Genomic DNA, 144,179 nt, shown 5'->3' with positions numbered 1-144,179 from the left:
TATTTGAGAGTATTTGATTATTTGTGTTATGCAAGTAGCCTTCCTAGAGGAGACAAGTTTGTTGCTAGAGCCAGGAGGGTGGTAATGATAGGGTATTCAGAGACACAAAGAGGATACAAACTCTTTGATCTAGAATCTAGCATTTTCTTTGTCAGCAGGGATGTAACCTTTAGAGAAGATATTTTTCCCTTTCAAGGTGAAGAAATTTGTCAAGAGGATTTGTTCATTCTTGCACCAGCAAACATGAACACTATTGCACCGAGAACATATGGTGATGGTGTTCCTGTTAACACTTAGGAAGACTTAAGCAATGAAACATGGAGGAAGAGGCAATCCCTGCTCTTCTCCCTCTACCAAGCAATACAACAACAGATTTATCAGCTGCAGCTTTGGATGAGCCAGCAGGAGTTAATGCAGACATTCCAAATGCATCTGAAGATATTGTAGCTGAACCTCTAGCCATTATCCAGAAAGCTGAAGCAGATTTGCAGGAACAACAAGCAACAACTCAACAATTGAAGTCAATTGAACCTGCTATCAATGTAGAAGCTCCCATCCTTAGAAAATCCACCAGAGGCACAAAACCAGCAATTTGGCTCAAAGATTATATTACTGGATTGAAGGCATCAGGACACATTGCCTATCCAATCTCTAATTATGTCAACTACACACACTTTCCAGAACACTATCAAGACTACCTCTCCAGTTTCTCTACACTCACAGAACCAAAGACTTTCTATGAAGCCTCCACAGATGAGAGATGGATTCAAGCTATGCAAGAAGAAATTCAAGCATTTGAAGCTAACAAAACTTGGGAGATTGTAGAGTTTCCACTAGGGAAGAAAGCAATTGGCTCAAAGTGGGTGTACAAAATCAAATACAAGGCCAATGGTGAAGTTGACAGGTTCAAGGCATGCTTAGTGGCTAAGGGCTATACACAACAGGAAGGTTTTGATTACCAAAGCATACCAACACAAGGCTTATTGGTTTATCTTTATAAAAGAAAACTAAAAGAAACACCCAGCTAGATTAAAGTATTCATCAAAGAAAGACAAAGTGAAGTAATAAATTAGTCATGGATCAACCTTAAGTAAAGAGGCTAAAATAAAATAACAATAACAAAGCATAGGATAGACTGGATCCCGAAGAGTAGCGATAAGAAACGGACCTTTTAGAAAGCCACAAAAGTCTGGAAATAAGACCAGCAGCACGTTAACGGGAACCTCGCCGGAACTTTAGATGGATCTCTCAAACAGAAGTTCGACTATCCTGATCTATCTTTTGTGACATTACAGGGCTGAAACGGAGCTTCGTCGGCTGAAAAAAATGGAGAAATTGATGACTGTTTGGGTCTTTTTTTAAAGCTGATTTTAATGGAATCTCAAATGGGTTTAAGGCGATATATGTGAAGTGATATGGGTTGAAAACTCTTTCGTTTCTTTTTGTTTTCCACCCCTAATTTTTGTGCAAAGAATCCCTTTTATGTTCTGTGTGTGGTCTCTTTGTCTCTGAAGTTGGAGAATTAATATTTTAGGAGTATTTTGTTTTTTCTTTGGGAAATTGGGTCAGAGGATGATGGGTGTCGCTTGCCTCTATTCCAAGAATGGGGTGAGGCCGATTTTTATGGGGAATGAGGGTCTGCCCTTTTTGTCTTCTTTCTTTTTCAAAGTGAAAGAGATGGGGTTTTGCTGAAGGGTGAAGGACGCCATTTTTTCTTTTTGGGAATCGGGGTTCGTCCTTAGCTTTAGGAAATTAGGTTTCTTTTTATAGGGAGCAGGAATTAGGTTAAGTCAAATGTGGAATGGATATGGGCTTGAGGGAATTGGTCTTGGCCGAATTTGGGTCTCTTTTGGGTCAAATAAAGCTCAAAATAATGGTCTTCTCACGTAAAAGTAAGACTAAATTAGTCTAAAATTTTTCTTCTTATCTTTCTTTTCTTTTTGGAAAAATAAAATATCAATACTATTTTTGTATTATTATTTTTTTTTAATTTTATGAAAGGTAGATAAACTAAAAGTAACTAGATAAATTATCAATTAGCTAAATAAAAGAAAATATTTTTGTAATTTTTATTTTCGTGATAAAATAAAGTAAAAGAGTCAAAACTTGTTAAAATAGCGATATTAGACCTAAACGAAATATTTAAACGCTACAATGTGTAAAATTTCGGGGAAGGTAAAAAATTACATGTCTACAACTGTGATTAGCCTTGCAGCCTCTAAAGTTTGGAAATTATTTCAAATGGATGTAAACAATACATTTCTGCAGGGTGATCTTTATGAAGAGGTCTACATGACTTCGCCACAAGGATTCCATAGGCAGGGGGAGTCTCAGGTTTGCAAGTTAACTTAAGTCTCTTTATGGACTCAAGCAGGCATCAAGGCAGTGGAATATAAAGCTAACTAATGCTCTTATTGAGGCACGATATATGCAAAGTGCAAGTGATCATTCCTTGTTCGCAAAGAAGTCAGGAACAGACTTGGTGATCATTTTGATATATGTTGATGACTTGATGATTACTGGGAGCACCAATAATATGATAGATGAAGTTAAAAGGACCCTACATAAGTCCTTCAAACTCAAAGACTTGGGAGAACTAAGGTATTTTTTTGGAATGAAATCATGAGATTACACAAAGGCATACTATTGAATCAAAGAAAGTATACACTAGAGCTTATATCAGAATTAGGACTCAGTGGTGCAAAGCTTGCAAGTTCACCTCTTGAGCAAAATCAAAAGCTTATTACCATTGACTATGATAAGCATGTAGGACTCAAAGGAGATGAGGAGTTGACAGATATTGGAGGCTATCAGAAGTTGATTGGGAAGTTGATCTATTTGACTATAACAAGGCCTGATATCTGCTTTGCAGTACAGGTCTTAAGTCAATTTATGCAACATCCAAAGTAACCACACTTAGAGGCAGCTGTGAGAGTGGTGAAATATTTAAAAGTGTCACCAGGAAAAGGAATATTATTGAAGAAGGGATCATTGGAAGAGATTATAGCCTATTGTGATTCAGAATGGGCAGCCTGCCCAAACACCAAAAGATCAGCAATGTTATTAAGCTTAGTGAATCATTGATTTCCTGGAAGTCCAAGAAACAACAGACATTTAGTAGAAGTTCTGCAGAAGCAGAGTATAGAAGCATGGCAGCAGTTAATGCACAGTTGGTGTGGCTAGTTGGATTGCTGAAGGAATTTGATGTGTCTTTACAGATGCCAGTGAAGGTTTTTTGTGATAGTAAAATGGCTTTACAAATAGCTGCAAATCCAATCTATCATGAGCGGACAAAACATATAGAAATAGATTGTCATTTTGTGAGAGAAAAGATAAAAAATGGATTGATATCCACTCATTACATCTCTACAAAAGAACAGGTAGCAGATATGATGACCAAGGGACTTGGAGTAGCTCAGCATCAAATGTTAATGTCCAAATTGGGAATGTTCGATGCTTTCCATTCTCCAGTTTGAGGGGGATTATCAAGAACATTAGATAGAGTTGGTTGTTAGTTAGTTAAGAAACTAATTGAAGGACCTAAGTGTAAACAAAAAAACTTGAGGGTCATATTGTTAGAGAGTATGAAGGGCACGTGGTTCTGTTAAATAGAATAGTGCTCTCCAGAAATCAGTTGTATCTTCTTCCTCTTCTACTAAGAAAAAATGGCTTTGTCTTCTCTTCATTTCTTCTTCTAGATTTCTCTAGATTCTTCTTCTCTAGATTAAATTGCATGTTATGAAACTAGAATTATTGAGTGTAGATTCAACAAATTAACAAAAACTGTCTAGGAAATCCATCGTCGGGAAAAGTCCAAAACTCTATAAATTTCTACCTACAAAACAAAAAACTATTACCTGGTTCAAAAGTCATCCCTTGGAAAAGAACCATGACCATAAAAAAATAAGAGGGATTATTTCTATCTAATTATTTTTTTTTCAACACATATAAAATAGCACAACTAAAATAGCATAGGAATACCCAAACAGTCAAATACCCCCAAATTTCTCTCCATCCAATTGTGATAAACACTTGCAGACATGCACAATCTGTACCCATTTGCCTCAGCTGATCGGCCTTTGGCGTGATCCACTGCCTACAAGACCTCTTCAGACCACAAGACCACTTTAATTTTTTTCTTTTAAACAACATAATGTACATGTAAATGTGATTTTTATAGAAATCTCGATCTACTAGATTGACACCAATGTACACTACAACTTTTAACCTAATGACCAAAAATATCCATGGAAAAAATCAAAATATATCAATTTTTTATGTAGGCATCCACATATGAAATTCACACTTAGACAGTTAGACTAATTTAGATTCATGTCACGAAGGTTCACTAAGAAGGTAAAATGCTCTTTATCTATAAGTTATTGATGATATGCTATAATTACGTATTTTAGTCGATTATTACACTCTAATTTACTGCACTTTAGTTGAGTTTGCGCTTTAATCGCTAGTGTTTTGCACTAATTGTGTGTTTTATGCCTTGTAGGTGTGATTCCGAGCTATATAGATGTTATGTAATGAATTTAAGTGGTTTGGAGCTTTGAAGTCTGAGTAATAGCTCAAGTAATTAAGCCGGGATCGCGTTCAGGGATCAACGGATGATAAAACAACAAAACGAAAACTCGAAGAGGCATATTGTGCACTATCTAGTAAAATAGACATAACTTTTTACTCAGAACTCCATTTGAGCTCCACAATATATGGTTAGAAATCTAACTCAAAGGGCTACAACTTTTATGTTTTATGTTTTTCCAAATTCCAAACGTAACAGGGTCAAAAACCGCGACCTCGGCAGAACTGCGGCAGAGGGCAGTCGCGGACAACTGAAGAATCTGAGAGGGTGTTTGGCCGCGGTTCCGGCGCGACCGCGGTGGAACCGCGGCAGGATGCGTAAATTTCAGGGACCAAAGTGAAAAATACCGGATTTTAAGCCCTAAACCCTATATTAAACCAAGGAAGCCGGCCAAGAATTGGAGAGGACATATTTTTTGACATAGATTTGACCTAAGGAGGCAGAGACACAATAGGAGCAAGGCTTGGGAATTCTTCTACAAGTTTTCTTTTCTCTTCCTATTTTTTATTGTTGGTTATGACTTTTAGTATTGTAGTTTTACATACTATTATGAATAGCTAATTTGTTATCTAGAGTTTTGATAGAACCTTTTGTAGGATAAATTCTTGTTATGTTTTTATATAATTGAGTCGTAGTATAATCTCTATTTGTTCAACTACGTTCTTATTGTAGTTAATTGAAGAGCTCTCAATTAGCTGTGCCTATTTAGTGTGCATAACTCGGGAGAGAGTGCATATTTAGGTAATTGTTGAACAACACCACTCCCAGAGTATATGAGGGATCAATAACCGATGGTTTAAAGGCGGGATTAGGGATAACGAAGCCTTGGGTGCGATCTGAAGTGAGCTGTATCAAAAGCCAGCTAGCGTAGCTCGGGAGAGTGCGTCTAGTAAATTGTCGTGATTACTCGGGAGAGATTTACGGTAATAAGAGTGCTCATGATCGGTAGAGAATACTTAGGCGAAATTATAGAAGACATAGCGGGAAGGATTCCGACAATTGGGGAAATCATAACTCTAGACCTCCTTAATCTTGTCTCTAACTCTTAGTATCTTTAGTTGTTAATTTATTATTTTAATTTGTTAATCAATTAGTTAAACACAAGAATCTAAATATCTATAAGTTAGGAACTGTTCAAGTTTGTCTTCTTGGTGATAGTGAACAGCTGTAGCTAAGCCTTAGTTCTCTGTGGGATTCGACTCCTTACTTGTAAACCGGATTATATTTGCAACGACCGCATTGTCCTTTTTATAAGGCATAGTTGGGCATGATCAAATTTTGGCGTCGTTGCCGGGGAACTAACGGTGTAGCTGTAGGTGTACATATTGCTAGGTTTCAAGTTTGAACTTTTTTTTTTTTTGTATTTGATTTTTTTTTTACTTGTTGATTTAAAAAAAAACATGGCATCATTGAATTATGAAATTTTTGATGTTGGTAATTCTACTTTTAATCCTCTTTACGAATATTGTGATGAAAACTACCCTTGGCAAAATTATCAAAATATTCCCGAGAGCGAGTTATGTGCACCAACTCAATCTTATGTGTGGAATGTGTGTGATATGTGTGGTGGTCAAGATGGTCACTTTCATGGTTGTGCTTATATTTCTTATCTTCCCCCAACCCCTTATTATGATGATTCTACATTTTCTTGGGGGGATAACAGGAACAAAGAACCTAGGGAAGCTGACCTAAAGAAGATCGAAGATATGTTAAAGTGCATTATAGAACAACAAAGTAAAATACAACTGCAGGCAAGATGAAACTATTCGCAACTTAGAGGCTCAAGTGAGTCAACTAGTTGAAGCTTTTAATGCTCAATATATCAATATTATGGATAGTAGCCGGGAGCAATTTGCATTAGAGACGGAAATTGAGGTGCCAATGGAGGGATCCAAAGTAGAACCCCAACACTCTAACCATCTAGATTTTGAGGATGCCGATGTCGTAGAGGAGATACTAGAGTCAACCAAGGATATTGAGGATACATATTTAGTTGACTCTATTGTCATTAGTGTTGAGAATGTAGATTGTCCCAATGTTCATGTAGTTGAGCGCATTGGTCCTCACTCCAAGCATTTTTCCACATTGTGTTTAGATGATGATATGAAAATAGAGTCGTCCGAGCCACTTGAGGAGTCAAGGAATGAGGAACAAAGTGCTTACATTCTGGAATTCTTCTTTCCAGAAAGTCGGGATTACACACCTCATCTAAAGGCCAAGAAGTGCAGAATACTACATTATTTTATTGGGCCAGTCAGATTCGTTCCACCGCCCCATGACCATAATCATAAGCTTGAATCAAAACTTGGGGTTCAATTCATAAACTCGAGGTGGAGGCAAAAAGTGATCCGCGTCGTGTCGCGACGTTAAATCAAGCGCTTGTTGAGAGGCAACCTAACTTTATTGCTTTCTTTTATTTATTTTTTATTTTTTTAATTGTATTATTTTTGTAGTGTCAATTTTTTTTTCTAGGAGTATGGAAAGCAAAGGTATTGGAAGGATGCAACAGCAAACCAAATGGTTGAAACTAAGTGTGAGGTACCCGCACAAAGGACCAAACTTGGGAGAAGTCTGAGTACCCCATGAGCTGTTAATGTTTCGGCCTTTGGCCTACCAGGGAGTCTCTTTTACCCTTTTTATTAGTTATGGTGTGCATTGGGGACAATGCACAATTTTAAGTGTGGGGTGAGAAGATTGTCTGGGTGACTTTCTATGCTATTTTAGTTGTATTAGTTTAATTAAACAATTTTTTTTAAATAGAAAAGATTGGACTTTTCCCGACGATGGATCTATTAGAAAATTTTCTTGAGGGATTTAAGTCTAAAGTACAAAAAGATTTTCTTTTGTTAGGTAGTGTAATAATTACCCCTTGGTTTTTCTTTAAACCACGGTTCTTTTCCAAGGGTTTTATTTGAACCGGGTGTAGTTAGTTTTTTTGGAGTAGGAGCCATTGTGTTGTGAATTGAAGTGAAGCAATATCTCTTGACTTTGTTATGCCTTGAGAATAGTGAGTACTTTGGTTGTGACGCTTAGGCTCAGTTTTTGACTCTTGTAGAAGTACCTTAAATTGTATGATCTTAACTTTGCTTAACTGCTTTGACTAGAGTGTCTTGATGATCCAATCTTGAGTGAGTCATGTGCCATGTGTGTGTAAGAATTTGTTGTATTTTGTGCATTGCATTTGATGCCTAGAACTTGCCCCGTGTGTTTGCAAAGCGAAATAGTAGTTTTATTCAGTCTAGGAAGTGATATAGGCATTTCTTTGTTGAGCCAGATATGTATATTTTACCCACCTAATTGTTATGTATCGTAGTTAACCTCTTTGAGCCTGTAATCTTGTTTCTTTGGCAACCACATTACAAGCCTTACCCATTTGTTTGAATTAACCATCTATTGAACCATTGTAACCTCTCATGAGCACTTGAATTGTTTATGAACTTTGTAAAAGTTAAAGTGTGGGGTGGTTGGTTTGGCTTTTGAGTGGAACTAATGAAATAAGGAGAAAGGATGCACTGATTTGAAAACCAAGAGTCTCTTGAATTGAAAAAAAAAAGTTGTATTGCTGTAAAAAAAATATTCTTTGATAGTGGTGACTCTTGATATAATTGTGCTTAAATAATTTGGGAATTGATGTATATTGATGTGAAGGTGGAGTTTGGCTTGACATAAGTATGAGGTTTGAATGTTAAAGTATATGTATTAAAGTGCTAAGGGAGTTGTAGTCACTCTTATATCTAAATGTATCCTACATGTCCCGTAGCCTACATTACAATCAAATAAAGTCCTAATTGATCCTAGATTGAATGAGCTCCATTAGTAGAGTAGTACACTACGGGCAAGTTTATGGTGCATCTTTTGTGGCATATGAATGTTATTTCTGAGAGTGAGTGAATTCTTTCTATCTTGAGTTCCTAAGTGTTCTTAAATTTTATTGTGTGGAACTACTCTCTTTTGTTGTATGAGGGCACTTGATTCATGAAGGAAAGGTAATGTCAGTAACCTCTATGTTAGAGTAAGTAGGTGAATTGTGAATAATGCGTGGTACTTATGAGTCAAATCTTGAGGTGAAGATGTTACGCTTTTGTGTTTAGTCTATTTTAAATACTCTTGGTGTGATGAGTTAGGAGAATTGTTTAAAAAGGTCGTGTCTATAAAAAAAGTGTAGTTTGATTGCTCGAGGACGAGCAATGGTTTAAGTGTGGGGTGTTGATGATAGGCTATAATTACGTATTTTAGTCGATTATTACACTCTAATTTACTGCACTTTAGTTGAGTTTGCGCTTTAATCGCTAGTGTTTTGCACTAATTGTGTGTTTTATGCCTTGTAGGTGTGATTCCGAGCTATATAGATGTTATGTAATGAATTTAAGTGGTTTGGAGCTTTGAAGTCTGAGTAATAGCTCAAGTAATTAAGCCGGGATCGCGTTCGGGGATCAACGGATGATAAAACAACAAAACGAAAACTCGAAGAGGCATATTGTGCACTATCTAGTAAAATAGACATAACTTTTTACTCAGAACTCTATTTGAGCTCCACAATATATGGTTAGAAAGCTAACTCAAAGGGCTACAACCTTTATGTTTTATGTTTTTCCAAATTCCAAACGTAACAGGGTCAAAAACCGCGACCTCGGCAGAACTGCGGCAGAGGGCAGTCGCGGACAACTGAAGAATCTGAGAGGGTGTTTGGCCGCGGTTCCGGCGCGACCGCGATGGAACCGCGGCAGGATGCATAAATTTCAGGGACCAAAGTGAAAAATACCGGATTTTAAGCCCTAAACCCTATATTAAACCAAGGAAGCCGGCCAAGAATTGGAGAGGACATATTTTTTGACATAGATTTGACCTAAGGAGGCAGAGACACAATAGGAGCAAGGCTTGGAAATTCTTCTACAAGTTTTCTTTTCTCTTCCTATTTTTTATTGTTGGTTATGACTTTTAGTATTGTAGTTTTACATACTATTATGAATAGCTAATTTGTTATCTAGAGTTTTGATAGAACCTTTTGTAGGATAAATTCTTGTTATGTTTTTATATAATTGAGTCGTAGTATAATCTCTATTTGTTCAACTACGTTCTTATTGTAGTTAATTGAAGAGCTCTCAATTAGCTGTGCCTATTTAGTGTGCATAACTCGGGAGAGAGTGCATATTTAGGTAATTGTTGAACAACACCACTCCCAGAGTATATGAGGGATCAATAACCGATGGTTTAAAGGCGGGATTAGGGATAACGAAGCCTTGGGTGCGATCTGAAGTGAGCTGTATCAAAAGCCAGCTAGCGTAGCTCGGGAGAGTGCGTCTAGTAAATTGTCGTGATTACTCGGGAGAGATTTACGGTAATAAGAGTGCTCATGATCGGTAGAGAATACTTAGGCGAAATTATAGAAGACATAGCGGGAAGGATTCCGACAATTGGGGAAATCATAACTCTAGACCTCCTTAATCTTGTCTCTAACTCTTAGTATCTTTAGTTGTTAATTTATTATTTTAATTTGTTAATCAATTAGTTAAACACAAGAATCTAAATATCTATAAGTTAGGAACTGTTCAAGCTTGTCTTCTTGGTGATAGTGAACAGCTGTAGCTAAGCCTTAGTTCTCTGTGGGATTCGACTCCGGACTTGTAAACCGGATTATATTTGCAACGACCGCATTTTCTTTTTTATAAGACATAGTTGGGCGTGATCAGTTATCAATCTGCAATGCTTGGACACGAAACGTCTCGTTAATTCAAAACGTCGCAATGATCTTGTCACACCTTTCTGATCGTACGAATTTCAACAATTAATACACTAAGAACGTATATAACTCGTGTCTAACACTTTCTTCTTATATGCTAATTCATGAACACCCAATCTTTTCACCCTTCGACGGCCATTATCTCCTCAAGTTTTGCTTGGTGAAATTTTTTAATACCCCTTAAATTCCTATTTATCTGAAAAGCTGAAGATCAACAATGTACATTAATATCTCTTCGTGCAATTATAATAATTTGGCGAAATGCTTCGAAGACGGAGTTAGGATTTGAGCTTTTTCTTTCTAGATTTTAGAAAATAAAATTTATTGAAATTTGAATAAATTATTTATATATATTAAGTGAATTTTTTAACACAAATGTATGGTTTGTGCCAAAACTACTAGATTTTTCGAACTCGTAAACTCAATCGTCGTTCTGCCCTGTAAGTTTCAGCTTTATATTTACAGGTTATGTGTTTCTAAGACGTTGGAGATATTCGCCTAAGGTAATATTGTAATAATCTATGTAAAATAGGGCCTTTCAGTTGTTTTTGCCTATTGCTCCAATATAATAAACCTTAACTCTGCAAGTCAATGTATATTAGCATTGCTTAAATTTTGTAGTACTTTAAGTTTAGTAAAGTTAATTCGTAACTCGAAGTTAAAAACATTTTGGACTGAACTGTCACAAGAATCCTTAACTGAAAATGGACATGCTTTTAGGATTTGAATTTGATTTCTCTCATCCGTGAGCTAAAATAAAACCACCACATAACGCTTGCCACAAAGGGAAAGTTCCACACTATTATTTTGGAAATTGTCTAAATAAGTAAGCTGAATTTAACACAAAGTAAAATAGTGCGAGTTAAATTAAATGCCAATATATATGTGGTATAATAAGGGGTAAAATAGATAACTTCCTCCGGTACACAATAAATGATTTTTTAGTTGTTTTCACACAGATTAAGAAATTCACCTTTTAACATTAATTAGCAACGAAATTGACCATATTAACCCTTACTATCTCTTCACATAAATACTCCTAACACATACACCAATATTATTTACTCCATCGATAATGTAGGGAAAAAATAATTAATTCATTCTAGAAATATGAAAAAATCACTTATTTTGGACCATAAAAAAGGCCAAAAAATTACTTATTGTGCACCGGAGGGAGTAGCAATAGAGTAGTTGATGAGTGGTAAAAAAAGTTTATGAATATTTGTTTTAATCCTGGTTTACATGAAAATGAAAAATTAATCACGTATATTAACCAATACTAATATATTGTTATGTTGTTAATAGTTTAAAATATAGTTAGAAATTGATAAGTAAGTCAAATTTTACGTTAAGGTACAAAAATCTCATTTTCTTATTTAAAAAAAAAATCTAAAACAATATAAGAGAGTTGTAATTGGACCATTAATAACTCTCTTTGCTTGTCTATTCCATTGATACATGTAAACATGGACACATCTCATGAGGCCCAATTACAGACGGAGGCCCAAACTAGAGACACCAAGGGCAAGGCCCAATTATATTTAATACACTTGTACATTTAACTGTATTGGGTATTTTTATTTTTTCCTTGATGTATATAGAACACACACGCAGTACACGTGAGGATACATAGAACATTCTACAGAAATAAGAAAACATCTTCTCTCTTTCTCTTCAGCTCGAACTAGCTTATAGTTCATCTCTAATTTTGCTCAAACGGTGAGATTTGGTTGATCTAACATGGTATCAGAGCCAGAATCTAGCTTGTTCACGATCTCCACTTCCGATCGATGTTACCCTCGTCAATTTTTTCTGGAGAATTTTACGATGCCCCGTACGAATCGCTCGCCAAAAAATTAGGGCTTCTCTCTCTTTCACCTCCGATCAAGCTGTTTCATCTTCTCTATGTGCCTAGGACAGCTCAAATCCAGCTCAATTTCATAGATTCTGCAAAAGGCCTTACTTCTTTAGGTTTTGAAAGAAGACGATACAATTTCTTCATCATTTTCTCTTTTTCTATTGTGATTGGTTGTAGAAATTTTATGCGAAGTAAAATCTATTAGACGTAGAACTGTAGAATCGAACATAATGGGAAGTACTCTTGGTTTGACATCTACTAGTGTTCCTATTACTCAAAGCACTGACGGTTTCACTATTTTCTCTGTTGATCTATCACATCACTTTTATATTCATCCATCAAATAATCCTAATACTCCCCTAGTATCTCCTCCCTTTGATGGTCGTGGTTTTGTAGTATGGCGAAAGAATATGCTAGTTGCACTTTCGGCCAAAAATAAACTCGGGGTGATAACGGGAAGAAATCGCAACCAGAACCAAACTCTCCATATTATTTTGCTTGGGAGAGAAGCAATAACATGATCATTGCATGGATGACCAATTCTTTGACTAGAGAGATTTCAATTAGTCTTATAGGATTCAATACTGCTAAAGATATTTGGAAAAACATAAATGAACGGTTTGGTCAATCCAATGATTCAAAGTATATTCAGATTCAAAGGGAAATTATTGCTACTACCCAGGGATCTTCAGACATAGAAACATACTTTACTAAGATGAAAGGGTTATAGGATGAACTCAATGTTGCTTATGTGGATCCAACATGCACCTGTGAGGCTCTGCCTAAACTCTTAGAAGATCAGCAACTTTTTCAGTTCCTTAGTGGACTAAATTACACATATTCTTCATGCAAAACCAACATCATGATGGTGTCTGTGAGCACGTGATTTTTGCTTCACGGAAAACTACTTCAAAAGAAATTAAAAAATAAAACAAATTTCATCTGTGTATAATTTTGAGAATTTGCGTGACATTTTGGTAATTATTTTTGTCCGTAAATGTTTACCTTTGATGAGATTAATTAAAAAATACAAAATACATGTTGCATGCACATCCAAGATTTAATTGTACGTCTTGGAATTAATTAAGTCATGTTTTATGGAAAAAGAAAGAAAATTACAAAATATGCAGTTTTGTTGCATTTTTTGTGTGCCGCTGTGTAATTTTGATTTAATTAATTAAATATTTAACCTTGTGTGATAATTGTTGTTAAAGTTTAATAGTGTTGTAGGATAATTTTGGTTTTACAAGTCATTTTTAGAATTTTATTGATTGTTAGTTAAAGATAGAAAAAGAAAAAGAATTCAAAATTGAAGAGAAACTCGGATTTTGGGCTCATGTTCAACCAAAGCAGATCAGGCCCAATCTATGGCTGACCCAGTCCACATCGACCCGGTCTCACAGATGGTGGAATGACGCCGTATTAGCATCCCCATTCTGAGCCATTGATTGATTCAAATGAACGGCCCAGATCAGACCATTCACTTACCCAAACGACGTCGTAAAGGGCTATCTGATCACAACCGTTAACCCAATCCCATCCAAAGGCCTCAAGCCATCCCCATATGCCCGATCCATTTTATCCCGGACCAACCCGACCTCCTTTTAAGTGGAACGACACCGTTCCCTTTAAGTGAAGGGATCCTGGCCCTCGATTTCACCTGATCCAACGGCCAGGATCCATTTTCCCCCTCCGTATATAAGCCCCTCATCACACCCCACGCCCCCTAGCCGAACACCCCCCCTTTCCATCGTCTCTCTCAAGAGACTAACCTAACACCCTTTGCCAAACCCTAGCTGCCACCCTTCACCCTCACCATGAACCCGGCGGCAACGATGCCGGTGACCACCAAAGCAACACCCCTGATGCACCCAACCACCCTGAACACGGATCTGCAAACCGTTGGGTTCGAATCATTCCCTATCGTCTCGAATCTTCGTTTGAAGGTTCGAGCAAAACCCCGATCTACACCAACCCACCCCGGATTCATACCAGCCGTTACCCTGCCCTCACTCGTGACCAAACCAAGCTTGGTTTGGTCCAAATCTACCCACAAATCCTCAAGCCCCAAAATCGGACTGTCCAAACCCTAGAACACAAGAACTTTGGGAATCCGGCCAGTTTTAACAGAGGGTTAGGGTCTAATAGACCTTAATCGAGAACACTTCGATTAAAGTTCGTTCAACCTCAAATGATCGAGTCTGGTTCAAGCTTGGGTCATTTTTTTTGTTGAGCTTCCACAGTGAGTTCTCCTTTTTCTTTTTCTATTTTTGTTTGAGTGTTGTTTGAATTTGATAACATGTTTAGTCAGTTTGTTTGGTATTTCTGATATTTTCTTTCAATTTTTCCCCATCTCCATAAGACCTTTTTATTTGGCCGACTATTCTTCTGTTTATGGTTGAATACGTATGGTGACATACATGCTCAATTTGATCAGTATCGTCAAGTGTTCCATTCATGTTGTTCCTCTGTTTTGTGCAAAGTTGTCTGAAGCCATTTGGGACCCTGTTCGTATTATTTGTTTGATCGACTGATTGTTCTATGTTATAATTAGTATAGTCGATTAGATAAACGTCGTCGATTAGATAAACGTCGTCGATTAGTTTTATAGGACTGAATGTTCAAATATTCTGATTCGTATAGCTTCATATGATTGATCGAATCATTGTCATTTAGCAGATTGTTTGACATTATATGTGAATGGTTTGTAGCTGCAATGTGATAAATAGAACTCAGTTTAGGGCAGCTTGAGTTTGAACTTTCAGAAGTTCAAAATCTCAGGCTATTGAAGCAGGGTAAAACAGTAGTAACCAGGGGTTAACAGGGGTAGTTTGGGGTGTGAAAAGATCAGAAATGGTTAGTTTAAGTTGGGCTGACATAGGGTATTGAAATAGGATTAAACTAATACAATAGTGGGGAACAAAACTTGATAGCATGGGGTTAATTGAAGATTGTCAGCTGCCCATACCATTTGGGGCATAAAACACATGTTAATGGGAAATAAATGGGTATGGGCAGAGTTGAGGGCTGGGGGAAACGAGGCAGCCTGTATTTTGCCTATAAATAGGCTCTTTTAGGGTAGAGAAAAGGGTTGGACATCAGAGGTTAAGAGGTTAGAAAACCAGAAATTAAGGCTGAACACTAAGATTTCAGAATTTGAAAAGCTTTCAGTTGTTGTTTTTCTGAACCTTCACAAGTCAGAAATAGGCTGAAAGTTGAGCTAATTTTCCAAAGCTAAAAGAGTAGTTTGAGAGATAAAAGAGGTCTTTTCTGTTGCACTATTGAACATCAGGACTGTAGCTGGTGCTGTTTATTGGGTCTTCTGGGTTTTTCTTTGTTCACTGATTCCGTTGGAGTTCTGTTTAGTACTCAAAAATTTGCACTGTTTATTGGTTATTGTTAGCACTGGTTGTTGCTGTTGGGTTTTCTGAAATTTCTGCTGGGCTTTCTCTTAAGTTGCTGCTGAGTTTTGGTCTGTTATTGGGCTGTCTCTGTTGCTGTTACTGGTTTGGGGCTGTCGACTGCCTGTGTTGCTGTGTTGTTGCATGCTGCTCTGCTGATCATTCCTCTTCTTCTTTTGCTTTCCTATACCAGGTACACAACGGATACATTGGTCAATGTAGGCTGAAATTTGAAGCATGAATACAAAGAGTTGAAGTTATTTTGAATTCATTTTAGAAATATACTGAACATTAGTTGTATGTATGATAGTGTACTTTCTCTACTAGAACCATGAAATCAGCTGTGGTGTAACTGCACTTTTATACATATCATTTAGTTGGAAAACTCTATGTTTTTGCTTATAATAAAAAAGGATTAATGTTGCAGTAGCCATGTTCTGTTAAGTTCATCATTGTTGTCAAGAAGAATGTTAGGTATCCAATAGTTACTTCCTTAAACAAATGACAATTTTTTTTTAGTTGGTAAAAATATGGTTTGATTAAGGTAAGTTGTACATTGTATGTTAGCCTTCCCCCTTATGAATGTTAAGCACATACCAAATAAGTTGAATAGGCCCAATTGGAATAAGGGTGGCCCAGGCCGAGTATCACGTTATGCACATTGGGCCTGGGCCTGTAATATCTAAATGACTGCCCATATACACGTTCATGTTCGGATTTTGCAAATCATATTCGGAACCCGACTAATAACTAACTTGTAAGCATGTAAATAAAGTTGGACCGTTCTTCTTCTTTCATTATTAGAGACAAACTCAATAGAAAACATAGCCACTATAGGACGACCTTTTAAATAAAACGAGACGAGCCTCGCCAAATAAAAATGCAAGTTGCGGGGCCCTCAATAATTGGTCATAATAAATACTTAGAATTTGGGATGGACTGTTTAGTGAATTTCACTGTCTTCCCCAAAGATAATAACGCGTTAGACTCTTTAGGCGCGATTTAATTAATCTTACCTTCTTAAACTCGGGTGCGCATTTCATGCGACCCAAATCCAAATCCCAAAATATTGAATAAAAATGTGTTCCGGATTGCGGGTGCATTTCATGTGACGCAATCTAAAGACATATTTTTTTAAACGATGTTCACATTCTTTTAAAATATAATAATAAAAGCGATAAAGAGTTAAAACTTGCACATGAGCGCATAATTGTATAAAATCAGATAAACAAGCCGAATATGACAGTTGAGCGACCGTGCTAGAACTACGGAACTCGGGAATGCCTAACACCTTCTCCCGGGTTAATAGAATTCCTTATCCGGATTTCTAGTTCGCGGACTGTAGTACAGAGTCATTCTTTTCCTCGATTCGGGATTAAATTGGTGACTTGGGACACCCTAAATCTCCCAAGTGGCGACTCTGAAATAAATAAACAAATCCCGTTTCGATTGTCCTTTAATTGGAAAAACTCCTACGCCCCTCGCGGGGGCGACAGAAGGAGGTGTGACAGTGTCTCCTTATCCTTCCATAAGCAAAGCATATTCCATACTTCAGCATGATGAACATCATAAGGAAAACACCAATCACATTCCCAACTTCTCAAATGATTCAGTTTCTTTTCTGCTTCTGTTGGACATAGTTTCAACAATAGGTCTTTCTCTTAAAGAGTTCAATTTGACTCAAAGAAGCAGGCTTCATCTTCTGCCTTTTGTAAATACTGCAAGAAGCAGGGTCACACTATTGACAAATGCTACAAACTTCATGGGTTCCCCCCTGATTTTAAGTTCACGAAGGGCAGAAAGGGTTCAGCTTCTTATGCGCAGAATACAATCACTACTCCAGATTCTGATGATCAAAATTCTGCTCCTCATGGTTTCATTAAATAGCAATATCACCATCTTATGAGTCTTCTTCTCAAGACACATTCATACCTAATCAACATACACCTCGTTATCCTGCTTCTGGCTTTACTCCTGATACTTTTTTTGGTGATAATGCTGCTTTTGCTAGCTTTGCAGGTGTGTTCTGTTCTGTAGTCAGTAGTGCTAACTTTAATGTTTGTGGATTATCAAAATTAGATGTAGACTCTTGGGTTTTAGATTCTGGGGCAACTAATCACATGACACCACACAAACACTTTCTTCACAATTTCAAACTATTGTCTGTTCCTTTTCTAATTACTCTATCTAATGGTTACAAAGTAAAGGTTATATCTACTGGTTATTTACACTTAATACATGACATAAATTTACACAATGTACTCCTTGTACCTTCATTTCACTTCAATTTGATATCTACTCACAAATTGATTGTCCAACTTGACTGTTTTGCAATTCTCACCATATTTGCTTGTTTTCTATAGGTGCCTTCTCTTAAGAGGTCATTGAAAATTGGTAGAGCTGCTAAAGGATTGTACTTCTTGCACCTAGATAACTCATCCACTTCAGTCGGTCCCGTTGTTCCTTCTTTTAGTATAACTGATTCTAGTGTTTCAACTGTTGCTCCTGTTTGTACTTCTTTTTGTTTTGACAATGTAACATCTTGTCCTTTCTATTCATGATTCCTATAAAAATCCTAATGTACCATGTAATGGTTCACCTGTTGGAAATAAAATTGATCTTTTTGGCATCAACAACTAGGTCACATGCCTTTCAATAAGATAAGATCCATTTCTTTCTTATCTAGTATACTTTCATCTAAACAACCCTTTCTCTGTTCTGTATATCCTATGGCTAGACAACAGAGGTTACCATTTTCTGATAGCTCTATTCACTCTATTTTCCTTTTCAATCAGTACACATTGATATATGGGGGCCATATCACACAATGACCTACAATGATTTCAGATATTTCATCACTCTAGTTGATGATTTTTCAAGAGTAACTTGGACTCTTTTACTAACCTATAAAAGTAATGCTCTCCTTGTCTTAAAGGATTTTGTTTCTATGGTTAAAGTCGATTTCATTCAAACGTTCAGACTTTTAGGTCTGACAATGCTTTTAAATTAGAAGGCAGTTCTGAATGTCAAACATTCTTTTCTGATAATGGGATATTGCACCAAACCTCCATTCCTCACACTCCACAACAAAATGGAGTGGTTGAGAGGAAACACAAACACCTTCTAGAGGTATCAAGGGCATTACTTTTCAGTTAAAACTCCCCTTAAAATACTGGGGTGAATGTGTTTTGGCTGCCATATACTTAATTAACAGATTTTATTCTTTTATTTTACAAAACATTTCTCCTTTTGAAAAGTTACATGGTTTCTCTCCTTCATATGAATACCTTCGGTCTTTTGTATGTTTCTGCCATGCTTCTTCTCCCAAACCTGGCAGAGATAAGTTTCAAAGTAGATCAACTAATGTTGTCTTCCTTGGTTATCCTTGTGGGAAGAAAGGATATAAGCTTCTTAGTCTTTTTAATCATTCTATTTTTTACTCTAGAGATGTTATCTTTATGAAACTGTTTTTCCCTATCATTCTAATAATCCTTCCACATTCCATCTCCCTACCCCTCCCACCTTTATTGATACTCCTTCACCTACTTCCTCTTCTTTTCCTTCCCAAACAGATCTACCTCATATCCTTTCCCCACCCAGTCCTCATTCACCTACTTCTCCTCCCCTGCACAAAATCCCTTCACCTGGTATTCCCTCTCCTCTTAACCAATCTCCTATTTCCCCTCACATATCCACACCTTCTCCTCCTCCTATCATAAAGTCCTCCAGACATGTTAACCCTCTTTCTACCTTACTGATTATGTTTGTTCTCATGTTTATTCTTCTGCTCCTGCCCCAGCTCATCCTCCTGCAAAATTGTCTATTTCTGACATTCTCATACATGAACCTTAGTACTATCAACAGGCAGTTTCCCATCCTGCTTGGCAACAAGCCATGTTGAAGGAGTTTGAAGTTATTATTGCTAACCACACATGGGACATAGTCCCACTTCCACCTCATAAGAAGGCCATCCCTTATAAATAGGTCTGTAAAATCAAACAGAAGTCTGATGGCACCATTAAGAGGTACAAGGCAAGATTGGTCATCAGGGTGAATACTCAGAAGGAGGGATAGACTATAATGAATTTTTTTATCTTGTTGTGAAGATAACCACCATCAACTGTTTGTTATCTCTAGCTGTCAAGAGAAATTGGACAGTCTTCCAACTTGATGTCAACAATGACTTTTTACATGGTAACTTATATGAAGAAATGTACATGAAGATTCCTCTTGGCCTTGAGGTGTCTTCTATTTCTTCTTCTTCTTTTTTCCCTGCCTCCTCTCTTGCCTGCAGACTTAGAAAGTCCTTATATGATCTTAAGCAAGCTTCTAGACAATGGTTTTCAAAATTGTCTGAGGCTTTGCTCTCCAGAGATTATTTCCCTAGAAAAAATGATCATTCCCTCTTCACCAAGTTCTCTGATGGCTCCCTAGTTGTCCTTGCAGTCTATGTTGATGACATCCTTTTTGCTGGGAATGACCTTTCTGAATTGAATGGTCTGAAGTCATTCTTGGATAATCAATTTAAGATCAAAGACCTTGGTTGTGTGCACTACTTCTTGGGGTTAAAGATATCAAAATAGCGTGCTGGATATGTTATGAGTCAATATAAGTATGCTTCTCATCTTCTTTCTAAATTTAAATGTGATCACTTTAGTTATGTTGTGACTCTACTTGATCCCTCATCCAAGCTTTTGGTTGATATGGGTCAGCCTCCTGCTGATGCTAGCATTTATAGGAGGCTCATTGGCAAGCTCAACTTCCTTCAGCATACTAGGCCGGATATTTCATTCTCTATACAGTATCTAAGTCAATTTTTATAGCATCCTCAAGTGCCACACATGTTGGCTGGCCTCCATATCCTCAGGTATATCATAAATAGCCCTGCTCAAGGTATCCTTCTCTCTCAGTCACCTGACTTCTCACTCAAGGCTTATTCAGACTACGACTAGGCTGCTTGTGCTAATTCTTGCAAGTCTATTACTAGATTTTGTATCACTCTTGGTGGTAGTCCAATTTTCTGGAAAAGTAAAAAAGCAGCCCACCATCTCACTCTCTTCCATTGAAGCTGAATACAGGGCCCACAGAATGGTAGTTGTTAAATTGTCATGGCTTCGTAGACTTTTGGGTGATCTTGGTTTATCTATTGATGCTCCTATTCCTGTCTATTGTGATATCCAAGATACTCGACATATTGCTAGGAACCCAGTTTTTCACGAGCGCACCAAACACATTGAGGTTGATTGTCATTTTATGCATGACTGTTTACATGATGGTCTAATTTCTTTACATTTTGTTTATTCTGTTGCACAACTGGCTGATCTTTTGACTAAGTCTTTGTATGGTGCTGCCCATCGAGATATTCTGTCCAAGCTGGGAGTGTTCTCACCCTCCAGCTTGAGGGGCGGGTGTAAACATGGACACATCTCATGAAGCCCAATTACAGACGGAGGCTTAAACTAGAGGCACTAAGGGCAAGGCCCAATTATAGATAGGATTTATTACACTTGTACATTTAACTGCATTGGATATTTTTATTTTTTCCTTGATATATATATAACACATACAGTACACGTGAGGATACATATAACATTCTACAGAAATAAAAGAATATCTTCTCTCTCTTCTCTCTTTCTCTTCAGCTCGAACTAGCTTATAGTTCATCTCTGATTTTGCTCAAATGGTGAGATTTGGTTGATCTAACAATACATTAATAGTACGACATCAAGTGATTCAAAATAATTTTTGGATTAGGTGTTAAGTCTAGGTTTCCAACTTAATATCACCTTCCTTTAACAAATGAAAATATGTATGTTGTTATAAATAGAATTTTATTTAAGGTGAATGTTTATATTTTAGAGAGATTTTAGGATTTGTTACTTTATGGCTAAGTCACTTTTCCCTTATAAATAGAAGGGTTCTATTCCATTGTAATTCATCCCAAATTAATAAGAATTCTCTCTCCCTACTTTTCTCTGCAATATTCTTCTTCTTCTCTTATTATTTTATAACACGTTATCAGCACGAGATTCTAAGCAATTGAGTAGAAGCTTTGAGATTGAATATAATGATTGTCAATTGTTCCATGAACTTACTTCATGATTAAATTCTGGATTTAAGGTAAGTATTTTACTTTATTTTTCTCTTTTAAATTCTTGACATTCTATAATTTGATTTTAAATAAAAGCAAAGACAATAAATCTTGATTATAACTCAAATAGAGTTTACAAGAAATTATAACCACCCGAAGTGGTAATTTTCTATGTTTTGCCATGATCAAATTCATGTATGATTATGGGTACAAGAAGTGAAAACGCATCCCATTAAATTTGCTTCATTCTCATTCCCTAAAGAGAATGTAATAGCAGTATGTGATACGTCTGAAAAAAGACAAAATTATTGCCATGAATGTATCAATGGATGTGGATGTGGCAATAGACGAAATTATAATCGTCATCATTGTGGTAATGAGAACAATAAGTATTCTCAAAATAATCCTTCACTTTGTGAAAGTAATATTTGTCATCGATTTGACATGAGATTTTATAAAGAATATATAGATGGTTATGGTTTATTCATGGTGTGAATGCGACGTGTGATTTTTGAATACATATTCATTCTTGGAAGACTATGAACGTGCTAGTGGTGGTGAATATACCACACTCACCTCTAGAATGAGGTTTGAGATGATATAAGAAAATAATGTCATTATTATGACATGAATGATCATTGATCACGTACCTATTACACGCCAATATATTTTGGCAATGTGATTATTTAAAGACAACGGTAATGTAAGAAACAGATCTTGCATATAATTTTGACCATAACCATAATGGTATAACTTTCTCTTTAAAAGAGATATTCACCCGATGTTGATGAATATGTGATAGTACCAAATTAATTGAGAGCTCTAGAAGAGCCAATTATTACTATTTTGGAGGAATAAAATTGATTATCAATAAGGTATTGTATTGTAGTAAGTCTCAAAAAAACTTAAATTGAGTTTCTAAAGTATTCGCGAAAGCGGTTGGTTATATTAAGACTATAAATAAAGAAAAGATTTAAAATTTTCTATTACTACAACTTATAGCGGGGTAATATATATGCAAAAAGTTGCCCGCTTTATTCTCCAGTTTGTATTACACAAATAAAAGAATGCCACAATAAAGTAGAAGTTTATTGATATAAAAATTCATATCATAATAAACTTGGAGTTTATTGATAATTGCACACGTCATGGTGTAAACCTGAAGTTTATCAATGTTGATAATTTATTCAGTGGCATAATTGATTTAGCCATATCAATTTAAGTATGATGTGCAAAAATAAAAGAGAATTCATATGGGTAAATATTAAAGAACTAGAAAGTTCTTTACGAATTATCTTATGTTGTTTGTTCTCATTAATTAAAAGACCAACTAAAATTGGGATTGACTCTCATGAATGCTGGAAATATCAAAAGTGAATATGGGCTCATTCACCTGCCATGTATACCACATAAGATGCATCTATGAGATGGTTATATGCGCGATTATTATTAACTCGCAACTTGGCCGGTGTTTGCGAGGTAACTTGCTCAATAATTTAATTTCGAGCATAATTTCAAGATTTTCTATTCAAGAAGTTCATCTTGATAAGTTGGTTTACATCACAGCTGGTTTAGCAAAATAATTTATTGAGTGCCTCCACTTAATAGCTAAGCTATTGCTTATGAGAATAAAGTTATCTATATCAGTTTGATATATATTATATACGAAAGTATATTACATTCTCCCCTCACAAGTGGTTCAGGGCCAGGAACCAAATAATTCCATCTTATTATTAGTGATGTATGGTGTATATTTTGATTAACACCATTACGCATAAAGACGGATTCTCAAAGTTGAGGAAATAAGTTAGTTTTTCTAACATGAGGGGGAGACATGATAAATAGTTAGAGAAAAAAAGTTACGTGGAATGAATTATCATTTGTACATATAGATCCTCGAATAAGATAATATGAACTTGAAGTTCACATAAAGATAATTCTTTTGCAATATATTGCAAAGCATGCCAGACGCATTTGCTGATCCATAGAAGTAACTATATTCTCATTGCAAATGCTCCTATTAAGTCCTAGAAGGATAAAGTCTATGGTACTTAAAGCTTATAGACTGATCGTTTCAAATAAAATTTTTGATAAAGAAGATGAGCAAACGATCAAAATGATCATCATATGGAGGCAAGTGACCTAGAAGATCACATGACATAACACTTCATAAACCTCAGGAGAGGTTCATGTACCTGAAAATATGAATGAAGAGATCTCTATGTTATGTCTTTATGAAAAAATATTGGAACCGATATAAAATTTTCGTTGACGATATCTATGATAGCGCTAAGTATAGATGAAGATCTTAAGTCTGTCGCCTACAGACACAAAAATATTGGCTAAATAGAAGAGACACAATTCGAATAGAATTGGTTTCATATGAAAGACACATAGTTTTGTCTATATTGTTCAAACACTTGAAAGTATAAAGTCAATGATATGTGCAATTCGTTTCTGATATCTTATTTGTCTAGCATGACATGAAAAGCTGATATGCATCTAAACTTTATTTAAATGGCTTATTTGACAATACTTATATGATAATCCCCAAAGGATTTAAATTGCTTAAAGTATATACAATTCTTGATCTTGAAGTACCACATCGTCAGTGCAATTTGTGCATAGATGTATCTTGCTATAACTATAAACATGATAATATGATAGCGAGAATACCTCTATGGAGATATTGAAAAGCCATTCCACGACATTATATGAAGACTATATATCTATCAAGAATGATGATTTCAAGGTACAATTTATTCAGTCAAGTTAATATGGCTGATTTGTTTATCAAATCTCTACCAACTATCTTTTGAAGATGGTGCACAAGATTGGAATGGATAGGTTCAAAGATGTGAATTGATGCTCTCATCAGGGGGAGTTAATACGCGTTGTACTCTTTTTCCCTTACAAGATTTTGTCCCAATGGGTTTTCCTTGCAAGGTTTTTAACAAGGCAATCAACAGGCGTATTGTTAGATATGTGTACTCTTTTTCCTTTACTAAATTTTTTTCCCACTGGGTTTTATTTTAGTTAAGGTTTTAACGAGACACATTATTTGTTGAATAGACATTCAAGGGGAAGTGTTATAAATAGAATTCTACTTAAGGTGAATGTCTATATTTTTGAGAGATTTTAGGGTTTATTACTTGGTGGCTAAGTCACTTTTTCCCTATAAATAGAGGGGTTCTATTCCGTTGCAATTCATCCCAAATTAATAAGAATTCTCTCTCTACTTTTCTCTGCAATATTCTTCTTTCTTTCTCTTATTATTTTATAACATATGTCTATTTGTAATAGTAATAGCTGTATTTTATTCTTTGCATTGGACTCTCCAACATTTCACTACAAAAGAACTCCTATTTAGGTGTGTTGAAGTGTTCCTTACCAAAATATTTTTTGTTTTCAAAACCCTGACTCAAAACATACTTTTTTTAAGGTTGAAGCTATTTCAAACGTTTCACAAAACGACAAAATTTTAATAATTAAAAGGAAAATTTATAAGTTGCTACCTAAACTTATTTCAAAAGCTCAATTATATATTTTAATTTTACCGGTAACCTTTTACCCCTAATTTTGTTTCAAGTAAATTTATTATCTCCTTAAGTGGTGAAGTGACAAAAAAAGTAATCTTCAACGCGCGTGAAAAGCAAAAAACATACATAAAATATAGTAACATTTTTTACAATTGGGACTTAATAAAACTTAACAAGTGAGGGTCCACTTTTTTTATTTTGTGAAGCTTTATTAAAATAAAATAAAGATAAATAAAAAATAAAAATAAAAAGGAGGAGATCCTCGCCCCCTATATGCCGCTAACCTTTCATCACCAAAATCAAGCTAAAGCAGAGTTGTGCGTAAGTTAAGTATATTCTAGGAAATTGTTTTTTTTTAATGAACTAATATTTCTTTACTTCTCTGATTTTCTGATTTTGAACGCAAAGAATATCAACAGTGCGTAATTCATAAGTATAGTTCTAGGAAAGTAAATAAGGACATGACCTTCTTGTTGTTACAAAGATATACTTTTAGAAATTACATTAGAATGGTCCATTAAAATGCTTTTGGCTAATCCACATTATTTGTCTCATTTGCTGCAAGAGACACGAGGGAAGTTGTTAATAATTGAAAAATAATAAGGTCCGTTAATGAACTTGAGTAGGAATAATTCAAAGTTCATAATTGGTCGAAAATAAGTCGGTCTAAATTACACCGAAAAGTGAGAAAATCCTATGTGTGATTTGGCCGAAAAATTCCATTCGAGCAAGATATTTTTTCTTGATTTCTTTTTGACACTCCTTTTTGTGGGAGAAATTCAAAAATAGCCAGATTTACAATTGGTCGTTCAAAAATAGCTCAGATTCAAAAGTAATCGAAATTTAGCCACTTTTCATGTAGAGATAAATCTGAGCGAAAACATTGTTCAAAACCCGAAAAATACGCTAGTATATTATGCTGGAGTTCCAGCATACATATACTTGAACTTCAGCATATTATATTGGAGTTCCAGGATAAGTATGCTGGAACTCCAGCATAATTACACAAGAACTCCAGCATAATATACTAGAGTTCCAGCAAGTATACCGGTCCAACATAATATACTGGAGTTTGGAGCACCGGTGCTCCAGTCTCCAGTATATTATACTGGAGCCAGCAAAGTATACCGGTCCAGCATAATATGCTGAAGTTCATACACAGGTGCATCGAACTCTAGTATATTATGCTGGACCGGTCTCTGCTGCAGCAAAATACTGACTATTTTTCATTGACTTGGTAAACGCTGGCTATTTTTGATAGACCAGTCCGAAAACTGGCTATACCGTAGTATTTTTTGCCCTTTTTGTTGTTCTTATGAGAAGAGGGTATCATGTTCTTTTTTCTTTTTGGTTGATTCCTATTTACTTTAGCAACATTAAAATCTTATGTGGGGGAGGAGAGGGACAGAGTGTTTTTTTTTTAAATTTGACATGTGAACGAGCGTGCAGTTTCAAGGGAATTAATATTAAATTCTTTAGGGCTCGTTTGGTATGAGGGATAAGAAATAATTTATTTAGGAATTAAATTTAAGAAGAATTTATCCGTATTTGGTTGGAAGAAAGTTACAGTATAATTAATCTTGGGATTAGTTATCCCAGGATTCTAGTGTTTTTTTATCCCCGTGGAAAGGTAGAATAACTAATCTCGGGATAACTAATCCGGGGATAATTAATCTTGAGATAACTTCTTTCAAACCAAACGACTCCTTAGGGATCGTTTGGTTTGAATGCAGGTTATGCTTGGATAAGTTATGCTGGGCTTAATTATCTTGGTATTGTTTTTTATCCATTGTTTGGTATGTTGTATTATAAATGACATTTGCATAATTTCTAAGAAGAGGGTATAAGTTATTCCAGCACTAATTATTCCACTCCCTACAAGGTATAAGTTATCCCGATACTAATTTTAATCCCGAAATAACTTATCCCGGGTTTACTAACCAAACAAAGTATTAAGGTGCTATTAAAATTTTATCCCAACATTATTTCTACTTATACATCATACCAAACGACCCTTAGGGAATAACTTATTAATATTTTCCCTAATTAATCTATACTATATTAAAAGCACGAAGGCCCTATCGAAATGTCGTTCGCCTTTTTACCCTTCGTAAGTACATTATATGTTGGGATATAATAGTAATTGTAATATCTATTTTCTTCAAAATTTAAAAAAAAAATTAAAAAAAATTAAAAACGCTAATTGTCGACTACTTGCGGTTTACCTCCTTTTGTATATGTTTTGGGTTCCAATTCCATTAGGCTTCTACTTACCGTATTAGGCTTCTTCCATAGGTTTCTTCTTTGTTTTGAAATCAAATTAGGTTTCTAGGTTTCTAGAATTTTACAAAGGATTTAATTTCTCCTTTACTTGCCGTAGGTTCCTTCTTCGTTGTTTTGAGATCAAATTAGGTTTCTAGAATTTTACAACTATAAAAGACGCTATTTTCTACATTCTTTGTCATAAACATATGTCCTCATAGCAAATTTGCTTCTCACTTGCGGTAAATTTCTATCTTGTACTATATTCTTGAAGTTATGTAATAATAGTTGTTAGTGCATTATCCTGAAGTTGCTCATATTTTCTCACAAAATTAAATTTGATTATCTCTTTTAATTGACTATTTTTAAATTGACTATTTTTAAATTGTCATACATATTTTTAAATTGTGTTCTTAAAGAATAGCCCTTGACAATTGACGTCATTGAATCCACCCAAAGTGTTGACGATTTTCGTTGGTTCAGATAAACAATTCTTCTTATCGATCTCATAAATAATATTTTATATAATCTTCTTTTTATGATGTGATATATTATGTTCTGAAAGTTATGTAGCTTACTTGCAGTTCAACTTTGATTTTTCTGATACTCTTCTAAATTTTAGATTGGGATATTCTGTAATATTAATTTACATAAACTATATGCTAATTTAACTGCTTTAGCGTTATTTGATATTTATGCTACTATTGAAAAATAATTGGTTTTAATGTGCATAAAAATTAACGCAAAATAGAAATAGAATCATAAAAAGCTTATCAATCCTCAATTTTAATAGTAGGTACATTGTGGTTGGATTAAAATGCGTTAGTGCACTAGCTATCCTTATTATTGGTCTAAGTAATTCTTTTAAATCTTCTGTTAAATAAAATTTTTAAAATTATGAATGCCTTATATGATTTTAGTGCCCTTTTGATATTAGACCACGTGTTCGCACTTGATTTTAGGTACTCGCAATGGAAACTGAAACTGAATTTGCAAACGAATGCGTGCTACTTAACAGTTTGAGAAGATCCAACTCTCAGTGGATAATAAACGTCTTACTTATTCAATGTGGAGTAGTTAAAGAATTTAAAAATGAAACAAATCAAGGCCTTCGATGGACTCTCATATTGTAGATGAGGAGGTAATGTTATTTTTATTTTTGTATTATATTCGATATTTTTCGTATTACATCCAATCATGATATTAAATTATGATAAAACTTTACATGGAACAAAAATGCAAGTTATACTTTTCACTGATCAAGTGAATATGTGGAAGGAACATTTAGAACAAGGCAGTATCTATTACATCATTAACAGCTGCATAAATGATCGCAAACCTAATTTTCAATCTGTACACAAAGAATTTGAGATTGTGTTCAGTAATAATACTATAGTCAAGAGATGCAACAACCCGTTTTCAACCATTAGCTTCTCAAACAGTTTCGTTTCGTTCGAAGAGGCATTCCAATGCACCAATGGAACAATATTTGGTAATTTTTTTAGATTTCTTTGATTAATCTTACATTATGAATAAATATTCTACTCCCATTTGCTTAATAATTCTCAGTAGTTATTTACATGTATTTTCTACTGATATTCTTTTGCAGACACACTTGGTATCTTAGTGAAAGTTAATGCTTCCATCGGAGACGGTAACAGGAAACGAAGAGAAATAACGCTAATGAATGAAAGGTAAGTTGAATTTAGTTAACTTATTCATTTATTATCAATGCATTAAATGTCGTTAATATAATATTGAATTATAAAACTCAGGTATGATCGTCAAACTGTAATGCTGAAGGCTGCTTAATAAGAGAAATATTTCCGTCATTAGATAAAAATGCAAGTTGCTACAAATACATGACAGAAAGAGCTATTTTAGTAAGCAGAAATGAATATGTTGATTAACTAAATGAGATGTTAATTTCCAAGTTTCCTAGCAAAAGTAAGACGTTTATTAGTTTCGACTCTGCAGAGGATGATACAAACAATTATTACCGGGAAGAGTACCTAAATACTTTAACACCAAAGGGTCTATGTTGTCAGACTGGTTTTTTGGAATTTTTCTACAAATTCAACTGACGTGCTCTCTCTTTTGGTTCGAATTGTCATCTGCTCTCCGTGCTTTCTTACATTTCAAATTATTTCTTGGCTAAGTAAAATTAATGCGTTACATTTGCCAAAATTATTTAAGCTATTTAACTATTATTTAAATTTCTTCATTAGTTTTAACTTTCTCCAGTTTCCTTTAGTGAACTTTAAATTTGATACTTTCTGATTATTAATACCATTGTATATACTTTAAAACAGTAGCAAACCTATGCATATTATATAAAACAGGTATATATGTTGCAGATTTTCTTTTATCCATCCTTGAGGAATGATATATATATATATGAAAAAGACGTGGCTAAAATTATTTATGCCATATGAAAAGAATAAGCACTCCAATTGAAGTTCTCGTAATAATCTTTGGCAAAAAAATAAAAGGACTATAAAAAATTATAATACTAAAATTAAAGACATGGACTTCTGAAAATTATACAACGAAAGATCCTTAGTCTACTTTTTATAACTCTATTTTATTTTTATTCATGCGTCATTACATAATATATATATATAATTAATTTATAATGGTATACAGGTTGGTTTTGAAGAAAAATGAACCAATTATGCTACTAAGAAATTTGGATCCTTCAAACGGATTATGCAATGGTACAAGAATGATATGCAAAGGTTTTGACAACAACATTATACATGCAGAAATAATGATGGGGCAAAATGCTTTCAAGCATGTGTTTATTCCAAGAATTCAACTTTCGCTGCCAGAAAATGAAGGATACCCATTTAAATTCATCAGAAAACAAATTCCAGTACGTTTATGTTTTTCAATGACAATAAACAAAGCACAGGGTCAAACAATACCCAACGTTGGATTGTATTTGCCACAACATATTTTTTCACATGGACAACTATATGTCGCACTATCAAGAGGTATATCGATGTCAACAACAAAAGTTTTGGTCATGACAGAGCAACAGAAGAGACGAAGGGGCACATACACCAAGAACATTGTCTACAAAGAGATATTAGGTAAGATACAACAACATAACATGTTATTAACTCATATAATATATTAATTACAAATGTTATACATATCACGACCTTAACTAATTGTAGTGTTTATATTTGCAGGTTCAGAAAATATTAACCATATTTAAATTCATCTATTACATCAGTGTAATGACACTCATGTTCTCATTTCAGTTTCATGTTGAATCTATTTTGACGTCAATTACTATTATACATAGTTTATTCACGTGATATATAATTTTCTTACAAACAAACGCGGCTTACACTTGCAACGCACGTACCCAAAACTAGTACTACAAAAATATATAACAACGAGACATGACTTGTTTGAAATAGAACACACATAAATAAACACATATATGAATGATGGTGAGAGCTCTCTCTCGAGAAAATATATGCAAAATCTCTGGAAAGATGAGAGTAACTGAGCAAGTGAGAAACTGCTCTCATCTTTTTCTAATATAAAGGGATTGGCATGTTTTTTTTTTTTTTTTTTTTTTGTTAAAAAAGAAAATAATGCAGTAACAGATCTTTAATGTTTAAAACAGAAAAAATGTAAAATAAAATCTTGCCATTCAAATTTCTCCAAAAAGAAAGACCATTAAAATTATGAAAAGACCAAAATTGTCCCTGAAGTATCGGAATTGGTTCAAAAATGTTCTCCGTCCATATATTTGAATAAGAATTCCTTTACCGTTATTTTTTTGGCTCACATTACCCTTTTTACTAACAGAAAATTCTGGGAAAAAATTAATTAATGGATATGTGTCATTGTCCCATTGCCCAACTTAAAATTCACCCTAAATATAATTAAACACACCCGTAACCCGTTCGAATATTGACTCACTCCGATTTTAAAACACATCCCTCTCTCTCTCTGCCTTCTTCTCTTCGTTGCTGCTTGGGCGGATTCCACCGGCGAATCCGCTGGTAATAACAACAAACACAACAGTCTCATCTCACTTGCAAATTATCAATAGAATATTCCTTTTACTAGACTTAATCCAGTAATCTAATCCAGAAAATGGAATCCATGGTAACAAAAAAAGAATTAAAAAAAATTAGTGAAGAAATTATCTAAAAAAAATGTCAACTATTATTAGTACATCATATGAATACAATGTGTGTGAAATGTGACAATTGCACAATACCCGTCACACAAAATATAAAAGCTTACATATTAATAGAGCAAATAGCGAAATAAATTTAAAATAGAAATGCACATTACAGATACAGTAAAAATTTGGAAATGATCCTCAAATTTTCATAGAGGAATAACAAAAAATGGTGAAGAAAACCCCTAGAAATTTCGAATAAAATAAAACTTACACAATAAAGGATACGCATTACATAAACAAAAAAGAATCTAAACTTTTGGCATAAAGAAGAATATGATACTTCCTTCCATCTTACATAAAAATGATTCTAATAGAGAACTCAATTTTGGGTTTGCCTCGTGAACAATCATAGACATACAATTCGTACAAATATGGATGGCAATGAGGCGAGGCGGGCGGGCGGGGCGGGTTTACTCTTATGCGAGTGCGGGGCGGGGAGGGGCGGGTTGCGGGTTTAATACGGGTTCGATGCGGGGCAACTTTGAGTTTTATCTTTTTGAAACAAAGCAATTATTTCAACTGCAATTTCACATTCTTCTTCACGAACTATTTTGATTTATAATTAACCAATTTGCATAAGTCTCAAAAATGATATTATATAAGTCAAGATATCATATTAGTAATAGGAAATGATATTAGCCCATTTATTTTGGAAAATCAGCATAGTACTCTCTCACAAAAAGAACAGTACCGGTCTTCCACACTATTTCAAAAAACATTTACAAGCTAAATCGTGAAATCTCGCGAGCTTCTATCATTAAGCATATTAGAAACAAATAGCCATTTGACAGAAGAATGATTCTAAATTTAGAATTATAGTTTATTCACGAGATTTGATCTTAGTATATCACAAAGTATAAGGTATAAATATTTATGTTTATGTGATTCTATCAAACTCTCCATTTTATAAAATAATAAAATGTCAAACTAGTTTGTTTTAGAAAAAATTAAAGAAAAAAAGAGAAAAAAATTAAGTGGGGCGGGGCAGGTTGAAAACTGAAAAAATATCTATGCGGGGCAGGGCAGGTTGAAATTTTTGTGGGTTTTGCCAAACCCGCCCCGCACCCTCCCCATTGCCATTCCTACGTACAAAAATACTCATAAACAAAAATGGCGAAGAGGCAGATGGGGTGTGTGTGAGAGAGAGTTATACTTTAAAATTGGGGCGGGTTAATATCCGGGCAGCTTACAAGTAGATTTAATTATAATTTCGCTTAAGGTTTACGTTAGGTCAATGGAAGGGTGACACATGAATATTAATTAGTAATATTTTTTTCTTCGAAATTTTTTGTTAGTAATAAGAATAATGTTGAGCTCAAACTATAACGGTAGGGGTATTTTTATTCAAATAAGTGGACGGAAGGTAATTTCAATACTTGAGGGACAATTTTGACTCTTTTCCGTTAAAATTATTAAGGCCCCGCTGAAAAGTACTGCAGCAAATAATAAAAGGAGAAAAAAGGCCTTTGGAAATCACGGAACTACCCCTAAATTGAACCTTCCTTTTCCTTGTTATACAAGTAACTCCAACTCATATATAGTCCTTTTATTGAATTCTCAATTACCGAAAACTCTGTCAGACTTCTCCGCAATGACTCTACTCGCTCCTCATTCGGTAGGTGTAATAATCTTTCTCTTCATTCCTCGCTCTGTGAATTCATTGGCTTTTACGGCCAAGTTTTTAGTTGATATTTTGCTAATTAATTTGAAAAGTATTAATTAGTATTTGGCCAAGTTTTTAAATATATTTTGAGGTGTGTGTTTTTCGTTAGTACTTTTGAGGAGAAGAAATATTTTTTACGGCTTTTACTTAAAAGTATTTTTTTTTTCCCTTGGTGAAACTTTGGAAGAAAAAAAATTCTTATGGCCGAAAAAAAACTTGGGTCAAACAGGTTATTACTCTACTTTGCGCATGTCTTGTTTAAGGTACCTTTGCATGGTGTTGTTTCGAAAATATAGGTGTTGAATATAGGGTGTGTTTGGTTTCCACAAAAAATATTTTGGTAAGCAATATAATCTAGGGGAATACTATGGGGTGGTAGCCGGTGGGGCAGGGGGTAAGGGTGGGAGTGGGGGTGTTGGGTCGGAGGAGACAATATAGCTGAAATGCTGCTTATAGAACTTGCTTTCTCTACTCTTACCAGAGAAGTCATTTTCCTATTTGAAGGAACTTGTTTTTCTGGACAAAATATTTTCCAAAATATAATGACCAATCAAATATAGGAAAATTGAAAAATATTATTTTCCTGCATACACCCATAGTCTGTTGTGATTGTGGTGTGAATTGACCTAAAATTTCTTTAAAATGCATTACTGAATGAATTTATTAGCCGTATTTCTGTGTGAATTTACATTCTTTTTTCTAAACAGTTTTTCTCTGTTTTGCACCCTTTTTTAGTTTACATTAGCTTTATTTGGATCAGTTTGCAGAATTTATTCTTCTTTTTTATTTGTTGGATTTATAGTTGCTGAATTCAAGCTGCCCTGATTGTGGTGTGAAATTGGCCCGAAATTTCTTTAATATGGGATACTGAATGAATTTATTAGCCGAGTTTCTGTGTGGATGGATTCACTTCCTTTTTACTGTTTTACCTGTTTTGCTTATTTTCTTTTGGGTTTAAACTTTAAAGTAGCTTAAGTTAGGTGTAGTATTGCAAAATGTATGAATCTTTTTTCTTTTGGATTTATAATTGCTGAGTTAAAGCAGTATGAAATTGACCAAAATTATTCTGAAGTGCGATTGTGATGCTTAACCCACCGTGTTGCTCTGTGAATTCACTTTGCTTTTAAAGTTATTACTCTGTTTTCCGTTGCTTGGTGGAGTTAAAAAAAAATGATCTTTTGGATGCATACATGCTGAATTTAATAATCGGATGTATTGCGGTGTAAAGTTGACAGTAAATTTCTCTTTTTAAATGCGAAAGATTGATCAAAATGTTCAAGCTTTGTTTGATCGGATTCTAGTAAGTTTGAGTTGGTTAGCCACCTTAAAAAAGTAGGGCTAAATTTTTTCTGCAAATTGGCATTACATATCTTCTGATGAATTCTGACGGCTGTCCATCGGCAACGTAGTATTTCCAGCCGCATGAATTATGTCACAACTTAGGCTGTTGGAAATTTAAAAAATTCGAGTAGTCTATATTTTGGCAACAATTAACCATTTGAACTTATAATATATTCAAATGAGTATATGCTTGTTTATATACGTGAAAGTTACGAGGAAAAGATTTATGCAATGTGGATGAGAAGGACTTAGCCGAGCATCTCAGGGTGGGTTTCTACTCAATACTGTTGATTTAACTTTTCATTCTATCTTTTATCAACCTCAACTTCAGATAACACTGAAGAAAGAGCAAGAAGAAAAGGAAAAAAAGAGAAAGGAGAAAGTAGAAGATGGTCTCTACACAATCATCAAGGTTTCTTTCAACTTTTAGTCTCTATGCGTTACTTCTTGTATCTTTATATTTAGGAAACGTTCTAACTGAAAATTTCTTTTCATGTTCAGGTTGCTCGTGATGAAGACCTCGCTGAACAAATTGGAAAGGAGATGTATTTTGATCTTGTGGATCATGATAAAGTGCATGCTTTTCATATTCAGAAACAGATGCCATTTACTCAATTCAAGGTACAATTATCACTCTGTTGCATTTTTCTCATAGATTTGAAAAGTTATAGCCATATTGTTCTTACCAAACATGATGAGCAATTGTATGTACTGCGTGAGAATGAATTCAGTTTGACCTTGTTTATTAAAGAGGCGTCATGTGAGATATGCTGCTTCTACAACTTGAAATACGGAATGTAAACTTGTGTACTTCTGTTTTATATTGAGTTAAAATGATAAAACTTCAAATTCTGAGTGCTAATGTAGGTAAAATTGAAGAGAATACAAATAATCTTAAAAATTGAGAATTCTACTGGTTAGGGTGTGAGGGTTCACAAAATTATTTCTAATAAATGTCATTGGTCAATCACTGATTCACTGTAAGTCTTAAGTATGGCATGTGTCTTATGGTACATCTGCTTCCAGGATGTAGTAGCTAAGGTATTTCGTATACCGGCACAATTTCAACGCTACTGGCTATGGGCGAAACGTCAGAACCATACTTATCGGCCTGATCGTGCATTGACAGTTCAAGAGGAAGTTCAATCCGTAAGTTCTATATGAAAATCTTATATTTCTGCAGTGTGCTCTTCGTCTGATTTATGACTGCAGTCTTACTGGTGATGTTCTTTGTACATTTCATGATTCATATTTTGTCTCCCACATAAAATTTGTTCTCTTGGCTTATCCCATCACATGAAAGTAAAGAGGAATGATCTTAGGATGATATTCTTGTCGGTGGTGTGAAGCTATCGGCCATTACCAGATAATTCATCATCCATGTGTGATCGGCAAGCTATATGGGATAGTTTGATTCATTAATTTCTCGTTCTTGATATGTCTTCTACTGAAAAAAGAGGCAATAGGTACGGTTAATCAAATTTGTATGTTTGCAAGATTAAAGACAGTAATATAGTTAAGTGTACTCAACTCGGTACTTCTGATGAAAGATAGCACATACCCGGTGGAATAGTCGAGGTTTGTGCAACCTGACAAGGACACCACCATTATATAAAATAAAAAAAGCTACGTGGATTCCAATCCACTAAGGAAATTGCAATCTTAACTCTGTTTCTTGAAAATTTTGATTAAGAACTTGGCATCCCCCAATTTTGACTTGCTTAGAAAATAGATGTCTTCAGTTGCTAGTGAATAGGATCAATTTTTTCTGATGATGTTGGTTCACTGGTTACTGGTCCACAAGTCCATTGCTCCCTCTCTATCTCTCTGTTTCTGCCGCTAACTCCCTTCACCACACCTTCCAGACATGTTTTTTGATAGGACTCAACGTCAGAACGCCTCAGGCCCCCTTGAGAGTGATTTTCTTGAAGAGTGACAATTATGGCAATGTTTCTTCTGTAGTCCATGGTTTCTTAAAAAAAGTAGCTCATGGTTTCTGCAGTCTGTTAAACAACGGGACCACTTGATTAACTCGGTGTTAATGGTCTTACATTATGTGTTCTCAGGTTGGTCAACTGAGAGAAGGAAATACTGCTGAGCTAAAACTGTTTCTGGAAGTTGAATTATGCCTGGTAATGCATCATTTTCCTACTTTTCTTCCCTTTTTGGTGATTCACATGTTGCATGTTTTCTCTGTGAGGCCTTATTCTACATGTTCTAATTTTGCATTTTTGTTTATTTTGTGCATTCTTGCAGGATTTGCGACCTTTTCCTCCACCTGAGAAGACCAAGGAAGATATCATTCTATTTTTCAAATTTTATGACCCTCTTAAAGAGAAGATTAGGTATTACATCTTGATTCTCTATTGATGGAATACTTTCACTAAAGTAATAATTGTCATGTTTGAATTTATGATCTCATTTATTTTGACAAAGCACGACTACAAGCAAAGGTGCTTTGTAGTTTTACTCGATCTAGAGGTCTAAACAGACGTCGTAGAGAATTGACTCTACACGGTAGTTGGCACAAATGTATGATAAAAAGGGGCAGAAAGAAGAAGAAAACTAAGTCAAAGCTTTGGACTTGATGACACCATCATGTTAATATTTTTAATTCAAAATTAACACCCATATTAGTTGTCATTTTTCTCTTTTATACGTCCTTTAAGAAACTTTTAATAGAAAAGGTTTTTTTACTACAATACCCTTACTTATATCTTTAGTCATTTAACATATTAATCTCTTTACAATAAACATTCTCTTTATTTATGTGCCTTGTCTACCAATACCAAGTCTAAAACAAACTCACTTTGACATGTCCAAGTCAGATGATGCATATGAAGGCTTCACTGGCATAGAGTAGATAAACACACATTCAGGAATAAACTAAATGAAAACACATTGGAAGAATAAGTATAAAAAAAAAAAAAAATCTAATCTGGCTTCAACATTGCACCCAAATGTTGAAAACTAAGCATGCAAATTGACGTTTTCTAAATTAAATTTCTATTGCGCTCATAATCGTTTCCTCCAAAAAAAAAAAAAAAAATTCAAAATGACATATTGGAAAAAATTTCAGCTTGAATTAAATTACAGGAATAGTAATGGACTTGACTAAATGTTTAGAAAACCAAGGTTTTTACAATCTGAACAATCATAACATTACTAATTTCTACTCTTCCATTTAAATTTCTATGCTAGTTTTTTACTTTCAAGGACATTCAATACTTAGGGCAAAATGGGGGGAAAATGATAAATTATACTTTTGATTTTCTAAATTGACAATTATTTTGGACCATATATATTTAGTAAGGAGGACAACAAATATGGACCGGCCGAGGGAGTAATGAATTTGAAACTTGAAGCGTTGTTAAAGTCCTGAGTCCAATATTGTCTCTTATCTTTGAAGGTAGGTCTATTTTTGTCCCTCAAATATAGCTCTGAGCATATTTAGTCCCTTAAGTATGCTAAAGTTGAGCACCTTTAGTCTCACTAACACGGGGTGTTAAAAAACTAACGGTGTTACCCAACTCTGATTCGCGAAGTGAATGCTTTGAAGCAAAACGTTTTCTCTCCTTTTATTGGATAACGTAAATTGTCGCTTTAATTTCTCATTTTTAGAAAATGTCTTCTAAAATTTTGACCTTGAAAATATCCCCTTCTGTGCGAGTTTTCAATGAGAAAATAACATTGTATAGCTATTTTAAAAAAATAGCCACAAAATATATATATATATATATATATATATATATATATATATATATACACACATATAAACACACACACACTTTGTATGTTAATATACAAAAATTATACAAATTTTAAATACTTTTTTCTCATGTAAATAGTTTCTGGCACGGGTTAAAAGTGATAATACAACTTGGTTATTCGTTTTGCTTCAATAATATGCTTAGAAGTGATCCTGGCAGCTCTGTTTTTTTCAAATTTTAACTTTTCTTTTTGGAAAAATCGGCTGAAAATTTTAAAACGTATATATGTGTGTGTGTATATATATACACACACACAAAAAAATACAAATTCTATACATTTTTCGGCTATTATTTTTACAGCGACTATACAATATCATTTTCTCATTGAACAATTGCATTTTCAAGGTTAAAATTTTAGAAGACATTATCTAAAAATGAGGAATTATAGTGATAATTTGCGTTATCCAGTAAAAGGAGAGGAAGCATTTTGCTTCTGAGAAGAAGATTTGCTTCACGAATCAGAGTCGGGTAACACCGTTAATTTTTTAACATATTGTGTCAGTGAGACTAAAGGTGCTCAACTTTAGAATACACTAAATATGCTAAGGGTTAGGGTTATATTTGAGGGACCAAAATAGACCTATTCCCAAAGATAAGGGACAATATTGGTCAAAAACTGTTAAAGTCCAACTGTTTGGCGCTGCATATATGAGGCACCATGATGTGGATATGGTTTCTGGTCTTTCTCCGTTTCATTTCCTTTTGTTGTCAGGTATGTCGGACGGCTTCTTGTAAAAGAAAGTGGCAAGCCGTTGGAGATATTAACAAAGATTAATGAGTTGGTTGGCTTTTCGCCTGATGAAAAAATTGAACTTTTTGAGGTTAGTTTTCTTCTTCTCTTGCTACCATTTTGTTTCAACTCTTAGCATATGATATGTGATTTTTCAGATTTTGTTATTCTCAGGAAATAAAATTTGAACCCAACGTTATCTGTGAACGCATTGACAGTAAGCGGAGTTTTCGTGACTGTGAGGTATGCACAATCAATTTCCAGTTGTTTGGGGTTTATATGCCCTTGCTGGTGCAGTCAATCTATTTCAATAGTTTTTTCTTTTGTTTCTTCTGCTGGATATATTAGCAAAGAAATTTATTATGCAATACTGGTCTGGCTTTGCAGATAGGAGATGGGGATATAATTTGCTTTCAGAAATCCCTTCAAAATCAATGCAGTGAACAATACCGCTTTCCTGAGGTTCCTTCATTTTTGGAGTACATGCACAACCTCCAGGTATGTGCTGCACGCTCCTATTGGAGGAGAGTAATGGAAGGGGGTAAGGGTTAGACAGGAAAAAAGGGTGAAGAAAAGGTACTGGTCGGGGAGTTAATAAGACATATGTGGAAGCTAGTCGTTGTAATTTAGAAACTTCCCTCCGGAAATCACTTATGTCGGTAAGATGCCATGGCTGGACGTAGGAAAATGCTAAATAATTAAATTGTTTATTATCTATACATTTCGGGACAGTGAAATTTAATAAATAATTCATTTATTTAGTAAATTTCAGATGGCTAGCCGCCTGGAAAAGTAGCGCTAAAATTCTCTTGCGAACTAGCACCACATGTCTTCAGATTGGTCCGATGGCTATTCATTGGCAACTTAGTATTTCCAGCCGTATGAATTATATCAGATCTTAGGTCGTTGGAAATTCGATAACTTAAAGTAGTCTACAATTTGGCAACAATTCATCATTCGATCTTGTAAAATATTCAAATGTGTATATGCTTGTTTATGTACGTGAAAGTAACAAGGAAATTGTTATACACAATTTAGATGAAAAGGACATGGCCGAGCATCTCAGGGTGGGTTTCTATTGCCAGTACTCAGATTGAATGTCTACTCCTCAGAAAGTTTGATAGAGGTCTGTGCGCGGACTGCAAGGTCATCCCGAGAACCTCACGACCTAACATAGGCTTCTGGTCATGGATTTGGAGATTATGAGGAAGCGAAGAAAGTGGGTTGTGTACGGTCTTCCTAGGATCAAGTGGGGAGCTTTTACTAAGGTGAGAGCCCAGGAGTTGGAGGATAAGTTGTTGGCTATGGGGGCATGGAGGAGTAATGGGGATGCAAGTGGTATGTGATCGCGACTGGGAATTGCATTTGGGAGGCTGCTAGGGATGTATTGGGGGTTTCGAAGGGCCTCTCTGATAGCCACAAAGGTGGATGGTAGTGGAGCACTGAGGTCTAAGGTAAAGTGGAAGCCAAGAAAGCGGCTTATTTGAAGCTTTTGGAGAGCATGGACAAGGAGGAGAAGAGGACGAACAAGGAGCGGTATACTGTGGCTAAGAAGGAAGTAAAGTTAGCAGTTACTGCGGCTAAGACTGTCGCGTTTGAGCGCTTGTATGACGATCTTGGAGGCAAGGGAGGGGACACGAAGTTGTACAGTTTAGCTAAGGTGCAAGAAAGGAAGGCCCGTGACCTGGACCAAGTTAAGTGCGTCAAGGATGAGGAAGGTAGATTGTTGTTGGACGAGGCTTTGATTTGACAAAGATGGTAGACGTATTTCCATAAACTCCTAAACGAAGAAGGGGATAGGAATATTGTGCTGGGTGACTTAGAAAACTCCGAGAGTCGTCGGGACTTTGGATATTGCAGGCGTATAAAAGTTGAGGAGGTAGAGGGGGCTATGCGTAAGATGAGCAGGGGAGAGCGACCGAGACGAAATCCCGGTGGAATTTTGGAAGAGCGTGGGTACGTCGGGCTTGGAATGGCTAACTGGGCTATTCAATGTCATTTCTAGGACGAAGATGATGCCCGAGGAATGGAGATGGAGTACGATGTTCCCGTTGTATAAAAACAAGGGTGATATCCAAAATTGCAATAATTGTCGGGGTATCAAGCTATTGTGCCATACTATGGGTGGTGGAGCTGAGGGTGAAGAGGATTGTGTCTATTTCAGAGAACCAATTCAGATTTATGCCGGGGCGTTCCACTACAGAAGCTATTCACCATGTTTAGGGGGTTGATGGAGCATTATAGAGAGAGGAAGAGGGATTTACATAGATTGTTCATTGACTTAGAGAAGGCTTACGATAAAGTGCCGAGGGAGGTGTTTTGAAGATGTTTGGAGGCTAGAGGTATTTCTGTTGCATAACAACAACAACGAACCCAGTGTATTCCCATAAATGAGGTATGGGGAGGGTAGTGTGTACGCAGATCTTACACCTACCTCATAAAGATAGGGAGGTTGTTTTCGATAGACCCTCGGCTCAAGGCACAATGGAGATAAAGCAACAAGTAGCAAACATTAGTAACAATAATACATTAAGGTAACGTGCACGAATGAAACATGTAATAGTAAAGAATCATGAATAAGATAACACAAAAATAGTCTTAGTACCACTGGTAAGCCTAGGATGAACACACTACTAACTGTCAACCTTCAACTCTAATCCTCGACCTCCACGTCCTTCTATCGTGGGTCATATCCTCGGTAAGTTGGAGCAACGACATGTTCTGCCTAACTAGCTCTCCCCAATACTTCTTAGGCTTGCCCTTACCCTTCCTCAGACCCGCAATGGACAACCTCTCACACCTCCTGACCGGAGTATCTATGTCTTTCCTCTTCACATACCCGAACCATCTCAGCCTCGACTCACGCATCTTGTCCTTCACAAATGCCACTCCTACCTTGTCCCTAATAACTTCATTCCCGATCTTATCCTTCCTGGTATGACCACACATCCATCTCTGCACCTCATCTCAGCTTCTTTCATCTTCTGGGATTTCTTGACGGGCCAACACTCAGCCCCATACGACATAGCCGGTCTAACCACCACTCTGTAGAACTTGTCCTTAAGTCCAGGTGGCACACTCTTATCACACAAAACCCCCGAGGCAAGCCTCCACCTCGTCCACCCCATTCCAATACGATGGGTAACATCCTCGTCAATCTCCACATTGCCTTGAATAATCGATCCAAGATACTTGAAACTCTCTCTTTTGGGGACGACTTGAGTACCAAACTTCACTTCCACTCCTTCTTCGTGCATCCGATCATTGAACTTGCACTCCAAGTACTCAGTTTTTGACCTACTCAACTTAAAACCCTTAGACTCCAGCGTCTCTCTCCAAACTTCCAACCTAGCGTTAACTCTCTCACGCGTCTTATCAATCAGAACTATGTCGTCAGCGAATAGCATACACCATGGCACCTCCCCTTGTATGTGTCTCATCAGCACCTCTAATGTTAAGGCAAACAAAAGCGGGCTAAGAGTCGATCCCTTATGCAACCCCATCTCTACTGGAAAATGATCTGAGTCTTCGCTCCCTCGTACATGCCCTTAATCACCCTAATATATGCCACTGGGACACCGCTAGCCTCCATACATCTCCATAGGACCTCTCTCTGGACTTTATCATAAGCCTTCTCCAGGTCTATGAATACCAATTGCAAGCTCTTTTTCCTTTCCCTATATTACTCCACCAATCTCCTCACAAGGTGAATGACTTCTGTAGTAGACCTTCCTGGCATAAACTCGAACCGGTTCTCGAAAATAGTAACACTATGTCGCACCCTCCTCTCCACCACCCTCTCCCAAATTTTCATAGTTTGACTCAGCAACTTGATACCCCTATAATTGTTGCAGTCCTGAATATCACCTTTGTTCTTGTACAACGGGATCATCAAACTCCACTGCCACTCCTCAGGCATCTTCGTCCCCCTAAAAATGACATTAAACAACCCAGTAAGCCATTCCAAGCCTCCCCACCCCGCTTCCTTCCAAAATTCTACTAGAATCTCGTCAGGCCTAGTTGCCTTACCTTTGCTCATCTTCTGCATTGCCCCCTCAGCCTCCTCGCTCCTAATACGCCTGCAAAACCCAAAATCTCTCTGACTCCTTCAGTTCTCCAACTCTCCTAGTACGATGTTCATGTCATCTTCCTCGTTCAAGAGTCTATGGAAGTACTCCTGCCATTTACGCTTAATACCTGCCTCTTCTACCAGAACCCTACCGTCTTCGTTTTTGATGCACCGAAATTGATCCAGGTCCCGAGCCTTCCTCTCCTTGATCTTGGCTAACTTGTACAGCTTTTGTCGCCTCCTTTGCCCCCAAAGATCCTCATACAATCGCTCAAAAGCTGCAGTCTTAGTTGCCGTGACTGCCAATTTTGCCTCTTTCCTTGCCAACTTATAACGCTCCCTACACATCCTCTGCTCCTCCTCATCAATGCACCACACTAGCTTCAGATATGCCGCTTTCTTAGCTTCCACTTTTCTTTGGACCTCCTCATTCTACCACCAATCCTCTTTGTGGCCTCCCGAATAACCCTTCGATACACCTAACACCTCTCTAGCAGCTTCCCTAATGCAGTTCGTTGCCGTGGTCCACATATAACTCGCATCCCCACTACTCCTCTAGGCCCCCATGACCAACAGCTTTTCCCTCCACTCTTGCGCCTTTGCCTTAGTCAAGGCTCCCCACTTAATCTTCGGTTGGCCGAACACCGCTCTTTTCTTCCTTACTCTCTTGACCTCCAAGTCCATTACGAGGAGTCTATGTTGCGTCGATAGACACTCACTCGGGATAGCCTTGCAATCAGTGCACAAGCCCCTATCACCCCTCCTAAGAAGAAGGTAATCAATCTGAGTCCTGGCAACCTTACTTCGGAAAGTGACCAAGTGTTCCTCCCTCTTCTGGAAACACGAATTAGCTAACACCAGGTCAAATGCTTTAGCAAAATCCAACAAAGAGGTATCGCCCTCATTCCTAACTCTGAAACCTAACCCGCCATGCACCTCGTCATAACCCCTAGCAGTCACCCCAATATGGCCATTAAAATCACCCCTAATGACGAGCTTCTCAGAGTGTGGAATACCACGTACAACCTCATCCAAATCATCCAGAAGTGCCTTTTGACCTCCTGGCCCAGGCCCACCTGAGGCGCGTAAGCACTAATCATGTACGATGGTGCTATTACGGACATGTACGATAGTGCTAAGACTCTGGCGAGGACAGTGGAGGGGACTCAGAACACTTTTCGGTTGTGATGGGGCTGCATCAAAGGTCAGTCCTCAGCCCATTTTTGTTTGCCCTGTCGATCGACACGCTGACGCATCACATTCAATGGGAGGCGTCGTGGTGCATGTTATTTGCAGATGACATTGTACTGATTTACGAGATGCGTTGTGGTGTTAATGAGAGGTTAGAGGTATGGAGACAGACCCTAGAGTCTAAAGGTTTCAAGTTGAGCAGGACCAAAACAAAATACTTGGAGTGCAAGTTCAGTGGCGCGACTTTGGAAGTGGACGAAGACGTGAGGCTTGATTCACAAGTCATCCCTAGGATAGAAAGTTTCAAGTACCTTAGGTCTGTTTACAAGGGAATGGGAGATTGACGAGGATGTCACACACAGTATTAGTGCCGGATGGATGAAATGGAGGCTCGCTTCTGATGTTCTGTGTGATAAGAATGTGCCACCAAAAACTTTAAGGTAAGTTCTATAGAGCAATGGTCAGACCGACTATGTTGTATGGGACGGAGTGTTGGCCAGTCAAGAACTCCCATGTCCAGATGTTGAGGTGGATGTGCGGGCATACTAGGTTAGATAAAATTAGAAATGAAGTTATCCGGGACAAGGTGGGCGTAGCCCCTATGGAGGACAAGATGCGGGAGGTGAGACTTAGATGGTTCGGGCATGTGAAGAGGAGAGGCACTGATGCTTCGGTGGGGAGGTGTGAGAGGCTGGCATTGGCTGGACAACGGAGAGGTAGAGGCAGACCGAAGAAGTATTGGGAAGAGGTGATTAGGCAAGATATGACGTTTCTCTAGCTTACTGAGGACATGATCATGTATAAGAAGGTGTGGAGGTTGAGAATAAAGGTAAAGGGTTAGGTAGCCGAGTGTTGTCCTTGTTTGGAATAATAGCTTTGATAAACAACTTGGTGTCTTTCGTGTCTTTTTCGTATCCGTGGACTTCTGTTACTACTTGATGTTGTCTTTTGTTTTGGTTTTATGATTGCATTATCTATTGTTAGTTTTGTATTTTCGCTTCAGTTGTCAGATCGATTTGCTTGTTATTGCCCCTCCCCTTTCCCTTCCTGAGCCGAGGGTCTACCGAAAATAGCCTCTCTGACTTCTTAAAGGCAGGGGTAAGGTCCGCTTACACTCTACGCTCCCCAAATACCACTTGTGGGCACTTGTGGGATTACACTGGGTATGTTGTTATTGCTAGTTTCTTTCTATTGGTTCAGTCAAAGTAATCTTTTATCAACCTCATATTTCAGATAAAACGAAATAAAGGCCAAGAAGAACCGGAACAGAAGAAAAAGGAAAACGCAGAAGCTCATCTCTACAAAATCATCAAGGTTTCTTTCATCTTTTCGTCTCTATCCTTTAGTTCTTGCATCTTTATACTTCGGAAATTTTTAGCTGAAATTAGTCATTTAATTTCAGGTAGCTCGTGATGAAGACCTCGGTGAACAAATTGGAAAGGAGATTTATTTTGATCTTGTGGATCATGATAAAGTGCACAGTTTTCGTATTCGGAAACAGATGCCTTTTACTCTATTCAAGGTACGTTTATCATTCCATTGCATTTCTTTTTCTTGTAGATTTGAAAAGCCATGCCCATACTGCTCTTTTCAAACATGATGAGCAATTGTATATACTGCCTGAGAATCAATTCAGTTTGCCCTTGTTTAATAAAGAAGCGTCATGTGAAATTTGCTGCTTATACAACTCGAAATATGGAACGTAAACAACTGTACTTGTGTTTTATATTGAGTTAAAAGATAAAACATCAAACTATGAGTGTTATTGTAAGTAACAACTAAATAAAATACAAACAATCATTAAAATTGAGAATGCGTATTTCTCAAGGTTAGGTTATGAGGGTTCACAAAATTATTTATGCTCTCTCAGGCACAGGATAAACATATTTCCTGTGATCATCATTGGTCAATCACCATAAGTCTTAAGTATGGCATGTGTCTGATGATACATCTGTTTCCAGGAGGAAGTTGCTAGGGAATTTGGTATACCGGTGCAATTTCAACGTTACTGGCTATGGACAAAACGCCAAAACCATACATATCGTCCTAATCGTCCATTGACAGCTCAAGAAGAAATTCAATCCGTAAGTTCTGTCTGACAATCCTATTTTTCTGTAGTATTCTTGTGGTCTGAATTATGACTGCAGTTTTACTGGTGATGTTCTTTGTATATTTCATATTTGGTTTTCCACAAAAAAAAAAAAATTCTCCTTGGCTATCCCATCACATGAGAAAAAAGAATGATCTTAGCATAATATTGTTGTCAGTCGTGTGAAACTATCGGTCATTACCGGACAATTTCTTATATTTTCTGCAACTATATGGGACAGTTTGATTCATTAATTTCTTGTGCTTGATTTGTTTTCCATTGAAAAAAGAGGCTATAGGTAATAATCGATTTGTATGTTTGCAAGAATAAAGAAAGTAATATAGTTAAGTGGACTCAACCTGATACTTGTGCTGGGGGAGATAGCAGGTACCCGGTGAAATAGTTGAGGTTTTCGCAAGCTGGCCAGGATACCATTGTCACAAAAAAAGTTATGTGGACTTCAATCCAATAAAGAGTGTAATACTTATTGCAATCTTTACTCTGTTTCCTGAAAATTTTGATTATGAACTTCACATCCGCCAATATCGCTTTACTTAGCAAAATAGATATCTTCAGTTGCTAGTGAATTGGATCGATATTTCTGATCATGTTGGTTCATTCATTGCTGGTCCACAAATCCATTGCTCCCTCTCTATCTCTTTGTATCCCCTTAACTCCTTCCTCCCCACCCTCCGGTAAGTATTGCAACCTGTCGGCCCCCTTGAAAGTGATTTTCTTGAAGCGTGCCATTCTTCTGTAGTGCATGGTTTCTAACGTGTTTTAAACGATGGTAGCACTTGATTAACTCACTGTTAATGATCTTACATGATATGAAATGTTTTCAGGTTGATCAACTGAGAGAGGTTTCAGATAAAGGGAATAGTGCTGAGCTAAAACTGTTTCTGGAAGTGGATTTATGCCTGGTAATGCATCACTTGCCTACTTGTCTTCTCTTTAGGTGATTCACATGTTGCATGTTTTCTCTGTGAGGCCTTATTCTACATGTTTTACGTTCGTGGCTTATTTAACTTTGTGCATTCTTGCAGGATTTGCGACCTTTTGCTCCACCAGGAACGACCAAGGAAGAAATCCTTCTATTTTTTAAACTTTATGACCCTCTGAAAGAGAAGATAAGGTATTGCATCTTGCTTCTCAATAGCAGGAATTCTTTCAGTAAAGTAGTGGTTTTGATGTTTGAATTTGGGATCTCCTCATTTATTTTGACAAAACACGACTGCATGGGAAGGTGCTTTGTACTTTTACTCAATCTAGAGGTCTAAAACAGACATCGTAGAGAATTGAATGTGACACTGTAGTTAGCATAAGTGTATAACTCTTTGGACTTGATGAGGCCATCATATTAGTAGGGTAATTTCAAAATTTAATGAATTTGAAACATGAAGTGCTTTTAAAGTCCAACTTCTTGGAGCTGCATATGTGAGAAGACATGCTGTGGATGATGATCTTTTGGTCTTTCTCCCTTTTCATTTACTTTTTGTTGTCAGGTATGTTGGACGGCTTTTTGTAAAAGGAAGTGGCATGCCGCGGGAGATATTAACAAAGCTAAATAAGTTAGCTGGCTTTTTGCCGGATGAAGAAATTGAACTTTTTGAGGTTAGTTTTCTTTTCTGTTGCTACCAGTTTTTTAACTCTTAACATATGATATGTAATTTTTCAGGTTTTGTTTAATCTCAGGAAATAAAATTTGAACCCAATGTGATGTGTGAACACATTGACAGTAATCTGAGTTTTCGCGGTAGTCAGGTATATGCAATCAAGCCAGTTGCCACCTTGGGTTTTTATGCATTTGATGGCGTAGTCAATTTTCTTTCAATAGTTTTTTCTTTTCGGTCAATTTCTTTCAATAGTTTTTTCTTTTTGTTTCTTGATTTACTTGCAATGAAAATAATGTGCAATACAACTCATGTTTGCAGCTTGGAAATGGGGATATTATTTGCTTTCAGAAATCCCTTCGAAATCAAGACAGTGACCAATATCGCTTTCCTGAGGTTCCTTTGTTTTTGGAGTACGTGCACGATCTCCAGGTATGTGCTATTGTGCTGCACGCTATTATTCTGATATAGTTCCCTGGAATATGAAAGATTGTTGCAGTACTGCAATAGATTTTGACGATAGTTATATCTTAATCACAAGGCATTAGGCATACGACAACAGAATTGACACAAAGTAAAGGCAGCAAGAAGTATAAGCAATCCATGCCAATGTCTGATAATTATGTGGGAGGGGTGGGGGGTGGGGTTCAAAGATAAGGGTTTAAGCGTATTCTTTTTTGACGGTCATATGAAAGTGATAGATCAATTGTTTATTTTTATCAATGCTGATAAGGGTTTAAAGTATTCTTTTTTGAAGTTCATATGAAAATGATAGATCAATCGTCTATTTTTGTTAATGCTAATACATCACAGTTGAAAGTCCGAGGCGGATCCAAGGTTTAATTTGTATGGGTTTCTGTAACGACCTCGAGTAAATTTTCAATAGTAACTTGGTTCACATTCAAACATTTATAGATATTTAGTGAATTTTTGGAATAAATTTATACTGTTTTGACAAAAGGTACTGTAATCACGTGAAAGCGTAAGTCACAAGTTGGATCCACCCTTGTTGAAAGTTGATAAAAAAAAACGTGGATAAGAATATCTGAGTGTATCTAAGGAAATTCAAGATCAGGTCATTTGAGTTATAATTGTCCCAGCAATAAACACTCATTGTATTGCTTGTTCATCCACAATACAACCATCCAACAACATGAGGTGATTCAAACAAACCCTAGAATAGGTGTTAAGTTTATACTTCCTCCGTTTCAATTTAGATGATATATTTTGATTTGGTACAAAGTTTAAGAGAAAAAAGGAGACTTGAACTATATGGTCCCAAAAGCTTAAGGGGTAAAAGCTTTGTAGGGTCATGCATTCGTGTGGCTATAAAAGTTTTTTATTATGGGTAAAATAATAAGTTTAAAGTTAAATTGCTTTCAAATATAGAAATATATCATTCTTTTTGGAATAGACTAATAAGGATAGTATGTCATTTAAACTGAACCGGATGGAGTATTTAATTTCCAACTCACGAACACTTCCCTAATCTCTTCATTTTTTACTCGGTGCTCTAATATTGTTCATGATTGCAGGTTATTAAAGACAGATTCCCTCGAATCCAATCCTTAGAGACGTACTTTCAGGGAAGGAAATGAAGTTGCTGCCTCTCTTGAAGGAATGAACCGAGCCAAATTTCAACATCTTTGCCTATATACTAGTTCCACCATTATGTTCTACTTCTCATATGAGGATAGAGAAGGATGGAACAAACTTTCCTAAATGTAAATATTTGGCCTGTCTTGGTAATTTAAGTGCTAGTAATAGCACTATGACTATAACGACAATTACTAATAGTATTATTTATACATATTAAGTGATTTTTAAAATCAAATATAAAGTTTGTGTCAAAGCTTTTGGGTTTTCCGAACCCATAAGCTCAATTGTGTCTCTGCCCCGGAAAGGTTCAGCTTTATATATAAAGGTCATGTGTTAGTGAAAGATTTAGAGAGATTTGATTTTGAGAAAATATCTCGTGTTTTCTGTATTGATCAGATACCTCACTGTACATTGTACTATTTAACAGCTACAAAAGGAATCTAAGGAAATAACTAATTATACACTTGTCCCTATTCTATTAGCTACTATATAATTAATCACATGTTATTTACAAATTAATAAAATAATGTGGAAAATGAAAATAAGGGGTTGTCTGCACCCAGCCCATACATCGAATATCTAACTAGTAGCAAATTATCTGAGGCCCAATATCAGAAAGCCCAGTTGCTTGCCCAAACAAATATTCAGACAACCTCAGAAGTATCGAAGACCATTATATTCTTCATCTTCATCTCTTCTGTACTCTTCTCCATGGTCTTCTTCCTTTCTTCTTCTACCCCTTGTGTGGTTCCATGGATCACAAGATTAGTATGGGGTTTCTTCATCTTAACAGTTAGTAAGACGTGAAGATATTTGTATAGGGTGATATCGCAACCTATGTGAAATAAGGCCTTTTCATTGTTTTTGCCTTGTTGCTCCGATAAAACCTTAACTCTGCGTGTCAGTGTATGTTAACACTCCTTAAATCTTGTAGTATTTTGAGTTTACTAAACTAGAAACTCGGTGTCAAAAATATTTTGGAATGAATTGCCGCAAGAATCATTAACCGAAAATGGACATGCTTTTTGGATTTCAATTTGACTTCTCTCATCTGTGATCAAAAGTAAAACCATCACGCTTGTGACATAGGCAAAGTTCCAAACTATATTTTGAAAAGGCAAAATACATAGTTTACCCATTAACCTTACACTTAAATTCCTGTTACACACCTTTCCTCCACGGGCAACTTTTTACACACCCAACCTTTGCAGAATGTGTCTAAGACACACCTTCTTTGACCAAGACCTAGCATGTGTAAAACACCAAGATAGAAGCGTGTCTACCAGCTAAAATACTGTCTAAATACTTATTTAATTCCACGTGTCAGCAAATCCCTCATCTTCCCCACCCTCCCTCTATCTCTATCTTGTTTTTTCGCCGGCCAACCTCTACCTCCAGCCCTTCTCTTCTTTTTTCATCCTTTTTTTTCTAAACCTTTATTTGTTCAGAACTCTCTGTCCCTTCTTCACTTTCCTCATCAACACCACCACACGCCATTTTCCTCCATTGAAGCATTTTTTTTTTGTTTAAATGTAACTGATATTTTAGATTTGAAATACTCTCGCCTTACTATTAGAATTATTTAGTTGGGATTTATGCTGTTGATTTGGAACTCAAATGGGTTCTTGAAATTGAGCAAAAATTTACAAGCTTAGAGTATAGCAATCCAAATTATAAGGGGCTTATACTCGTTCTTTTCTTCTCTCTTTTTGTTTGAATATGAAAATATTGTTTCTATGGTGGTGAATTTGGGTGAGAAGGAGTCTGAGATCTTTTGCTCGAAAATGGTGGGTGGTTGTTATGTTTTTTGTGGCAGCCATAAATTTTTAAAATGGAATGAACATTTGTTGTTTTTGGGTGAAAATGGAAGTTTTTTTTGTGTGTTTATCACTTTGAAGGTTGAAAATACAAGGTTTCTGGCTTTGCTTTGACATGATTTTCCAACGACTAAGATGAAGAATATGGAGTATCGTTTTTAAGTGTTTTTCTTTTATTTTAAATTGATGACACGTGTTAGAATCTTATTGGTGCATGGAATACACTTGTTGAGAAAAGGTGGTCAAATACTAAAGTGGTGTGTATTAGACACACTTTTAAAAGGTTGAGTGTGTAATATTATTTTTCCCCACAGAAAGCGTGTAACAGGGATTTAGTCGATAATTCAGGTGTCAATTTATGTATTTAGCCTTTTGAAAATTGTCTAAATAAGCAAGCATGCTGCAAGTGAAAAAGTGAGAAGTATTAGAAATTAATGCTAATATATAAGTGGTATATTGAGGAGAAAAATATATAGAAATATAGTAGTTGGTGAGTGATAAAAAAAAGGTTTATTAATCCAAGTTTACATGAAAATGTAAAATCAATTGCATATATTAACCAGTGCTAGCATATTGTCATGGGGCATTTGCATCTATACCCGTTTTTGGGTCAAGATTTAACTTGTGACCACTTTGCAAAAAAAATTTGCAAGCGTACCCATTTTCGCGTAAATTCAGCATACAAGGCTGAAGTAGCAAAGACAATCACACAAAACTTCAACATTCTAGTAGACGGACCTGAAGCAGCAAGTGTGCTGAAGTTTTTTGTTTGTAATTGTTGAACTTAAGCATAGTAGCCGAAGTTTTGTTCTCTATTTGCTGAAATTTTTATTTGTACTTGCATTAAATAAGCTGAAGTTTTTTTGTCCTGGATTCATTAGTTTTGTCATTAAGCATTTTCAAAAACTTCAGCAGAAGATGTTGAAGTTATTTAGTTCATTTATAAAAACTTCAGCACTAAATAAGCTGAAGAATTTTTTGTCGTGGATAAGCTTTTTCAAAAACTTCAGCAGAAGATGCTGAAGTTATTTAGTTCATTTGTAAAAACTTCAGCACTAAAAGCTGAAGTTTTTTGTCCTGAATTCATTAGTTTTGTCATAAAGCTTTTTTAAAAATTTCAACAAAAGATGCTAAAGTTATTTAGCTCATTTGTAAAAACTTCAGCACTATATAAGTTGAAGTTTTTGAAAAAGCTTTCTAACATACTACATAAATAATCAGATTGTGTAATTATTTATAAGCTTTCTAACTTACATAATTATTTATAATTTATTTTTAAATAATCTGATAAACATATTTATGGCAATCATTCCATGAACTGAAGTTTCAGCACCAACAGCAGCAGGAAGAGGAGGAGGAGGAGGAAGAAGAAGAAGAAGAAAAGAAGAAGAAGAAGAAGAAGAAGAAGAAGAAGAAGAAGAAGAAGAAGAAGAAGAAGAAGAAGAAGAAGGATGATGAGGAGGAGGAGGAGGAGGAGGAGGAGGAGGAGGAGGAGAGGAGGAGCAGGAGGAGGAGGAGAAGGAGCAGAAGCAGGAGGAGGAGCATAAGGAGGAGGAGGAGGAGGAGAAGAAGGGGGAGTAAAAATGGAGCTGAAGTTGTTTAAAAAGTGGATACAAGTTAAAAAAAAAATAAAAAATAGGTATATGTTAAATGGGGCGACCAAATAGGGCGCCCCGTGCAATTTCTACTATTGTCATGTTGTTAATAGTACAAACTATAGTTGAAAATTGTCAAGTAAGACAAACTTTTACAATAAGGTGCAAAAATCTCAGTTTCTTAAAAATTTAATTGGTCCATTAATAATACTGGTTATCCCATGATACAATAGTCCGACATCAAGTATTCAAAATAAGCTTTAGACGAGATGTTAAGTCTTGATTTCCAACATATTATTACTTTACTTTATCGAACGAAAATATTTTTTTAAGTCTATTTGTAATAAATGTATTTTGCTTTTTCATTAGACTCTCTGATATACCAGTATAGAAGAGAAAAAAAAAGTTCAAATACATCAGCAGCCCCTTAAAGTTATCCTCACTTTTCACTTACACACTCTATCTTAAGTCCGTTTCATTTGCACACTTCAACCATATCTCATATGTGCCATTTAGGGGCGGACCCACGTGTAAAGTCCTGGGTGTTGCAGCACCCACTGACTCCGACGGGGACTTGGTATACTAATATAGAAATTTTATGAAAACTGATATAATATATTAGCAAGCATCCATTAACCAAAAAGTCTAATGGGTGCTTTGGTTTGGAGTTTGAAGTTTGGACGTTTGGAAACCTTGATGTCGCGAGATCAAATCCAGTTGGCAGCGTTTTTTGTTTTCCATTTCAAAAAATAACACTTTTCCTTATTAAATGATCGTTGACTTCCTTGTTTGCTTGTTTATTACGTACTTGCCTTCCTTTACTTTCTTTTTCCCCATTTTTAATTTTTTTTATTTCCCCTTGTTTACTAATTAGATGAGGAAAAGGAGAAAAAGAATCCTCCACTAGTTAAAATATTGGTAGGCTTTCAAAAGCTACCAAACCAAAATATTAAAACAGCTCTCGGGCATCGCCTTCTCCAATTCTTTTTGTAGGTTTCGCAATTCGCAGGTTACAAAGTGAACAACAAGTTTTCTTGACCTCCCCATCTCAAAATTAAAACACAAGGTAATAAGATTTGGTATTTTGATTTAAGCTAGAGATTTTGGGTATAAATAACAATATTATATCGAAGATATTGGGTTTTACAAATTACAATTCTTATTATCTATGCTTTGTAAAATAAATTCAGTAATTTTTTTTATGAATACACCCACTGATTGTAATTATTTTGTGAAAAATAAACAATAGTTATGTTTACTTGTCAAAAAGTGAAAAATAAATTTATCTCTATTTCTGACTTAATTTCAAAACTGGTTTTCTTGGGGATAAATGTAGGTTATTAGCATCAGTTTGTGCGATTGGTGAATATATCCTCATTGGCTCGTTGCTTAAAAAAATTGTAAGTTTTCATCTTATCTTCCGAAAGAATAAATATTTCTAATATTTTTAGTGATAAAGAAGTGTGATCAATTTCCGGTGCAATGTGGTCAAATATGTTGTTATTGCTTATTATTTGTATTGTTATAGAGGTGCATGAGTTCCCCAATAGGATTAAGTTGAATTATAATTGAATTATAGTTGAATTTTAAATTTAATCTTATTCTGTAGGAATATTTCATCAAGCTGTGTGAATTGAGATGGATAGGTTTGTCACAAGAACGAATATTGGGCAACCAAGTTCTAGTTCTACTAATCCATCTATTGCTTCAACCATAGCTCCAGAAATTTAGAGGGACACATTTCTTTCTGATCTTGATTTAGAATCTCTCAACGCTGATCCGGGAGATAGAAAGCCTATTACAGAATACAACCCTAATATACGTGATGAAGTTAGAAGACATTATATTCAAAAAAAGCCTTGTCAGCTTGCGAATCATGATTTTCCTAAAACTAAGTTTGGGAAGATAATGCGTCAGTTTTGTCTTGTTGGTTTAAGGGTCAACATTCTAAGTGGTTGGAGTACGGTATATCAAAAGATGCTGCATGTTGTTTGTGTTGTTATTTGTTCAAAAATGAACATGAAAGTCATGGAAATACGGGAGATGCTTTTACAAAAAATGGCTTTAAAGCTTGGAACAAGGCTATTAAAAGATTTAAAGCTCATGTTGGAGAAGTAAATAACATCCATAAAAAGTGTCTCAATAGGATGATTGATTTAATGAATCAATCACAATCAATTCGCACTTCTTTTGACAAACAATCCGAGAAATAAAAAAGTGAGTCTCGACGTCGCTTAAGTGCTTCAATCGATGTGGCAAGATTTCTTTTGAGACTAGGTTTGCCATTTCGTGGGCATAATGAGAGTCAATCTTCTACAAATAGAGGTATTTTTCTTGAGCTTTTGCAATGGTATGGGGATATTGATCGGGATGTTGGAAGCATTATATTAGAAAATGCTCCAAGAAATGAAATGATGTGTTCTCCAAGTATTCAAAAAGATATTGTAGATGTTTGTGCTAAAGAAACAGTCAAAGCTATCATTGAAGACATGAATGAGGATTTTTTCGGGATACTAGTTGATGAATCAAAAGATATATCACACAAGGAGCAAATGGCACTTGTTTTGAGATATGTTAACAAAGAAGGCGAAGTCATAGAGAGATTTATTGGTATTGTTCATGTTAGTAATACATCGGCTATGTCATTGAAAAAGGTAATCTGCTCTTTTCTTTCTAATCACTCATTAAGTCTGACGCAAATACGTGGGCAAGGTTATGATGGAGCTAGTAACATGCAAGGAGAGCTAAATGGTGTTAAGACTTTAATTTTGAATGAGTCTCTATCAGCATAATGCATTCACTGTTTCGCTCACCAATTGCAATTAACACTTGTGGCTCTTGCAAAGAAGTATTCAGATGTAGATGACTTTTTTGTATAGTTACTAATGTCTTAAATATTGTTGGAGCATCTTTTAGGCGCAGGGATTTGCTTCGAGAACATCAAGCTGAAAAGTTAGAAGAGTTGCTCAAATCAGGTGAAGTGCATACTGGACGAGGATTAAATCAAGATCGTGGGCTTCAACGACCAGGTGATACTCGTTGGGGTTCTCATTATAAGACGTTGGATAACCTTATTGTCCTATTTCCATCGATTATTCATGTTCTTGAATTTACTGCACGTGAGTGTCCAAACTATGCTGACAGAATTGTTGCTAAAGTCTTATGGGTAAGATTAAGGAATTTGATTTTGCTTTTATGTTGCACTTGATGTTAAATGTTTTAACAATAACAAATGAGTTTAGTTGTGCGTTACAAAGGATGGATCAAGATATTATCAATGCTATGGGACTTCTTGCTCTTACATAGCAATGATTACAAACGATGAGGAAGAGTGGATTTGGATCTTTAATGGAAAATGTCTCTTCTTTTTGTGATAAACATGATATAATGATTCCAAATATGGACGCTCGCTACTTTCCTTGGAAGTCGAAGCGTAGGGCTCTTGATGTTACATATTCTTATCATTTGCATGTCGATGTTTTTATGTTGTTATAGATTTGCATTTTTAAGAGCTTAATCGTCGCTTTGATGCTGTGAGTATTGACTTACTCCTCGGTATGGCTAGCTTAAATCCCGTTAATTCATTTGGTAATTTTGATAAGAACAGAATAATGAGGTTGACCGAATATTATCCGAATGAGTTTGATAGCAGCCAGCTTCGAGATCTCAGTTGTCAGCTTGATAGTTTTATACTTTATGCCTATGGTGTTGACAAGAGGTTCTTTGGCTTGAAGGGAATTAGTGATCTTGCTAAAGTGTTGATTAAGTCATATCTGCATCAAACTTGGCCACTTGTTTATTGGCTAATCAAGTTGACTCTCATTCTTCCTGTTGCTACAGCTTCTATGGAACGAGCTTTCTCATCCATGAACTATATCAAAAGTGAACTTCTTAACAGCATCAGTGATGAATTTTTAAATAGTTGTTTAGTTTGCTATGTAGAACGTGAGATATTTGCAAGTGTTAGCAGTGACGCTATTATTCATCGTTTTCAACATATGAAAAGTCGTCAAGCACAGTTGTGAGTTGTGACTAGGGAAGTCCTTTATTTGTAATGATAACATATTAACATTATTATCTGACTCGTGGCTAGAAGTCATTTTTGGTAATGATAATAGTAATCATGTTTTCTCATTAACTTTTTCATTGCCCCGTTCAAATAAATTACGCTTATATGATTGATAGCACCTTTATATTAAAAGAAAGTGAGCACCCACGACCTTAAAATCTTGGATCCGCCACTGGTGCCATTTAGACACAAAATTAATAGGCAGTCAAACACAAAATATGCGTGTAACTCACACGCCAAAGTGACGAATAAGACAAGGACACGTGGATTTAACTTAAATAAATTAAAATAAAATAAAAAGAACTAGGCCCCACCCCTTTGTCATCTTCTTTGATGATCCCCCTCCTTCTGTCATCTTCCCGACGACCCCTCCCCCCAACTTTGTCTTCGCAAAACTCTCCACCTCCTTCATTTTCTTCCCCAGATCTGATCTGAAAAAGCTATTGAAGAGAAGAATGACATATGACAGTCATGTGAGTTAGTGTAGTTAGTTGGATAGTTAGTTATAACTAATTATGTGATTGGTGGTTAGATAGTTAGTGGAGAAAGATTAGTGTAGCTGTCATACATAGTGTATATAAGGCACATGTCATTTTGTATTCAGTTTTGATATAGAAAAATATACAATCATTTTCAGCTCACATGCTCTCTAATGAGTTCTCCATTCTATAACCTTCTTGTTCATCTTCTTCTTACTTCCAGTTGATCTGCTCTTCGATCTTCATCATGGTATCAAAGCTTAGGAGCTAGATACACGCTCGTTGTGGTGGATATCTTCTGCTTTCTGCAGAATTATTTTGTTGCTGATTGTTCGAGTTTTTCCTCAATCAGTTAACCTAGTTTCTATTTTTTGATTTGCGATTTGCGAATCTGTAATTCATTGAATCAGAGTGTTAAATCAACTGAATCTATTAGCTATGGCCATTGGAGAAGAAACTTCAACTCGAACAAGCACAGGAGCGAGCATACATCATTATCACCCTCTATATCTATAGCCCTGTGATACTCCAGGTAGTTCCTTGATCTCTATTCAACTAACCGGATATGAAAACTATGCATTGTGGAGTAGATCTATGAAAATAGGTCTAATTGGTAAGAGCAAGCTAGGATTTGTTGATGGTCGATGTACTAAGGATAAGTTTGATCGATCCTTGCATGAGCTTTGGGAGAAATGTAATGCAATAGTTCTGTCATGGATTATGAATGTTGTGAGCACAGAACTACTTAGTGGAATTGTGTACAAATATAGTGATCACAAAGTTTGGACTGATTTGAAGGATAAGTATAATAATGAAGATGGATCTCGCATTTTCTTCCTACACAAGGAGATTGCAACTTTATCACAAGGAATTTCCTCAGTTTCTGCATATTTCTCCAAGTTGACAGACCTCTGGGAGGAATATGATCCCTTGATGCCCTGCCCTGGGTGTGATTGCCCAGAATCTAAGAATTATTTTGAACATTTTGAGTACCAAAGGCTGTTACAATTTCTAATGGGGCTGAATGAAACATATAGCCAACCTACGAGTCAAATATTGATAATGAGCCATGTTCCCACAATTAACAAAGCATATTCTATGATAGTTTCTAAAGAAAGCCAGAGAGCTTTGGGAAAGTTCTCTCAGACTGTAGACATTGGAGATAGAACAACACTATTCACCAACAAAGGTATGAATTCAGGGAACAATTATAAGCTTAGGAGAGAAAATTTGTTCTGTGATTACTACAACTATAAAGGGCACACACGAGACACCTACTTCAAATTACATGGATATCCAGCTGATTTCAAAATGAAGAAGAAAACAACAGGCTTTCCTCAAAGACCTATGGCCAATGCAACCACACAGAAGGGACAACAATCAATAATGAAGCAAATGACCAATACAACTACATAGGAAGGACAAGAAGTGATCAACATACCTACTGCAAATCTAGCACAAGGAATGCCAATCATGTTCACTCAGGAGCAATATGATCAAATCTTAAAGCTGATCAACACAGAAACAGGTGAAAATACAGGTTTTGTAGGTACATCCAAGACCTTTGTTACAAATGAAAAGGTTAAAAAATGAGAATTGGATAGTAGACTCTGGTGCAACCAATCACATGGTTCACACCAGAGAGCTACTTGACAAGAGAAACACAGACATCCTAGGCAATGCACCAAAGGTATATCTACCTGATGGAACTTCACTTTATGTTTAATGTACTGGAGAGAGTAGAATTGGTACAAGTAGTATTGTTAAGAATGTTTTGTATGTTCCAAATTTTAAATATAACATGTTGTCTGTGTCCAAACTTACAAGGGACTTAAGATGCTTTATATCCTTTTATCCTGACTTCTGGATAATGCAGGACCTTCACAGTGGGAAGGTGAAGGGGATTGGTAAGGAACTAGAAGGTTTGTACAACCTGCAGCATCAGAAACTTGAAGTCAAGGCTGCAAATATACATCTTCAGGATTCTATTGTGCAGGATGAGGATTTAAAAGTATGGCATGGAAGACTCAGACATGCTCCAGATAGAGTAGTAAAACAAATTCCAAACATGAAGTTCAAGGCTAGAAGTGATGGAATAAAGGAATGCACAATCTGTCTTTTGGCTAGACAAGGCAGATTGCCTTTTCCTAAGGGTACAAGTAGATCAAATAAACCATTTCAATTGATTCATGTAGATGTTTGAGGTCCATATAGAGTACAAACTCATAGTGGACATAGATTTTTTCATACTATAGTAGATGATTGCAGTAGAATGACATGGATTTACTTACTAAGGCTCAAGAGTGATGTGGTTGTATATTTGAGACAATTCTTAGCCTTAATAAAGACTCAATTTGATGTGACTATGAAAGTACTAAGAAGTGACAATGGATCTGAGTGTTTAATTCTGAATGCAACAGTTGTTTCAATCTTATGGAATGATTCACCAGAGTTCATGTGTTCACACCCCACAACAAAATGGGGTAGTGGAGAGGAAACAAAGGCACATACTGGAAGTGGCTAGAGCTATAAGGTTGCAAGGTTATTTGCCTCTCAAATTTTGGGGGGAGTGTGTACAGGCAACTATTTATGTCATAAACAGATTGCCTCTATCAATGTTGTCAGGAAAATCATCTTTTGAGATATTGTATTGTCACGACCCAAATTCCACTAAGGGTCGTGATGGCGCCAGACACCGTTGTCAGGCAAGCCAACCAAGATACTTAATTAAATTCTCCTTTTAAAAACTTTGAAAACTATGATTTTCCTTCAATTTTACCAGTAAAAGATAATCGTCTCAAATCAAATATGAATGTTAAGAAGTTAATACAAGATATCCCATAATCATCCCAGAACCCGGTATCACAAATGCATGAGCATTTACTAGGGAATAAAATAAAAATACAGTAACTGTCCGGAAATCAAGGTGGACAGAAATATCGTAAATATACTCTGAAGGGGACTCTGCTGGCTGCGGGCCATCTCGATAAATGCAGCTCACCTAAGTATCTATATCAACCATGCCGCTATGCCACTAAGCCACTAGCCACATATGAACCTGTGCAAAAAAAATGCACAACAAGTGTAGTATGAGTACCAAAACAGAGTATCTCATCTAATCTCAAAGAAGTAGAGACGAGAGGTCGACTTCTACACTTCCTAGTGGTCCAATGATAATATAGTAAAAAATGTGAGGAGATCGGGGAATTTTATTAAAACAACAATTATAATTCATAAAGCCAGATAGCAGGTAAACAACTTCCCAAATAATAATGGATTTCCAAAGATTTATTTTTCATTATCTTTATCAATTTATCTCCGGTAGGAAAGGCAAATGTCAACATTTATAAATCTCAAGCAACAATACAAACATGCGCATATCATGCCGAGGTCGTACGACCCGATTCAGCATAAATGTAAAATATGCACTGCCGAGGGTCGAACGGCGCGAACTATAGATGCATCTATTACCCCGCTCGCAAATCATTCATGCGATGCGATCAACATAAAATAAACAAACACCCTACTCGCGAATCCTACATATGACGTAGGTACACATAGAATCACATATTCAAACAGTTAATTAAGACTTTATTAGGGAACAACTATCAAAGGAAAATCCAAATTCTCCTTTTTTAACGATTTAAGAGAGATGAAGTTTAATCCTTTTAGAAATTCATTTACCAATTCGATAGAATTTAAGCAATTTAAACCATCAATAGGATTACAAATATTTCCAAGTACAACATTCTTTTAGGTCCTAGATTACCCGGACTTACACATATTAGTAGTTACGCACGGGCTCTCTTCACCTTGTGTGTACATAGCCCCCACAAATAAGAGCACATAACCAATTATTTCACCTATGGGGACAATTCCCTCTTACAAGGTTAGAAAGGAGACTCACCTCGCTCTGAAGATCCATAACCGACATTCCACGCTCTTCCGAAGACTCGAATCGATGCACAATGCTCCAAAACTAGCCAATAATTATGCAAATCCATTAATATATGTTCAATTACTCATTACAATCCAATTTATAACAATTCCTAACCCCGATTGAAAAGTTGACAAAATTGCCCTTGGGCCCACGTGCCCGGATTCCAAAAAATTTCGAAGATAAAGTTTACCCATGAACTCACGAACTCAAATATATGATATTCTCTTAGTTTCACATCCAAATCGTGGTCAAACTCCAAGAAAACGAATTTTCTTGGTTTTCCTCAACCCCCAAATTTCCACTAATTTACATGCTAAAATCCATACATAATCAATATATTTAACTCAAGATAGGTGGGGATAGCTTACCTTGTCGTTGATGATGAAAACCCCCCTCTTGAAACCCTCCAAGAATCGCCCAAGCCAAGAAAATATGAGAGAAAATGGCCAAATCCCGATTTTTAAAACACTCACTGCCTCCAACCCTTTCCGCACCTGCGGTCACTTGGTCGCTTCTGCGGTTCCGCAGGTGCGGTTACAATATCACTTCTGTGGTCCTCCTCCTACTGCCACAGTTCACTTCTGCGCCGCACCAGCCGCATCTGCGATCTCGCAGGTGCAGGATTTCCTTCGCACCTGCGGCCTCTGAGCCCTTCACTTCTAACCGCTTCTGCGGCACGACGACCACTCCTGCGGCCCCAGCCTCGCAGGTGCGGTTACACCAGCAACCAACAACTTCAGCCTTCTCCAAAATTCTATTTTCGATCCATTAATCATTCGAAATCCACCTGAGGCACCCGAGACCCCAACCAATCATACCAACCAGTCCCAAAACACATTACGGACTTGCTCGAGGCCTCAAATCATATCAAACAACGTTAAAATCACGAATCGGCCTCCAATCCAAGCTTTATGAACTTTAGAACTGCAAACTTCTACTTTCGATGTTTGAACCTAGCAAATCATGTCCGATTGACCTTAAATTTTGCACACAAGTCATATTCAACATTACGAACCTACTCCAACTTTCGGAATCGAATTTCGATCCTGATATCAAAAAGTCCACTCCTTCAAATTTCTATCTTTAGCCAAATGACTCTAAAACGATCCACGGACCTCCGAATTCACTTCCAATCGCGCTCCTAACTCCAGAATCACCATACGGAGCCACTCCCAAACTCGGAATACCACACGAACACCGATAACAACGAAATGCACTTCAACCCAAACTTATGGAATTTCTTCTAAAATGCTAACTTCCACAATAGGTGCAAAAATGCTCCCGTGTCATCCGAAACCCGATCCGGGCATACGCCCAAGTCCGAAATCATCATACGAACCTGCTAGAACCCTCGAATCCCAATTCCGAGGTCGTTTACTAACATCTCTAATCTTAGCTAATTCTTTCAACTTAAAGCTTCCGAAATGAGAATTCTCTTTCTAAATCAATTCTGAACTTCCCGAAGTTCAATTCCGACCACGCGTGCAAGTCATAATACCTGAAATAAAGTTGTTCATGGCCCCAAACTACTGAACGGCGTGCCAGAGCTCAAAACGACCGGTCGGGTCGTTACATTCTGTCCAACTTAAACATACGTTCGTCCTCGAACGTGCTGAGAACTACACTAAAGTAGTCTGAAATCACTGTTTAACACCTCATGCACCTGCCCGTGCTACCACAACTCAGTTGAGCACATTAGCTCGATCAATTCTAAAGATATTCCCTTTTTATTTAAGCAAATAAGCCTTGGAGCCCAATTCCAACATCTGGAATTCTATGCCAGTCCTATTTCCAACATACGTTCACCATATCAATAACTACACGCAGCATGACTGCATACCTTAGTCAGATTTGCACCTTGCACCACTTTAATCACAGGACCACAATAACTTTCTCTGATCAAATTAGTCGAAATTCCACGAATCTGATGTTCCCAATGCACCTCATGATATATATAAGTCTTGCTCTAACTCTTACAATACCGCCACAACGGAAGAGATGTGTAGAAATTCATAACCGACAGCCGAATCGACAATTCATTGGGTCTATACTCCTAATAGGAACCATCACCTCATCTTGAACCAAATAATGGTCTTTGCTCCTTAATATACTTCATATAATCAGATTGCAATAATCCTAAATCCAATGATCTCATCTCACCCAGTACGAACTTCTTAGGCAATAAGCCATCCCGGACATGATCAAAAGTCTCATTTGATGCCACCATGTGCCAATAGGCTACCAACTCGAACATGATACATAAAGGAAATGAACTCTGAAAAGGAAATCCAATTACCCCGCTCGCGAATCATACATGCGACGCGGTCAACATAATTGAACAGACACCCCACTCGCAAATCATACATGCGACGCGGGCACACCGCTAATATGATTTTTCCTCAGAAAAATAGGAAACAAAACACATAAAAATAGATACGGGGAACAGTAGTCAACATCACACTGTTGCGGCGCGCAACCCAATCCAAACAACATACCAATGGCGGCGTGCCACCCGATCCACACATAAAATTCACATAAGGAGATACACACCGAGCTAGATTGCTCATCACAACGAAATACCGAATGTCGGTCACAAGCACGCTAAGTGCATAATACCATCCCTGGGGAGACATATAACGCCATAAGCTACAAAACTCAAGCACAACTGAGGTGCGATATACGATCTGAATCTCAAGAGCCATTCTGCTCATATAACATCATCTCTACGTAGAACCTCAACACATAAGAAATTCACCAAGCCGTCTCACGACTCACACAGTGCAATACATCATTACATGAAATAGCTGACGATGAAATAACACCCCCACTCCTCCAAAAGGAGCATATGGATGAAATGAACACATATGGCCTGATATAAATTCCATTCACATTTATATCCATCCATAGACCTCAAGTTGATTCTGGTCGCACTGAACCAGGCTAATAACCTTTCAAAGGTCCATAATCACCCCCCTTTTCTCAAAACACACAAGAACGACCATCATAACTGGAGTAATCCTCCACAGTCTGCAACCCAATAGACTGTGTGCCCTACAGGCATCAATTCTCAATTTAACGTCATTACCAGAATCTTCATACTTGGTTTAACTCTTCAATCAATCAAATGACTACATGCCACACCTATACGACCTTCCCGTGGGGCACGTTCCCATAACCTTCTGTGACAGATAATAGGTCTGTACATCCAAACCACCAGCCGCACTAACGCTAAAAAGCGATCAAGAATCCTTAACCAGGATACAAAGCTTTTTTCACAAAACACCGATCTCAGGTGATGCTGAAGACAATACCAACTTACCTTAAACATCGAAATTCCTTTCCTGCTCATCCGAGCTCGTGACATCCTTGTCAACACCGAACTGCAGTTTTGATCCTCACTTCAAATTCCATACCACTTACTGTACCCAACATGCCAATATACGATAGAACATGTTTTTCATCATAACTTCGGAACCACTAATAGATTAACACTTCATCATATAAAAACTTTCCACTTAACTCACTTCAGGAGAACTATAGCAACACACATGTGAATTCTCACAATCGTAGAATATGCAAATCTTCAAGTAGTGGTCTAAACCACGATAGCCCTTCCGGGATCCGCCTACACATAACAGGCCATAACAGTGGAATACTTCTGAATAACGTCAATTACGGTGACCGACAGGCCTCACCCCGTACCGTCACAAATCACTTGCATAACTTAATCACACTAAGGGGTCTAGTCACTACCATCATCATGCCAATTCAATTATGGCTAACCAGTCTATCTTCTTCCAATTTATCCTTGATTGCCTTAGAAATGATAACTCCATTCAACATATAACACACTTCATCCGCACTCATCCCGAGTGAAAGTGAATCACGAGACCATACTGTCTCAAATCCCACGAACTATTTCATACCTCCCAATTGCTACACTATAGGTGAAAACATCATAGAACATTCTGGGCACCTTCACATAAGTTGCTACAAAGCTCGATTCTTAACTGTGCCTATAGGTCGAAATCATTAGGCGCCACACTTTATCCCTTTGAATCCACTAGGACCGTTTTTGAGAGCCACCCGCTCTGACTTGGCCCCAAACATAATCAACTCCATGATTTTTCTAGCACATGCATACCCTCTCACGAAGCACCCGGCAGAATCATTTCCCTTGAATATATACAAGGCATAAATCCTGAATCCTTCTCCGAGTCTGAACATGAGCCAATAAGGCCAACCATAACACACCTTTAACAATTCCTTTGCTCAAATTACCACTTATGTTCTTTCCCCGTAGCTGTAATAACCCATCAATATGCTAATAACGAGAAACCTCGCAAGTAGTTAGCCATGAAACCCAATCCTAAGTGGTGGGACTCTCCCACTTATCTTGAATCCACTATTACACAACTTTGGGATTCACCAAAATTCTTTATCTCTTATTGACATAACCTTGTGCAATCAACCGCAAAAATTCTCAGAGTCTTTCTGTAAAACCCCTATTTCATACTCTGAATCATTAACCACATTCGCATGATCGATCTCTTTGCTGTATAACCAATAGAATTTTTCGCAGAAGCTTCGCCAATCCATACGACCGCCGAGCTGCTCACTAGAGATAACCCACCTATGGAATTTATGTGCCGACGTCTTCCAACGCTGCTGCACGGGGTACAATCACTACGACATCAATAACCCATCCTGAGCCCGAGCTCACTCTCTAGCTGCACAAGTCCATTCACCCCCCGTGGACATCAATTAAATGTGCGGCAACATCCTTCCAATTCAAAGTTACGTTGTATCCTTCTTCATTTCAAGTAGCTCCTTTTCGTTATATCAAATCTCCTGCCGCATAATAGCCTATACTTCAAATTAAATCCGTAGACCCCAATCACTAAAATTCCCAAATCATTCTAAACTCTCCTTAAGGTGCATAGTCATCCTACCACAAAGCCCATATGCAACTCCACCACTCTCCCACTATGGCGGAACTCACCCCTTTAATCGACTACTCGACCTTTGCTTTTTATACCTGGTCTTCTAGAAATTTAAACCACTGCCTGACACTCCCCACATGTCCTTCCTCCTTTTATGTTGCTCAGTTGTTGCCTTAAATAAAATCTATCTTCGTAGCGCTTGAACCCACGAACCGCTACTAACTTTAAATCTCCCCGATGTCATCTTTCTTGGGTCATCAACACTAGGTATACCAATCAATCCTGAACTACCGCACATCGCGATCTCTGACAATCGCCTCTCTATTATTACTTCACAATATCCTTCCCCAAAGGCGAATTGAAGAAAACTATAACACCGATGAACTCAACATATTCAATCGAGGACGATGATACCACGTCATAGATGAAAATTCCACCACGCTCGAAAATACCAAGTCTCGTTACTCCATCAAACTAAACTTGAACATTTATAGCCCGATTGCCTCTCTTCCATCGGGAGATAAAATTCTGAATCTCTGAATCTTGCATTGAGTAAACATCCTTCCAAGTCATTCACTACTTCAACGCATAGACAAATACTCTACCATTACACCAATATTGTATGATAACAACGCACGAATCGTCATAACAGTTAGTGCCAAATCTCAAAACCTTAGGTAATACTGAAACTGAGCTGAAACGATAGAACGGCCTTTTGCAAGGCGACGACAATTGCCCGATCAAATACGCAGGGAGGAACATCTCACACGACATCTGTATTACCATTACATTTTCTCAATTCCCGATTTATAGTAAGCACTTCATGTCGCATAAGATTGAGTTGGAAAGAAACAAAGGCATAAGCCTCAAAAGAATCAAACCGCATGATGAGGTATCAAGAAGGAAAGTGCTCCTAACAGTCCTGTAGCCTCTCGAAGATAAGTACAGACGTCTTCGTATCGATCCACAAGACTCTACTAGACTCGCTCATGACTCGTGAAACCTAAGGGAACCTAGTGCTCTGATACCATGTTGTCACGACCCAAATTCCACTAAGGGTCGTGATGGCGCCAGACACCGCTGTCAGGCAAGCCAACCAAGATACTTAATTAAATTCTCATTTTAAAAACATTGAAAACTATGATTTTCCTTTAATTTTACCAGTAAAAGATAATCGTCTCAAATCAAATATGAATGTTAAGAAGTTAATACAAGATATGTGATAATCATCCCAGAACCCGGTGTCACAAGTGCATTAACATTTACTAGGGAATGAAATAAAAATACAGTAACTGTTCGGAATACAAGGTGGACAGAAATGAAAACACCATAAATATACTCTGAAGGAGACTCTGCTGGTTGCGGGTCGTCTCGATAAATGCAGCTCACCTAAGTCTTTGTATCAACCATGTCACTATGCTACTAAGCCAATAGTCACATATGAACCTGTGCAACAAAAATACACAGCAAGTGTAGTATGAGTATGAAAACAACGTGTACCCAATGAGTATCTCGTCTAATCTCGAGAAGTAGAGACGAGAGGTCGACTTTGACATTTCCTAGTCGTTCAATGATAATATAGTAAAAATGTGAGGAGATCGGGGAATTTTATTAAAACAACAATTCTAATTCATAAAGCCAGATAGCAGGTAAACAACTTCCCAAATAATAATGGATTTCAAAGATTTACTTCTCATTATCTTTATCAATTTATCTCCTGCCAGGAAAGACAAATGTCAACATTTATAAATCTCAAGCAACAATACAAACATGCGTATATCATGTCGAAGTCATACGGCCCGATCCAACATAAATGTAAAATGTGCATTGCCGAGGGTCGAACATCGCGAACTATAGATGCATCTATTACCCCGCTCGCGAATCATTCATGCGATGCGGTGAACATAAAATAAACAAACACACTGCTCGCGAATCCTACATGTGACGCAAGTACACATAGAATCACATATTCAAACAGTTAATCAAGGCTTCATTAGGGAACAACTATCCAAGGAAAATCCAAATTCTCTTTTTTTTAACGATTTAAAAAAGATGAAGTTTAATCCTTTTAGAAATTAATTTACCAGTTCGACAAAATTTAAGCGAGTTAAACCATCAATAGGATTACAAATATTTCTAAGTACAACATGGATTACAAATATTTCCCAGTACAACATGCTTTGGGTCCTAGACTACTCGGACTTACACATATTAGTAGCTACGCACGGACTCTCGTCACCTCGTGCCTACGTATCCCCCACAAATATGAGCACATAACCAATTATTTCACCTATGAGGACAATTCCCTCTTACAAGGTTAGAAAGGAGACTCACTTTGCTCCGAAGATCCATAATCGGCATTCCACGCTCTTCCGAAGACTCGAATCGATGCACAATGCTCCAAAACTAGCCAATAATTATGCAAATCTATTAATATATGTTCAATTACTCATTACAATCCAATTTATAATAATTCCTAACCCTGATCGAAAAATTAACAAAATTATCCTCGGACCCACGTGCCCAGATTTCAAATTTTTTTGAAGATAAAGTTTACCCATGAACTCACGAACTCAAATATATGATTTTTTTTCTTAGTTTCATACCCAAAATCGTGGTCAAACTCCAAGAATACGAATTTTCTAGGCTCTCAACCTCCAAATTTCCACTAATTTACATGATAAAATCCATACATAATCAATATATTTAACTCAAGATAGGTGGGGATAGCTTACCTTGTCGTTGATGATAAAACCCCCCCTCTTGAAACCCTCCAAGAATCGCCCAAGCCAAGAAAATATAAGAGAAAATGGCCAAATCTCGATTTTTAAAACACTCACTGCCTCCAGCCCTTTCCGCACTTGCGGTCACTTGGCCGCTTTTGCAGTTCCGTAGGTGCGGTTACAATACCGCTTCTGTGGTCCTCCTCCTACTTCCACAGTTCGCTTCTGCGCTGCACCGGCCTCATCTGCGATCTCGCAGGTGCGGGATTTCCTTCGCACCTGTGGCCTCTGAGCCCTTCACTTCTAATCGGTCCTGCGGCACCACGACCGCTCCTGCGGCTCCACACCTGCGACCCTAGCCTCACAGGTGCGTTTACACTAGCAACCAACAACTTCAGCCTTCTCCAAAATTCTAATTTCGATCCGTTTACCACCTGAAATCCACCCGAGGCCCTTGGGACCTCAACCAATCATACCAACCAGTTCCAAAATACATTACGGACTTGCTCGAGGCCTCAAATCATATCAAACAACATTAAATCACGAATTGACCTCCAATCCAAGCTTTATGAACTTTATAACTTCAAACTTCTACTTTCAATGTTTGAACCTAGCAAATCACGTCCGATTGACCTCAAATTTTGCTCACAAGTCATATTCGACATTACGGACCTACTCCAACTTCCGGAATCGAATTCCGACCCAAATATCAAAAAGTCCACTTTCGGTCAAACTTCTCAAAAACCTTCAAATTTCTATCTTTAGCCAAATGACTCCAAAGCAACTCACAGACCTTCGAATTCACTTCCGATTGTGCTCCCAACTCCAGAATCACCATACGGAGCCACTCCAGACTCGAAATTCCAAACGGACACTGATAACACCGAAATGCACTTCAACCCAAACTTATGAAATTTCTTCCAAAATGCTAACTTGCACAATAGGTGCCAAAACACTCCCGGGTCATCCGAAACCCAATTCGCGCATACGCCCAAGTCAGAAATCATCATACAAAACTGCTGGAACCCTCGAATCCCGATTTTGAGGTCGTTTACTAAAAATTCTGATCTTAGCTAATTCTTTCAACTTAAAGCTTCCGAAATGAGAATTCTCTTTCTAAATCAATTACGAACTTCCCGAAGTTCAATTCCGACCCCGCATGCAAGTCATAATACCTGAAATGAAGCTGTTCATGGCCTCAACCTGCTGAACAACATGCTAGAGCTTAAAACGACTGGTCGGGTCGTTACATGTATGGAAGAGTGCCATCTTTACAGCACATGAGAACCATAGGGTGCCTATGCTTTGCTAAGGTAGTGGGAGAAAGAGACAAATTTGCATCCAGATAAGTTGGAGCTGTGTTGATAAGATATACATTATCCTAGAAGGGATATAGACTGTATAATATTTTAACTAACTCCTTCTTTGTAAGCAGGGATGTCAAATTTGTGGAGCATATATTTCCATTTCAACTACTTAAGGAAGGAAAGTTGCAGTTATTTCCTAATGGTGTGCTGAACTATCCAGTTACTACTGATGTTGTAACATCTCAAGATACAAATGTCCCTCTGTAGATCAACACACAAGGTGATGTTGCATCACTTTCAGCAATCCCACTTGCTGCAGACAACCACACTGCTGATACAGAACCTTCATCATTACATCCTTTACTTTCTGAAGACACTCAAGTTGAGTAGTCATCTCCTTCAGAACATGATACACCTATTCCTGTAGGTCACCAATTAAGGAAATCAGCCAGGACTACTAAGGAGTCCATGTGGCTGCAAGACTATGTCTACAATGGTTCCTTAACAAGATCAAATGGGCAGCAGATTTGCAAGTACCCAATGTAGGACTATTTGACTCATGCATGTTTCTCAGCCAAGTATCAGTCTTATTTGTCCAAAATCACCAGCATTAGGGAACCCTTGAATTATGAGGAGGCTGCATCAGACCCCAAATGTCTTGATGCTATGAATCCGAAGTTGAATGCGCTCAAGGACAATAGGACATGGACTCTGGTAGATTTGCCAGCAGGGAAGACTCCTATTGGATGCAAGTGGGTGTTCAAGATAAACTATAAGGCAATGGAGAGGTTGAAAGGTACAAGGCACGACTAGTAACTAAAGGTTACAATCAAATAGAAGGCCTAGACTATTAGGAAACTTTCTCTCATGTACTCAAGATGTTGATAGTCAGGGTAGTTATAACTTTAGCTGCAGCCAATAACTGGAATTTGCATCAGATGGATGTCTATAATGCATTTCTCTAAGGGGACCTCACGGAAGAAGTCTATATGTATACACCCCAGGGATTTCCCAGCCAGGAGGAGAATGCGTGTATGCTACATAAATCCCTATATGGCTTAAAACATGCTTCAAGACAATGAAATCTCAAACTAATAGAGGCATTGCTAAATTCTGACTTTGTACAGAGTCGCTTTGATTATTCCTTGTTCACAAAGAAGCAAGGGACAAAATTAACAATAATCCTGGTATATGTAGATGATCTCCTCATAATATGTAGATGATCTTCTCATAACTGGGAATGATCAAACACTGATTTATGAGGCAAAGACCATGCTACAGGGCAATTTCAGGATCAAAGACATAAGGGAATTGAAGTTCTTCCTTGGAATTGAGATAGCAAGGTCCAAGGAAGGAATATTGATGAATCAAAGAAAGTTTGCAATAGAGCTAATCACTGATCTTGGATTAGCAGGCTCAAAACTAGTGAATACACCAATGGAATGCAACAAAGATTTACTATTGTGGAGTATGATCAACACTTGAACTGGAAAGAAGATGAAAAGCTGGCAGATTCAGGGCCATATCAGAGATTAGTTGGAAAGCTGTTGTACCTTACCGTGGCTACTCCAGATATATGCTATGCAGTCCATGTATTAAGCCAGTTCATGTATTATCCAAAGAAATCTCACATGGAAACTGCTATAAGGGTTGTGAGATATATTAAAGGAGCTCTAGGCATGGGGTTGCTGATGAGTTCTAAATAGTCCTCTAAATTGACAGCCTTTTGTGATGCTGATTGGGCATCATGTCCAGTTTCCAGGAGATCAGTAACATGATATGTGATGAAATTAGGAAGTTCTTTAGTGTCATGGAAGTCCAAGAAATAGTGCACAATCTCAAGAAGCTCTACAGAGGCAGAGTACAGGAGTATGGCAGCAGGAGTTGCAGAAATATCATGGTTGACAGGACTTTGTAAAGAGCTGGGTGCTGAAGTTGAGTTGCTAGTGGAGTTGTACTGTGACAACAAAGCAACAATTCAAATTGCTGCAAACCCTATATTTCATGAGTGTACAAAGCACATAGAGATAGACCTACACTTCATCAGAGAGAGGATTCAACAAGGATTGTCAAAAGCAAGTATGTGATGTCTAAAGACCAAGAAGCATATTTGTTCACAAAGGCATTAGGAAGATCACTACATGAGTACCTAGTGAGCAAGCTAGGAGTGGTCAACCTATTTGCACCACCTAGCTTGAGGGGGAGTATTGAAGAGAAGAATGACACATGACAGTCACGTGAGTTAGTGTAGTTAGTCGGATAGTTAGTTATAACTAATTATGTGATTGATGGTTAGATAGTTAGTGGAGAAAGATTAGTGTAGCTGTCATACATAGTGTATATAAGACACATGTCATTTTGTATTCAGTTTTGATATAGAAAAATATACAATCATTCTCAGCTCACATGCTCTCTAATGAGTTCTCCATTCTAGAACCTTTCCGTTCATCTTCTTCTTACTTCCAGTTGATCTGCTCTTCGATCTTCATCAAAAGCACATCTAGAAATTGTCGGTGGTCTGTCAAAGTTTTGCCAGAGGTCTGTCAAAACTTTACATCTGAGATTTGAGGATTGAGGTCCGTCAAAGCTTTGCCAAAATTGCATTACATTTGACAAAATTAAACTGAAATACCAAAAACAGAAAAAAGAATTAAGACAGGGGAAAAGAGATCAGAGAAAGTTCCTCATTTCAATAATCCCAACACGCCACCGTGCGTGAGCAGAGCAGAGAGAGAGAGTTAGTAGTATCAGTAACATTGTGGCCTAGCCAAGAATCTTTGGAGTACTACCAACAAATTTTGCTGAAAGTTGCATACAATTAGGCTCGAATTTCAAATCTAAAACAACATTCCAAATTTTTCAGATCCGAAAGGAACGACATTCCAAATTTTCCGCCACATTCGCCGGACTAGAATATGTCAGGAGGAAAAGGAGAAGAGAGTGAACGGAGAAAGTAATTATATGTATTTCAATTGAGATAAAATGATAAAAAATTAAAAGAAACATTTGCCGGAAAGTATTTCTGGCAAAAACTATTTATTTTCCAGAAAGAAAGATGAGGAGTTTGTTTTTTGGGCCGTTTCACGCGCCTGAAAATGTGAAGAATACTTGACTTGCCATTCCACCTTTTTCTGTCGAAATGACGCATATGAGATATGATTGAAGTGTTCAAATGGAACGGACTTAAGATAGAGTGTGTAAGTAAAAAATGAGGACAACTTTAAGAGGTTGCCGATGTATTTGGCAAAAAAAAAAAAAACCCTCTTAGATGTGTTGAAGTGTTCCTTAAAAAAATATTTTTTATTTGTAAAACTCCCGCTCAACACATTTGTTTAAGTGTATAGTTATTTTCACCGTTTTACAAATAAATTTCAATAATTAATACTACAAAATTCATAACTTGTTTGAAATAAAACACATTCAATCGTTCTACCGCGTTAATAACAATTATTCCAGCAATAATGTATATCATAAAATAACTTCCTTTCACGCATAATTAAAAAAAAGAATTTCTAACATAATAGGTGTGAGTTTAATTTTCACCATCTCACGTTCTCCTTTCCCTTCTATACCGTCATGTAAAAGAAGCAAAATAAAAAATAAAAAACGACCAGTTTGCAGCCTTACACTGACCGACTGTAGATTACCGAGTTCGAGTAAAATTAAAAAAAAGATAAACGCCTCTTGAAATCCCGAAACTACCCCTACTATAAACCTCTTTCCTTTCGGCTCTTCCTTTTCCTCATCACACAAGAACTCCAAACTCAATAAGTCCTTCGATCCATCCTCCTTTCTCGTTTAAATTCCCTCTCACATTCGTCGAATTCTCAGTTACCGAAATTATCTCATATTCGCCGAAGATCGTACCGTCACCAGTTTTCCGGCAATGACTCTGCTCACTCCTCCTCCGATAGATGTACAATAATCTTCTTCTTCATCTATTTGTAATTTAAGCTCTGTCAATTCACTTTTCTTTTATAGTTTTACTCTTTTTTGGGTATTTTTTGCTAAAAATAGCTTTGCTTGGTGTAGTTTTTAATTTTTTTGATTTATAGGTCCTGAATATAGTCCGCTGTGATTGCGGTGTCAAATTAACCTAAAATTTATTAGCTGTGTTACTGTTCGAATTCACTTTTTTTTTCATAGTTTTATTTTGTTTTGCGTATTTGCTTAAAGTAGTTTTGCTTTGGTGTAGCTCTGAATATATAGGTGCTGAATAATGAATATAATCCGCTGTGGTTCCGGTGTGAAATTGACATAAAATTTCTTTAAAACGCGACAGTGACTGATTTTATTAGCTGTGTTGCTGTGTAATGCACGTTCCTATTGTTTTTGTTTGAAGTAGCTTTGCTTGGTGTAGTTTGAAAATGGTGATTTTTTTATTTGTTTATAGGTGCTGAATTTAGTCCTCTGTGATTGCGGTGTGATATTGACCTAAAATTTCTTTGAGACGCAATACTGAATAGTAACTCATAAGCTGCGTTGCTGCGTGAATTCTATGTTGCGCAGACTCTCCAAAATGATACCGCACCCGTGTCGGATCCTCCAAAAATATACTATTTTTTGGAGGATCCGACAGGCACCCAACAACATTGCCGTAGAGTCCGAGCAACATAGCGTGAATTTACTTTATTTTTTAAAGTTACTCTTTTTTGTATTGTTTTTGTCTGAAGTAGCTTTATTTCGTGGGTGTTGCAAAATTTTTGATTCCTTTCTTTGGTCGAGCTTAAGTTCTATGCGCTGCCAGTGAAAATAAATTAACACAATCAAGTCATTTAAAAGGCAAAGCAGGTAACTTTACTTAATAACATTGGTTGGTAATCTTGAACAAAAAAAGTAACCTGTTATAATTGGTTAAATGACACGCGTGGTGTAAAAAATTCATTGCGCTGTCAGTGCGTATAACTTAAATCCTTTTTGGATATATGGTTGCTGAATTTAATCTTCTGTGATTACGACTTGACAAAAATCTCCGAAGTTCGATACCGCTGTCTTGCTCTATGAATTCACTTTGATTTTTCAGCTCTACTCTGTTTTACCTGTTTTTGTTCAAAGCTCTTTGCTTGGTGGAATTTTATAAAAGAAAGTCATCTTTTTGATGAATGTATGCTGAATTCAATAATCTGATGTGATTGCGGTGTAAAACTTGGCCTGACTATCTCTTATTAAAATGCGAAAGATTGATCAAAGCTGTCCAGCTTTGTTAGATCGAATTAAATCAAAGCTGTCCAGCTTTGTCAGATCGAATTAATTGCTTCTTTGGTTTATCTTTGGCAGCCAGAAGAGCACGAAATGCTTGTTCCCAGTTCAGACTTTCCTACTGAGGGACCTCAGCCTATGGAAGGTATCTCACCTGCTTTTACGCGCGCACACGCACATGTGTTTAGAGAAACAATGTATTTATAGTCATTTTATTTGTCATTTGTGGTTTTCTTGCTTTACTAGTAGAATGCATGTGTATGTTCGCACATCTTTACGTTGATTAATTGTAGCATGTTCTAATTTGCCGGATAAGACTAATTACCGACCAATATTAGAATAAAATGGAGCCAAATTGAGCAGAATATGTATAATATTCATATCACCGACCAAGACAAGTTTGGGGTTGAGTTGTGGTTGATTGATCGATGTTGTATCTTTTTCTCAGTCTCTCAAAGATATTGCATGCTTTATTTTTGGCAGTTGCACCAGCGGACACAGCAAGTACGGTGGATGCACAGGCTGTGGATGATCCGGCGTCAGCCCGGTTCACATGGACTATCGATAATTTTTCAAGGTTGAACGTGAAGAAGTTGTACTCTGATGTTTTTAATGTAGGAGGATATAAATGGTAATTACTTTCAACATCCTGCTTTTTAGTGATTGCTTTACAAATTTAATGTGGATATGATGTTTTTTATGTACTATATGGTGCATTGTGTCTGGCAGGAGGATATTGATATTCCCAAAAGGGAACAATGTGGACAATTTATCAATGTATTTAGATGTGGCAGATTCTGCAACATTGCCTTATGGGTGGAGTAGACATGCGCAGTTTAGCTTAGCTATTCTCAACCGAATTCATAACAAGTTCACTGTGAGAAAAGGTCAGAGTTCTCATTTGTTGTATAAATATATGAACTTTTGTGCATGGGTTTAAAAGGAGGGAAAATCTATAGCGATTTAACAATTGTATAGTTTAAGCCATTTGAATATGGCTTTAGGGTTAGATTCCTCTGATTTTCCTCATTGTCAGCTGTGTAGAGTAATAATTGAACTTAGACTATCTGGATATCTTATGTCCACAGTGTTTTATGCATGCTTTAGATTTTTTCTGTCAGTAAGGACCCAAGTATTAAATGAACTTCCACCCATGTGTTATAGTTTGGGCACTTAATATTAAAACACACGACTTATTTTTTTTATATAACTGTTAATTTTTTACAAAATTCATTCAAAAATGATTTGGTTGAATGAAATGTCTTATTGCTCTATTCTTCTGTCAACATGCTAGTTCTCCTTGAGTTTCTTTTGTTTGTTTTTTCAAAGACCTAATAGATTCACCTTTATCATTATTTTCTTTACCTGTAGTGTTTTTGAAAGGCCTCTTTTAATACTGACAAATCTAATTTATTCTGGAAAGATTTGTTTATTAAATTGAATCTCGTCACTGTGTGGATGTTGATCAAGACCTACTGTACCAGTCATCTGTAGAGTTAATAAAGACAATATATTTTAATGTTCTTATACATAATTTTTAGGTATTTTTATTAAATGGCAAAAGCTTTTTGCTTGTAACTATCAGCTCTTTGGACATAGTGTAGCGTTTTCCATGTTAGCCAGAAGTCATTTTGTTTTGGTATAATTTTTAGGCAAGCTACGATCTCCAGTCTTTCAGTGGAATAGCAAGCTTCTTTTAGACCGTTACTTCATATTATTATAGGGTTCTCTGTAAAAGGAAATTCTTGCATTTCAATTGTTTATATGAGCTTATTCAGAAGCAAGGGATGAGGTTATCCGACCTATCTTCTTCTCTTCTTCCAGATGCCACTTTGTATGGACTAAAGGGTTTATGCCATGCAAAGCTAGTATGGGGGTAGGGGAAAGTGGGGGTATATCGTATGTAGCAACTCCTTTTGCTTTTCTACTAGGAGGTTTATCCATGCCTCAAACCTGTGGCCCAGGTCACCAGAGCCAAAGGAACAACCATACTGTTGAGTGTTGAACCAACGGTTGCGCCTCTCCCACATGTATAGAGTGCTTGTGCAAATTAGTTTTTTTCTCTAATTTTTTATGGTGGCTATGTCCGGACCAGCTTGCGGGCGGATGTAAAATTAGTTTAGTGGTGCAGATCATTTGATTGTTCATCCATTGGGAACAGTACATTGAATATCTGATCCTTCAAAGACCACCTCTGCGATCTTGATGACTGCAATTATTTTGTAGAAGGTCTATGTAATGCATCTTTGGAAGGGACTGCCTAAAGGATCTGACTGGAAATGATTTTGACCTACTTTTAAGTCTATGGTGTTTACTGTAATCGAATTTGAAGATTCTGCATTGCTTTGTGCATCTTTTAACTCAACCTTCAAAGCTCTCCTGAGAAAGGATTTTAAAGCAGCTTGTTGGAGAAAAGTAATTAGATGGTGTGTGAAGTCATTCTCTTGCTTTGGAGAGAGATTAAAATCCTGATCAGGGATTCCTTTAAAGGAAACTTGATAAATAGTCATCTTCTCTTGAGTATGTCCTGAATTCATTTTCAATCAGCTTGTGAGATAGTGTATAAAGTTACAATCTTGCATTTGAAAGAATAAAATCCTGATTGGGGGATTCCTTTAAAGAAAACTTTATTCGATTGTCATCTTTCTTGAGTATATCCTGAATTCTTTTTTCAATCAGATTGGTTGACCTTCTAATTTACGCTTCTTGAGTTTTTTATTTTATGATGCTACTTTCAGTGCTCTCTTCCTTTGAGGGGTCTGAATTTATGACATAGAGAACTGTGATTTGAGTGGTATGGTGGCTATTTTGTTTAATGTTATGATCCTTGTGCCAGATACTCAGCACCAGTTTAATGCAAGAGAGAGTGACTGGGGTTTCACGTCATTCATGCCTCTTAGTGAGCTATATGATCCTGGAAGAGGTTATCTTGTGGACGATGCTGTCATAGTTGAAGCTGATGTTGCCGTGCGTAAAGTCATTGATTACTGGTCCCATGACTCTAAGAAGGAGACTGGCTGTGTTGGCCTTAAGAATCAGGGAGCCACTTGTTATATGAATTCTCTCCTCCAAACACTATACCATATTCCCTATTTTAGAAAGGTTAGACTTGTAGCATGAATGATGTCTTTAATATTATCTTCCTACAGATGGTTAATTATACTTGTTTCTCAGGCTGTGTATCATATGCCAACAACTGAGAATGACAATCCTTCCGGCAGCATCCCTTTGGCCTTACAGAGCTTATTTTATAAGCTCCAGTATAGTGACACTAGTGTGTCAACAAAAGAGTTGACAAAGTCCTTTGGGTGGGATACCTATGATTCTTTCATGCAGCATGATGTACAAGAACTTAACAGGGTTCTTTGTGAAAAGCTCGAAGATAAGATGAAGGTAATGTGTCTAACGGAATTGAAGACTTAGAACTTGCAAACACCTTTATCTTGGATGATATACTTCTTTAAAGCAAGATTATTGTTTTGGGCTATTAATTTCTTTTAAAATTTGTTTCTCCGGCTCAGGGAACTGTTGTGGAGGGCACAATACAACAATTACTTGAGGGGCATCATATGAATTATATCGAATGCATCAATGTGGACTACAAATCAACAAGAAAAGAATCTTTTTATGGTAGTTTTAGAACCTAAAGAACTAGCTTAATTTTTCTGATGTTTTTTGAATGGAATTTGGAAGACCATATTATTATTTTATTTATAAAAATGTCTCTTTGGTCAGATCTTCAGCTTGATGTCAAAGGATGTCGTGATGTGTATGCTTCTTTTGACAAGTATGTTGAAGTAGAACGCCTTGAAGGTGACAACAAATATCATGCAGAACAACATGGTTTACAGGTTAAATGGCTTTAATGTCCTTAAATTTCTGATATCTGATTTCTTCATAGCTCTCTCATTGTAACCCCGGTTTTTACAGGATGCTCGGAAAGGTGTCCTTTTCATCGACTTCCCTCCTGTTCTTCAACTTCAGTTAAAACGCTTCGAATATGATTTTGCACGGGATGCTATGATCAAGGTAATTAATTGATCCCACTTGATTGTACACGTGTAGGAGATAATGTTTTTCTCTTAATTGGATAAGTAGTCAACTAGGAGAAATTTTTATATTTAATTCAGATGAGTCCTGGCATCCTATAAACGATACAGAAATTAGATTATGGCACAAAAGAATGCAATTTGGCGTAGTCTTATCTGCTTATACATTCATGGGAGTTTCCTGTTTATTAGTATAGTAAAATGGCACCACCTCAGACTTTCATGGACTAAGCAGGCTGGAACTTTTTCTCCATCTGTCTTTCATCTGGAGTTTTACTTTATTTTGATCTGTATTCATATTTCATGGTAACGAAGTTCGCTCATCTTGAGATCAGTTTTTGAGGAATTGGTTACAGTGATGTGTTTTTTTTTTTTTTGGCTAGCTTGCTGACTTCTAACTATATGTTTGCCATGTGATGTTTATTACTGAAATCACTTCTTTTATTGATAATATAGATAAATGACCGATATGAGTTCCCTTTGCAACTCGACCTTGATAGAGAGAATGGAAAATATTTATCTCCAGACGCAGATCGAAGTGTCCGCAATCTCTATACTCTGCACAGGTCTCAATTTATTCTGTTTTCCTGATAATCTTCTCAGTGCTAGTTATTGCTCATTTTTTCAAAAGCTTTTGGTCAACCTTTAAGTTGAATAACGTGGTGAATTTCAGCGAAGCTTTTGTCTTGGTGGTTTCACATTCTTCACGCTGTATTATTTTGTTCTGTGTTTAATTAACTTACCATGTTTGCCGCAAGTTTGTGTGGCTTGAGATCACCTACTATTGCATACAATTGGAGTCATCCATATATACAATTGATATCTCATTTTGTCTGTACCAGTTTTATCATTCTGTTTACATCTTGGTTATTTTCTTTCGCTTGTGCATAATTCTACAATGTGCTCTTTTCTGATAAACCTTACTGTGACAAACTTTGTGAACTTGAGCTTTATTCATCTGCATGCTCTTTATGATTTCTGAAACATCAATAGATTTTTTAAGCGGCATACTTGTAACAAGCTTGGTGGTGTAAAATTGGGCATGATGGAATGTTATACTCTCCTTTTGTCAAAGTAGGTTTGCATATTTCCTCTTTTATTTGCTTCCGTAGTTTGAAAACTCTAACAGCACTGTATTACGAAGCAATATGGCTCGTATTCTCTTGATAATTCAACAATTTCATTAGTAAAATCACAAAGTCTGTGTCAAAGTATATAGGAATTGTGAAAACGACTCAACCCAAATCTTCCACAGTCGTCCATCAATATGGCTCTTATTTGTGGTTTCAACCTTGAACTCCTCCCCACTAATCTAGGACTGGACATGGTTGATTGATAATTTGCAATATCAGCTAAAACTAGCCTTCCTGTGAACATGGAGTTTGGGTAATTGTAGGTCTTCTACCGTGAACTAAATTTGTTTCTCCCTCTCCACTGAGTTTCGAATGATTGTGTGTGAAGCATCACTGTTGCCTTTTGTGCATCTTCCTTCTCCAAATTAAATAAATCTCAGTGCCTGTTTTCTTTCCTTCTTTTTCCTGTTATAGTATTCTAGCACTGAAATCATGCATCCCTCACAATGTGAAATTGTGCTATTGTGAAGCATAGCTAAATGTAAGCTCAACTAGATTTTTGGATATATGTTGGTTATTTTACCTCTTTTGTTAATTTTTTTGGTTAGAATATGCTTGTCCCACATCAGTTTTTACTTAGGGGGTTGTCATTGTCTTGGGCTATCTACCCATTGCCTTAAGGTTTTGGATTGGATTGAATTTTATATTCTTTCACATGGTATTAGAGCAAACTTCGGTAAACCCGTTTGCACAACCGTATTCTCTCTCTACTTGTCCTATCATTATGGGCTTCTTTCTCATACCTCAACCTGCTGCCTCTGTAGGCTCTTCTCTCAGTTCAGTCTATCAAATCATTAGTTCTACGCAAAGCAATCTTCTTTGCTCGTTGAGTCTTCTTTATCTGCGTCAGCCCCACTCTCATCTTGAGCTTACTTTGTCTAGTTCAGGCCCACACTTCAACCTGTTAAGCTACTTCAGTCTTCTAAACTGAAGAAAAAAAATTAAAAAATTAAAATAAAGTGACCACTTATAAACTTTAGAATCGGGTTTCATCTGTGGGAGGTGTTAGAATATATTTGTCCCATATTGGTTTTCGAAGGGTGCCCAAAGGGTTCTATAATGGTTCGAGCTACTCCCACCAATTGCATCAAGGTTTGCTATTGGATACATACAACAACAACAACAACAAAAACAACAAAAACAACAAAAACAACAACAACAATGACGACTCGGTGAAATTCCACTAGTGGGGTCTGGGGAGGGTAGTGTGTACGCGGACCTTACCCCTACCCCGAGGGGGTAGAGAAGCTATTGAATGCATATTCTTTGATAATTTAACGCCCTCAGACAGTATGCTAGAATTCACCCTTCTTCTATTATCCCATGTTGGTATAACTTTCACTTGGTCGATTTATTTCCGGCACTTCCTAGTACTATTTTTTGTTATTTATAGTCAATCAGAAATGTCTTCTTGCACTTAGCGTATGCTACCTTGGTCCTTGATTCCATCTATGGTCATTTGATTCTCTCTGTGGACCCAGACACCCAATAAGAGGTGCTGAGAGTTCTTCATCTCATCCATGTAATGAACTGGTAGTTTAAAATATTAGTTCAGCCTTGTTTTGGATATGAGCACGGGATTTATTTCAATTTCTTATATATGACTGCATGCGGTTTATTTCAATTCTTTTGGTATAATTGCATGATAAATTCAAATGGAAAGATGATTGCTTTATTCCTGCATATCTAAAAAAAAAAGAGGAAATAAAAAGGAAAAACAGGATACGTTATTCCTGGGCAGCCTATGTTGTGATTGTCGATATCAGTAACATATGTTTCTCCCTATGCTACCTTCTTGTTTGACATCTCCTCTTGCACTATGACTGTGGCTTTTACTTGCTTTTGTATGATGTCTGATAAAATGAGGCCTTTGACCATGATATCTGATGATTCTCAATTCTCATGATGACCACCGGTATTTTTGTACTAATTCTTTTATTTTTTTCCCAGTGTTTTAGTTCACAGCGGCGGGGTGCATGGGGGACACTATTATGCTTATATCAGGCCAACACTCTCTGATCAATGGTATGCAGTTTGTTGCAGTCAGCAGACATGTTTCTCCAACATTTCTAGTTGAGCTTTTTTCAATGTTCTGCAGTCAGCTGACATGACATTTATTATTGGGGCTTTTCTTGAACATCTATCTTTTTCTTAGTGTTCTCTAGTTTAATTTAGCTTGGCCAGAGGGAGATTTGATCATTTCTAAGGCTTCGTAGTTGTGATACTCATTTTCTACGTACTTCATAGGATTCTTCGGAATTTGTTAAAACTTGCTAAGATTTGAATGTTCCTGTATCTGACAGCCAGTATTCCACCTGTTTGTGCTTGCTTTTGATTGCCAAGCGGTTATGCTGTTGATCTTCTTGATGGCTGCTTCACGTTGACTTAATGTCTCCTGTTTTTACTCTCCCTGATTATTGGTTTGATTCATTATGCATTTCGTATTGTTAGGTATAAATTTGATGATGAGCGTGTGACAAAAGAAGATACAAAGAGAGCTCTGGAAGAACAGTATGGTGGTGAGGAAGAGGTATTCGTCCTATACGCTTTTAAGTTATGCTTGGACCTTTTATATTAAAGAAGTGTATATCCTGCATTTTCTTTTAGGTTTGTGCGCATTTTAATTGCCATTTCTTGCTAACAGTTACCACACACAAACCCTGGGTTCAACAATTCACCATTCAAATTTACAAAATATTCGAACGCGTATATGCTTGTTTATATACGTGAAAGTGACAAGGAAAAGATTATATGCAATGTGGATGAGAAGGACATAGCTGAGCATCTCAGGGTGGGTTGCTCCCTAATAATGTCGATTAGTTTCTCATTTTATTGGTTCAGTCAGTGTAATCTTCTATCAACCTCAAATTTCAGATAAGACTAAAGAAAGAGCAAGAAGAAAAGGAACAAAAGAGAAAGGAGAAAGCAGAGGCTCACCTGTATACAATCATCAAGGTTTCTTTCAACTTTTAGTCTCTATCCTTTACTTCTTGCATCTTTATATTTAGGGAAATTTTAACTGAAGTTAAATCATTTCATTTTCAGGTAGCTCGTGATGAAGACCTTGGTGAACAAATCGGAAAGGAGATTTATTTTGATCTTGTGGATCATGATAAAGTGCGCAGTTTCCGTATTCAGAAACAGATGCCATTTACTCAATTCAAGGTATATTTATCATGCTTTTGCATTTCTTTTGCTCATAGATTTGAAAAGTTATAGCAATACTGCTGTTATTAAACATGAGGAGCAATTGTATGTACTTCATGGGGTGCATTCAGTTTGACCGTGCTAAATAAAGAAGCGTCATGTCAAATTTGTTGCTTCTACAAGTAGATATATGGAATGTAAACTTCTATACTTGTGCTTTATATTGAGTGAAAAGATATAACTTCAAGTTCTGACTTCTGAATGCTAATATAGGTAGAAAATGAGGAGAATACAATAATGAAAAATTCAGGAGAACACAGAGTTCTCATGGTTAGGATATGAGGGTTCACAAAATTATTTATGCTCTCAGCAGACAAGATAAACTTATTTCTTGTGACTGTCATTGGTTAATTACTGTAAGTCTTTAATTATGGCATTTATCTGATGGTATGTCTGTTTTCAGGAGGAAGTTGCAAAAGAATTAGGTATACCGGTGCAATTTCAACGTTACTGGCTATGGGCAAAACGCCAGAACCATACGTATCGGCCTAATCGTCCATTGACAGCTCAAGAGGAAGTTCAATCCGTAAGTTGTCTTCCAATCCTATCTCTCTGCAGTGTGCTCTGTGCCTGAATTATGAAGTTCTACTGGTGGCGCTCTCTGCAGCTCAAGAATCTTCCAATCATGTTTGGTTTTCCACATAAAATTTGTTCTTGGCTTATCCCATCGCATGACAAAAAGATATTATAATCTTTTTATAAGATAAGCAATTTTATTAAGACAATACCAAGAAGGTAGTGTGAAGGTACAAACAAGAGTTATGGACATTTCAATACAGAAATATCACATTCAGATCAGAGATTCTAAAACGTCTAAAATATCTGTTAAATCACCAACTATCCCCCCTTGCACCAGAAAAGCAGATTTTGTAAACATCTATATTTGATAAAAGCCAAATGTTGTTTTCCCTCCTCAAAGCATCTATTTCTCTCGAGCAAAGAGTAAGCTCTACGCCTCTTGTGGCATGGCCCATTGCAAACCAAGAATATTTAGGAATAATGTCCAGATCTGCCAAGAAAAAATCACAATGAATTATTTTACAGTTGGTTGATTCCAAAGTTTTCTCACAGAGAAAGCATCTACTGCACAATATAAATCCTCTCGTCTGAAGCGGTTCTTGTGTCAAAGGTGCATTTCTTGCAGCCACCTAACCAAAACAGGCAACTTTATTAGGTGCTTTAGTCTTCCATAGCATCCTCCACGGCAAATTCTCCTCCCAATCACATAGTTTTTTCTGCAATAAGTGGTAGCAGCTACTAACAGAAAATGTTCCATCCAATCACATAGTTTTTCTGCAATAAGTGGTAGCACACACACACACGCACTCACTCTCTCTCTCTCTCTCTCCAGACATGTTTTTTTAATTGGGTTAAGTGTTGGAACCCCTCAGACCCCCTTGAATGTGATTTTCTTGAAGCGTGTAAGAATTGTTGCTGGTATTACGATCATTTTCGTCTGGTAATCTTTCTTCTGTAGTGCATGCTTTGTACAATCTGTAACAATGGGAGTGCTTGATTAAGTCGGTGTTAATGATCATACTTGATGTGTTTTTAGGTTGGCCAACTGAGGGAGGTTTCAAATAAAGCGAATAATGCTGAGCTGAAACTGTTTCTTGAAGTTGAATTTGGCCTGGTAATGTATCGCCTGCCTATTTGTCTTCCCTTTCGATGATTCACATGTTGCATGTTTTTTCTGTGAGGTTTTATTCTCCATGTTTACTTTTGTGTTTTATTTTTCTTGCAGGATTTGCAACCTTTTCCTCCATCAGAGAAGACCAAGGAAGATATCCTTCTATTTTTCAAACTTTATGACCCTCTGAAAGAGGAGATTAGGTATTACATTTGCTTTACTATAGCTAGAATATTTTCACAAAAGTAGTGATTTTCATGTTTGAATTTGGAATCTTCTTCTCTATTTTGAGAAAACATGACAAGTGCTTTGTCCTTTTACTCAATCTAGAGGGGTCTAAAACAGACATTGTAGAGATTTGAATGTGATACTGTAGAGCACGAGTATACAATGAAAAAGGGGAAATTTTTTATGAAAAGGACATCATATTCATAGGGTTTATTCCAATTTTTAATGAATTCGAACCTTGGAAGTGCTGCTAAAGTCCAACTGCTTTGGGCTGCATATGTGAGAAGGCATGCTGTGGATGAGGTTCTTTCTGAGAATTGGTAATTGTACTGATAAAAAGCACCAAGAACGTGCAAGCAAAAGTATTTACAGATCAAAATTTTGTTCCTTCTCTTGTTAGAGAGATCTCATCAGATCTTACAGCTCCTCTTTTTCACTGGTAAAATTCTGTTTACACCAAAAATAAAACAAAAGTGCGGTTCATTTTGATCTTTTGAATAGAGCTTTCTTTTTCTTCGAAGCACCTCATACTCCTTTCCCTCCAAATGGACCACCAAATACAAGAAGGTAAATTGTACCACCATTTCCTATGCTTCTTGTTCCTGCCCTTGATGTTCTAGCACTTCAAAAGTTCAGTTGTGTTTCTGGGCATGCACCATTTAAGTCCCACCATGTTAAAGAACAGTGGCCCTTGGTTGGTGTTGTAGCAGTGTAAAAACAAGTGATCTATGCTCTCTGAACTTGATCCACAGAAAAAGCACCTGGAGCACTATCGGAATCCTCTTCTTTGTAAGTTATCCTGGGTCAAGAATGATTTATGGGTCACCAACCATGAGAAACACACCCTTGTAAGGAGCATTAGTTTTCCAGATCTGTTCCCAAGGCCAAAAATTATCCTGAAGTTCTCCTGAAATCAAGCTATCATAGCAAAGATTTCACTGAGCATTGACCTCTAATTTTCAGTTTTCCATATCATCCTTTCCTGGCACAGTGACAGACCTTGGAAATTCTCCAGAATCAATAGCAGTTCAGCAAGTCTACCCATTTCCCAGTCACTTAAGGTCCTGTAAAAGTTGAGGTTCTAACCATCACTGCCGCTGTAGGGCACTACTGCTTCTAGCATCGCGTAAAGTCTATGTATGCCAGGGCAACTCTTTGAAGGAGCATGTCCAATCCAGCATCATTCCAGAAAGAGGTCTTCCGCCAATACCCAACTTTGAAACTAATGCTGTCCATAAACTGTTGTCGCAGGTTCCTGATATTCTTCCAAACCCCAAAACCATAAAGGATGTTAACAGATTTAGTAATCCAGGGACCACCAACTCCATACTTCTCACTGAGGCTTTTGTTGGTCTTTCTCCCTTTAATTTCCTTTTTGTTGTCAGGTATGTCGGACGGCTTTTTGTAAAAGGAAGTGGCAAGCCTCATGAGATATTAACAAAGCTAAACGAGTTGGCTGGCTTTTTGCCTGATGAAGAAATTGAACTTTTTGAGGTTAGGTTTTCTTCTTCTCTTGCTAATAGTTTTTTAACTCTTAACATATGATATGCGATTTTTCATGTTTTTTTATTCACAGGAAATAAAATTTGAGCCCAATGTGATGTGTGAACGCATAGACGGGAAGTTGAGTTTTCGCGGCAGTCAGGTATGTGCAATCAAGCCAGTTGCCACTTTGAGGTTTTTATGCCTTTGATGTTGTAGTCATTTTCTTTCAATGTATGTGCAATCAAGCCAGTTTCTTTTTTGTTTCTTCTGCTGGATTTATTAGCAACAATTTTTTTATGCAATACTACGGTTTTGCAGCTAGAAGATGGGGATATTATTTGCTTTCAGAAATCCCTTCGAAATCAAGACAGAGAACAATATCGCTTTCCTGAGGTTCCTTTGTTTTTGGAGTATGTGCACAATCGCCAGGTATGTACTGTACACTGTTATTCTGATATTGTTTGCTGGAGTATGAGAGGTTGTTGCAGGCAGTAGATTTTGACAATGGCTCTATCTTAGGTTTTGTTTAGTTATCCCACATCGGAGGGATTTGAGGTCCTTGGTCTCCTTATATGGTCTTGGGCAATCCTCACCTCATAAGCTAGCTTTTGGGTTTGAGTTAGGTCCAAGGTCCATTTATTATGGTATCAGAGCCAAGCCCATCCCAATTATTGTTATCGATGTTGGGCCCCCATTTCTGTTGTCCACTCTCCAGTTTGCATGCCTGGGCGTGAGGGGGAGGGGGTGTTGAGTTATCCCACATCGGAGGGATTTGAGGTCCTTGGTCTCCTTATATTGTCTTGGGCAATCCTCACCTCATAAGCTAGCTTTTGGGGTTGAGTTCGGCCCAAGGTCCATTTATCATGCTGTACTTTATTTTGTTCACTTTGACCCAATTTAGGATCCCAGTTCGACTGGGGAGGAGTTCGAGAAAAATGTTTGTCTATTTAGTTGTATTTTTCAAAATATCTTGATTATTTTTCATAGTTACGAGCTCTATTGGATGGCTTACAGGTTGTTCGTTTTCGTTCATTGGAGAAACCCAAGGAGGACGAGTTCAGTCTTGAGTTGTATGTATCAGGTTTTGTATTAGAATTTCTAGGTTTGTATTTATTGTCCAACTCCTTTCATTAATTGATGACACATGCTTCTAGGTCAAAGAAGAACAGCTATGATGAAGTTGTTGAACACTTAGCACGCCATCTTGGCTTGGATGATGCATCAAAAGTAAGGCTTACATCACATAACTGCTACTCACAGCAACCAAAACCGCAGCCAATAAGGTATCGTGGAGTTGATCGTCTCACAGAAATGCTCAGTCACTATAATCAGGTATTCTGACTATTTTGGCTTTCCCTAGATATGTATCTTCTTACTCATACAGTTGTTTATTACTAGCTACTGTTGACATCATATTCCCTCTTTGAAGACTTCAGATATTCTGTATTATGAAGTCCTGGATATTCCTTTACCAGAGCTGCAGGGCTTAAAAGCTCTCAAAGTTACTTTCCATCATGCTGCCAAAGATGAAGTGAGTGCTGGAAGTTCTTTATGCGTTTATGACGCTTGTTTTCCTCATCTTCCTGTAATATAAGCTTGGACTGACAATTTTCAGGTCACTATCCATACTATCAGATTGCCAAAACAAAGTACCATAGGGGATGTCCTTAACGACCTGAAAACAAAGGTAGTTTCGAGTTTTCTTGTGCTATAGAACTAGATGCCTTTGGACTCTCTCCCCCCTCCACAAATAAGTAAAAATTCTATAAACATGTTGTGGGAACTAGGAGAAAGGGGGAAAACCGACCTTGTCTCTTCTGTAGTAGAAGATCGCTCATCTTATCTCTTGTTATGGAGCAGGTTGAGTTAACAAGACCGGATGCTGAACTAAGATTACTGGAAGTTTTTTACCACAAGATATATAAGGTACTCCTTTTACTGTGTTTTTGGATCTGCCGAGATGCTTTTCGCTTCTCAGTACTCAGATCAGCTTACTTGTTGTAAATTTATTAATCTTTTTTACTTCTTTCTCTGTGTTCTAGAGGACACTGTTATATGGTTCTGAAGGCAGTAAGGCCAACCAAAAAATATTAGATTAAAGAAAAGAAGAATATCATACATGTGTCTGCGTGTATATATACTTATTAAACATGATTTACTCTGTGTGTGTGTGTAATTAAACAGTGGAAATATGTTTTGTCGAAAGAGGTAAAGAAATTCATGAAAGGACATGATGTAACAGTTTTTTCCAGTTTGCCCCTTGGTAGCATTTGTAACCTTGCATCCGTCTTTTTACTGCAGATTTTTCCCCTTAATGAAAGGATTGAGAACATAAATGATCAATACTGGACGCTACGTGCAGAGGAGGTAGGTTTAAATATCTAATTTTTGCTTCCTTAGTTTATTCACAAGAGCAGGTAGGATTTACTTTCGGGCAATGGATCTATATGAATGCCACTTGTTCCCTGCTTGATTTATTTTCTTTTTTCATTTTGAGCTTTAATCTTCGTGATTGTTTCAGTTGTTCCCTCCATGACCATCTAGCATAATGTACTGAAACATGACATATTTAATCAGATATTTTTGGTCATGTGAATATTTTCTATCTCTTTACCTCTCTTTGTTTACATCCGTTGATATGTCATAAGTATGCTCTATTTTCTAGAAGCGATGTTATCAATTCTTTTTAACTTGCTTGTTTAGGCTCCACTTAGAGTATAAACTTAGAATAGCTGTAGCATAGATTTTATAGATGTTTGCAAACTAATGAATGAATTCTTTTTAACTTGCTTGTGTAGGTTCCACTTAGAGTATAAACTTATATTAGCTGTAGCATAGATTTTATAGATGTTTGCAAACCACTAACGTACTTTCTGCATTACAGATTCCTGAAGAGGAGAAAAACCTGGGTCCTCATAGTCGATTAATTCATGTTTATCATTTTATGAAGGACACATCTCAAAATCAAGCAGTAAGTACATGTATAAAAATATTGTTGCAGTAATTGTTTATCTAAAGGGAGGTTCTTTCTTGAATTCTTTGTTATTTGTTCCTCTCTTTTTTATTTTTTCCTTTTTTTGATTCCTATCTATTGTGTTTACAGCAAATACATAACTTTGGTGATCCCTTTTTCCTGGTTATTCATGAGGGTGACACGTTGACTGAAGTTAAAGCTCGTATTCAGAAAAAATTGCAGGTTCCAGATGAGGAGTTTTCAAAGGTATTCAATCTTCATGCCTTTGCATTTCTCTTATTATTCAGGGAATTATCATCTCGGAAATTTCTGAGTTATTTTTTGGTAAAGGTTTATAATTTTTTTGTTCTTCAAATTCTATGACCTATGCTACTTTTGCTCTGCAGTGGAAATTTGCATTTTTATCCATGGGCCGTCCAGAGTACCTCGAGGACTCGGATGTCGTGTCCAATCGTTTTCAGGTATATGGCACTTCCTTTCCATCATCTTTGTTGATGCGTAGTACTCATCATGTGTTTTTGATTATCTTAATTTTCCAATCGGTTCTCAGAAAAGAGATGTGTATGGTGCTTGGGAACAGTACCTTGGATTAGAGCACATTGACAATGCTCCAAAAAGATCACATGCTGCCAACCAGGTATGCACTTGTGCTCTATGTGTAAGTGGTCAAATTTTTGAAGCATATCTATTAGAAACCTTCTGAAGATTCTTAGTTCTTTAGCACTATAGTGGAGCAAGAATTTAACATTGTTGGAAAAAAAAAATTGGGATTGGCCCCGGGGCACTAACTATACTGCAGAAGCTAATTATCCAAGTTCCCTAAACTTTTTAAGGGGGAAGAAACAAAGTTTTGAGAGTCTCTTTTGTTTCATGGGTTGAGGTTGAACAAGGGTTATCACCATCGGTTATCTTGAGAGAACATCTTTTGGAGTTTTTGGCCATGGCTATCTTCTGGAGAATACTTGTATGCTCGAATGTTTACTAGTATAGTAAGATCACTTCATGATCTTGATTGCTTATTTTTTGTTTTCCGTATAATAATTACCTGTATCTCAATGGATCTGGTAATCAATTTAGTCCATGGTTTAAGATCAAACAATTTCTCAGTTCAGAATTGTTTTCTTGGTAAGCTTAGAGAACATAAGTTTAAATATAAATACTGGTCTTTTTTTGCCATGCATACTATCCACTCAAGAGCGAAGTTCCCTCGAATTACAGAGGCGTATTGTTTATTATGTGTACTATTTCCTGTTTCTTTGTGACATATATAAGTGATTAATATTCGTGCTGCAGAACCGACACACTTTTGAGAAGCCTGTTCGGATCTACAACTAGATAATCTTCCAATTTACTTCTACATTAGCCGGATGACCATCTTCGAAGGGAAGCGTACTATTCTGCAAAGAAGGTCTTCTAGGTTCAGCAAAAGATAGCAGCACGGCAGTTAACATCGGGATGTCACCTTCCTCCGAGGAAGTTAAGGTATATGCTGAGATTTCATTGAGCAAGCACCCGTTTTTGGCTAAAGGAGTTTGCTTGCAAAATTGGTCACTTAAGTTGTAATGTAGGGAATGCATACGATTTTGGGTTGGTTTGTATAGAATATAGCTGTTGCTTTCGACTTTTCCTATTTTAGAGGAGAACACATATACCTTACATTTCTCTTTCTAAGATATTTGACCTTCTCAGTTATTTCCCCCCCCCCTGAATGTTTGGTTCTAGGATTGGCAGAGATAGGAAATCTGTAAAAATGTTAGATTTACTTAGTTTTTCTGGGTTTTCCAGATTTCATGCGACAAAGAGCTTGATCATGATGCTGCTAGTTTTTACTCTGGCCTTAGGATTACCTGAACACAGTTATTTCAATACATAGATTTCAAGTATAGTATTATGTTGAAGCCAAATTATAATGGACTTTCGAATGAACCGTTGCTTATAGTTTCTAATTTATGGCCATTTCAATATATTTTTACTGCTCTACTGGATGGTTTATGTATTCAGTTATGATAATAGAAGCGATTCTTTCCATATGGCTGCACTTGCAGTGTTATTGTGCTGGGGCTTCCATACAGCAAGTGGGGGCCTGGTGCAGGATATTCATGAAATGGTTGTGGAAGGATTCTCTGTTGACAAATATACTATGAGTGGTTTATAAATATTGGCCAAATTCATAAGTGGCCTCCTAAACTTGTTTGATACTTCCATCTTGACACCTCAACAAACCCTTTTCCGTATTAGACTCGTGAACCTTAATAGATATGTACCTATTAAATACAAACTGATAGCTAGTTCAAAAAATATGGTGCACGTTACTCACACTAATGTGGTGGAGGGACGAATGAGGAAGAAATGTGGGTGGGGGAGGGATGCGGATGATGATGTGTAACACCAATATGTTCAGGTGCCCAAGTTGGAAAAAAATTATTATTTGGGGTTCTATTAGGCGCAGAACGAAAGTGAAAAACACATTCTTTGTCATGTCATAAAAAGTGTCTAATAGGTACAGATCTTGAGTGGTGTAGGTGTTCAACAGATATTAGTCCTAGTTTAAGCATCAAATGAAAATATCGAATAGGTTTAGCGGGCGTGTTACGTATTTGGCCATAAATATTTACATGCTACACTCCGTTATCTGCCTTTAAGTGACAGGGCAAAGCCGCCAACCAATCTTTCTTTTTAATTTCGAGTTCTTGATCTTTGGTGTCTGTGGAGGAAAGAAAGCGGGGGACAAACAAGTACTATAAGTTAGTTGGAAAAGATGACACCGCTCAAATCACACCAAGTATATAAAATCCGGCGTTTATACTGACCCACCGAATAAAAAATAGTAATACATGTTTTTCACATAAACTGTTATTACTAAACCGTAGTTAAGTAATACATATTGTATTGTTCCTCTGTACTTGTAAATAATGATTCTGGAAATTAGAACGTTAGCTTATAAACGTAAATATAAATAAAAACAGAAATTAATTCGAGCCCACTGAATTCACAGTGTTTCCTTAAGGAATTTAATCCCCTCCTAGTACCCAAGGTTATAGATTATTTCCTCCCAGGATAGAACGAATTACACACTGGTGTAGCGGTACTTCAAACCCCAGTGTTTCAACGAACACAAAGTTCGGCAACAAATCACACTTATGGATGCTTTGTTTGTAGTTAAAAACAATGCAGAATAAGGAGGACAACTCAGAAGTCGAATGGAAATTCTGAGAGGAAGGAATGCAAAGTATAGCCAATGTTGAATTCTTACTGAAGAGAATATCAAATTGCAATTCGTTTTTCCAGTGTATACGCAGTGTATACAGAGTGTATATCCAGTATATGCAGAGTGTATATCCAGTGTATACAGAGTGTATATTAAGTGTATACAGAGTGTATATTAAGTGTATACAGAGTGTTTCAAGTGTTTTTTTCGATGTGTTCTTCTTTCTCTCCAACTTATGCTCTATTTATAGCAGTTATTTGAGAGAAATCCGCCCCTTCCATGGTGCAACAAGCACTAGATCATGGAGAAAGCACTTACATGGTGGTATATACACTTGCTTGGTGGGAGGAACACTTGCACCATTGTGGGAGGTGCACTAGGCTGCATTGTTGCTTAGTGTTGCAACACAATACACGGATTGGAAAACATCCGTTACAAACACGGATTATATCACGTTAATATTCACTATTAACAAATAAATTTGGTCCAAAAAATTAATCAATCGATCGATCATTTGACCAAATCCGAATCCAAATCCCATTTCCCATTCACTCTAATTTTAAGACTATTTCATCTTAAACAAAAACTCAACAATCCCCCACATGAATGGGGAATGGCTATATCATGGAAGTATGCATGAAAAACTTGTGTGATTTGCAAACAAGAATTAATTGCATCTGGATAAGTAGGTTTCCCTTTGAACTTTCCGTAGTGAACTTATGTCGGATATACTCGGTCAATCGGTAGATTTGATATCTTTGAACCGTCGAACTTTAGTGTATACCTAGACAACCATAAGTCACACAATCAATCCCTTAACCGTCTTTGGTTCTCATTGTTGTGTTCGTTTCAGCCATGAACACTGCCTGGTTTCATAAGTGCGTAGAGAATTGGCCTTGCAAAATTCTCCTTGAAGCGGCTAACACTTCACACATACATAGGTGATTCCTAAACGTGTCATCTCATAGATACACTATTTGATATACCCTGTATCAAATTTAGAAATCATTAAAAAGCCTTAATGCTTTATCCTTGGTACTGAACATTGTCTCATCACGAGAATGGACTAAAACAAATTTTGTTGACAATGTTGAACCGTCATTAATGACTTTGTTTGATCTCCTTGAACCTAGATCTTGGGATCTCCAGTCTTCTAGGTAGAGTTACCGCCACAATGACTTGTTCTCGGCCATAGTCCCATTCCCCTCGATGATTTCTCAACTACCTCTCTAGTTAGGCCTTTTGTAAGTGGATCTGACACATTATCACTTGACTTTACATAGTCAATCGTGATAATTCCTCTAGAGAGAAGTTGCCTAACGGTTTTATGTCTTCGTCGTATATGACGAGATTTACCGTTATACATAACGCTCCCAGCCCTTCCAATTGCCGCTTGGCTATCACAGTGTATGCATATTGGTGCCAACGGTTTGGGCCAAAATGGAATATCTTCCAAGAAATTCCGGAGCCATTCAGCTTCTTCACCGGCTTTATCTAAGGCTATGAACTCAGCCTCCATTGTAGAGCGGGCAATACATGTTTGTTTGGACGACTTCCAAGATACCGCTCCTCCACCAATAGTGAATACATATCCACTTGTGGACTTCGAATCAGTTGAACCGGTGATCCAATTTGCATCACAATATCCTTCAATCACCGCAGGATATTTACTGTAGTGCAAATCAAAGTTTTGGGTATGTTCTAAGTATCCCAAAACTCGTTTCATTGCCATCCAGTGAGATTGGCCTGGATTGCTCGTGTATCGACTTAGTTTACTTATAGCACAAGCTATATCTGGTCGTGTACAATTCATGATGTACATTAAGCATCCCAACACACGAGCATAATCCAATTGTGATATGCTTTGGCCTTTGTTCTTTGCTAGTGCAAGATTCACGTCAATTGGAGTCTTTGCAACTTTAAAGCCCAAGTGCTTGAATTTTTCAAGTACTGTCTTAATATAATGAGATTGTGACAATGCCAGGCCTTGAGGAGTCTTTTGGATCTTAATCCCCAGAATTAAATCTGCAATTCCCAAGTCCTTCATATCAAACTTGCTAGTTAGCATACGCTTAGTAGCATTTATGTTGGCAATGTTATTACTCATTATCAGCATATCATCCACATATAGGCAAACAATGACTATGTGATTTGGAACATTTTTAATGTACACACATTTATCACATTCATTTATCTTAAAACCATTTGACAACATTGTTTGGTCAAATTTCGCATGCCATTGTTTGGGTGCTTGTTTTAGTCCGTAAAGGGACTTAACAAGTCTACATACCTTATTTTCTTTACCTGGAACCACAAACCCTTCAGGTTGTTCCATGTAAATTTCTTCCTCCAACTCTCCATTTAAGAAGGCCGTTTTAACATCCATTTGATGAATTTCAAGACCATACACTGCAGCTAATGCTACTAACATCCGTATGGACGTAATCCTTGTAACTGGGGAGTATGTATCAAAGTAGTCAAGACCTTCTCGTTGTCTATACCCTTTGACAACAAGTCTTGCCTTGAATTTATCAATAGTGCCATCATCTTTCATTTTTCTCTTAAAAATCCATTTAGAACCCAAAGGTTTATTTCCAGGAGGAAGATCAACCAATTCCCATGTATGGTTGTTCAATATGGATTCTATTTCACTATTGACTGCCTCTTTCCAGAACAATGATTCCGAAGAAGACATAGCTTCTTTAAATGTTCGAGGCTCATTTTCCAATAAGAAAGTCACAAAATCTGGTCCAAACGAAGTAAACGTTCTTTGACGTTTACTACGTCTTGGATCCCCCTGATTAAATGTACTTTCTTTTGTTTCTTCCCGAGGTCGTTTAGATACTTCACCAATCGACTCGCATTCCTTTTTATACGGATATATATTTTCAAAGAACTCAGCATTATCTGATTCTATAACCGTATTATTATGAATGTCGGGATTTTCTGATTTATGAACCAGAAATCGATATGCTTTACTATTAGTTGCATATCCTATGAAAACACAATCAACTGTTTTCGGTCCTATTTTTACCCTTTTGGGTTTAGGAACTTGCACCTTTGCCAAACACCCCCACACTTTAAAATAATTCAAGTTGGGCTTCCTTCTTTTCCATTTTTCATATGGAATGGATTGTGTTTTACTATGGGGTACTCGATTTAGTATTCGGCTGGCCGTAAGAATGGCTTCCCCCCACAAGTTCTGTGGCAAACCAGAACTTATCAACAATGCGTTCATCATCTCCTTTAATGAACGATTCTTTCTTTCCGCAATCCCATTGGATTGGGGAGTGTAAGGGGCTGTTGTTTGATGAATAATTCCATATTCTAAACATATTTGTTCAAAAGGAGATTCATATTCACCACCCCTATCACTTCTTATCATTTTGATTTTCTTGTTAAGTTGCGTTTCAACTTCATTTTTGTATTGCTTGAATGCGTCTATTGCTTCATCTTTACTATTAAGTAAGTAAACATAGCAATATCGAGTACTATCGTCAATAAAAGTTATGAAATACTTCTTTCCACCGCGAGATGGTATTGACTTCATGTCACAAATATCTGTGTGAATTAAGTCTAAAGGATTTGAATTCCTTTCAACCGACTTATAAGGATGTTTAACATACTTAGATTCCACACATATTTGACATTTTGATTTTTCGCATTCAAACTTAGGCAATACTTCCAAGTTTATCATTTTTCGCAAGGTTTTATAATTGACATGACCTAAACGTACATGCCATAAATCATTTGACTCAAGTAAGTAAGAAGAAGCTGAAGTTTTATTATTAGTTTCAACAACTATTACATTCAGCTTGAAAAGGCCCTCAGTAAGGTAACCTTTTCCTACAAACATTTCATTCTTACTAATCACTACCTTGTCAGATACAAAAACGCACTTGAAACCGTGCTTTACAAGAAGTCCAGTAGAGACTAAGTTCTTCCTAATCTCGGGAACATGAAGGACGTTGTTCAAAGTCATGACCTTGCCAGAAGTCATCTTGAGAAATATCTTACCGTATCCTTCAATTTTTGCTGTAGCAGCATTTCCCATAGAGAGCGTCTCTTCGGGTCCAGCAGAAGCATATGTAGAAAATGCTTCCCTCACAGCACAAACATGGCGAGTGGCTCCAGAATCAATCCACCACTCCTTTGGGTTTCCTACCAGGTTGCATTCAGAAAGCATGGCGCACAAGTCATCAACATCATCATGCTTTTCTACCATGTTTGCTTGACCCCTTTGCTTGTCTTTCTTCCGAGCACGACACTCCGTAGATTTGTGTCCGGTTTTCCCACAGTTGTAGCAGTTTCCACTGAACCGCTTCTTGCTTGGGTTGTATTTCGGACCAGAAGCCTTCTTTCTCTTTTTGTTATCTTCAACAATATTTGCTCCCATTATTGTTGAATTTCCACGGCCTCTTCTCTCAGCAGCTTTGTTGTCCTCTTCGATTCTCAATCGAACAATGAGATCTTCAAGGGACATCTCCTTTCGTTTGTGTTTCAAATAATTTTTGAAGTCCTTCCACAATGGAGGCAACTTCTCAATTATTGCTGCTACTTGGAATGCTTCATTGATGACAAGACCTTCAATGAAAATTCCGTTAGTAAAATTACTAAAAAATTTACTTTCAATATCAGTATTTATTTGAAACATACCTTCAGCAAGTAGATCATGAATAATCACTTGCAATTCCTGGACTTGGGTAATAACAGACTTGCTATCTACCATTTTGTAGTCCAAAAATTTTGCGGCGACGAATTTCTTCATCCCGGCATCTTCAGTTTTGTACTTCTTTTCAAGTGCATTCCACAATTCTTTTGACGTCTCCACGCCACTGTATACATTATACAGATTATCCTCCAGCCCGCTAAGAATATAATTCCTGCACAAGAAGTCAGAATGCTTCCATGCCTCAATCACGAGAAAGCTATCATTCTCTGGAGTTTCATCTGGAAGATCAGGAACATCTTCCTTGATGAACTTCTGTAGACATAACGTAGTCAAGTAGAAGAACATCTTTTGCTGCCAGCGCTTGAAATCCATCCCGGAAAATTTTCCGGGTTTCTCTGCCGGTGCCAACGCCGGAGTTCGACTTGTCGATGCGTTGGCAGTCATCATCGGAACAGCTTGATTTCCGTCATTCGCCATTTTTACTGTAAAAATGACACAATCAAACGTTTAATAAACGTTTAAAACTGGAGTGAAAAATCACGTAGATTTTAATCTCCAACAAAATGCCACGAAAGGTTTTAAAACTGGAGTAAAAATCACGTAGATTTTAATCTCCAACAAACCGCAACGAAGGCTTAACTCTCCAAACGGGAGTACACAAAAAACCACAAAGGTTGGAAACAAGGTTATAGTTTCCAGAATAATAAAAGTAACACAAATACATAAATTAAATTATTAAATTATTAAATTCCTTAAGATTATTGTTCCTCTGTACTTGTAAATAATGATTCTGGAAATTAGAACGTTAGCTTATAAACGTAAATATAAATAAAAACAGAAATTAATTCGAGCCCACTGAATTCACAGTGTTTCCTTAAGGAATTTAATCCCCTCCTAGTACCCAAGGTTATAGATTATTTTCTCCAGGATAGAACGAATTACACACTGGTATAGCGGTACTTCAAACCCCAGTGTTTCAACGAACACAAAGTTCGGCAACAAATCACACTTATGGATGCTTTGTTTGTAGTTAAAAACAATGCAGAATAAGGAGGACAACTCAGAAGTCGAATGGAAATTCTGAGAGGAAGGAATGCAAAGTATAGCCAATGTTGAATTCTTACTGAAGAGAATATCAAATTGCAATTCGTTTTTCCAGTGTATACGCAGTGTATACAGAGTGTATATCCAGTATATGCAGAGTGTATATCCAGTGTATACAGAGTGTATATTAAGTGTATACAGAGTGTTTCAAGTGTTTTTTTCGATGTGTTCTTCTTTCTCTCCAACTTATGCTCTATTTATAGCAGTTATTTGAGAGAAATCCGCCCCTTCCATGGTGCAACAAGCACTAGATCATGGAGAAAGCACTTACATGGTGGTATATACACTTGCTTGGTGGGAGGAACACTTGCACCATTGTGGGAGGTGCACTAGGCTGCATTGTTGCTTAGTGTTGCAACACAATACACGGATTGGAAAACATCCGTTACAAACACGGATTATATCACGTTAATATTCACTATTAACAAATAAATTTGGTCCAAAAAATTAATCAATTGATCGATCATTTGACCAAATCCGAATCCAAATCCCATTTCCCATTCACTCTAATTTTAAGACTATTTCATCTTAAACAAAAACTCAACATATTGTCACTTTAATTTATTACTTATTTTTGTAAACATTCCCTATGGAAACTCGCAGTCATTACCATTTGAGTGCGTACTGGTTAACCTGCTCATTGTTTAAAAGCTCGTCAATCACAAAGGAGATGTAATCCTCATTAGGCAAGCCTTGTACGAGCTTTGACTGAGGAGGCTGTTGGTGAGGGAATCGATTACATGTCTCCGACATGTTTGATCAAGCTTCTTTTGATGCAAAAGTGTTTTTTCCCTAAAATTAAGGTGTTTAACCAAGCTTTTGGAAGGAAAAAAAAGTGCTTTTGAGGAGAAGCAAAAGTAATTTTTGATAAGCAAAAAAAAGTAGAGCTTGACCAAACACTAATTGCTACTCAAAAGTACTTTTCAAACTAAATAGCCAAACATAAATTGCTTCTTACTAAAAATATTTTTTTTAAAAGCATTTTAAAAAAAAAATACTTCTCAAAATAAACTGATTTAGAAGCTTGGTCAAACAGGTTATAAGTCAACCTAAAAACTTGTAAATATCGGGCGCGGTTAAATTTTTAGAGTAAAAACTTTTGTATCGTCGGTGGTGGATAGAATTTGCTCAAGATGACGTTTACAGTTTACATAGTTATAAAGACTTAATGAATGCTATGCAAGAAAAACGCCAGGTGGAAATAGGGTTTGGGGGTCGATGGAGTGGAGTTTTTTTCTTTTCTTTAAAAGCATGAACGAGTCAAAGAATTTGGGCCAAAGAGAAGACTGATTCTGGTTTATTTTAGTATCTATTAAATGCTTAATTTTCAAGACATGTCAAGGGCAATTATCTCATGACCAAGTAAATTATATACTTCTATATTGTAGTATTAAATATTAATGGTCAAATATGACACTTTCCCATGTGATATAAACTACTGACTTTCCAGCAAGCTTCATTCCGTTATCGTCAGTCATCAGAGAAAATTCATGTACTTTTCACCAACTTTCTTGTTTATGTTCCCTCATCACTTTTATATATGGATAGATTCGAAAGAGAAGAAAGATAATTATGTTTATATTTTATGTATTCCGAATTCCATTTTTCTGATAATCATTTATCATCGTGACGAATTTTGGGTTTACTTCCTGAGCAGAGGATTTATTGGAAACAACCTCTTTGTCCTTACAAGGTAAGGGTAAGATCTGCGTACACATTACCCTCCCTAAATCCCACGGTATAAGATAATACCGAATATATTATTATTATTATTGTTATTATTGTAATAGTAGTATTTTGGGCTTACTCAAGAATATAGTTAGTGGGAGAGACCATAGCGTTAACTTATAACCTAAGTAAACTTTAAAAGTTTGAGTCACAAGGCATGTAACCTATTACAACCGCTAAAATATGCCGAGCGTAAATTTTCTTTATATAATCAAATATATATAAGTTAAATCCTTATTCTCAAAATTTATCCAAGTTTGTCCTTTTTTTCTAATTTTTTTTGTCTCCAAGTTTGTCCATTTGACAATGCATAATCTTTTCTAACTCCACATTTTTAAACCCTAAAATTAATCAAAGGATTTGATTATAGGGGTTGACCACCATACTGGATGTGTCAAACACATGAAGCCAAGCTGGCCCACTGACTTTCTTTTTATTTTTTATTTTATTATTTTATTTTCTTATTTGTTAGAAATTTTTTAGGTGGTCTACTGACTAATTCCTCTCTCTCATTCTCAAACACAAACAAACGCTACGTACACCTTGTTCTGTACTATTATGAAAAACCCAAAATGTGCTTAAATTTCAAGCATACGTGTTTTCGTTTACCCACCATTATTTGTCAATCTTCAAACCGCGGATTTTATCAGTCAAATTCTTAGCATTTTCCCATGCATTTACATATATAAATCACTTAATATTCTTCATCTCCATTCACTCACCAAACCCTCTTCCTCAAAGAAAAAACAAGACTCACTACAATTAAGTTGATTTTCTTTCTTGATTCTCACCTAAAGTTTCGAGCATTCTTGTGGAAATTCAAGTTTTTTATTTGATTCTACAATTCTAAAGCGTACACGATCTATAACGTATCATAAATTTCTTAAGGACGGTGATACGCTATCAGAATCACCAATTTTCCGCAAATCTTTTATTCCAAAACCTAGGGGGAAGGAAAACGGTGAATACACTATCAAAGTCACTAGGCCTTCCTCTTGCATTTCTGCAAAGAGACTGTTTTTACACCTTAATCCTTGAAGGGCGCGGAAGAGTGAACTCATACAATAGGTCTTCCTCTTGAGTTCTGCGAAGAGACCGTTTTCACTCCTCGACCCTTGACTTACCAAAAGAGCAATTCTACCGTCGGACAAAGGGTAATCTTGTCTTTTAACATGACAATGGCACTCAAGAAATACAATTACTGCAGATCAATAGCTTATTTCTTCATATCAATCCTTATTATCTCTAATTTTCAAAATGTTTATGGATTGAGGATATTAGAAGGAGAGGAATGGTTAAAGAAGAATACTGATTTAATCATTCAATCACTTCCAAGAGGTTCAGTTCCATCCAAAGGAGCAAATCCATGCACCAATATTCCTGGTGGCAAAAAGAAAGGTCGATGTATGTTGGCTCAAAATGAAGGAAAAATTATTATTGCAAGTCAAATTGATAATAATAATGAAGAAATAGCTCCATTTGCTTATCCAGGAATTAATATGGTTCGTTTTGGAACTGCAAATTCTGAAAATAATGATACCCAAAAGCAAGAATCAAGCCATTCTTGATCTTATTTCTTTAGGAAATTAAATTTATAGGATACAGTTTCAGTGTAAATTCTCCAAATTCTTCTAACTTGGTCTCTTTACTATTGTTTTTTCTATGAAATAGTTTTAATCTAAGGTTAGAGACAACCGAAAACATCAAATACGACGGTAATTAACCTCCGGTCCTTGTTTGTATACCATTCATTTATTTATACAATTCTTTCATTATTCAATTTCTCTGTTTTACCCTCAATTTTATGATAATTATAAATTTCTTTTGTTTGTGGTGGGGTGTAAAATTTCGTTCATACATATGTCAGGTTTTTTAATGTTGTTTTCTTCTTCTTTCGGCTGAGAGTTTCTTCTTTTTCTTAGTTGCAAAATATGTTTGTTAAATTTATTGTTATTTTGACAATTTAATGATTGAGATTTGTTATTTATGATATTTAAAAGTTATATTTCAAATTTAAGCTCATTTGTAGTAGATTTGAGCAGTGAATCATGTATTGAATTGTTGAAATTCGAAGAACAAATTTATGTTCCAAAATTTAAGATTCGAAATCTGAAGTTGTAATAGACGAACTACTTAAGATTCGATTTTTTGAAGTTGCATTTGAAAGATAGAAGAGCTTCATATTTGATTTCTGAAGTTGCATTGAAGAAATTGAATTACTTTAGATTCGAGCGGCTACACTTTGCAAAACTTTATGTAATACAAGTATAACTTTAATGGTGGCCCAAAAAGTGGATATGTATCAGTTAAAATAGCACGGTTTAGCCAGTTTTTAGACTGGTCATTAAAAAATAGCCAGCGTTTACCGAGTCAATATAAAATAACCACTATTTTACTACAACAGAGACCGGTCCAGCATAATATACTGGAGTTCGGTGCACCTGTGTATGAACTTCCAGCATATTATGCTGGACCGATATACTTTGCTGGCTCCAGTATAATATACTGGAGACTGGAGCACCGTTGCTCCAAACTCCAGTATATTATACTGGACCAGTATATTATACTGGAATTTTTCATTCAGATTTATCTTTGCATGAAAAATGACTAAATTTCGATTACTTTTGAAATTGTGGCTATTTTTGAATGACCACTTGTGAATCTGGCTATTTTTGAATTTCTCTCTATGTATGAAAATGCCCCACTTGATGGACTGGTAATTAGTACCTATGAGAAGACACTTTTGCGCTCTAGCAAGTAGTCATATAAATTGACGAATTAACCTAAATAACAGTCCACAGTCCACCCGATCGCTTAAAACTAAATATATATATATATATATATATATATAGTGAGTGTGTGTATAAATCATGTATAATCGCATCAAGCTAAGCAATTGAACTTTGAAGGCTCAAAACAAAGTGTGACCCATTATGTAGAATTATTCGTTAGACATTTTTCACAAAGGCTCTTCGGCCCAACTAGATAAGATTTTACAGGGAGAAATTCAAAAATAACCAGATTTACAACTGGTCGTTTAAAAATAGCCCAGTTTCAAAAGTAATCGAAATTTAGCCACTTTTCATGTAAAGATAAATCTGAGGGAAAATACTGTTCAAAACCCGAAAAATACGCCAGTATATTATACTGGAGTTCCAGCATAAGTACACTAGAACTCAAGCATAATATACTGGAGTTCCAACAAGTATAATTGTCCAGTATAATATACTGGAGTTTGGAGCACCGGTGCTCCAGTCTCTAGTATATTATACTGGAGTCAGCAAAGTATACCGGTCCAGCATAATATGTTGGAGTTCATACACAGGTGCACCGAACTCTAGTATATTATGTTGGTCTCTGTTGCAGCAAAATAGTGACTATTTTTCATTGACTTCGTAAACGCTGACTATTTTTGAGTAACCAGTCCGAAAACTGGCTATACCGTGCTATTTTTACGATTTTACACGTATTTCTTCATTTTTACACTCACAAGACTAAAATTAATCCTTTTTCCTTTCTGATTTTCAATTCAGAATTACATGCTTTTAAAAGTCTACATCTGCTCAAATTTTAGTTCAAGTAATTCCAAATTTTATTCATTCCAAGGACAATATCGTAGGAATGAACCTTGCCATAAATGCATCTCTCTTTGACAAAAAAGGGTGGGTCAAAGATGTCTATTTTTGAGTGTGTGTCTACTCAAGAGTTTAAGATACTGTTTGGAAATTTCCTGATCTTGATTAGATTTAGAAATGATCCAATTCTGACTCAATTTAATTAGCATTTTGTCTTAGTTTAATTATAAAAACAATAGGAGTTTGCTTGAATCGTGGTTATCGCTTCATTACTGTATTTGAACAATACTTATTAGACATCGATCAATCTTGTAGTTTTGTGAGATAAAGTTTACAATACTGATTTAAAAGATGACTCATATATAGATTAACGGTTTGCACTTAAATTTGTGTATAATTTCTAATCTGCATATCCATTTTTCTGCACAGCAAACTTTGAAAAAAAAATCTTTTTACCATTATATTTCTCATATTTTTTTTGCATTAATTTCATTCCATCTTTTTTATTCTATTTTTTTATCTATAAGCTTTCTTCAAACTGGTATAAGCCTTTTAGCGATTAAGTACGACATGACATAGGCGGTGGCTGTGGGTGTGAACTGAAGACGTCACTAAGTAATTCTTTGCTTTATATTATTCCACAAAATTGGTCAATGAAACTTTCGAGTATTTACGTATGTAGTATAGTTGCAGTTATGAAATTTTGAAAATCATATATACTAAAGAATCTCATGAACATATGTGCTTTGACTGAAATTTTGCAATTAGTTGTACCCACAAAAGGGAGTGTGGAATATACTTCAAACAGTTGTTAATTCAGTTGACTTAGGGTCGTTTGGTTCATAGAGTTGAACCTTCGCCGTTATGACACACTTCTATTCAGGGGATAAGCTGAGGGCGGATGCACACAGGAAGAACTTCGTCTAAAAAATTTATTAAATATTTATTCTAATATTCTGCAAAAATGAAGCAAAATATAATAAGGACACTGCTTCTTCGCAAAGATCAATGCTTCTTGGTCCACTTGTCAAGCTTATGTTTTGGCTTGTAAAGGTCGTAGCACTACTAGAAATCCGGTAAAAAGCGACCACAAAAAGCGACCAAAGTTGGTCGCTTATAGGCCTAAAAGCGACCAAACATGCCTGGTCGCAATATTACTGGTCCCTTTAGCGACCAACATTGGTCTCTAAGGTAAAAAGACTAAATATTCTGATTTTGACTTTAGTGACCAACTTTGGTCGCTATATTAATTTAATAATATATATTTGGCGACCAAAGTTGGTCTCTACATATGAAATACGTTGTTTTTAATTTATCATTAATCATTAGAAAGAGACCAACTTTGGTCTCTAATCCAAATATTATATTTTAAAATCTGGACAATAGAGACCAAAGTTGGTCGCTAAATTCAAGAATTTAATTTTTTTTAAAGATAAGCGACCAACATTGGTCGCTATATTTCCAGAAATTGTATTTTTTTAATAGAAATCTGGGCAGGTAGTGACCAAGGTTGGTCGCTATTGCCCAAAAAATTATTTTTTTATAGTGAAATGCGACCAAATAGAGACCAAAGTTGGTCGCTTTTCTTGGTATATTTTTGGCAGAAACTGCCTGTTTTGGCAGCTACACCACCTGTCAGCTTACCAAACATCCTAAACAGGCATTTTATGCCAGCAACAAGCAACAACAACAACAACAATTAAAAGCAACAATCAATAGAACTAACACATTAAGCTAACAAAACTAAGTTAACGCTTATTACAAGCCCATTCGAACTAAAAAGAACTAACACAATAGAACTAAATTTTTTTGTCTAGTTCAAAGTATATAAAGTACTCAAGGAGTGTTCTTTCAGCATCCTCGTCCGAAAGTTGGATTGCCTCGCCCGATTCATTAGGTGGTTGACTGCGTATGAATTCCCCCACGTCAGCTGCATGTGAAGCGAACCTATATGAAAAATTATATATATTGAATTAGTATTTCAAAATTTATATAAAAGTAAATCAAAATACTTAATGAAAAGTAAAAAACTTACATGTATATAGTCGAGGCTCGACCCTCCTTTCTGAATCAGTCTCTTTCTTCTTCTTTACAATACGAGTTTCATTGAATAGCTCATCTTGCTTCATTGGCATCATAAAGCTGTCTGGTGGCTTTGGTGATTATCCTCGTGGTACTATTACTCGGGATGAACTTGGATACAGAGAATAACTTGGATACAGTACCTGACAGGGTGTGTCTTTGATCAATTGTTGATCTCTATAGCTACAATGATAATGAGAAGGCAACGACATGTGTTTCAAAATAGTGATGGTATAGGTAGGATTTAACATTTCCTAAGTAGATAAAAGAGGTTATAGAGGAATTCTCTACTTCACTTTCCAAGAGGAAAGGAAGTTTGATTGATAGTGACAACGTTGATGAAGACGGAATGTTTTCCGTTGGTCATGGCAGTTCCCATAAAGCGGGGATCATAAGACTCTATGATGACAAAGATTATAGAAAGTTTTGTTCTAAACTTTCTTCCAAGTCTGATCCGTACAAGCTTAATATGATATTGGTGATATTTCTTCGGATTCAGACAATGATTTGACCGACAAAAGTATGGAAATGCTCTTAAAAAGAATTAAAGGTAAAATGTTTTTCTTGGTAGAGAAGGATGCTGAAAAGTTTTTACCTTTAATTCTTTTTAAGAGCATTTCCATACTTTTGTCGGTCAAATCATTGTCTGAATCCGAAGAAATATCACCAATATCACATTAAGCTTGTACGGATCAGACTTGAAAGAAAATTTAGAACAAAACTTCCTATAATCTCTGTCATCATAGAGTCTTATGATCCCCATTCTATGGGAACTGCCATGACCAACGGAAACACATTCCGTCTTCATCAACCTTGTCACTCTCAATTAAACTTCTTTTCCTCATGGAAAATGAAGTACAAAATTACTCTATAAGCTCTTCTTTTATCTACTTAGAAAATACTAAATTCCTACCTACACCATCACTATTTGAAACACATGCCATTGCCTTCTCATCATCATTGTCGCTAATGAGAAGAACAATTAAAGGCACACTTTGCCAGGTACTATGTCTTAGTTATTCTTGGTGGAAGTTCTATTGCATGTCTAATAACGTCATCAACCTCTTCTAATAATCCTCCGGCAATCTAAAATTCCAAAACATAAACTAAAAGTTCAATTCATATCCTAAACCTTCAATTCATATCCACAAAAAGTTCAAGTCATATCCTAAAGGTTCAACTCATATCGTAAAAAGTTCAAGTCATATCGTAAAATTTCAATTTATATCGTACAAGTTCAATTCACAAGAACAAAACCTAAAAACTAAAAGTTCATCAATTCTTATCCTACGAGTTTAAACATAAACTAAAAGTTCAATTTATATCCTAACGGTTCAATTCATATCCACAAAAGTTCAAGTCATATCCTAAAATTTCTATTTATATCCTAAAAATTCAACTCATATCCTAAAAATTCAATTCACAAGAACAAAACCTAAAAACTAAAAGTTATATTCATATCCTACGAGTTTAAACATAAACTAAAAGTTCAAGTCATATCCTAAAGGTTCAATACATATGCTAAAGGTTCAATTTATTTCCTAAAAGTTCAACTCATATCCTAAAAGTTTCAATTCATATCCTAAAAAGTTCAAGTCATACATAAAAGCTTCAATTTATATCCTACAAGTTCAATTCACAAGAACAAAACCTAAAAACTAAAAGTTATATTCATATCTTACGAGTTTAAACATAAACTTAAAACTTCAAGTCATATCCTAAAGGTTCAATACATATCCTAAAGGTTCAATTTATTTCCTAAAAGTTCAACTCATATCCTAAAAGTTTCAACTCATATCGTAAAAAGTTCAAGTCATACATAAAAGCTTCAATTTATATCGTACAAGTTCAATTCACAAGAACAAAACCTAAAAACTAAAAGTTCATCAATTCTTATCCTACGAGTTTAAACATAAACTAAAAGTTCAATTTATATCCTAACGGTTCAATTCATATCCACAAAAGTTCAAGTCATATCCTAAAATTTCTATTTATATCCTAAAAATTCAACTCATATCCTAAAAATTCAATTCACAAGAACAAAACCTAAAAACTAAAAGTTATATTCATATCCTACGAGTTTAAACATAAACTAAAAGTTCAAGTCATATCCTAAAGGTTCAATACATATGCTAAAGGTTCAATTTATTTCCTAAAAGTTCAACTCATATCCTAAAAGTTTCAATTCATATCCTAAAAAGTTCAAGTCATACATAAAAGCTTCAATTTATATCCTACAAGTTCAATTCACAAGAACAAAACCTAAAAACTAAAAGTTATATTCATATCTTACGAGTTTAAACATAAACTTAAAACTTCAAGTCATATCCTAAAGGTTCAATACATATCCTAAAGGTTCAATTTATTTCCTAAAAGTTCAACTCATATCCTAAAAGTTTCAACTCATATCGTAAAAAGTTCAAGTCATACATAAAAGCTTCAATTTATATCGTACAAGTTCAATTCACAAGAACAAAACCTAAAAACTAAAAGTTCATCAATTCTTATCCTACGAGTTTAAACATAAACTCAAAGTTCAATTTATATCCTAAAGGTTCAATTTATATCCACAAAAGTTCAAGTCATATCCTAAAATTTCTATTTATATCCTAAAAATTCAACTCATATCCTAAAAGTTTCAATTCATATCCTAAAAATTCAATTCACAAGAACAAAACCTAAAAACTAAAAGTTATATTCATATCCTACGAGTTTAAACATAAACTAAAAGTTCAAGTCATATCCTAAAGGTTCAATACATATGCTAAAGGTTCAATTTATTTCCTAAAAGTTCAACTCATATCCTAAAAGTTTCAATTCATATCCTAAAAAGTTCAAGTCATACATAAAATCTTCAATTTATATCCTACAAGTTCAATTCACAAGAACAAAACCTAAAAACTAAAAGTTATATTCATATCTTACGAGTTTAAACATAAATTAAAACTTCAAGTCATATCCTAAAGGTTCAATACATATCCTAAAGGTTCAATTTATTTCCTAAAAGTTCAACTCATATCCTAAAAGTTTCAACTCATATCGTAAAAAGTTCAAGTCATACATAAAAGCTTCAATTTATATCGTACAAGTTCAATTCACAAGAACAAAACCTAAAAACTAAAAGTTCATCAATTCTTATCCTACGAGTTTAAACATAAACTCAAAGTTCAATTTATATCCTAAAGGTTCAATTCATATCCATAAAAGTTCAAGTCATATCCTAAAAATTCTATTTATATCCTAAAAATTCAACTCATATCCTAAAAGTTTCAATTTATATCCTACAAGTTAAATTCACAAGAACAAAACCTAAAAACTAAAAGTTATATTCATATCCTACGAGTTTAAACATAAACTAAAAGTTCAAGTGTAACGACCCGATCGGTCGTTCTGAGCTCTGGCGCGTCATTCAGCAGTTTGAGGCCATGAGCGGCTTCATCTCAGGTATATTGACTTGTGTGTATGGTCAGAATTAAAATTCAGGAAGTTTGGAGTCAAATCTAAATGGAAATTCTCATTTTGAAAGCTTAAAATTGAAGAAATGAACTAGGATTAGAATTTTGAGTAAACGACCTCGGAATTGGGATCTGAAAGTTCCAGCATGTTCGTATGATGATTTCGGACTTGGGCGTATGTCCGGATTTGGTTTTGGGTAACCCGTGAGCATTTCGGCGTATATTGTGAAAGTTAGTACTTTAGAAGAATTTCATAAATTTGGGTTGGAAGGCATTTCAGTGTTATAGATGTCCGTTTGGGATTCCGAGTCTGGGAATAGCTCCGTATGGTGATTCTGGAGTTGGGAGCGCGATTGGAAGTGAATTCGGATGTCCGGAGGTCATTTTGAAGTCATTTGGCTAAATATAGAAATTTGAAGGTTTTTGAGAAAATTCGACCGGAAGTGGAAATTTTGATATCGCGGTCGGAATGAGGTTCCGAAAGATGGGGCAAGTCCGTAATGTCGAATGTGACTTGTGTGCAAAATTTGAAGTCATTCCGGGATGATTTTGGTAAGGTTTGAGACACTTAGTCTCTTTTAAGGAAGCTTAAGTTAGAAAAGTCAACCGAATATTGACTTATGTGTTAGAGAGCTCGAAATGCGAATTTTATGGTTCGGATAGCTTCGTTAGGTGATTTGGGACTTAGGAGTGTGTCCGGAATATTTTTGTGATGACCGGTGTAGAATTAAGCTTGAATTGGCAAAGTTAGTATTTTGGCGAATTCCGGTTGATAGGTGAGATTTTGATCCGAGGGTCGGAATGGAATTCCGAGAGTTTCTGTAGCTTCGTTATATCAATTTGGACTTGTCTGCAAAATTTAAGGTCATTCAGACGTGGTTTGGTTGGTTTTTTTATCAAAAATGGAATTAGGAAGTTCGTGAGATTCATAGGCTTGAATCCGATGATGATTTGATGTTTTGATGTTATTTTGGGTGTTTCGAAGGTTGGGAAAAGTTTGAATGATATTGTGGGACATGTTGATATAATTGGTTAAGGTCCCGAGGGCCTCGAGTGGATTTCGGAAGGTTAACGGAATGAAATTCGGACCAAAAAGAAAAGAAAAAGCTGCAGAAATTTCTGCAGGTCTTTGGACTGCAATCGTGGAGTGTACTTCGGAGGCCTATATCTTTTGATCTACAAGGAATTTTGAGATGATTCAAAAACGAAAGTTGTAGCCCTTCATATCTAGTTTCCATAAAGCTAAAGAAATCGTAATTTGGATATTTGTAGAGAAAGTTATGATTGATTAAAGATGATTGGTGGAGCAGTTTCTCCAGAAATTTTCTGATTTTATGGAGCCGATTTAGAAGCTCATATCTCGGGATATATAAAGAGTTATATGGTGTACAACCTATCAAATTAAATATCTTTGAGTCTAGTTTCTAAATCTTCAAACCGTTTGTCATTTGAATATTTATACAAGACGTTATGGGTGTTTAAACAGAAGGTGTCCGACAAGGAACAATTTTAATAGGATGTACAACTTGTATAGCACAAGTGCAAGGTACAACTCGACGAAGCACGGACAGATTCTTTTAAACACGGATTTGGCTTATTTCTTTCATTTCTTTCATTTGGCTTGGATTATTTTGGAGAGAATTTCAAGGGGGATTTCATCAAGCATCAAAGGTGAGTTGTTTCTACTTATTTTCAAGTTAAATACATGGATTAGAGCTGAAAACTCAAGTAATTTATGGACAAAAATGGTGGTTTAGGGCTTGAAACTTAAGAGAATTAAATGGTGATTTGAGGGGTCAAATGAACTCCGATTTTTATGAATTTGGTATGTATAGACTCGTGGCGAGATAAGGGTCGTACTGATGTAAAAATTTCTGAATTTCGAGATGTGGGCCCGAGGCTCGGGTTTTACTAATTTCGGGATTTTCGACATTTTTCGAGTCTTTTCGATTGGGTTATATTCCCTTAGCCTATTGTAACATATTCGTTGTGGTTTTGACTAGATTCGACGCGTGAAGAGGTCGATTCAAGAGGAAAAGGCATTGCGGACTAGTCTATGGCCGGTTAGAGGTGAGTAATAGATGTAAATGCTGTTCTGAGGGTTTGAAACCCCGGACTTTCACATCGTAACGCTATATTGAGGCGTGACACGCACTCCATGGCGAGTGCGGGGTCGGATACTATTGGGGATTGTGACTTGGTCCATCCCGTGTGATGTTTATACTATACTGGTGATTGATACACATACTTCATTGATATTACTGGGCTTGATGCCATGTTTGGGGCCTTGTGCCGATTTGTAAAATCCTTCGAGGATTGATATTACTGCTTAGCATGATTTGCATATCATTTAATTTCAGTCCAAGGTTTTAAATGCTGTTTTGCAAACTCAGCCATAATTCTAAGTGTTGAAAACTTAAATGATATTTTTAAATGTATTCCGGGCTGGGAACTTCTGTTTTGTAAATGCCCAAGGGGCTTATTATATTATTTTCTGGACTGATTATAAAGTGACTTGAAACAGTGGTAACAATGACACTGTGTGATATACTTGAAACAGTGGTAACAATGACACTGTGTGATATACTTGAAACAGTGGTAACAATGACACTGTGTGATATACTTGAAATAGTGGTAACAATGACACTGGATGATATACTTGAACAGTGGTAACAATGGCACTGTATGATATAAATTGGTCAGGTAACAATGGCTGACCGGTCAGGTAACAATGACTGACCAAGATATTGCGCTTGGGCTGTAGGAGCCCCTCCGGAGTCTGTACACACCCCCAGTGAGCGTCGTCGACGATAAATAAATATGGATGGCTCGGGCTGCACGCCGCAGTGGGTACTGGAATGTACCATCATATGCATTGCATTGCATTCATGTATTTGTATTTATACTAGTGTTTAGCTGCTCAGTTCCATATGTTGTTGTATATTTGGATTTTAGCTTACTTTGTGTATTTACTGGATTTTCTTATCTTCGGACTGTAGTTACTTTTATTACTCACTGGGTCGGAGTACTCACTTTACTCCCTGCACCTTGTGTGCAGATCCAGGGCAGTCTCAGGCTCAGTAGATCCAGTTGATCAGCAGATGCAGCCTCTGGGAGTATCGAGGTAGCTGCACGGCGTTCGCAACCATTGATCTTCTCCCTCCTATCCTATCTTTTTATTTCCGCATATCAGACTTTGGATATACCATGTATTAGGATGATATTCTGTATTCTAGAGGCTCAGATTCGTGACACCGGGTCATAGTGAGATTATATTGTGTATTTTGTTAAAATTTTCAGTACTTTAATCTTGCTTAATTGATATTTTTTCCACTATTTTTGATAAATTGGGTTAAGTGTTGAATAATGGTCGGGCTTGCCTAGTAGTGTGTTGGGCGCCATCATGACCGGGATTTGGGTCGTGACAAAGTTGGTATCAGAGCCTAGGTTACTTGGTCTCACGAGTCATGAGCCGGTTTAGTAGAGTCTCGCGGATCGGTACGGAGACGTCTGTACTTATCCTCGGGAGGCTGCAGAATCTTTAGGAAAACTTCACATTCTTGAATTCTTATCGTGCGTCCTCGATTTAGCTTGAAAAGAAACTTTTGAAATTCCTTCCGCGTGATCGTATGCACCAACGGGCGCTCAGTATCAGATGTGTCTCGATGGCTTTTGATTCCCTGATCGAGGGGCGAGGTGTAATCTCTGTAAGTTTGAAGTTAGACTAGTCAGGAGGGCTTGAGGCCAAATCTTTGCCAATGGCTTGAGCATCGAGGTGCTGATTTTGTGAGCAAGTGTTTTGAACTCATATGTTCATTATTGTCCTTGTTAGCCGGAATGACGGTTGGATATCCACGTGATGAGTATATTAGTGTTGCGAGGTGTATTTGTATGACTTAGTAGTGGCGAAGAAACCTACTGGATAGTAGATAAACTGTTAAGTGATTCGTTTCTTATTGTGATTTGTTGAGTAGCTCGAGTTATGGGCGCGTGAATAATATTTTTCGTGTCTCCTAGTTAGATAAGTCTGGGAGCTGAGATCGCTTCCGTAAATGTATTATGACGAAATCGTTGAGTCAAGGAGACCACCTCGAAGGTCGAAAATATTAAAGGAAGAATATGTTCCTACTTGATTGAATAGCCCAATAATGGAGGGTTGAAGGGTATTTTCTATGTGTTATGATTCAAATAGGTGCAACACATGTCCATGTATCAATTTAGATTTATGTAATTGATATGCATTGTGATGCTTTGTCAAGTTGTGGATGTGTTGTTAGGATGGTTTTGGTAATTCTCTGGCAGGTGGATAGGACCAATTACAAAGGAGGCTCTGCCGAAATATTTGAAAAATTTGGTCGCCTAGAGAGTGGGCTTAACTGTTGTGTGAGTAAATGCAAGAATTGCAGAAGAGTTAAAATTCCAGATGATTCGTGTTTCCACGAGCTTATGATGGAGTGAGTTTAATCTCACCATGATATTACGACAGCAATAGAGTATATGTGTTGTGATCTATGGCTTCGAGCCAAGTTGGGGAGCTTGCTGTTGATTAGCTGATTGCACGGTTTATTACCTGCGTGAATTCTGGTTATTGGCGTATTGGTGGGTTATTGCAGCTACGGAAAAGGACCATGAGTGGTAATTTGAGTAAATGAATTGTTGGATGCATGCTATGGTTAGCCTTATTGGCTCATGTTCAGACTTGAGGGAAGATTCATGATTTATGCCTCGTATAGGTGCAGGCTTCGAGGGAAGTGATCCCTCTGGGTGCTTTATCGAGAGGGTATTCATATGTTATAAAATTCAGTAGAGTTGGTTGCATTCGGGGCCAAGTCAGAGCTGGGTGGCTCTCAATAACAGTCCTAGTTAATTCAAGAGGTAAAGTGTGGTGCCTAATGATTTTGAGTCTATAAGTACGGTTAAGAGTCAAGCTTTTGAAGCAGCTTATGAAGAAAGGCACAGAATGTTCTATGATGTTTTGACTTGCGGTGTAGCATTTGAGAGACATGAAATGGTCATGGTATTTGAGACAGCATGGTCTCGTGATTTAAGGTCACTCGGGGTGAGTTTGGTTGAAATAAGTTAGGTGTTAAAGGGAGATATTATTATTTCTAAGGCAATCAAGGATAAATTGGAAGGAAGTAGATTGATTAGCCATAGTTGAGTTGGTATACTGGTGTCAGTGATCGGTTCGTTCAGCGTGATCGAGTTATGCATGTGAGGCTTGTCGGCCGCAGTGATTGATGTTATTCTGAAGCATTCTTTTGTTAGGGCCTATTATGAGTAGGCGGATCCCAGAAAGTGTTATGGTGGCTTGGACAACTACTTAGAGATTGGCATATTCGACGATTATGAGGATTCGCCTGTATGCTGCTATAGTTCTCCTGAAGTGAGTTAAATGGAAAGTCTTATGTGATGAAGTATTAGCCTATCGGCGGTTCCAGAGTTGTGATGGAAATCGCGTCTATCGTATATTGGCACGTGAGGTGCAGTGAGTGGTATGGAATTTGAAGTAAGGACCAAGGTTGCAGTTTGGTCAATGACTGTGATGTCACGATCTCGGATGAGCAGTATATGAGTTTCAGTGTTTTGAGTAAGATGGGTATTGACGTCAGTATCACCTGAAGTCGGTGTTCTGTGAGAAAGGCTTTGCATCCTGGTTAGTGATTCTTGATCGCTTTTCAGCGTTAGTGCAGCTGGTGGTTTGGATGTGCAGACCCGTTAATTATTTCGGAAGATGGTGGGAGCTTGTCCCACAAGAATATTGTATAAGTGTGACATGTAGTCACTTGATTAATTAGAAATTTAAACCAAGTATGAGGATTTTGGTAATATCATCCATTTGAGAATTTATGCCTGGAGGGCACTCTGTTTATTGGGTTATGGACCTGTGAAAGATTATTGGCCTAGCTTGGCACGATCAGGATCGACTTGAGGTCGGTGGATAGATTTAAATGTGGAAGTGAGCCTTACGTCAGGCCAGTTGTGTTTATTTCAGCAATGCGCTCTTTATGGAAGGATAGTCGCAGTCTTATTTCGTGGTCAGTTAATTCATGTAAAGATATATTGCACCGTATGAGTTGTGAGACGGCTTGGTAAATTCCTTATGTGTTGAGGTTCCGCTCAGCGGTGATGTTATATGAGCAGGATGAGACTTAGATCATGTATCGCACCTCAGTTGTGCTTGAGTTTGTAGCCTATAGCGCTATATGTTTCCTTGGGAATGATATTATGCACCTTAGTGTGTTTATGACCGATGTTCGGTATTTTGATGTGATGAGCTATTCAGCTCGACGTATATCTCCTTATGTGAGTTCTATATGTGGATCGGGTGGCACACCGCCAAGGGTATGTTGTTTGGATCGGGTTGCACGCCGCAACAGTGTGATGTTCAGTTCAGTGCCCATATTTGCTTTTGTGCGTTCTGTTTTCCTGTTTTCTGAGGAAGTTTATGTTAGTGTGCGAGTTGAGTAGTTCCTTCTAGAGTTCGCCTTCCTTTTGTATCGCGTTCGAATTGATAGCATACTGGCACATTGTGGCGCCTTGTGGGATTTTTGATTATGTCTGAGGTGGCTTATTGCCTGAGCAGTTCGTACTGGGTGAGACGAGGTTACTAGATTTGGGGTCAGTACAAACTGATTATATGAAGTATATTATAGAGCAAAGACCATTCTTTGGTTTGGGACAAGGTAATGGAACTTGTCAGGAGTGTAGATCCAATGAATTGTTGATTCAACAGTTGGTTGTGAATTTCGGCACATCTCTTCAGTCGTATCGGTGTTGAAAAAAAAATATATAAAAAAAAAACTAGAGCAAGACCTGTGTAGATCATGAGATGCAATGGGAGCATCAGATTCGTGGAATTTCGACCATTATGTTTAAAGAATGTTATTGTGGTTCTATGAGTAAGTGATGCAAAGTGTGAATTCAGCAAAGTTATGCAGTCATGTTTGGGTACAACGTGTGGAGATTGATATGGTGGTCGTATGATGGAAACAGGCTTGGCAGGGAAATTCAGGATGTTGGAATTGGGCCTAATGGCTTATTTGCTTGAATAAATAAGTATATCTACAGAATTATTGAGCTAATGTGCTCAACGGAGTAGTGGTGGCATGGGAAAGTGCATGATGTGTTAAACAAGTGATTTTGGACTACTTCAGTGTAGTTCTCAGCACGTTCGAGGACGAACGTATGTTTAAGTGGGGGAGATTGTAACGACCCGATCGGTCGTTCTGAGCTCTGGCGCGTCATTCAACAGTTTGAGGCCATGAACGGCTTCATCTCAGGTATATTGACTTGTGTGTATGGTCAGAATTAAAATTCAGGAAGTTTGGAGTCAAATCTAAATGGAAATTCTCATATTTGAAAGCTTAAAATTGAAGAAATGAACTAGGATTAGAATTTTGAGTAAACGACCTCGGAATTGGGATCTGAAAGTTCCAGCATATTCGTATGATGATTTCGGACTTGGGCGTATGTCCGGATTTGGTTTTGGGTAACCCGTGAGCATTTCAGCGTATACTGTGAAAGTTAGTACTTTAGAAGAATTTCATAAATTTGGGTTGGAAGGCATTTCAGTGTTATAGAAATCCGTTTGGGATTCTGAGTCTAGGAATAGCTCCGTATGGTGATTCTGGAGTTGGGAGCGCGATCAGAAGTGAATTCGGATGTCCGGAGGTCATTTTGAAGTCATTTGGCTAAATATAGAAATTTGAAGGTTTTTGAGAAATTCGACCGGAAGTGGAAATTTTGATATCGCGGCCGGAATGCGGTTCCGAAAGATGGGGCAAGTCCGTAATATCGAATGTGACTTGTGTGCAAAATTTGAAGTCATTCCGGGATGATTTTGGTAAGGTTTGAGACACTTAGTCTCTTTTAAGGAAGCTTAAGTTGGAAAAGTCAATAGAATATTGACTTATGTGTTAGAGAGCTCGAAATGCAAATTTTATGGTTCGGATAGCTTCGTTAGGTGATTTGGGACTTAAGAGTGTGTCCGGAATATTTTTGTGATGACCGGTATAGAATTAAGCTTGAATTGGCAAAGTTAGTACTTTGGCGAATTTCGGTTGATAGGTGAGATTTTGATCCGAGGGTCGGAATGGAATTCCGAGAGTTTCTGTAGCTTCGTTATGTCAATTTGGACTTGTATGCAAAATTTGAGGTCATTCAGACGTGGTTTGGTTGGGTTTTTGATCAAAAATGGAATTTGGAAGTTCGTGAGATTCATAGGCTTGAATCCGATGATGATTTGATGTTTTAATGTTATTTTGGGTGTTTCGAAGATTGGGACAATTTGAATGATATTGTGGGACATGTTGATATAATTGGTTAAGGTCCCGAGGGCCTCGGATGGATTTCGGAAGGTTAACGGAATGAAATTCGGACCAAAAAGAAAAGAAAAAGCTGCAGAAATATCTGCAGAAGGTCTTTGGACTGCAATCGTGGAGTATACTTCAGAGGCCTATATCTTTTGATATACAAGGAATTTTGAGATGATTCAAAAATGAAAGTTGTATCCCTTCATATCTAGTTTCCAGAAAGCTAAAGAAATCTTAATTTGGATATTTTTAGAGAAAGTTATGATTGATTAAAGATGATTGGTGGAGCAGTTTCTCCAGAAATTTTCTGATTTCATGGAGCCGATTTAGAAGCTCATATCTTGGGATATATAAAGAGTTATATGGTGTACAACCTATCAAATTAAAGATCTTTGAGTCTAGTTTCTAAATATTCAAACCGTTTGTCATTTGGATATTTATACAAGACGTTATGAGTGTTTAAACAGAAGGTGTCCGACAAGGAACAATTTTAATAGGATGTATAACTTGTATAGCACAAGTGCAAGGTACAACTCGACGAAGCACGGGCAGATTCTTTTAAACACGGATTCGGCTTATTTCTTTCATTTCTTTCATTTGGCTTGGATTATTTTGGAGAGAATTTCAAGGGGGATTTCATCAAGCATCAAAGATGAGTTGTTTCTACTTATTTTCAAGTTAAATACATGGATTAGAGCTGAAAACTCAAGTAATTTATGGACAAAAATGGTGGTTTAGGGCTTGAAACTTAAGAGAATTAAATGGTGATTTGAGGGGTCAAATGAACTCCGATTTTTATGAATTTGGTATGTATAGACTCGTGGCGAGATAAGGGTCGTATTGATGTAAAAATTTCTGAATTTCGAGATGTGGGCCCGAGACTTGGGTTTTACTAATTTCGGGATTTTTGACATTTTTCGAGTCTTTTCGATTGGGTTATATTCCCTTAGCCTATTGTAACATATTCGTTGTGGTTTTGACTAGATTCGACGCGCGAAGAGGTCCATTCAAGAGGAAAGGGCATTGCGGACTAGTCTACGGCCGGTTAGAGGTGAGTAATAGATGTAAATGCTGTTCTGAGGGTTTGAAACCCCGGACTTTCACATCGTAACGCTATATTGAGGCGTGACACGCACTCCATGGCGAGTGCGGGGTCGGATACTATTGGGGATTGTGACTTGGTCCATCCCGTGTGATGTTTATACTATACTGGTGATTGATACACATACTTCATTGATATTACTGGGCTTGATGCCATGTTTGGGGCCTTGTGCCGATTTGTAAAATCCTTCGAGGATTGATATTACTGCTTAGCATGATTTGCATATCATTTAATTTCAGTCCAAGGTTTTAAATGCTGTTTTGCAAACTCAGCCATAATTCTAAGTGTTGAAAACTTAAATGATATTTTTAAATGTATTCCGGGCTGGGAACTTCTGTTTTGTAAATGCCCAAGGGGCTTATTATATTATTTTCTGGACTGATTATAAAGTGACTTGAAATAGTGGTAACAATGACACTGTGTGATATACTTGAAACAGTGGTAACAATGACACTGTGTGATATACTTGAAACAGTGGTAACAATGACACTGTGTGATATACTTGAAATAGTGGTAACAATGACACTGGATGATATACTTGAACAGTGGTAACAATGGCACTGTATGATATAAATTGGTCAGGTAACAATGGCTGACCGGTCAGGTAACAATGACTGACCAAGATATTGCGCTTGGGCTGTAGGAGCCCCTCCGGAGTCTGTACACACCCCCAGTGAGCGTCGTCGACGATAAATAAATATGGATGGCTCGGGCTGCAGCTGTAAGCACGTGATTTTTGCCCTATATGAGAATTACTCCCAAAAAATTCAAAAAATAAAGTAATTTTTCTTGGTGTGCAATTTTGTGATGTTTTGTGATATTTTGAATAATTATTTGTATTTTTCTGTGCATGTTTATTTGCTAAATTAATAAAAAATACAAAAATATGTCGCATTTTGCATATAGGATTTAATTCTACAATTGTTAGTAATTAAATTTGTTTTACAAAAATTAAAAATTACAAAAATAGGCATCGTTTGCATTTTTAGCATTTAATGTCCAAATATACAATTTTATGCTTAATTAATACTTAATTGTGCGTTAATTGTTATTGGGAGTTAATTTGCGCTTTTATAACTTAATTTAGTTCTTAATAATAGTTTAAGTATTTTTATAATTTAGTTTTAGAAAAATAAAAGAAGAAAAGAGAGCGAAAATATAAAGAAAGTCGGAATTGGGCCTCTTCTTCGATTTCAAGCCACAGGCCCAAAAAATGGCCCAATCTTCCCAAACGACCCAGTCCATTTCAAACCGGGTCAACCCGGTCCATAACCCAACACCCCCTATCTTGCATTTCAAAAAAAAAACAAAGCAAAACAAAACAAAACAAAAAAAAGAAAAGGAAGAAAACCCTAAAAAATCCCTCTCTCTCATCCGCCCCCCCCCTTCTCTTTCTCTCTTTTCTTCTTCTTCTTCTTCAAGCATCCAAACACCCCATCCATGGCTGCCCTTCCCCCACCTCTTCTCCTTCACATACACACACACAACCACGGCAACACAACACACACACACCCGCCGCCCGTGTTTCTTCTTCTTCTTCAAGATCGCGAGTGTTTCTTCTTCTTCAAGTTCACGTTGATCGTTGCTTCTTCTTCTTCCTCACTTCATGATGCTGCGTGACTGCTTCGTCCAGCATCTACTGCTGCTCACGTTTTGCATTGTTGCTGCCCCGTCCGGCATCGCTTTCACGGTTGTCTGCTACCTCTCCTTCAAGCTCTTCGTTTGTCCGTTCGTGATCGTCTTCGGCGTCAAATGATTTTGGTGCGATATTTGTTTCCGGGCAGATTTGTTTCCGTTCAAGTTCGTCATTGTTTCGATCCGGTTAGTGGGTTTTTGAGTTTCATTTTTTGCCCGTAATTTGTTTGATATTTTTCGGATCCAAAATCGATAAATGATTCAATTCTTGTTTTGTTTGTTCATCATTGAAATAATTTTTTTTAGTTTGTTTATATGTTTGGTTGGTTTAATTTTCAGATTCAAATGAAAATTTAATTAATTGATTTTCAGTTTATTTCATGTTAATTTAATTTTTGCAAAAAAGGAATTGTTAGTTTAGGTTTAATATTGTTAGATTTAGTTTAAATCGCTTGAATCCGTTGTTTGTTTAATATAGATTTCATTCATGATCATGTATCTTTGTTATATTTTTTTTGTTGGATTTAATTAAGAAAGATTAATTGATTATTTGAAGATTAGTGATTTGAATATGTTTATTTGTTTTGTTTAAGTTCAATTCGAAATTTGAATAAAGTTTGTTATTGTGGTTGAATCTTTTCATTCATGTTCATACTTTGTTTGATTGATCTTGAATCCGAAATTTGTATAGTTTGATTTTCTTATTTCTTGTTTATCATTTGTGATTATTTCTTGAATTGGTCTCATAATCTTGTTTAAAGTTTAATATAAGAATTGTTTGTTGTAATGTTGTTAGAGTTGATTTTAAGTTCAATATTATTGAATTTAAGAATCTAAATATACTTGTTTGATTGTTGTTGTTTAAATCCGAAAAATAGGTTTGTTGTTGCTAAAAATATTGTTCAATCAAATTTTAGTTGTTCTTGGTTGTTCAATTTGTGTTCATGTGATTTGTTGTTGAAATGTTGTTAAAATCATGTTCATGTGATATTGTTGTTATGATGTTCATCCGTGTTCATATTGTTGTTTGAACATTGTTAGAAATTGATCATATTGTCTATATTTTGGTTAAGTTTGATTAATTGATGTGTTATAGCTGATGGGTAGTTTGGTAAATTTGTAATACGTTCAGGGGTAGTTTGGTAATTTCAGTAAGGTCGGAAGGGGTAGTTTAGGAATTGTACATTTTGTAATTGTTTATTTGAAGCATGGGGGACAAAATGAAATGGGGTGGGTTGTGATATGATTATTTAATATAAAGGGGGACAAGATTTAATTTAAAGGGGAATCTTGCATTATTTTAAATGAAGCATGGGGGACAAAATAAAATGGGGTGGTGTGATATGTTTATTTAATGTAATGGGGATGAGTGGAAAGATAATGGGTTGGGTAGAGAAAAAGTATTGATTTTAATTAATTGAAAGGTTTATGGGATGAGTTATATATGTGAAGTCTTGAAATCAAAAGAAAATATATACAGAGAGATAGAGAAAAAATACACAGATACGAGAGAGAGAAACAAATCTGAAAATAAGAGAGAGAAAGGGCTGAACATTTAAGAGATAGAAAATTCCGGAAAATATTTAAGCTTTCAAAATAAAAAAAAACTAAAAAAAATATTCTGCTTTCTTTTGTTGTTTGAAATCAGAATTAATTGTTGTTTCATCAAAGCTGGAAGATTTTGTTTTTTTTGGATTACTACTCCACTGGTTTGTTACTGTTGCTGGGCTATTGTTGCTGTGTTGTACTGATTTTACTGCTGCTGCTGATTCTCATATTCATTTTCTTTTGCTTCCAATATCAGGTACACAACTGAAAAACTGGTTATTGTAATCCGAAATATGAAGCATGAATACATATGAAGAATGAAAATTTGAAGTTTTAATTTCGTTTTTTTTCTTTGTTTCTTTTGTTGATTGTATTTAAGCTATTTCATGAATTACTAAATAATAGCTGGAATAAGAAAATAATATCATAAGTTAGTCTGTAATAAATCAGTTCGGCAAAACAGGTTAATTCACTAGCTATGAAGGCTTCAAGATTGTAGGTTGATCATGAACAAGTAGCTAAATTTAGTTAAAACATGAATTTAAATTAAACATCGTAAATTAGGCATTAAGGCATGACTTGAGCTTAAGCAAGATTAGAAGAACGTTTAAGTCTAATAAACTTTCTAATAAGCTTTAGTAATTATGGTTAAATATAGTTTCAAATGATTGTGAATAATTAATCTCAATAATATTTTTTTTTAAAAAAATAATAATAATAACAATGCTGAGTTTTAATCTAGCTATATTTGTTTATTTTGAATATTAGTTGTTGAATTTTTATTTTATTTAAAATTTCGAAATTAAGAGTAAATTTTTTTTTTCATCAATATTTGTATTAACCAAGCAATTAGCATGTCATGTTTTCTTAAAATTATAAAAGCTAGTAATTAATTAGGATTTTTCTTTCTTTATTTTAGAGACTAATTTTTATAGAAAAAATGTAGTCGCTTTAAGATTTGTCCATTTAAAATAAATGAGATGAGCCTCGCTTAATGAAATGTATAGATTTCGGGGCCCTCAATAAATGTACAGTTAATTGCTTAGAATTAGGGAGGAGCCGTTTTAGCAAATTTCACGGCCCTACCCAAAATAATGACACGCTAGTCGCTCTAGGCGCGTATTTAATAATGTTATTTCCTTAAATACGGGTGTGCATTTATGTAACCCAAATCTAAATCTCAACGGAGTCGAAATGTGTCGATAACCACGGGTGCAATTGATTGCGACGTGATTTGAAATACGTTTTCACAATGTTGCAATTTTTCGTAAAATAATAACAATAAATAAAAAGAATAATAAAAGCGGCTAAGGGATAAAATTTGCACATAAGTTTATAATACGTATTATATTAGATAATCAAGCCGAATATAACAGTTAAGCGACCGTGCTAGAACCACGGAACTCGGGAATGCCTAACACCTTCTCCCGGGTTAACAGAATTCCTTATCCGGATTTCTGGTGCGCAGACTGTAATACAGAGTCATTCTTTTCCTCGATTCGGGATTAAAATTGGTGACTTGGGACACCCTAAATCTCCCAAGTGGCGACTCTGAAATAAATAAACGAATCCCGTTTCGATTGTCCTTTAATTGGAAAAAACTCCCTTGTACCCCCGCGAGGGAGGAAAAAGGAGGTGTGACAGCTCTGGCGACTCTGCTGGGGAATTTATTTTTTAAACCCAGAACCACTGGTTCAGGGTTAGAAATTCGAGCTTAGATAAATTGTTATATTTGGCTTTATCTGATTTTTACATGTTTGAGCCTAATGTGCTAAATGCTGCTTTTACCGCTTTGATATTATTTGACTGTATATATAAACTGTGCCGAACCCTTCTCTCTTCACCTCCGGGGATGTGCTTACTGGTTGAGACTCCTTATTCTGTTAGTGTTATACCCTGAAATAAGAAAGAGGTCGGACAAGTTACGAAGCCGGATGGCCTTTTGGTTCCCGGTAAGTTGCCCCCTCCTCGACTCGAGTTGTCCGCTCGGGTACACAGTCTAGTACACTGACCCAAGGTTTTGAATATAGAATAACGTGACTTCATGCCGGATCCCTAGTAGGAACGCTTATTTGCATCACGTTGCATTTGACTTAGGGGACTCAACACAGGGGTTGGGTCCGTCTAGGACTAGCAACCTGAAATGAAAAGACCATTCTGATGCATCCTACTTGCTCTGTACATATATTTGTTTCGAACTTGCATGTTGACCGGTTTCTGAATCTCTGGAATGTTGGAAAATTGAAAGGAAAAAAAAAGGAAAAAGAATATATCAGTTAGGGAATTAATTGATTATTTTAGAAAAAAAATCAATAACCAATTACTGGCGAAACTCTGCCAAAATTTTGAAAAAAAAAAGAGGATTTTTTTAATTTTGTTTTACTAAAAAATATTGAAAAAAAGAGTCTTTTATTTTTTTAAAATAGATTGTTTTATTGTTTGTTGAAAATGAAAAAAAAATCGTTATTTTGTCTGTTTCAAAAATAGAAAAGGAAAATAGATTGTCTTGCCAGGAAAAAAATAAAAACGGAAAAGAGTCATGTTTTAAAATAGTTCAGTTAATTTGTCCGAACTACGCGGGTTTGATTCTCACCGGATGTGAGATACGTAGGCAACCCTCATCGGGTCCAACCCCCTTTTTGCTAAAATAGTCAAAAACCAAAAAAATAAATAAAAAACGTGTCAAAATTTTTTATGTTGTCATAAATAAGTCTAGTAGTGTCCAACCTCCCCTTTTGCTAAAAATAGCCAATAAAAAAACATGTCAAATTTTAATTTGGTCATAAAGAAGTCGGGTGACGCTGTTTTATCAAGACATAGCTGAATGTTCCCGAAAGGGACACCGGAAGGCTGACTTTGCATAAACAACCACCTTTTTGATCATGTTTAGGATTTTTGGTCTAGTTGACCCACACAGCCTTAAAAATCTTCGTCCCCGAGGTGCTGAAGGGCCGTATTTACAACACCCGATTTTTATTGTAATTTGAAAAAAAAAACAAAGAGTCAGCGGTTAGGTGAATACCATTTGAATTTTTGGTCAAAATAAAGCCGAGCCAGCTTCGGCCGCGTCTTAAAACCGTTCTTACCGAAATAGCCTTAGAGTATCTTTCAATCGTCAAAAGGTTATTTTTGTAAAAGAACAGACAAGTTTGTAAAGTGTCAAAATAATCATCCCCGGCCTCAAAATTCATGTGAGATTTGGAAGGGGGCACATTTGCAAAAATAGCCGTTTGGTTGCATTTGTCAAACAAGGGAAAGGAAGCTGGCCTTTTTGTTTTGAGGTTATAAATCTTTTGGCTAGAATATATGGGTTGTTTGATTTTTGAGTTTGTTGGTCATCTTTCAACCTTTGAAACCCAGTTTATTTTATTATGAAAATTGATAAAAAAAATGTGTCTCATTGTTGTTACCTTTCATTTGGTCCGAACTACGCAAGGTCTGATTCATGCGGGGTCATGATACGTAGGCAATCTCCATAAGATTCGACCACCACTGAAAAAGAAAAAAAGGGAAGAAAGAAAAATAAAGGAAAACGCAAGTGCATCGCATCTCTGATAGAATGGTTTAGCTGCTTAGGTGCAATGCATCTCTAATATATGATTATCTGTCAAATGCCCTGACACTAACGTGATGGCTTCCCTTTGCTGTGTTCATATATAGAAAAGTGGTTGGTTGTGGTAACTCCTCCCTGCAAAGCAAATGACACAGAACCTCAGAACAGGGTGGGTCGGTACTGATGACCGACAACAATTGGTCGAACAGAACAACGGGTTGGTAGAAGAAGTGAAAATGCTGAGACAACATGTGGCAGACATGTATCAGGCATGGATAACTGGGAAAGCACCACCCCCACCACCGCCAAGCTTTTCAAACTCTGGCATTACCCATCCCCCATACTCTCCATCCCAGCCCACTTATGACAGCTTTCCTAGCTACCCGAGTAGCTCCATCACTCGTCCACGCTACTCCCTTCCCCAATGCTACTTCTCTCCACGAGATTCCCAAAGACGGGCTTCACTTTCCAAATACCCAGCTCCACAGAAGGCCTATCCACCCTCACAAGCCTACCAGAAGCCCCCTGGATCAGGTTTCCGGCCCAATCAAGCATTTAGGAACGAAAGGTTGCTGAAACGAGGAAAGGCTCTCACCCCTATCGGAGTATCTTATGCAAGTCTGTTTGAAAGGCTAAAGCATGCTGGCTCTATTGAGCCACTCCCCGCATGTACTCCAAATCCACTTGCAAGGAGCTTTGATCCGGCAGCGCGATGCGCCTACCACTCCAATGTCATAGGGCACAACATTGAGAGCTGTCATAGTTGGAGAAGGGAAGTAGAGAAAATGATCCAAGAAGGGCGGGTTGTGATTAATAACAGTGACATGGTGCACTCGAGCCCCCTCGAGAACTTGCCAACGGATGTTGATGATATTGAAGCTGGTAATGGTCTTGGCAGTATCGATGCAAAGCTCAGTGGCTAAGATGCCAGTCTTGATAAAGTGGAAGGACGCTCTGTTCCTTGGTTAACAAGAGAAAAGCTTGTGGTGGCTTATTTTGTTGACATTTATGTTGTTCGAATTATTAGGGTTATAAGTCAGATATTGTCTTGTCCAGTTTGTTTTAGGATTTTATTCTGGATTGTTTTGTTTGTTTTGTTATTTAAACCATTTCACCGGTAGTCTAATACAAAATTCGGTCTTTCTTTATTTCCAGTCATCTCTTTGTTTAGGCCTTTTATCATTTTTGTTCAGTGCCGATTCTAGTGACATGACATGCGCACACAACTTGGGCCAAACCTTAAAAGTTAACCGTAAAACCCTGGAAAGGCGATCAGACCATTTAAAGGAAATAAGAACGGTTTGGGATTATTTGAAGCCCGAGTCATGTGGAACTGGGGCAAGTTAAACACAAAGAAAACCGTTAAAATCAAGAGGGTCATTCATGATAATGAAAGTGTCGCCCAACGATGTTTTAGAAATAACAAAGGGAAAAGCAAATGTTTAACATAATTGTCAAGCCCAGCACCGTCGGAAGAGACTATAAATCTATTGTTTGTTGTGTTGTTTGCATTTGGCATGTTTTTGAAGACTGGAATGACAAAGGCATTTTGTTCTGCTACCTAAACACTTTATCCTTCGTTATCCCTTTTGAGCCTTACTTATTTTTCTTTCATACCCCTCGTTCGGAATCAGTAAAAACGACTAGAAAACGCGAGCATGGCATGAAAACATGAAGAAAAAAAGAAAAAAAGAAAAGAAAACAACAAAACGAAAAAGAAAAGAAAAGAAAAATGATAACAAAAAAAAAAGTCAAATGAAAAAAAGAGGAATTGGGAACTACGTTTGACCTGATTCCTCAAAGAGGATACGTAGGTGCTTTACGGCTCGGTCATAGTTTTGAAAAATAAAAAAAAATCAATTAAAATATCCCCAAGCAAGAAACTGGGGCAAAGGTTGCGTTTGTTGTAAATAAATCAAATTCCGAAGGTTGTAACTAATAACCCAAAATTAATGCATTTTTTGAGCATTTAATACCCTTTTTTTCTAGCCCTATCCAAAAACCCACATTACGGTCCAAAGAAAGACCTTTTGATCAGTCTTCAAAAGATGCCAAGACAGACAAATGAAGAGTCTTACCGGTGAACATAACATTCCGTTCCATAGCAGAAAGGACTCTAATCTCCAACAGAGAGAGTCATACTGGCAACACTCCAAATACCCAGCTGGAAAGTGATACAAATGAGAGAGTCTTATCGGTGAAAATCTTCACGGACACCATAAGGCGATGAAAGCTGAGAGAAAAAAACAAAATGAGAGAGACTTGATAGTGAAAATCCTTCGGGCACTACAAGTCGAATAAGATTGAGAATCAGATGGGGAATTGCCAATTGAAGGTCTTGAAAGACGATTGACGACGGAGGATAGGCCACATATGCATGTCATGACCATTAGAGTCGGTGTCTGCGTTTGATAGGTTTTTATTTATAGTTTCTTTTGTTACAGAGTCATCTTTTTCATTTGTCTTTTATTCTGTTCCCTTTTATCTTTTCCTTTCATAGAAAATTCCCCAGTAGAGTCTGTTTGGTCAGAACCAGTGGGAAATGATTTCAAAATAGGCCATCAGCTTTCCAAATATGCAAGATGAGATTTGACTAGTACATCCAAGTGGTATAGTCAGCAAGGAACAAGCGCGAAACTAGTATCAAAAAAGATATCCCCAGCAAAAGGGAATTGACAAAAGGATTGACGAGTGTCAAGAGGGATATCCTTGCCAAAACCAAGGTTATAAACCTCAAGGCCAAGGCCCATGAACAAAGCAAGGAAAGCAGTGAGCATGATTTGGAGAAATTCATGCGAGACTAAAAGGTCGGAAAAATGCAAGTTTCCGAGCTATGCCACAAAAGAAGAGGGATATCCCCAGCAGAAAGGGATTATCCCCAGCAAATAATATCATCCCCAACAAGTTGTGGAGCGCAGAGCAAGGAAGGAGAAAAGGAAAAGCCATCCCAGTAGGAGTATCACAACCAACCACCACGTTTTAAACTAACAAATTTTGTTTGATTTGAAACAGGTAAAGGAAATGGCATTGATGACAGAAATGCATGCCATAAGGGAGACTGTCAAACTGGGGCAGAAAATTTTCCTTTCATTTGGAAAATTTTCTGGAAGTCAGGTACCCATTCGAGGAAGAATAAAGATAGCACCAGTCTCAAGGGAAGTGGTGTTTGAACCAGTGTTGCCCCAACATAATAAGTTTCAATGGAGGAAGTATTCCCCAGCAGACAGAATAAAGGGATGACACTTGTGCAAAAAGCCATTATCATCCCCAGCAGCTTCCAGAAGAATGAAGCATCGATTTGAAGAGATAAAATTCCCCAGCAGCGTTATCCTCAACAACGTTATCCCGAGAAGATAACACTTTTATCCCAACAGTGTTGAAAAAAAAAGAAAAAAAAAATGAATTTGAAGGAGGGGAAGAAAGGAGACTTCCCCAGTAGTATTATCCCCGACAATCAGGTGTCCACCTGGAGAATAAGGAAGAGCAGTTGGAGTATTAGCAATCAGGCGTCCACCTGGAGAACAAGGAAGAGCAGTTGAAGTATCAGCAATCAGGAGCCCACCAGGAGAATAAGGGAATACAATGGAAGTATCAGCAATCAGGAGCCCACCTGGAGAATAAGGGAATACAATTCAAATTTTAAATAATCAGGAGCCCCCCCTGAAAAACAGAATGGCATTTTATTTTTGACATTATTGGTTGAAGTCAGGAGCCCCCTGAAGACAGAATGGTGATTTGTTGGTTGAAGTTGGGAGCCCGCCCATATAACAGAGGAATACATTCAGTCTTTTCATTTCAAAAAAAAAAAAGAAAGAAAAAAAAAATGAAAAAAAGAAAAAGGGGGAAGTAGTTTGCAGAGGAATGAAATATCCTACTCAAAAGGAAGTAATTTTGGAATGAGTAAGATAACATATTTACTCAGCAGAGTTATCCACAGCAGTGTTATCCCCAGTGGATCATCGAGATGTAGAAGCATCCTCGACAGAGTTTCGGGCAACCCAGAGTGGGTAAGGAAGAAAAGGAAAAGTCATCCCCAGCAAAATAATCTCCAGCAGTTTCGAGGGAAGACAACACAGGTAAGTAAATAATTCAGGAAGAAGGAAATGGTTCACCCATAGGAGAGGCATTTCCTCCTAAGTTTAGTTTCACCCATAGGAGATGCATTTCCTCCTAAGTTTACTTTTACCGATAGGAGACGCATTTCCTCCTAAGTTTAGTTTTGCCCATAGGAGATGCATTTCCTCCTAAGTTTGTTTTAGTTTCACCCATAGGAGATGCATTTCCTCCTAAGTTTAGTTTCACCCATAGGAGATGTATTTCCTCCTAAGTTTAGTTTCACCCATAAGAGATGCATTTCCTCCTAAGTTTACTTTTACCCCATAGGAGAGGCATTTCCTCCTAAGTTTAGTCTTACCCAAAGGAGAGGCATTTCCTCCTAAGTTTATTTTACCCATAGGAGAGGCATTTCCTCCTAAGTTGTTGTTGAAATCAGGAGTCCGCCTGGAGAACAGAGACATACTTTTCAAGTTTGACGTCAGGAGAATGCCTGAAGAGAGGAAAGGCATTTTTAAAAGTTGTTGAAATCTTGCCAACCTAAGGAAAGGAATGGCGATGTATTGTTTGAAGTCAGGAGCCCGCCTGAAGAGAGGAATGGCGATTTATTTTCAAAGTTGTTGTTGAAGTCAGGAGCCCGCCTGAAGAGAGGAAAGGCATTTATTTTAAAAGTTGTGTATTTGAAGTCAGGAGCCCGCCTTAAGAGAGGAATGGCGATTTATTTTCAAAGTTGTTGTTGAAGTCAGGAGCCCGCCTGAAGAGAGGAAAGACATTTATTTTAAAAGTTGTGTATTTGAAGTCAGGAGCCCGCCTTAAGAGAGGAATGACGATTTATTTTCAAAGTTGTTGTTGAAGTCAGGAGCCCGCCTGAAGAGAGGAAAGGCGTTTATTTTAAAAGTTGTGTATTTGAAGTCAGGAGTCCGCCTGGAAAACAGAGACATACTTTTCAAGCATTGAAGTTGGGAGCCCGCCCATATAACAGAGGAATACATTCAGTCTTTACATTTCAAGAGTTGAAGTTGGGAGCCCGCCCAGATAACAGAGGAATACATTTCAGTCTTTTCATTTCAAGCATTGAAGTTGGGAGCTCGCCCAGATAACAGAGGCATACATTTCAGTCTTTATATTTCAAGCGTTGAAGTTGGGAGCCCGCCCATAGAACAGAGGCATACATTTCAGTCTTTTCATTTCAAGTGTTGAACTTGGGAGCCCGCCCAGATAACAGAGGCATACATTTCAAGTCTTTAATTTTCAAGTATTGAAGTTGGGAGCCCGCCCAGATAACAGAGGCATACATTTCAAGATCAAGTCAGAGAACAATAAAACAGAGGGTTACAATAGGAATCCCCAGCAGGAAACAATAAAATTCCCCGGCACCGGGAAGCAGAAGGTTGCAACAAGAGGTCACAGCACAAACTCAAGTGCATGTGTCAAAAGAAGAAAAGTACCGGAAGAAATGCAAGCAGACAAGGAAGCAAGGCAACAAAAACAAATTGTACTCTAGCCTAGCTTCTTGTTTTCTTTTAAGCACGTTGTAACAAGGAGATCGGTAAGCAGTAGTAATAGCATGCAACAACAGTAACAGTGCAGTCCAACGGTAGTCCCAGCTACCAAAGTTTCCAGAACTACATTGACCTGATTCCTGTTTAGCCCAGGATATGTAGGAAACCTTTGAAGCAAAGGTTCGGTCAAATCTTTTTCAAAAAATGCTTCAACGGAGTACTCGAATGGGCAAAAATCGCTCGCTTTATCTTTGCACGAAAACCCTTCGTGTCTTCGGGCAAAGAGGGGCAGCTGTAAGCACGTGATTTTTGCCCTATATGAGAATTACTCCCAAAAAATTCAAAAAATAAAGTAATTTTTCTTGGTGTGCAATTTTGTGATGTTTTGTGATATTTTGAATAATTATTTGTATTTTTCTGTGCATGTTTATTTGCTAAATTAATAAAAAATACAAAAATATGTCGCATTTTGCATATAGGATTTAATTCTACAATTGTTAGTAATTAAATTTGTTTTACAAAAATTAAAAATTACAAAAATAGGCATCGTTTGCATTTTTAGCATTTAATGTCCAAATATACAATTTTATGCTTAATTAATACTTAATTGTGCGTTAATTGTTATTGGGAGTTAATTTGCGCTTTTATAACTTAATTTAGTTCTTAATAATAGTTTAAGTATTTTTATAATTTAGTTTTAGAAAAATAAAAGAAGAAAAGAGAGCGAAAATATAAAGAAAGTCGGAATTGGGCCTCTTCTTCGATTTCAAGCCACAGGCCCAAAAAATGGCCCAATCTTCCCAAACGACCCAGTCCATTTCAAACCGGGTCAACCCGGTCCATAACCCAACACCCCCTATCTTGCATTTCAAAAAAAAAACAAAGCAAAACAAAACAAAACAAAAAAAAGAAAAGGAAGAAAACCCTAAAAAATCCCTCTCTCTCATCCGCCCCCCCCCCTTCTCTTTCTCTCTTTTCTTCTTCTTCTTCTTCAAGCATCCAAACACCCCATCCATGGCTGCCCTTCCCCCACCTCTTCTTCTTCACATACACACACACAACCACGGCAACACAACACACACACACCCGCCGCCCGTGTTTCTTCTTCTTCTTCAAGATCGCGAGTGTTTCTTCTTCTTCAAGTTCACGTTGATCGTTGCTTCTTCTTCTTCCTCACTTCATGATGCTGCGTGACTGCTTCGTCCAGCATCTACTGCTGCTCACGTTTTGCATTGTTGCTGCCCCGTCCGGCATCGCTTTCACGGTTGTCTGCTACCTCTCCTTCAAGCTCTTCGTTTGTCCGTTCGTGATCGTCTTCGGCGTCAAATGATTTTGGTGCGATATTTGTTTCCGGGCAGATTTGTTTCCGTTCAAGTTCGTCATTGTTTCGATCCGGTTAGTGGGTTTTTGAGTTTCATTTTTTGCCCGTAATTTGTTTGATATTTTTCGGATCCAAAATCGATAAATGATTCAATTCTTGTTTTGTTTGTTCATCATTGAAATAATTTTTTTTAGTTTGTTTATATGTTTGGTTGGTTTAATTTTCAGATTCAAATGAAAATTTAATTAATTGATTTTCAGTTTATTTCATGTTAATTTAATTTTTGCAAAAAAGGAATTGTTAGTTTAGGTTTAATATTGTTAGATTTAGTTTAAATCGCTTGAATCCGTTGTTTGTTTAATATAGATTTCATTCATGATCATGTATCTTTGTTATATTTTTTTTGTTGGATTTAATTAAGAAAGATTAATTGATTATTTGAAGATTAGTGATTTGAATATGTTTATTTGTTTTGTTTAAGTTCAATTCGAAATTTGAATAAAGTTTGTTATTGTGGTTGAATCTTTTCATTCATGTTCATACTTTGTTTGATTGATCTTGAATCCGAAATTTGTATAGTTTGATTTTCTTATTTCTTGTTTATCATTTGTGATTATTTCTTGAATTGGTCTCATAATCTTGTTTAAAGTTTAATATAAGAATTGTTTGTTGTAATGTTGTTAGAGTTGATTTTAAGTTCAATATTATTGAATTTAAGAATCTAAATATACTTGTTTGATTGTTGTTGTTTAAATCCGAAAAATAGGTTTGTTGTTGCTAAAAATATTGTTCAATCAAATTTTAGTTGTTCTTGGTTGTTCAATTTGTGTTCATGTGATTTGTTGTTGAAATGTTGTTAAAATCATGTTCATGTGATATTGTTGTTATGATGTTCATCCGTGTTCATATTGTTGTTTGAACATTGTTAGAAATTGATCATATTGTCTATATTTTGGTTAAGTTTGATTAATTGATGTGTTATAGCTGATGGGTAGTTTGGTAAATTTGTAATACGTTCAGGGGTAGTTTGGTAATTTCAGTAAGGTCGGAAGGGGTAGTTTAGGAATTGTACATTTTGTAATTGTTTATTTGAAGCATGGGGGACAAAATGAAATGGGGTGGGTTGTGATATGATTATTTAATATAAAGGGGGGACAAGATTTAATTTAAAGGGGAATCTTGCATTATTTTAAATGAAGCATGGGGGACAAAATAAAATGGGGTGGTGTGATATGTTTATTTAATGTAATGGGGATGAGTGGAAAGATAATGGGTTGGGTAGAGAAAAAGTATTGATTTTAATTAATTGAAAGGTTTATGGGATGAGTTATATATGTGAAGTCTTGAAATCAAAAGAAAATATATACAGAGAGATAGAGAAAAAATACACAGATACGAGAGAGAGAAACAAATCTGAAAATAAGAGAGAGAAAGGGCTGAACATTTAAGAGATAGAAAATTCCGGAAAATATTTAAGCTTTCAAAATAAAAAAAAACTAAAAAAAATATTCTGCTTTCTTTTGTTGTTTGAAATCAGAATTAATTGTTGTTTCATCAAAGCTGGAAGATTTTGTTTTTTTTTGGATTACTACTCCACTGGTTTGTTACTGTTGCTGGGCTATTGTTGCTGTGTTGTACTGATTTTACTGCTGCTGCTGATTCTCATATTCATTTTCTTTTGCTTCCAATATCAGGTACACAACTGAAAAGCTGGTTATTGTAATCCGAAATATGAAGCATGAATACATATGAAGAATGAAAATTTGAAGTTTTAATTTCGTTTTTTTTTCTTTGTTTCTTTTGTTGATTGTATTTAAGCTATTTCATGAATTACTAAATAATAGCTGGAATAAGAAAATAATATCATAAGTTAGTCTGTAATAAATCAGTTCGGCAAAACAGGTTAATTCACTAGCTATGAAGGCTTCAAGATTGTAGGTTGATCATGAACAAGTAGCTAAATTTAGTTAAAACATGAATTTAAATTAAACATCGTAAATTAGGCATTAAGGCATGACTTGAGCTTAAGCAAGATTAGAAGAACGTTTAAGTCTAATAAACTTTCTAATAAGCTTTAGTAATTATGGTTAAATATAGTTTCAAATGATTGTGAATAATTAATCTCAATAATATTTTTTTTAAAAAAATAATAATAATAACAATGCTGAGTTTTAATCTAGCTATATTTGTTTATTTTGAATATTAGTTGTTGAATTTTTATTTTATTTAAAATTTCGAAATTAAGAGTAAATTTTTTTTTCATCAATATTTGTATTAACCAAGCAATCAGCATGTCATGTTTTCTTAAAATTATAAAAGCTAGTAATTAATTAGGATTTTTCTTTCTTTATTTTAGAGACTAATTTTTATAGAAAAAATGTAGTCGCTTTAAGATTTGTCCATTTAAAATAAATGAGATGAGCCTCGCTTAATGAAATGTATAGATTTCGGGGCCCTCAATAAATGTACAGTTAATTGCTTAGAATTAGGGAGGAGCCGTTTTAGCAAATTTCACGGCCCTACCCAAAATAATGACACGCTAGTCGCTCTAGGCGCGTATTTAATAATGTTATTTCCTTAAATACGGGTGTGCATTTATGTAACCCAAATCTAAATCTCAACGGAGTCGAAATGTGTCGATAACCACGGGTGCAATTGATTGCGACGTGATTTGAAATACGTTTTCACAATGTTGCAATTTTTCGTAAAATAATAACAATAAATAAAAAGAATAATAAAAGCGGCTAAGGGATAAAATTTGCACATAAGTTTATAATACGTATTATATTAGATAATCAAGCCGAATATAACAGTTAAGCGACCGTGCTAGAACCACGGAACTCGGGAATGCCTAACACCTTCTCCCGGGTTAACAGAATTCCTTATCCGGATTTCTGGTGCGCAGACTGTAATACAGAGTCATTCTTTTCCTCGATTCGGGATTAAAATTGGTGACTTGGGACACCCTAAATCTCCCAAGTGGCGACTCTGAAATAAATAAACGAATCCCGTTTCGATTGTCCTTTAATTGGAAAAAACTCCCTTGTACCCCCGCGAGGGAGGAAAAAGGAGGTGTGACACACGCCGCAGTGGGTACTGGAATGTACCATCATATGCATTGCATTGCATTCATGTATTTGTATTTATACTAGTGTTTAGCTGCTCAGTTCCATATGTTGTTGTATATTTGGATTTTAGCTTACTTTGTGTATTTATTGGATTTTCTTATCTTCGGACTGTAGTTACTTTTATTACTCACTGGGTCGGAGTACTCACTTTACTCCCTGCACCTTGTGTGCATATCCAGGGTAGTCTCAGGCTCAGTAGATCCAGTTGATCAGCAGATGCAGCCTCTGGGAGTATCGAGGTAGCTGCACGACGTTTGCAGCCATTGATCTTCTCCCTCCTATCCTATCTCTTTATTTCCGCATATCAGACTTTGGATATACCATGTATTAGGATGATATTCTGTATTCTAGAGGCTCATATTCGTGACACCGGGTCATAGTGAGATTATATTGTGTATTTTGTTAAAATTTTCAGTACTTTAATCTTGCTTAATTGATATTTTTTCCACTATTTTTGATAAATTGGGTTAAGTATTGAATAATGGTCGGGCTTGCCTAGTAGTGTGTTGGGCGCCATCACGACCGGGATTTGGGTCGTGACATCAAGTCATATCCTAAAGGTTCAATACATATGCTAAGGGTTCAATTTATTTCCTAAAAGTTCAACTCATATCCTAAAAGTTTTAATTCATATCCTAAAAAGTTCAAGTCATACAAAAAGCTTCAATTTATATCCTACAAATTCAATTCACAAGAACAAAACCTAAAAACTAAAAGTTATATTCATATCTTACGAGTTTAAACATAAACTAAAACATCAAGTCATATCCTAAAGGTTCAATTTATTTCCTAAAAGTTCAACTCATATCCTAAAAGTTTCAACTCATATCGTAAAAAGTTCAAGTCATTCATAAAAGCTTCAATTTATATCGTACAAGTTCAATTCACAAGAACAAAATCTAAAAACTAAAAGTTCATCAATTCTTATCCTACGAGTTTAAACATAAACTAAAAGTTCAATTTATATCCTAACGGTTCAATTCATATCCACAAAAGTTCAAGTCATAGCCTAAAATTTCTATTTATATCCTAAAAATTCAACTCGTATCCTAAAAGTTTCAATTTATATCCTACAAGTTCAATTCACAAGAACAAAACCTAAAAACTAAAAGTTATATTCATATCTTACGAGTTTAAACATAAACTAAAACTTCAAGTCATATCCTAAAGGTTCAATACATATCCTAAAGGTTCAATTTATTTCCTAAAAGTTCAACTCATATCCTAAAAGTTTCAATTCATATCCTAAGAAGTTCAAGTCATACATAAAAGCTTCAATTTATATCGTACAAGTTCAATTCACAAGAACAAAACCTAAAAACTAAAAGTTATATTCATATCTTACGAGTTTAAACATAAACTAAAACTTCAAGTCATATCCTAAAGGTTCAATACATATCCTAAAGGTTCAATTTATTTCCTAAAAGTTCAACTCATATCCTAAAAGTTTCAACTCATATCGTAAAAAGTTCAAGTCATACATAAAAGCTTCAATTTATATCGTACAAGTTCAATTCACAAGAACAAAACCTAAAAACTAAAAGTTCATCAATTCTTATCCTACGAGTTTAAACATAAACTCAAAGTTCAATTTATATCCTAAAGGTTCAATTTATATCCACAAAAGTTCAAGTCATATCCTAAAATTTCTATTTATATCCTAAAAATTCAACTCATATCCTAAAAGTTTCAATTCATATCCTAAAAATTCAATTCACAAAACAAAACCTAAAAACTAAAAGTTATATTCATATCCTACGAGTTTAAACATAAACTAAAAGTTCAAGTCATATCCTAAAGGTTCAATACATATGCTAAAGGTTCAATTTATTTCCTAAAAGTTCAACTCATATCCTAAAAGTTTCAATTCATATCCTAAAAAGTTCAAGTCATACATAAAAGCTTCAATTTATATCCTACAAGTTCAATTCACAAGAACAAAACCTAAAAACTAAAAGTTATATTCATATCTTACGAGTTTAAACATAAACTAAAACTTCAAGTCATATCCTAAAGGTTCAATACATATCCTAAAGGTTCAATTTATTTCCTAAAAGTTCAACTCATATCCTAAAAGTTTCAATTCATATCGTAAAAAGTTCAAGTCATACATAAAAGCTTCAATTTATATCGTACAAGTTCAATTCGCAAGAACAAAACCTAAAAACTAAAAGTTATATTCATATCCTACGAGTTTAAACATAAACTAAAAGTTCAAGTCATATCCTAAAGGTTCAATACATATGCTAAAGGTTCAATTTATTTCCTAAAAGTTCAACTCATATCCTAAAAGTTTCAATTCATATCCTAAAAAGTTCAAGTCATACATAAAAGCTTCAATTTATATCCTACAAGTTCAATTCACAAGAACAAAACCTAAAAACTAAAAGTTATATTCATATCTTACGAGTTTAAACATAAACTAAAACTTCAAGTCATATCCTAAAGGTTCAATACATATCCTAAAGGTTCAATTTATTTCCTAAAAGTTCAACTCATATCCTAAAAGTTTCAATTCATATCGTAAAAAGTTCAAGTCATACATAAAAGCTTCAATTTATATCGTACAAGTTCAATTCGCAAGAACAAAACCTAAAAACTAAAAGTTATATTCATATCGTACGAGTTTAAACATAAACTAAAACTTCAAGTCATATCCTAAAGGTTCAATACATATCCTAAAGGTTCAATTTATTTCCTAAAAGTTCAACTCATATCCTAAAAGTTTCAATTCATATCCTAAGAAGTTCAAGTCATACATAAAAGCTTCAATTTATATCGTACAAGTTCAATTCACAAGAACAAAACCTAAAAACTAAAAGTTATATTCATATCTTACGAGTTTAAACATAAACTAAAACTTCAAGTCATATCCTAAAGGTTCAATACATATCCTAAAGGTTCAATTTATTTCCTAAAAGTTCAACTCATATCCTAAAAGTTTCAACTCATATCGTAAAAAGTTCAAGTCATACATAAAAGCTTCAATTTATATCGTACAAGTTCAATTCACAAGAACAAAACCTAAAAACTAAAAGTTCATCAATTCTTATCCTACGAGTTTAAACATAAACTCAAAGTTCAATTTATATCCTAAAGGTTCAATTTATATCCACAAAAGTTCAAGTCATATCCTAAAATTTCTATTTATATCCTAAAAATTCAACTCATATCCTAAAAGTTTCAATTCATATCCTAAAAATTCAATTCACAAGAACAAAACCTAAAAACTAAAAGTTATATTCATATCCTACGAGTTTAAACATAAACTAAAAGTTCAAGTCATATCCTAAAGGTTCAATACAAATGCTAAAGGTTCAATTTATTTCCTAAAAGTTTAACTCATATCCTAAAAGTTTCAATTCATATCCTAAAAAGTTCAAGTCATACATAAAAGCTTCAATTTATATCCTACAAGTTCAATTCACAAGAACAAAACCTAAAAACTAAAAGTTATATTCATATCTTACGAGTTTAAACATAAACTAAAACTTCAAGTCATATCCTAAAGGTTCAATACATATCCTAAAGGTTCAATTTATTTCCTAAAAGTTCAACTCATATCCTAAAAGTTTCAATTCATATCGTAAAAAGTTCAAGTCATACATAAAAGCTTCAATTTATATCGTACAAGTTCAATTCGCAAGAACAAAACCTAAAAACTAAAAGTTATATTCATATCCTACGAGTTTAAACATAAACTAAAAGTTCAAGTCATATCCTAAAGGTTCAATACATATGCTAAAGGTTCAATTTATTTCCTAAAAGTTCAACTCATATCCTAAAAGTTTCAATTCATATCCTAAAAAGTTCAAGTCATACATAAAAGCTTCAATTTATATCCTACAAGTTCAATTCACAAGAACAAAACCTAAAAACTAAAAGTTATATTCATATCTTACGAGTTTAAACATAAACTAAAACTTCAAGTCATATCCTAAAGGTTCAATACATATCCTAAAGGTTCAATTTATTTCCTAAAAGTTCAACTCATATCCTAAAAGTTTCAATTCATATCGTAAAAAGTTCAAGTCATACATAAAAGCTTCAATTTATATCGTACAAGTTCAATTCGCAAGAACAAAACCTAAAAACTAAAAGTTATATTCATATCGTAACGAGTTTAAACATAAACTAAAACTTCAAGTCATATCCTAAAGGTTCAATACATATCCTAAAGGTTCAATTTATTTCCTAAAAGTTCAACTCATATCCTAAAAGTTTCAATTCATATCCTAAGAAGTTCAAGTCATACATAAAAGCTTCAATTTATATCGTACAAGTTCAATTCACAAGAACAAAACCTAAAAACTAAAAGTTATATTCATATCTTACGAGTTTAAACATAAACTAAAACTTCAAGTCATATCCTAAAGGTTCAATACATATCCTAAAGGTTCAATTTATTTCCTAAAAGTTCAACTCATATCCTAAAAGTTTCAACTCATATCGTAAAAAGTTCAAGTCATACATAAAAGCTTCAATTTATATCGTACAAGTTCAATTCACAAGAACAAAACCTAAAAACTAAAAGTTCATCAATTCTTATCCTACGAGTTTAAACATAAACTCAAAGTTCAATTTATATCCTAAAGGTTCAATTTATATCCACAAAAGTTCAAGTCATATCCTAAAATTTCTATTTATATCCTAAAAATTCAACTCATATCCTAAAAGTTTCAATTCATATCCTAAAAATTCAATTCACAAAACAAAACCTAAAAACTAAAAGTTATATTCATATCCTACGAGTTTAAACATAAACTAAAAGTTCAAGTCATATCCTAAAGGTTCAATACATATGCTAAAGGTTCAATTTATTTCCTAAAAGTTCAACTCATATCCTAAAAGTTTCAATTCATATCCTAAAAAGTTCAAGTCATACATAAAAGCTTCAATTTATATCCTACAAGTTCAATTCACAAGAACAAAACCTAAAAACTAAAAGTTATATTCATATCTTACGAGTTTAAACATAAACTAAAACTTCAAGTCATATCCTAAAGGTTCAATACATATCCTAAAGGTTCAATTTATTTCCTAAAAGTTCAACTCATATCCTAAAAGTTTCAATTCATATCGTAAAAAGTTCAAGTCATACATAAAAGCTTCAATTTATATCGTACAAGTTCAATTCGCAAGAACAAAACCTAAAAACTAAAAGTTATATTCATATCCTACGAGTTTAAACATAAACTAAAAGTTCAAGTCATATCCTAAAGGTTCAATACATATGCTAAAGGTTCAATTTATTTCCTAAAAGTTCAACTCATATCCTAAAAGTTTCAATTCATATCCTAAAAAGTTCAAGTCATACATAAAAGCTTCAATTTATATCCTACAAGTTCAATTCACAAGAACAAAACCTAAAAACTAAAAGTTATATTCATATCTTACGAGTTTAAACATAAACTAAAACTTCAAGTCATATCCTAAAGGTTCAATACATATCCTAAAGGTTCAATTTATTTCCTAAAAGTTCAACTCATATCCTAAAAGTTTCAATTCATATCCTAAAAAGTTCAAGTCATACATAAAATCTTCAATTTATATCCTACAAGTTCAATTCACAAGAACAAAACCTAAAAACTAAAAGTTATATTCATATCTTACGAGTTTAAACATAAACTAAAACTTCAAGTCATATCCTAAAGGTTCAATACATATCCTAAAGGTTCAATTTATTTCCTAAAAGTTCAACTCATATCCTAAAAGTTTCAACTCATATCGTAAAAAGTTCAAGTCATACATAAAAGCTTCAATTTATATCGTACAAGTTCAATTCACAAGAACAAAACCTAAAAACTAAAAGTTCATCAATTCTTATCCTACGAGTTTAAACATAAACTCAAAGTTCAATTTATATCCTAAAGGTTCAATTTATATCCACAAAAGTTCAAGTCATATCCTAAAATTTCTATTTATATCCTAAAAATTCAACTCATATCCTAAAAGTTTCAATTCATATCCTAAAAATTCAATTCACAAGAACAAAACCTAAAAACTAAAAGTTATATTCATATCCTACGAGTTTAAACATAAACTAAAAGTTCAAGTCATATCCTAAAGGTTCAATACATATGCTAAAGGTTCAATTTATTTCCTAAAAGTTCAACTCATATCCTAAAAGTTTCAATTCATATCCTAAAAATTCAACTCATATCCTAAAAGCTTCAATTTATATCCTACAAGTTCAATTCACAAGAACAAAACCTAAAAACTAAAAGTTATATTCATATCTTACGAGTTTAAACATAAACTAAAACTTCAAGTCATATCCTAAAGGTTCAATACATATCCTAAAGGTTCAATTTATTTCCTAAAAGTTCAACTCATATCCTAAAAGTTTCAACTCATATCGTAAAAAGTTCAAGTCATACATAAAAGCTTCAATTTATATCGTACAAGTTCAATTCACAAGAACAAAACCTAAAAACTAAAAGTTCATCAATTCTTATCCTACGAGTTTAAACATAAACTAAAAGTTCAATTTATATCCTAAAGGTTCAATTCATATCCACAAAAGTTCAAGTCATATCCTAAAATTTCTATTTATATCCTAAAAATTCAACTCATATCCTAAAAGTTTCAATTCATATCCTAAAAATTCAATTCACAAGAACAAAACCTAAAAACTAAAAGTTATATTCATATCCTACGAGTTTAAACATAAACTAAAAGTTCAAGTCATATCCTAAAGGTTCAATACATATGCTAAAGGTTCAATTTATTTCCTAAAAGTTCAACTCATATCCTAAAAGTTTCAATTCATATCCTAAAAATTCAACTCATATCCTAAAATTTCAATTTATATCCTACAAGTTCAATTCACAAGAACAAAACCTAAAAACTAAAAGTTATATTCATATCCTACGAGTTTAAACATAAACTAAAAGTTCAAGTCATATCCTAAAGGTTCAATACATATGCTAAAGGTTCAATTTATTTCCTAAAAGTTCAACTCATATCCTAAAAGTTTCAATTCATATCCTAAAAAGTTCAAGTCATACATAAAAGCTTCAATTTATATCCTACAAGTTCAATTCACAAGAACAAAACCTAAAAACTAAAAGTTATATTCATATCTTACGAGTTTAAACATAAACTAAAACTTCAAGTCATATCCTAAAGGTTCAATACATATCCTAAAGGTTCAATTTATTTCCTAAAAGTTTAAAATTATGTACATATATAGTATAAATTTAGGATTTTAATTCAATTTAAGCTATATATATAAATAATATATATATATATATATATTCGATATAATACTACCTAATACACTTATACTTAGTGCATAGTATATATATATATAAGCTATATTCGATATAATACTACCTAATACACTTATACTTAGTGCATAGTATAACGTAAATATATATTATATATATATACATAAGCTATATTCGATACAGTATTACCTAATACACTTATACTTAGTGCATAGTATAGCGTAAGTATATATAATATATATATATAAGCTATATTCTATACAGTATGACCTAATACACTTATACGCAGTGCATAGTATAGCGTAAGTATATATATATATATTATATATATATAAGCTATATTCGATACAGTATGACCTAATACACTTATACTCAGTGCATAGTATAGCGTAAGTATATATATATATATATATATATAAGCTATATTC

The 144,179-nt window shown here is 36.0% G+C and overlaps 4 protein-coding genes and 1 long non-coding RNA gene across 5 annotated transcripts; all 5 read left to right on the top strand.

Annotated features, from left to right (window-relative positions):
- Positions 1-33,256: 33,256 nt before the first annotated feature.
- LOC104229970 (ubiquitin C-terminal hydrolase 12-like) lies at positions 33,257-50,001 on the top strand. The gene is made up of 18 exons (XM_070174316.1): positions 33,257-33,310; positions 35,031-35,111; positions 35,201-35,320; positions 35,726-35,848; positions 36,766-36,831; positions 36,956-37,044; positions 39,182-39,290; positions 39,374-39,442; positions 39,587-39,697; positions 45,693-45,773; positions 45,862-45,981; positions 46,421-46,543; positions 47,394-47,471; positions 47,595-47,683; positions 48,054-48,162; positions 48,244-48,312; positions 48,483-48,593; positions 49,697-50,001. Exons 1-18 carry the CDS (start codon positions 33,287-33,289, stop codon positions 49,757-49,759), a joined length of 1,635 nt encoding a protein of 544 aa, XP_070030417.1. The 5' UTR covers positions 33,257-33,286; the 3' UTR covers positions 49,760-50,001.
- Positions 50,002-55,586: 5,585 nt separating this feature from the next.
- LOC138868432 (uncharacterized) lies at positions 55,587-57,197 on the top strand. The gene is made up of 3 exons (XM_070145985.1): positions 55,587-55,923; positions 56,052-56,291; positions 56,683-57,197. Exons 1-3 carry the CDS (start codon positions 55,587-55,589, stop codon positions 57,195-57,197), a joined length of 1,092 nt encoding a protein of 363 aa, XP_070002086.1.
- Positions 57,198-58,314: 1,117 nt separating this feature from the next.
- On the top strand, positions 58,315-59,136 carry LOC138868431 (uncharacterized). The gene has a single exon (XM_070145984.1). The coding sequence runs from the start codon at positions 58,315-58,317 to the stop codon at positions 59,134-59,136; it is 822 nt and encodes a 273-aa protein (XP_070002085.1).
- A 15,239-nt stretch (positions 59,137-74,375) lies between these two features.
- LOC104229969 (ubiquitin C-terminal hydrolase 12-like) lies at positions 74,376-92,421 on the top strand. The gene is made up of 32 exons (XM_009782702.2): positions 74,376-74,549; positions 75,911-75,977; positions 76,316-76,463; positions 76,562-76,719; positions 78,669-78,934; positions 79,007-79,225; positions 79,354-79,462; positions 79,568-79,683; positions 79,763-79,861; positions 80,338-80,447; positions 82,965-83,039; positions 83,466-83,544; positions 83,659-83,805; positions 83,889-83,969; positions 84,060-84,179; positions 84,625-84,747; positions 85,777-85,854; positions 85,966-86,054; positions 87,465-87,573; positions 87,656-87,724; positions 87,883-87,993; positions 88,579-88,634; positions 88,719-88,896; positions 88,994-89,095; positions 89,180-89,251; positions 89,425-89,490; positions 89,866-89,931; positions 90,449-90,535; positions 90,668-90,784; positions 90,925-90,999; positions 91,089-91,175; positions 91,832-92,421. The coding sequence occupies exons 1-32, from the start codon at positions 74,520-74,522 to the stop codon at positions 91,871-91,873; spliced, it is 3,351 nt and encodes a 1,116-aa protein (XP_009781004.1). The 5' UTR covers positions 74,376-74,519; the 3' UTR covers positions 91,874-92,421.
- Positions 92,422-111,982: 19,561 nt separating this feature from the next.
- LOC138869785 (uncharacterized) lies at positions 111,983-113,654 on the top strand. Its single transcript, XR_011400036.1, has 3 exons — positions 111,983-112,033; positions 112,366-112,432; positions 113,421-113,654. It is a non-coding gene; the product is annotated as an uncharacterized lncRNA (long non-coding RNA).
- The last annotated feature ends 30,525 nt before the right edge of the window (positions 113,655-144,179 follow it).

Source organism: Nicotiana sylvestris, chromosome 5 (assembly GCF_000393655.2).
Source record: "Nicotiana sylvestris chromosome 5, ASM39365v2, whole genome shotgun sequence".
NCBI lineage: Eukaryota > Viridiplantae > Streptophyta > Magnoliopsida > Solanales > Solanaceae > Nicotiana > Nicotiana sylvestris.
Note: the sequence above shows the minus strand (reverse complement) of the source record. Positions and strands in the feature narration are given on the sequence as shown.

Excerpts from the sequence above, each read along its gene's own strand:
- LOC138868431 (XM_070145984.1), top strand. The coding sequence starts at position 58,315 with ATGAAAATAGGTCTAATTGGTAAGAGCAAGCTAGGATTTGTTGATGGT.
- LOC104229969 (XM_009782702.2), top strand. The coding sequence starts at position 74,520 with ATGACTCTGCTCACTCCTCCTCCGATAGAT. Across the intron at positions 79,463-79,567 it reads AAGAAAAGAATCTTTTTATG|ATCTTCAGCTTGATGTCAAA; the intron begins GTAGTTTTAGAA and ends CTCTTTGGTCAG. Across the intron at positions 79,862-80,337 it reads CACGGGATGCTATGATCAAG|ATAAATGACCGATATGAGTT; the intron begins GTAATTAATTGA and ends TTGATAATATAG.
- LOC138868432 (XM_070145985.1), top strand. The coding sequence starts at position 55,587 with ATGTGTTCTCCAAGTATTCAAAAAGATATTGTAGATGTTTGTGCTAAA. Across the intron at positions 55,924-56,051 it reads CATGCAAGGAGAGCTAAATG|TTACTAATGTCTTAAATATT; the intron begins GTGTTAAGACTT and ends TTTTTTGTATAG. Across the intron at positions 56,292-56,682 it reads TGTTCTTGAATTTACTGCAC|AGCTTAATCGTCGCTTTGAT; the intron begins GTGAGTGTCCAA and ends TGCATTTTTAAG.
- LOC104229970 (XM_070174316.1), top strand. The coding sequence starts at position 33,287 with ATGACTCTACTCGCTCCTCATTCG. Across the intron at positions 39,291-39,373 it reads AAAAAATTGAACTTTTTGAG|GAAATAAAATTTGAACCCAA; the intron begins GTTAGTTTTCTT and ends TGTTATTCTCAG. Across the intron at positions 39,443-39,586 it reads GGAGTTTTCGTGACTGTGAG|ATAGGAGATGGGGATATAAT; the intron begins GTATGCACAATC and ends CTGGCTTTGCAG.